Source organism: Pagrus major, chromosome 20 (genome assembly GCF_040436345.1).
Source record: "Pagrus major chromosome 20, Pma_NU_1.0".
In the NCBI taxonomy this organism is placed as follows: domain Eukaryota; kingdom Metazoa; phylum Chordata; class Actinopteri; order Spariformes; family Sparidae; genus Pagrus; species Pagrus major.
In genome coordinates this window covers 21,374,714-21,518,892 of record NC_133234.1, presented here as the reverse complement: position 1 = coordinate 21,518,892, position 144,179 = coordinate 21,374,714, and the positions used below count along the sequence as shown (strand labels likewise).

The 144,179-nt window shown below is 41.0% G+C and overlaps 3 protein-coding genes across 4 annotated transcripts in view; all 3 read left to right on the top strand.

Moving 5' to 3' along the window:
• arf2b (ARF GTPase 2b) overlaps positions 1 to 5,571 on the top strand; it is an 8,392-nt gene extending 2,821 nt beyond the window's left edge. For both annotated transcript variants that reach the window (XM_073489395.1, XM_073489396.1), the window contains exons 3-5: positions 45 to 155; positions 3,160 to 3,284; positions 3,723 to 5,571. In XM_073489395.1, coding sequence (XP_073345496.1) covers positions 45 to 155; positions 3,160 to 3,284; positions 3,723 to 3,884 — 398 coding nt within the window. In that variant the 3' untranslated portion in view covers positions 3,885 to 5,571. The remainder of the gene's footprint in view (positions 1 to 44; positions 156 to 3,159; positions 3,285 to 3,722) is intronic.
• A 1,273-nt stretch (positions 5,572 to 6,844) lies between these two features.
• On the top strand, positions 6,845 to 21,242 carry grb7 (growth factor receptor bound protein 7). The gene is made up of 15 exons (XM_073489797.1): positions 6,845 to 6,982; positions 9,934 to 10,093; positions 10,875 to 10,992; positions 14,868 to 15,024; positions 15,111 to 15,232; positions 16,000 to 16,074; positions 16,931 to 17,068; positions 17,167 to 17,277; positions 17,788 to 17,886; positions 18,048 to 18,131; positions 18,236 to 18,352; positions 18,554 to 18,611; positions 18,699 to 18,786; positions 19,503 to 19,596; positions 19,705 to 21,242. Exons 2-15 carry the CDS (start codon positions 9,939 to 9,941, stop codon positions 19,849 to 19,851), a joined length of 1,563 nt encoding a protein of 520 aa, XP_073345898.1. The 5' UTR covers positions 6,845 to 6,982; positions 9,934 to 9,938; the 3' UTR covers positions 19,852 to 21,242.
• Positions 21,243 to 25,485: 4,243 nt separating this feature from the next.
• On the top strand, positions 25,486 to 130,018 carry srcin1b (SRC kinase signaling inhibitor 1b). Its single transcript, XM_073489970.1, has 19 exons — positions 25,486 to 25,532; positions 71,161 to 71,465; positions 85,418 to 85,444; positions 102,758 to 102,959; positions 106,502 to 106,631; positions 108,318 to 108,489; positions 115,069 to 116,006; positions 116,327 to 116,416; positions 117,056 to 117,096; positions 120,103 to 120,263; positions 120,376 to 120,551; positions 120,806 to 120,936; positions 122,211 to 122,358; positions 123,137 to 123,434; positions 123,722 to 124,067; positions 124,158 to 124,315; positions 126,959 to 127,102; positions 127,223 to 127,324; positions 129,866 to 130,018. Exons 2-19 carry the CDS (start codon positions 71,184 to 71,186, stop codon positions 130,016 to 130,018), a joined length of 3,699 nt encoding a protein of 1,232 aa, XP_073346071.1. The 5' UTR covers positions 25,486 to 25,532; positions 71,161 to 71,183.
• Positions 130,019 to 144,179: the final 14,161 nt, after the last annotated feature.

Here is a 144,179-nt window from a genome sequence, read left to right as displayed (position 1 = left end):
TTGTGTCATTTATTGATGTGTACATGTGTCTCTCCTCTGTCTAGGTTTTAATGTTGAAACTGTAGAATACAAGAACATCAGCTTCACAGTGTGGGATGTGGGCGGTCAGGACAAAATCAGGCCGCTGTGGCGCCACTACTTCCAGAACACTCAAGGTGAGGAGGACTTTATCTGAGCTGGCAGGGGTGTCAGTGAACATTACTGCCTATAGGTGGCCTCATTGGTGCATAAAAGATGATCTTTAACTAGTCAAGCAGTGACTCATACGCTATTGTTCAATCCTCAAAGGGCTTATTGTGTCACTCCTCTACTATTTCCTGAAATTGAATTCATCAGAATATGTGAAAGCACTGTGGGCTGATACCACCTAGCATGTCCTGATGATGCAGCCTGCAGGTGAATTCTTAATTGAACCGGTGTTTGGTTACAGCTACTGTCCACAATCCTTTTGTGATTCAAGCAGCTCCACCCAGACCCCTTTGGTCCTGTTTTAGCTCCTCTTGTTTCTCTTGCATGCACCGGACAAAGATCGAGCTGCAGCAAACATCATCATCCACATACCGAGCATCCAAGTGTGAAATTGAACGTGTGAATCATTTTGGTAAAAACAGTTTGTTACCGTGGCATTAATCAAAAAGGCCCGTGAGTGTTCCCAAAACAGCACGTCTTACTAATATATTGGTGTTTTCGTGGTTCAGCACACATACGCAGACTCACTGACTTGCTGTCTGTAAAATAGCCCACCACAATACCAGCCCGGGATTTGGGACCGACTAAGGGGTTCAAAAGTAAATCCGAGGCATTACAATGTGATTAAAAGGGATAATAAAAGATAAAGGTTATTTTTTTCTGACCTCTTTCTAAGTTTTCTTGTGAAATACTGCATACTTTCAACACTTCAGGCCTTTAAAAAAAATCATTCAAATATTTTGAATCTAAAGCCATCATGACCAGTGAGTAAACCTACTGCTAATAACTACTATGTGATAAGCAAAACAACGAACATAATCACAGAACAAATAAACAGAATGGGTACATTAAAATGATAACAGATAAGAAGCAGTTTGAAAATGAGCACGTTTCAGCTAGAAGCCACCATCGGCGTGATAACAAGTAGAACACATTAATAGGTGAGGTTCAAACAATTAACAATGATAGGATCCATCTGTGAATGAACCGCAGAGAGAAGGCCTCCCTGTCTGTAGGAGGTGTGATTACATTAACAAAAAACAAGATTCAAGATGCATCAATCCATAAATATTCTATTCCATTAAAGGGCTTTAACTGCCCAATCATTAGAGAACTCTCTGCAATACGACTCGTAGAAAGTGAGGACAAAAAGCATATAAAAGGGGAGGAAAAGAGAGGTAAATGACTCTATAAACGCAAGTCTATTGAATTGGACAAGTGCATGCTGCTATTTTTTCAGTGGATTCACCAAACAGTAGTTGACCCCAATTTTGAGAGGTGATCTCGTCCCTGAAAGGCTACACTTGAACTTTAAAGACGAGTGCAGAATAAATGAGATGCTTTTTTATTCTCTGGCAGTGGTTCACACTGAAGAGAGTTATAACCATACATATAACACTGTTTGGTTAACCCGATGCTGTATGAAAAAAGACAACACTGTAGTATTAAATGTCATGCCCTCAGTGAGCATCGATAGCTTAGTTTCAGTAATATCTGCTCACATCAAAGGGTCTAATGTAACAGACGAGTCAGTGGTGCCGCATACAAATATCAGAGCAGCGACCAGAGCAAGTGCGAGCTCTTTACAGGCTCTATATGACAACTTGGTCCATCGTCACAAAGATACAGAAAGCCCCTGTTTGCGTGCCCAGTAAGCTACAGAGATGATGAAACATTTACCAAACATGCTAGCTCATAAATCAGGAAGTGAACAAACACTCGACTGACTCGTCTTCAGCCATGAGGAATTCAAATCTGTCGTCCTCTTCTGTTTCCTCACGTTTTATGGCTGTGTTGTCAAATATTAACACAGAATCACACGAGGTAAAAGCTGCGTCGCTCTGTTTCAGTTCCACTGCCAGTCACTAATGTCAGAGCAGGTTTCTTCACAGACTGAACTCGCTCTGTGACGCCAGAGAAACATGCAAGCTAAAAAACATGAACATTTCCTTGTAGTTTGACGGGATACGTTTTAGAACAAAATGTCCTCTTTCTCAAAACGCTGCATTTACATCATTTAGAAGAGGTTGACAGCACTAAGTAATACATTCAACTGCATTTTAAATTAGTCGGATGCCAGGATTCAAATGTTTTCAGCTTTCAGTTTGATGTTCACACTCAGCACACCTGCAGAAGTGACACATTTTGAGTTTATTTTTAAATTGGCCTTTTTCTACACTCGACAGCAGTAGGCAGCTTAATAGCTGAACTGTGTACTTGACTTTCAGCTCTTCACATTTAAATATCCAAGATCAATTCCATTAAAACTTTATTTTAGACTCACAAGAGAGAGTCCACAGCCATGAAAGCAAAGAAAAATAAAACCACAACAATGCATCATTCAGTGTAGAAGACGGCTCATGTAGGCTTTGAGCAGTGTTTTCTGAGCCCGGATGAGTACCGAGAGCAGCTCTTCTTCAGGCTGGTTAAAGCCTCTCTGAGATTTTTAATCTCTGAATTATGTTTTTAGTTTTTGATCTTTAAATCTCACAATCTTGAGTCACTATTTCATGATTTTGACTTTCTATCTCACAATTATGTCTTTCAGGTCATAATTTCCACTTTATAAAATATATTTTTTAAAAATCAGTCCACATTTTTTTCAGTTTTTATGTAATTTTTTTTCTGTTATTTGTAGAAATGGGCTTCCACCGTGAACACAAACTGCACACTGGCGTTTTCCATATATAATCCTCAAAACTTAAATATTTAGATAACAACCATGTTAGAACCACAGAGTTCGGGGCTGCATCATCCATTACACGGTATAAATATTAGGCTTTTGTCAGGTCAAACAGAATTAGTAAGCAGCAGGAACAATTTGCTCCAAATTAATAATTAATCAAACTGATTCACAGCTTTTGATCTGAGAGAGGAGGAAACGCTTTGAAGCCAGAAGAAACATACATGTACCAAACTTATGTGAGGTACTTTATCGGTGCTAACAGCGAGCTGTGTTTCTGTCTGCAGGGCTCATCTTCGTGGTGGACAGCAACGACAGGGAGAGAGTGAACGAGGCGAGGGAGGAGTTGGCCAGAATGCTTGCCGAGGACGAACTCAGAGACGCCGTGCTGCTTGTTTTTGCAAATAAACAGGTGAGGCCACATTTCAGATGAATCATAAAACTGAGACTTATAAGGATCCATTTTGTCTTAAATTGACTCGATACTCCTTTGATATGATTATGTCTAGATCCAGAGGTATCTGAGTTTGTTACAGGGTTGCAGCGGTATACCATGGTATAATAAATTTACAGTTATCATACGTTGTAGATCTACTTATCTACGGTATTGAATGCTACTGTATTGGTAGTAACAATTATATAAACAGTAGAGTCGAATACTTCCATCTTGCATTTGTTTAGAATGTAATACTATGTTTTTTTATTATAGTAATAATTGTGTAATATCGTGAAACGGTGATATTTTCTGAGATGGTTAAAGTACAGTGAATTCTCATACAGTTGCAACACTAGTTTGTAACATGTCAAACATCAAACCTGCATCCTGACAGACGTTTTTCTTCTCCTCCAGGATCTCCCCAACGCTATGAACGCTGCCGAGATCACAGACAAGTTGGGCCTGCACGCCCTCCGCCAGCGCAGCTGGTACATCCAGGCCACCTGCGCCACCAGCGGGGACGGCTTGTACGAGGGCCTGGACTGGCTCTCCAACCAGCTGAAGAACCAGAAATGATCCATTCCACCAGTTTTGTTTTTTGTTTGTTGTTTATTTTTTCTGTTTCAACACAGCGGCAGCACCGGACCCAGGCCCCTTCGCTCCCATCTAACCCGACCTCCAGCCCCAGCTCTTTCTTTCAAGAACTTCCTTCATTCCCTCCCTCCTGCTTTCTCCCCCTCGTCAGTACTCTTGGGGCTCTAGCCTGTGCTGCTTGTGTGTGCGTGTGCGTGTGGGCGTGCATGTGTGTGTGTGTACCTTGTGTGTTCAGCGAGTGTGTGTGGGTGTGAAGGCGTCTCTGTGTATGTTGGCTGGGATTGGGAGTAACCCTGGCGTGCCTTTTACACACCTCCTGTGGAATCAGCAGTCTGGTTTTCAAGCCCCTCTCTCCATCCACCAAACTCAGCCTCCGCCCCACTCAGCCTACCCCCACTCCAAGTCTTGCACGGCCCCCTTCTCCCCCACCCTTACTCTCCAGAGGAAGCATGGTTTTCATACGGCAAAGAAAGAGCAAGGGTGCAAGCTCTCCTCCCCCCTCCCTGTAGTATATATCTATGTTAACTAGAAATGTCCACCTGATGTAGACTGAATGCTAAATGTTCATTTTAACCTCATTTTGATTTTGAAACCTCAAACCCACCAGTAAGAGATTCAGTAAATTGCATCTTAACCTGTATCAGGTCGAAGCAAATCAAAAACAGAAAAAGGACAAAAAAAAAAAAAAAAAAAAAAAAGCCCATCCTCGATCATTCTGGTGTCATTTGAAAATCATGCTGTTTGTTTTATTATTATTATATTGGAATATAACATATTATTCTTAGCAATGGTTCTCCAATGAACACTACCTTTCTCCCCCCACTAAGAGAGACCGTGAAGCACAAGGCAAGCCAACAATCTAAAAAAATTAAAATTAGAATCTGCGATGATTATGCAATTCTCGTCTTTTCAGATTTGTTTGGTAGCTGGCGTTTAATTCCCTCGGTTCAATTGACTGATCATCTACTTCCTGTAGGTCAAAAACAAGGTGTTGGGCATTTCACAAACTGAGACAGGTGTCCTGATACATTCACAAGCTTCACATGTTATTCCTTTAAGAGATGTTACATGTGTTTTTTTTTTTTTTTTCTGTAACTAGTTTTAGCATTTCTATTTGTACTATGACTGCTGAACCAAATGCATTTGAGCAGTATGACAAATCCTGTATATGAAAGTAGTGTTTCCTCGAGGGCCTGAACTGATTTTGACTGAAGAGGTTTTTTCTCACAAAAACGGTTGGCAGTTTTATTTTGAAAATATGAAGGCATCCAGCTGTCTAATTTTCCTGGTTGGGATGAAGGATTGGCACCAAATATGAAGGCTTTTAACTGTGAACAGCCCAGACATGGTGAAACACAGTTTTCATGTCTGGTTGTTGACGGGCTACTGCACATTAGAGCACTGCTTACTTCATGACTGAACAGACCAACACAAAGAGCACTCGGTCGGTAGCTCGTCCGTGAGCTGGAAGGACTTGGCGGTAGACCTGTTAATGGGGAAGTGGTGTGCAGTTAACTGGTCGTGAGATTCAGCAGGCGTTCTCAGTGTTGAACCACGGGGGGTTAAGCTGGCACTTCTGTCAAGAATGATTGTAAATCTGTAAGTTCCCCTGTAAACTGTTTCCGTGGGGATTTCCTGAACACATTAATAAACATGATTTGATCCAACAGTTCGTGGTTCTGTGTCGGACCTTTCTTGATCTTCGAGTGTGTTTTTAATTCTGCATGTTAAGGTCACATTTTCAATAATGCAAGTACTTTGGTTAACTGATAAAGGAAGTGATGCAGACATCGTGGTGACTTGCTGAAGGGCTTTTAGTCGTAATTAAGTGCCTACGTATTAAGAGATCTGGCAGATGTGTGAAAACATGACAGTTCATGTTCTCGTTGTTCTGCCAGAGTTTCATTCCTAAAAAAACAAGCAGCTGTCAGAGAATAAAAACATTTCCTCCAGGTTAGAAAACTAATTGTCTTCATTAAATGATTTTCTCAGTGAAGTGTTGGCACACAAGTTTCTGCTTTGATGTGTTTTTCTGTTATCGGAGGCTCATAACTCTGTAAATATTTAACCACATTAAAACTTCTGTTTAAACTTCAATCGGGTCAGAATGAAAGTAAAGGTAAAAAAAACCCATGTTAGTCACCATTTTAACCAGTAGGTGGAGACAAGCAGCCATAATTACAACTATCTAGGTTTAAAAGCTGCATGTGGTGCCCAGATCAAACCCCTCTGAGGTTTTTTATTTGCACCTCTACATCTTATTTTCTGTTGATCATGTACATTTTGTACCCAATGATATTCATGTTATGAATCGCTCCCTGTGAAGACAATAAAATCACATTTAATTAATTCAAGTTAATTTACTAAAGTACTGCACTTGAGTACAAATAAGTTCTGCTAAGTTCATTTATTAAGTTTTAAGTTCATATCCACCTGTAAATAATGCCCCTGTATAACAACTAAATCAGTGCTGGAAGATTTTTTTTTTTTTACCAACAATACCATAGTCCATGTCAGATTAATACACATTATAATATTGGATTTAAATTATGATGCATTCATGTTGCAGCTCTTTTAATTTTAATTTCATGATATACTGCTGTGTAGTTTAATCAGTAATAATACATCCTAATTTGGCCTTTTAGTTTATTTATATTTTGTATTAATATTCAAATTCTTTAAAGTAACTGAAGCTGTCTAACAAATGTTGAGGAGTAACAGGTAAGATACTTTATTTTTTTCCCCCTCCAAAATGAAGTAGCTTAAAATGGAAATACTCAACTAAATACAAGTATATTTTCTGTGTTTTCATTAAAAAATTAAAGTCCATGAACCTGGAAGTGAATCACTCATATTTGAACCTGTTAAACTCAGAGGAGGGGGCGTGTCTTCTGCGCACACCTGACGGACAGTCTCCGCCCTCCCGCCCGGCGCTGCTCTCACACAGTTGTTGGCGCTCTGTGGTGGCTCGGCATCTTATCAGCCGCACATACAGAGAAGCACAAGTCTCAGCATCACATGTGGGATTAACACGATGGCTGACAGCTGAAACCTGCCGACTGACGACACAAAGTTTACAGGTACGTCTGTTTTTTTTTTTTTTACCTGAGATGCTAACAAGCTAGTCCGAACAGGTGCAGGCTGGATTTAACCGCGAATTTAAAGTTCATATAAAAAGATGAACTGAGCCGAAGTTAGCCGAATTTGTTACTGTGTCAGTGTCCACTTGTTTAAAGGTGTGTTCTGGTCGACCGACCTTGTGTGAGGACAGGAGAGTATTTTTCTTCAGTTTCTTTATGAGGTTCGGTGCTGCTCCTGTGTTAGCTCAGATTCTAGGCTACTAGAACTATCATAAGTCAGTTTGTTCACCTGGACATCACCACCTTTTGTTTACAGATAAACAGAGACATGTTTGTAGCTATAAACAAAATGTCCATAGCATTTCTTAACATGAGCTTGAAGGGTTTAAGGTGGACTTTGTGAAATTGTATTCCCTGTGACCAGCACACTGTTATTTCAGAGAGTAGACAGCACACACAGGTTCTGGGTTAATAACTCAGTGAGGTGTTGATGCTCTGATAACAAGTGTTTCGTTTCCCCAGCATGTGTAACTTTATGTCTCACGTGCTCCACATATGGAAGGAGCCTTATCAGTGGCCTACATCACACTTTATTGTGGCAATGTATTTGTTTAAACTTATAAAAAGTCAGATGGCTCTAGCTCTTTGCTTTAGTGGTAATCAGACACTTATGATGCTGAAATGATTGGTTTACTGATCAATCAGGTAACAGAAAGTTTCTCATAACAGCTTCTAGATTGTGAGGATGTGCTGCTTTTCTTTATCGTATGTGACACTAAACTACATGTCTTTATATTTTGGACTGTTGGTTCGATAAAATTACATATTATAAAAAAAACATCATCTTGGCTTAAAGATATTAAAACAGTTACTTTATTCATAGTGGCCCTGAAGTACAGAACACAACCGCAAACAGGAAAACACAACAACAAATAAACAAACAACAAATCCTAAAACACAACAGCAAATGGGGAAAAAAAACATCAAATAACAACAATTAACAAAAAGTATGTTGATTAGATTTTTGTTGTTGTGTTTTACACCTCAGGGCCACCGTAGTTTACTATTCCTGCCAGTACTTGGTGCTGATAATGACTGTACATCATATCGGTAGAAAATGTTGCTGCATTATGGGGAAAAAGCAGTTAAAGATGTGTGAAAACAATGAGTTTATCAATCAATAGAGATTTTATTGGCAACCATTTTAATGATTGTTTAATCAAATAAAAATGCAGAAACTCGACTGGGACAGTTTGCTGCGTCTCTGTGTCAACTGAATGTTTTTGTGTTTGGGAACTTGAACTTCTGATGGTCATTTTTCACTATTTTCAAACATTTTATTGAGTCATCGATGAGGTGGTAGCAAAAAGATGACCTGTAAGTAGTAATTGTTAGTCGCAGCGCTACATCTGGTACATTCATCTTTTAATTCCTGTCTCGTTGACTCTGCACTTGAGGGAACAGTCTTCAGGTTTCGCTGCTTTCTCTGCCCACGTTCGCTGATGTTGGTGCCTTCCTTTATCCACATCTACACCTGTTTACACACTTTTAAAATTGGATGCGCACCTGCTGCGGAGAGATTTCAAACCACTAACTGCTGCACGCAGGTCTTTGTGTTTGAGAAAGGTAATGTTATCCTCTGCTGTGTGCCGTGTGTGGAGGATAATGGAAATATTCAGATTCTCAGCCGTCGCCGCCTCCTGGCCTGATCAAAGCACTTCGTCTGTTTGTGAACCTGCAGGCTGCCACCAGCTCTGCTCACATGCTGCCTGATCTGCATGGTAATGATACAACAACAAACACTGTCTCCTGGAAACTCTGTAAGGAAGAAGTATCTGAAGCAGGGCTGGGTCATACGGTCGAATAAATATGTTACGAATAGGAATATTTTTCTTTAAATCACATTTCAAATAGATTTTTTTGTTTTATGCATTACATCAAACTCTTTTCTTGCATACTGATTTTATTTATTTGGACTGCAGAGTTTTCTGCAACATAAAAGGTCATGTAAGTACGTTAGTAATGATTTAGACTGCGGTTATATTTAGCGTCACCTTCAGCGTCAAACTTAATAATTAGTGACATTTTAAGATCTGCGGTTGATTATCTGAAGCCGGTGTTTGCGTTTCCTCAGTCATAACACACACGCAGAGCAGGTTGTTCGTGATAAGTATAATTACCTTCATGATAAAATAACAATCACAGCAGATTAACAAACAACGCTACGAGGTAAACAACACGGTTAAGTCATACTTTCGTTACTCAAAATAGACTTTGGTGACGCAGAGCCAGAGGAAAATAGAAACCAGAATTTCCACACATGCTGTGTGTGTGTGTGTGCGTGTGTGTATGTGTGTGGTCTGAATATAAAAACATATTCAAACAAAATAAAAAGCACAATAGTTTTGTCTGTTTATTATCTGTACGCGACTTAGTTGCTACAAATAGTTTTGTCTGATGTGATACAGATAAAAGTGATAACAATTATCAAAAGAGTTGGTGATTAATTTAAAAGTTTACAACTAATCAACTAATTAATTGTTGCAGCTCCAGATTTGATGGCATTGATTGAAATGCACAATTACGCTTCAATAAAATGTGAATTTGAGATAATATCCTGAATAAGTACACAGCTAAACAAAATATATAAGAGAGGTCAAGTTTTTTTTTGCCTTTTTAATGCGAAAATGTTGCGTACTGTACCTTTTAAACATAATCACCACCTGAGAAACTAACTAATCCCTTATTATTAGTTATTTTACTACCTGTACAAACAATCAGGTCACTCCTTCTGTTAAAGAGTACACTGTGTCCTCAGTGAGTTTCTCCTCTATTCAAATAAAGTCTGATCATAGTTTGCATGTGGATTTCTTTAGAGAGCACGTGCAGGACACACATAAGCCTCCTGGTTGGAGTTTAATCATCTGACTTCCCTCCTTCCTCCCCCTCAGGTATCATGATGGAGGTGGCAGCAGGTCCCTGGACTGAAGTATTCGAGGGCTCGGAGAGGACGGAGAAGTCGTTGGGGAGCTCCACTCTGACTCTGGCTCCTCTGGTCTCCGATTCTCCGTCCATACGCCGCTCCCAGCCCATCTTCATCAACTCCAACAGGTACGACCAAAACAGGAAGCTGGCACGCTAACACAGACAGCATTACTCACTCGTAGTGGACTTAAGTCAATAGACTTCTGAAGGAGGTGGTGGATATTATTGACTCCAGTCAGTGAGTCAACCTCAGGCTCTAAGTCATCTCATGCGTAAAGAAGTTTCTGTTAAAGCCAGATACTCCCCGCCTTAAAGACACAAGTCATAAAGTGAGTTTCACCTCCTCGTTTGTGCACAGAGATACGGTCCATATGTTTCCTGTACGCCGAAGACAACAAAAACAGTGTTTTCTTAAAGCCACTGCTTCAGCGTTAATGCTGTAAAATAAATGGGTTTAAGTTTAAAAGGTTTTTCTGATAGTAATCAGTAATCCCAAGAAAAGACCAAAACAAACAAGGTTTTAGTTCGACTGGCAGCTCCTCACTTCCCTGGCCTGTCTGTGGCTCTCAGCCTAGTCAGAGGTAAATCTTAAAAACTGCAATAATCACCATTTTTATATATTTTTTCACATGCAGACTATGTCTAATATCACAGGAGTTGCTCAAAGTGGTGAACCCACAGAGAATTATCATCTGACTTCAGTTTCCCTTCAACTCTTTTGAGCATTTAAGCTACTTTTATCTCATTGTTTTGGTTTTAAGGGCTCATCAGTGTTGTTTCCAACAGCAGAAGGCAGCTGATGTAATTGCAAATTTGTTGTACGATAAGATAATTTGTGAGTTTGTTTTTAAATGATTCTGGCTGCTGCTGACCTCGTTGTGTTCCTCTGTTCTGTCACTGTTTCCAGGTCGAAAGGCGTCGAGTCCTTCTCGTCCTCTTTCCCATCTATACCCAACCCTTTTCCAGAGCTGTCGAAGTCTCCGGTGCTCATCAGTTCACTTCCACCACAGTCAAGTGACAAACATGTAAGTTCAAAGCCTCGTTGGAAAGCAGCTGATTTACAAATGTATTGCGTCTGAAGTGGTTTGATAAATATACAGACGGCAGTTTTGACAGTCATGTCCGCTAACTGCGTTTTTCGTAGCTGTAACGTTTGTTCCTTTCATCTCACCATCTCAGTTTGACTTTTACATTACAGCGTTTACCAGGTTATTAATTGGAGGCAGGGACCAGGTGTCAGTATGATGTTACCAACTTGATTTGCCTGCAATTTACTTGTAAAAGATTAAATACAATGGTCAGAGCTCAGAATTAAAGCCTCATTTTTTAGTGAAATTTGGATCCACATTTAAGAAACAAGTCTGGCAATATTCTGCATTTTTCTACCAGGTTTCAGTAGAAACGCTTTGCAAGTTACATCCAAACATCATGCTCCTTTGCTAAAGCCAACCAGCTATCTGTTTTCACTCACACACAGTGAGTTTGACGACAGGTTTACTCGCCCCAAACAGCCAAAATACCGTGAACATTAGCAGCAGGATAGCAAGCAACAACTATGTGTTTGTGTTCGATCTGAGGAAAGTAGCATTCTGTTCTTTCTGTTATCCTGCAGTGTGTTTTCCTTTTCCCATCTCTTCTCTGTATGTTCATGAAGGAAAGTACATTTCTCGTCCATTCAGCAGTCAAATAAGAGAGTTGGAGTACATTACAGTGGATTTTGGCGATTCCGTGGCTTGTTACAGCAGGCGAGAGTGAAGATGTATCCAGTTTTTTTAATCTGCTAATATATAACGCTAATGGAGTCTCTCGTTAATCCAAAAAAAAAAAAAAAAAAAAACGGCATCTGTGCCTCCAATCTGGTCTATTAGTCCAAATAACCGCACAGAAAATCATATTATTCGTCCGATATTTGCATTACAAATTCTCCAGAAGGCATCAACACCACAAATATGATTATGCGTAACAACTTTAAGCAGTGACTCAGATAAAATTCTCCCTCGTACAGTTGCCATGAAGGGATAAATTGGGCTTAGAGGTCAAAACCATTTTCTGATCCAGGCTGTAAACATGTTTAGATCTGCTCTTAAGTTGGGCATTTAACATGGACTCTTATGGGGACTGACTCTCTTTTGGAGCCTCAAGTGGCCGCTCGAGCAAACTGCAGCTTTTGGCTTCATTTCAGAGGTTGCTGCTTGGCTGAGAACCAAAGACAAGCTACAGAGGTGGGAAAATATAAAGAAACAGACAAACACGTTGTTGGTTTTGGTCTTAATTTGATTTATTGACGGTAATAAAAAACAGATGATGGCAGCCTTATCCTCTCTTTGTTCAGACACATCACATCTACTGTGTTAATCCCCTCACCTGGCTGATCTGCAGGGGCTGACAGGTGGATCCTGTCAATGTGTCTTGACTTGTTTGCCAACAGGGCAGGTGGAGGTTGCTTATGATTGTGACTGACAGATGAGCTGCGTTGCCATGACAGCGCTGCCTTATTTTGACTCACAAACACCGTCGGAGTAAACACGTCTGTGATTACAGCAGCAGGTCATCACAGCGGGGGGGGTTCATGTACAGTGGGTGGAAGCCAACAGGTCTGCAGCTGATTGGTTTAATTTTGACCACATCTGGACAGCTGTGGGGCTGATTTATATCGGGGTTTTCAGTGTGAATCATGATTATTCTGCCGGGGCACAGGAGCTCAGGAAAGTCGAAGTCACCTCCAGCTTTTTTTCTTTGTTTGATGAAGTGAAAACTACATATAGTGTTACACCATGTTGCCAAAAGTACGCGGACAAGGTGTCTTTAACTACTAGGAGTTGCTTAAAGGTGGATTAAATTTCAAATCCTGCACACACCGTAGTCAACTTTAAAGATATAACACGTTGGAATTCCACAAATGTCTAAAAATGGTTTGATTGTTGTTGTTGAGTTGTGTACTTACATTATCCCAAATGTTTCCAACAATGGTCAAACCGGACGAATGCACAAGTTACTGAACGTGATGGCGCGTTATCTCATCTGTCAACATTTGTGCCTGAGTCACGTCAGGTAGATGTTCATCAGCAGTGCTGGTTGTTTAATGGTGCATACATCATCAGTGAACTGAGTTTGACCGCAGGAGGGTTTGTGTTTTATTTTTGATTACTTCACTGTACAGTAGCTGTGAGCTAACGTCAGCGAGCAACCGCACACGCTGAGGGTGTGTGTTCTAGGGGTGGGACAATATGGCTTTTTCAGGACCGACACTGATTATCAGAAATCAAGGAAACTGAAAACCTGATAAATCTGATGTGACTCCGGGTGTTTATTCCTCCAGAAGGTCTGGATCTGCACTTGACTCTCTAGTGGGCTCTGCATATTGTACGTTTAACAAGTACAGCATCTTCACACTTACAGTAGATGTTTTGGTTTTGTCACAACACATTTTATCAGAGGTATGACATTAAATCATCCGTCTGTGGGACTCCATTCCTCCTGGAAACAAGCTGATGGAGAAAATGTGTTTTTAGGGCCTCTACTGCTACACCATGTTTGAGTTTTCTGTGTTTCATGGTGACAATGTCCTCGAGCACAAACCCAGTGTGTTTGATTGCTGAATGTTTGTGAAAATCTGGTCTGATCTGGTCTTCTCTGCTGTCACACATTGTTAGCTTTACGTCTCAATCACAGAAACTGTTCTGAGTGAAGACAAACATATTCTCCTCCTCCTCCTCCGCCTCCCCTGGACCGGATATTGAACTGGGAGGTTTCCACTGAAGAATCTTCCTCCCCTGTTAAGCCTCCCTGGTTTATACTCTGCTATTATTTGTCCTGACTGACGTCGGCACCCGCCCAACCAGTCAGGACCTGTTGATTGACAGATTTCTGGTCGGGCTGGTTTGTTGTTTTCGAGGTGATTAGCTGGATCCAGACGTCGTGTCAGACCGCAGCACGCTCGGAGGAACATCCTGACCCTCAAATAACCTGTTTAGACTACAGCTACACCACAGCAGCATCAGGAACACAGAGAGTCCACACGCATGACTGCATCTCCGATCTGATCGATTCCTCAACAGATACAGGAAACACTGAGAGACAGGAGAGCGATAGGAGCAGATGCGATCTCTGTTTTCTTTACTAAACACCTCTTCGCATGCAGAATAAGATATGAAACCTGTTCTGTATCCTCACCAGAGAAAGCTAAGACTCAGGAAGAGACCTGACCTGCCTCAGTGTCGATCTAAAATTAGGAAGAAGAATCTGAAGTGTTAATCCCTTCACACTTCAGCTGTCAGGTTCTTGGCTTCACATTTTGGCTTCTTGTCTCGAGTGTCTCCATGTTGATGTGATGCCAAAACAAGTTGTGAAAAATATGTTGTTATTGATATTCTCAGTCTCAGTTTAAACCTGTTCTGTCCAACTATCATTTCTCTCATTTTAATTGAAAACACATTGAAATGATTCATGGTAGTGGCGCCCCAGTAGCTCACTTGGTAGAGCTTGTGCCCCATCCTGTTTCCAGTCATCTCTATAACCTGTCAGTTATCAGTGAAGCCAAAGAAATAGATTTAAAAACAGCTTATTGTTAGATTTTTGTGCGGATCTGTACCAAACAAAGATGTTGATGATGCATTTTTGATGGTCGACCACGCTGTGTTTCACCAGGCTGGTCAGGCTTGATGGTTGAAAGATGTGGTGGGCTGTGATGGTCTCAAAGTCTGCTGCTCTTTCTTTTCCAACTCTGATGACAGTATTTCTGTGTTTGTGTTTCAGCAACAAAGCCAAAAAATGACAGTTAAAAAAACAAAAATGTAGCAGTTTGGAGGAACCACCACCTGCTGCATCTTCATGTGCCGCCGTTAAACACTGTGGTATTGTTATGTTTGATTTCTGAATATTTCTTGCTCTTCTTCTGCAGTTGATAAAGGTGTATGGAGAGGACAGCCACAGCAGGTCAGTGTGGATTTCTCGAGGAGCGACAGCCAGAGAGGTTTGTCACATGTTGGTCCAGACGGCTCACTGCAGCGATCAGGAGAACTGGGCTCTGCTGGAGGTCCACCCGGTTCTGGGCCTCGGTAAGACTGTGCTCTCAAATGAACAGATCTTTAACCAGAAACTGAAGGTATTGAATGATTAAATTTCACACACATGTTCCCCTCAGAGAGATGTCTGGAGGACCACGAGGTCGTGCTGGAGGTTCAGGCGACCTGGTCCCTCAAAGGTGACACGAGGTTCGTTTTCTGCAAAAACTACGCCAAGTACGAGTTCTTCAGGAAACCGATGGTAAGAAACCTGCAGCGTGTTACAGTGAACATACATCCATCTCTTCCTTTTACGTGACAGAACACATCAGACGGGAACAATGAGGACTTAGCAGGTTTTAATGGTCGGCTCAGCAGACTCAGCCTGACGTCATGGTGAGTCAGAATGAGTGGCAGGTTGCGTGCTGGTGCAGACACGCTAACTTAATGCCTTCAGGTATTTATTACATCACATGCGGTCTGTCGCCTGAGCTGTTAAACAAAGTGACAGTTCACAGTGAAACTGGTTCTCATGAACCTCCCACTGGCGTCTCTGTAGACTTTGACCACACCGCCTCCAGAAGGCTGAGGAGGGAAGTTGATCATGGATCGACTACATTATACTCACACGTCCGCAGCTCGTCTTTGAGTTTTAACTTCAGGATTATAATTATTTTTAAGGCTGGTGATATTCTAGATAAAAAAGAAGGAAACCAACAATGAGTGAGTCGTCTCTCAATAGAACAAATCACCAGCAGCATCTCTGCCTCCCTCTGAGAACACTTGAAAACTGGATACCTGTTGGTTTTGTGCTCACATCATTTACTTCAGTCTGAAACACTTAAGCTATTATGTTTCCTCTACATCTTGAACAAAGGAGCGTGATTCCTGCATGATGAAGATAATCGTGGTCAGAAGCAGCTACATGATAAAGTGATCACAGCAGCAGAAGCAGCTTCTTTGTGCTGTAAAACGAGCCTTATACCTGCTCAGAGGATTTTAATGACCACCTTCTCCTTCCTCTCGCAGCTCTTCTTCCCAGAGTGCATGATCTCCGACAGCGCTGATGTCAGCAAGGGGATGACATCATCAGAGCTGATTCAGGTAAATCAGGAGCCTCAATCACACCGATTCAGGAAAACACGAGCAACACCTGAAATCATCAGTGGAGCTGAGAGCCTCAAGTGTTGAAGGCTGAAAATAGAAAGATATCATTTAGTTTCTCTTAATTATTAAAGTTTTGATAAACTGAAGTAAATATCACAGTTACATGTATCTGTTCTGTTCGACAAACAGTTTAAAGCTAAAATATATTCAGTTTACAAAGATATATAAAACAAAAAAATGTGAAAATCCTCACATATAATAAGCTGCAGACGGACACAGTCTGGCTTTTCAGTTTGATAAATACATTAATAATCAAATTCAAACTGTTTCTCATGCAAATTTTATGTCCCCACACATTCAAAATCTGCTGCAAAATTAGGCTTAAATTTAGTTTGCAACAAACAAGGTTGAACCTGCAACGACTAGTCAATCAAAAGAAAATTAATTACTGACTATTTTGTATCTTTAGCCACTGGCTCAGCTTCTTAAATGTGAGGATTTGCTGCTTTTCTTCATCAAGCATCAATCAAACCTAAATTTGATTGATTGTGAAATAATCTACAGATTATTTGCTAATGACAATAATCATTAGTTGTAGCCCTAAACGAGGTCATCACGCTGATCACAACTCAAGAAATGAAGAGAAAAATTGGGTGAAAATCCAAATGACCTGCCGATTATATCCTTAATTCCATGTACAGTAAGCAGGTTTAAAATGGTTAAACAACAGCAGGAATTTAAATAAATTGTTTATAAAATCAGATTTTGCAGTATTCAGAACAAACACATACATTCATTTATAACTTTTGGGGAAAATACCAGATAAAAATACTGTTTCTGATGCTCTCTGCAGAACCTGCTGAGGTCGGGGACGTGTCCGGAGATTCAGGGTTTCCTTCACGTGAAAGAGTCGAGCCGTAAAGCCTGGAAGAAGGTCTACTTTTTCCTCCGCCGCTCCGGACTCTACTGCTCCACCAAAGGCTCCTCCAAGGTCAGAAGGTCAGATTTATTTATACAGCTTCCAGTCAGTCTCAAAGAATCTCTGTTGTTCTTTCGACATTTGATAAATCGTGTCTGCGTGTGGTCTAGGAGCCTCGACACCTGCAGTATGTGGCTGATCTTGATGATTTGAACGTGTACACGGTGGTGAACGGCCGCAAACTGTACGGAGCACCTGCCGACTTCACCTTCTGTATCAAGGTAACCACTTCCTCCAAACACCAACAGGCAGAAATGTTACATTCATGTCATTCTTGTGGATCACTGAGTCAATATTGTTCACACTAGCAGCAGGATGTAGAGCTGTTAATACTTCGGACGTGATTTCAGTTTGTGCAGCGCTGACAGTGATTGATGAACTCAGACTTTTTGTATCTTGGGGGAACGTACAGTAATATTACACACTACACACTAGTAATCTGCTGGATATTAGATTTATGTCGAAGCTGTGCTAACGAAATCACATTAGATGTTAGACAGTCTGAAAAACATCCAGTTCTAATTTATATGATATTGTATTTTATTGTGGGCTCAGAAAATCATTCACACACAAAATCTCGACATGTGTGTACGTAAGCTACGGGGTCATACATTTACTTCTTAAAAAAATGGAAATTGTTTTTTTTAGTGTGTTTTTGCTGAAAAATATTGATCGTCGACCATAAAAATCTAAAAATCTCATATTTACTTTTTGCTTTTGTGTTTGTGCAGCCTTCAAAGAACCCTGTGCGGACTCAGGACCTGAAGATCTTGTGTGCTGAGAACGAACAGACGCGAACCTGTTGGACCTCCGCTTTCAGATTATTCAAGGTTTTATAAAATAAAACTCCTCTTCTGTCTTTATAACACGCTGTAACACTGACTACATTATCTAAAGAACAAAAATCGAAGAGAACGTCATCTTTATTGTCTTGTCCAAGTAAAATCAATGACTAATTAAAATCCTGTGTGTGTGTTTTATGTGCGGCCAGTACGGGAAGCAGCTTCAGTGTAACTACCAATTATCCAAGTCGGCCCCTCGCAGCCTGGAAGGAAGCAGACTCCCAGATGGCAAAGTGAGATCAACAGACATGATGCAACGCAGAGGAGTCTGGGAAATCGTTTAGTGGTGTCATCTCACATTTATGCTGTTTCTTTAATTCTGTGTGTGTGTGTGCAGTCAAAGTCAGAGGCCAGCCTGGTGGCCATGGACTTCTCGGGGAAGGCCGGCGGACGGGTCATCCAGAACCCAACGGAGGCTCAGAGCGCAGAGAGGGAGGAGGGACAGGCCTGGAGGGTGAGGAGGGGGGAGGGAGTTGTAGAGTTCATAAAGTAATTATTATTTAGATTTCTTTTATTCTTGCTCAAACCTACAAGAATAAAATCCTTGCCGTAGTTGAGCAAAATTCCTCTTCAAGGACGTAGACTGATGTAAACGCCTCCACAGACCCGATATTTGACCTTTCTCTGTTCTCTCTGGTCCTCTTCACTGGTGCAGAGGAGAGAAGCCCTGAGGTGCAGTCTGCCCAACCTGAACTCTGGAGCCAGACCGTCCTGTAAGTCCACATGAGAGGAGACAGGGTCTTGATCCGGGACTTCTTCAGCTCTGCTCATGCTCCTGTCTTTATGTGTTTTGCTTGCAGCCATCCACAAGACCCAGCCGTGGTTTCATGGTGGCGTGTCCAGGAAGGAGGCGCAGAGGCTGATAGAGAAGCAGGGCCTGGTGGACGGGTGAGTGGACCAACTACAGTAAAGACACATCCTGCCCCTCCTGATTCATGTCCAGTGCCTTAATTAATTGTGATAGCTGACTCAATATGTCGATTTTTTTAAATAAATTCAGATTTTACAAATTCTATAATCTCCTTCCATCATGTAAACACATTAGACTGCACCAGCCACATCTAATCTACATACTGCACTACTCCTTCTCTCTGAATCACATGTTCGGTGTCAGTTGGCGCAAAACTTCATGTTGGAGCCGATGTGTTTGAACTAAAACTAAAAGAAAACATGACCGAGGCCCAGATGACTTATACGTGCTGGTGACGTGTCTCTGTTAGCGTTTTATTTTTTTGTGTTTTATGATTCATCAGACACTCATCGCTCCATCTGACGCTTCAGAACTGATACTGAACAGTCTGACACAGATTGTGACTGAGACTGTGACAGACCCACCTCACAGACTGTGTTTTTACACCGTACGAAGGAGCAGGAGGGACACATCTGTGGCTCCTTTTTCACATTCCTTAAAGGAACAGTTCACCCCAAACTGAAAATTCAGTCGTTATCTCCTCAGCATTAGGGATGCTGATGGAAAGTCAGGTGAAGCTTCGTAGTCCACAAAACATTCTGGAGCTGAACAGCAAGACAGCGTCGAACAACTGAAGTAGCTGGAGTCTAAAAAAGCAGAAAATGAATCATTTCTGTGTCTGTGTGTGTTGTAGGATGTTCCTGATTCGTGAGAGCCAGCAGCATGCTCAGTGTTTTGTCCTCTCGCTGTGTTACAAACTGAAGACCAAACACTACCTGGTGATTCCTGTGAGTCCCCAGAGAAAGATTCTCTATAATGACCTCATTCTTTCAGGCGATAAAAAACATGTATCCCCTCTCTGTTCACCCTGACTGTAATTATCCTCGCTCCTGCAGTGCGAAGACGGCGGCAGGAAGTACTTCACCATGGACGACGGCCTGACGCTCTTCATCGACCTCCTGCAGCTGGTGGAGTTCCACCAAATCAACAAGGGCATCCTCCCCGTGTGCCTCAAACACCCCTGCGTCTGTGTAGCACTATGAATCCTCCATTATCCTTGAATGTAACCTCTGGACCTTCACGTCAAGTCTAAAGTGTGAACCCCAGTCATCAGGTTACACTGATATCTCTTTGGCTCAGCTGATAACGAGCAATTACACAACTGGATTATGTGCCAGAGCGGTTCAAAGGTGTGACGTCTGAGATAATGTTATCAGGGCTGTAAGACTCATGGGACGTGAGAGCCAGACATGAAGCATCACGTCCGCCCCTCCTCTCTTTAGCATTTTTAATTATTTTGACTCCATGTGCAGCTCCAGACAGTGGTCGGTTTTTAATTTTAATTATCAAGCTGCCATCCCCGTGGAGATGGCTTAATTAGCCGTGTTGGACCAACTTTTAGCGCTTTTGGGAAAAGAGGACTGCGAGCGTGCACTTTGAGATCCATCCATACGGTCGCGGCGAGAGGTGGAGGACGTGCAGCGAGACGAGGGCAAAGTTTGATTGTGGCTTCACCAGATCTCACTGAAGAACTGATCGATTGTGGCCACCAGAGGGCACTCTGAGGCAGAGCGCAACAGAGGGATTCACAGGGATTTTCCAGCTGTGTAAAGTAAGAAATGAACACATGTATTTTTACATTGATACTGAAGATAATTGCGATATTGAAAATATGAAACTATCCCAGATTGCAATCATGTAGCATGTAAATCTTTGACTGTTTTGTACATGAACTTCTTATTTGTGCATTTTTTAATCGCTGTATTTGCACAATGATGGTGAAGGGGATTGTCTTGTGATGTTTAAACAACCAAATCTGTAACATATACACGCATTTTGTGAGGGTACATGAAAACTTGTTATAGATGTAGGTTTGTTTTTATGAAGGTAGTAGCTTATAAAACTACAGAGGAAGAGCATAAGATGTGGTTGGAGCTCTAGAAAAAGATTGAAGCGGACCTCACGTTAACACTCTTTGGTAACGCTTTATTTAACAGGTCAGCGATTTCCTAATAAGCTCCTTTTCAGCTGACGAAATACAAATGAACATACAAACAAATAGTAAATAAACATTTACTTGGGTTTAGCTGGAGCAGAATAGTCTTAGTACCAAATTATTCCTGGGTAATTTCATGGACATTAATCGTGAAATGACACACCTGTAAAATAAAGCGTCTTGACCTTTTCATTATTGGTGGTTGTGTAAACATGTTCTCTTTTATTTTCAATAATTGCACTTAAACTGTTTGCATTTTATCGTGAAGATCCAGAGCTAAGATGTCAGCATGCATACAAATATAGTCGTTATTCACTCAGTTCAAAGTTGACTGTTTTCACACATTTTTTTAATCGAATATGGTTTGTTAGTTTTATGTGCGTTGAATGTTTTGCACCCTTTTCAGACCTGTTTTATATGTTGAATAAATGATTTCATATTAAACACGTTTAGTTGAATTTAAAATGTTACTTATGTCACGATCTCTAAACCAAGACCTTTTGAAGTGAAATAACTGGTTGAAGAAGTACTGAGAACCTTTTACCTAAATGCATACTTTGTGGGTTTGGTCAGGTGCAGTTTGTAAATACACTATTCTCATGACAGATAGATGATTGTTGAGTCTAATTCCCAGGTTGTCGAATCTTCAGCAACCCAAAGTGTTTGTATTTGACAGTTATCTTTCACCAGAATTGCCCAGAAACGTCCAAAACGCATCAAAATACTGGTTCTCTGCATACACAGACACCGCCACACATTTCTAGCGGGTCATAAATGATGATTGAGAAGGATTATTTATGAGTCGATACTTTTGTTTTTTAAGTAGTACAGCTTTAAGTAAAAGCAATTTACAAGTATAGAGAAGTGTTATTCTCTAATTGGCTTAAAATTAGATCCACAGAGGATGCCGTATCCCCCTTATACTTCAACTCCATTACATCTCAGAGGCTGATATTGTACTTTTACTTTATTACATTTGTCTGACAGCTTGAGTTACTTTTCAGATTACAATTCTTCATACGCTTCCTGTCCAGTGAAAACAATGTATCTCCAGATGTGTTGATGTTCAGTGTTTGTGATGTTTGAGCTGAAAACAGGCTTTTTTTCTGAAACCATGAATATCACATATGACGTTACAGAACATTTTATAAAGTTGTTAAAATGAGGTCAACCTTAAACATCTACAGCAGAACCAACCGATCCACAGAGGATGCCGTATCCACTGGCCCTCCACTCAGTCTTCAAGCACCTTGAGGATAAAAACAGCCGTTTGTTGACTTCAGCTCAGCATTCAATACAGTCTCACCCATGAAACTGATTGGAAAACTGTAAACGGGCAAGTGTCCCCAACTGGGGTGCATATTTTAAATGTTCCTAAAACAAGAATAACACCAGCATATCCCACGTCTTCGGCAAAAAAATCTATATTTGGAATAATATCCAAATGGATTAAGCAGTTTACATGTCCTGTATCAAATACTGCATATTGTCTGATTTAGAATAATAGCAGAAAGTGACATTTTACTGCACGATGAGTACTTTTACTTTTGATATTTGAGTAAATTCTGCTGATACTTACATACTTTTACTTCAGTAAGGCTTTGCATGCAGGTCTTTTTTACTTGCAGTGGCGTATTTTTGTCAGTTTAAATACTTTTACTGAATTAAGTGATCTGAATATTCCTCCCACCGCTGAAAGAAGTCACTGCTCTGCCTGATTTAGATTAGATGATTATAAAACACTCTCAACCCCAAACTAGACTAACTGAGGAAAAAAAAAAAAAACCTGGACGGCGTCCCAGCAGACCCATTGGTGGAGCGACATAAAAGGCAGCCTGGAGGTTTTTGTCCCGGCAGTCTGCACAGATCACAGATCCTCTGCTGGATGCCTCCGAGCTCTGCACTGTGGCTTCAGAAGCTAAAGAGCTCATTTCTCCGCTGACCTACTCTCTGTGTTACTGTGTGTGTGTGTGTGTGTGTGTGTGTGTGTGTCGTTAAATACCAGTGTGCTCGGGTAACCGCAGCCCCTCTCTTTGGAGGGGGTTTCCATGGCAACAAATTTTTTGGCCTAGATGGCCAGGTACAGTAAATTAAGGGTTAACCAAAAAAAAAGGGAAAACCCATCTCTCTCAGAAAAGAGAGATGGGTCGGGAAAGCTTCAAAGGGAGATTGTACACGTGCGGCACAATCAGGTGATGTCTGATCACTGATTTAATTTCCCAGAGTGCAGCAGTGGAGGGAATGAGCCATCAGACATGACCCTCCTCTGTTCACACTGATTGAATTCAGCAGTTCTTTAAAAAAAAAAAAAGAGAGAGAGAGAGGGAGAGCAGAATTAGGATTTTTTCTATTAGGGAGGACTTTTATCGGTCAAATATTTAGAATATGAAGTAGTAGCTGAGGTACTTGTTGAGAATTTTCTTTCTCGTGCTACTTTCTACTTCTACTTCATTAAATTTCAGAGGGAGATATTGTACTTTTTTACATGACTACATTTGTCTGACAGCTTTCACAGTGAAAAGAATACTAAAATATGGAAATAGTTTGGCAGCAGGGGGTTGTTAAAGATGTTCTGTAAAATAACTTGTAAAAACAGTAATTTTCCGCTAATAAAATACAGTTTTTAGCTTTAATTGGACATGAGATCTTGCATTACCACCTCAATATCAATCTATCTATCTATCTATCTATCTATCTATCTATCTATCTATCTATCTATCTATCTATCTATCTATCTATCTATCTATCTATCTATCTATCTATCTATCTACTTTTTCTTTGAATTACATTAATAATTATGATGTATATGTAAGGTTTGGACTGTTGTTTGGACAAAACAAACACTCTGAAGATGTCACCTTGGGCTCAATTAATGGACAGAACGGTCAGCAGATGATGAAAAATAATCATTAGTTACAGTCCAATACACAGTCTGGCAGCTTTTAAAGTAACTTTAAGCTATAATGTAAGGAGATAAAGCAAGTTAAAGCCAATATCTTTTTCTCTACTGCATCCTGAACAGCTCCAAACTTCAGTTTATTGTAAAAGTTTACATTATTTCATGGCAAAATCTTTATTTATAAAATAGAAGCTAAAATCAAGAGATTATATAGGTAGAAATAAAACAAAATAAATCAATAAACATAGAAAAACACATAGAGAAAACATATTTTTTACTCATTTTTGGGATTTTGGGACATCATGTTAGTAAGTAGGTCTTATTATCTTGTATGTTTTATAACTTGTTCTGTTATTTGCAAATGGGGGGCGGGGACAACAACAAAAAAAAATCACTCACGTGAATCACCGCCCACCCGGCACGCCCAGCGATACAAATCAAACGCCCCTCGGCTGTTAATTGTGCGGCAGGTGCGCAAATGTGAAACTGTCCGGTGGAAAAAAAGTGTTTTGTTGCCTAAAATGTCGCAGTTTTTTAAGTTTAATGTGTCCGTCGGAAGAGGACAGAAAGAAGAAAACATGGATGGAATAAAACTGGAGCTAAATGTCTCCGAGTTGAAGACATTTTTTATTTTTTCTGCGCCATCAAGGCGGAGCGGGAAGACGAGCGAGCTAACGTTAGCTAGCAACTTACGGGCTAGCATCCGAGGCTAATGGTAAGTTTAGCTCTTTTAGTTTTTTAATTGTGAATCCAGGTGTTTGGTGCAAATATACAGTTTGTAGCCTATGTTTTGTAATGTACTGTATTTGATTTTGATATATATAATATAATATATTGAAACATTTATACTGTTATTGGGTTTGTCTTCTAGTTGTTTGAATTTGTGAGTTTTTCTGATGTTTTATTGGAAACAGTCGTAACATAATTCCAGTTGGGGCCGTGGATTTATTTTCATTAGTGAAGATTTTAATTTGTCAGTTACTTTGAAATTAATCCATTATTTGCAGTGGTGGATTTCTTGTAAAACATTTAATTGAAAAAAACCCAATCAGCAGATTAACTAATTACGACAGTGATTGTTAGCTGCAGCTCTAGTTCAGAACAAGTGAGGAGTTATGTCTTTCTCAACCACCGTCTGTGTTTGGTTTACTGAAGGGAGTTTTATGGTGATTCAGCCTCGGCAGCATTAGCTTCTTTTACATCTCAGCTGCACTCAAGCAAGAGAGGCTGATCCTATTCAAACTAGCTTTATGTTTGATGAAAGGACTTCTTCTGCAGGTGTAACTCATGACCTTGGTCCTTTCTGGTAGCAGGGAGTAAGTATTCTCACCTCATCGCTGTGGTTTCCTTCAGGCTCTCTGGTTTCATTTCACGGTAAAAAGACATGCGGTTCTCTGAACAGTCACGAGATGAGAATATGTAAATGTTAGCCCTGTATGTATCAGGGCGGGAGAGTGTGGAGAGTTTCTCTACTTTTGCCCAGTGCATGCTGGGAGATGTCCAAGGACCCCCCTCGCCATGAATAAGTAGGTATAGAGATGGATGGACTGACGTCACCCTGACATTAATTTTCAAAGCTGTAGTAAATATGAATGAACTGGTTTAAGATACACGAAGGACAAAGTAGCACTCTGTGAGCTAACTGCTAACACTGTAGCCAGAAAGAAACTGCTAAGCAGTTGGCAGTCACAATTTTCTCGATTTGTTTTCCAGGCCACATCGAAGCACCGTCCACTCACCTGACGTCCTGTGTCAGAAGATGGAACAAGCCGTCGGATTTCCGTGTGGTTCACTGTGATGTAAATGTTTGGGCTCTCTCAGCTGCCAAGGTAAGCAGCAGATGTTTGTGAACACACACTGATGTCACCATTGAACTAGTGACCAATATATCCCCAGACTCCCTTTACAAGTCGTACAATTTTGAGGGTTTTGAATGAGGAGAGACTTCAGAACTACAGATACATTCTTAATCATTTGCCCCCTTTCATAAATTCAGCATTAAATGCAAAAAAATTAAGTTGTTTATTTCCTTGTTAAAAGTGTCAGTTTGTCGCAGCATCACTGTACCAGCCTGTCTTCTTCCATGTGTCTGAGGTGTGTGCCTTATCTGCCAACATTTAGCAGCTGTTTGAACACACAGTTTCAACTGATTTCACCATTTACACTAAACTTATGAAAGAAGACAGCATTTTATTGATGGTTAAATGTTACATTATACATTAAGCTTGTTCTTTCATGCGTGAAAAACATGCCTGTTTGTCCCAGCATGTTGGCTACTACTGTTTGTCCGCCGTTCAAAAACATCAGCTCTTTTGAAAGAGGCACTTGTTTATTTTCATATGGATCGGAGATGAGATCCAATCACAAGTGGTCACTTGAGACACATTGTAATGTCAGGTATGAGCAGTCTCTAATACTGTTCTGAATCAAAGAGGTTTTTGTCTGTATTGGAGACTGTTTCCCACATGTTTACCAGTGACTGCAGCTCATAGTTTACCCAAACCTTTACTGGGCTCACTGGAATGCAAAGAGCTGCTTTGCCAGTGTTTGTTTCTGGTCTGTGGACGAACTGGAACAAAATCTGCTGATTTTATGCCTCTGACAACAGAATTAGGGCGCTTGTGAGGTTTTCCATGGACCAAAAATGTGACATTGACAAAAGCAGGTCGATCCTGTTGGTCTTTAATGGAACCACCATTAACTGGAGGAAATCAGGACAGACAGTTCCCAGAGAAATCAGTTACCAGCAAAGTACTTAGAAAAAGCATGTGTGTTGCTCTTACTGTCAGTTTTTTGCTCTTGGGAGCAGTTAATCATAAACTTTATAAAACAATCCAATCAAACATTTGCCTTCAAAATGTTAAAGCAGAAATAAAAGTCCATACAGGGCAATTATCGTAGTATTATAGAATTATAATGATGTACATGCAGCTCTACAGCTCTGCAAAGTGCTCGTTTATCTTCAGTTTGTCCCTCTGAATCATTTAAAATGATGTCCGGCCTGAGTCTTTCAGAAATCTGCCCACTCAGTGCAGAACTTCATTAAAAAAACACAGTATTTACCTGACCCACTTCAGCATGATAATTCACATTCAGGCAGAGATCAAAGTGTCTGTCTACCTGATTGTTATGAAATCTAAAAATAGATGATCTCAATTAAAACCAAACCAATGACAAACACAAGGTGTTGCAGTTACAGGTAAACATCAGATAATTCACGGACAGCTTGAGCCGCCGTCGAGTCTTTAATCCTGTTTATAAAATGAAGTATTAAATGACAGACTTGTCTAATACAGTATGTTCACAGTCTGACATGATGATATCAGTCTTAATGCTTTAATGAAACGTTCTTTGTCAGACAGTTGGGCTTCATATATTGTTTTCAGCAGGAGATCGAGGCTGTTGTTGCTGTCGTTCCAGTAATTAAACACACAAATGTGTGAGTGCAATTACGATGAAGCATACTTTAATTTAATTTTGTTTGAAGTGCTCGCCCCCCTGTGATGCACTCCATCTTCAGTATGGATCCAACTGTCTGTCTGACTATTTAGAAACCTGGTTGGGGTCCTTTTTCATCCTTCATTCCTTCTTTTCCTGCCAAATGTCTGCATCTTATTGGAGTGTGACACTTGTTGTGACATTTAAACCATCCAGTGTGTCCTGGCTCTGCTCTGTAGAGTCCTGTATGTGTCCAACTTTACAATTATGTCTGAATCAATTCTGGAGTAAAAGTACAAAAGTATTAGTCTCTGTCTAAATCTGCAAAGTAACTGAGATATAAAATGTATGTAGTGGAGTACAAGTATAAAGGAGCAGAAATGGAAGTACTCAATGAAAGTACAAGTACCTTAAAATTGCACTCAAGCACAGTACTTGAATCAATGTACTTATTAACTTCCACCGCTGATGATCTCATTCTTTACTATCCAAAGCTTTATTACCACAGGGGAGGGAACAGGAAGGCTCTTTCTGCTTTGAGTGCGCGAGATAAATAAAGGATTGTTTAATCAGGATGTGTCTTTAATGAGACTCCACTATGATTCATTTTTGCCCTCATCTGACACTAAAGGAGACTCTGTCGTCCTGGTGTGACGCTATTTTGGAGAAGTTAACTGGTGCCATCTTTGTATTTGCGGCCATGACCCTCAGAGAGTCATCTCTGCCGTCGCCTCACTTGAACCGGCGTCCCTCTTCTTGACATCCGGCAATTTTCAGGGCCACCACATCAGTCCTTTTGAAGTTTCCTACACCTGCCTTTTCCTCTCTCTGTCTGTGTAATTGCTGCAGCTCTGTGTGATGTATGTGCTGTTACCGCACGAGTCTGCAACATCGACTGCATCCCGATTCATTATTCAGCTCCCCCGGCCCGACGTAGCCAGAGAGCAGCTGCTCTTACTGTCACCGGTCAACAGGAATCCATGAATCTGTAATTATCCTGTCATCTCTGTCTGTCTGCTCCTGCTCTGTATTTATTTCTCCTGCCTTCATCTGTCTTTCTACTGTCTGTTTCTCTGCTTTCTCTGTCATTCACTCAGCCTGTCAACCTGTCCACCTGTCTCACCTCTCAGCCTCCAGTCCTCCTCCCTTTAACCAGGACAGGTTTCTCTTAACCACCCATGTCTTCCTCCCTTTACTGCTTACACATTTAAAAGGAATATGAATATTTGGATCTACTGTTTATGAGGTTAAAACACATAAAAAACAGATTTCATATCAGGAAAATGGTGGTAAACTTTCCACTTATACTTCCATCTTTTTCCTTACTCTAATTCCCTTCACCTATCTTACTTTCCTCAATAATTACGCCCCCTCTCTTCGGTCTCTTCAGGGTACGATTTGTCTCTTGCTGAGCTGTGACTTAGTGTTTTAATTACCTCACCACCTATAGAAAGGTGTCGAGGATGTCGGCGCACAAATGATGCTCGATGATTCTTCCAGGAGAGAGAAACCAAGGCTGAGCATACATCATACTGATATGCTTTTCTATTACCCACCTGTGGCATTAGATGTGTGTGTGTGTGTGTGTGTGTGTGTGTGTGTGTGTGTGTGTGTGTGTGTGTGTGTGTGTGGCGTGTGTGTGTGTTTGTGTGTGTGTGGCGTGTGTGTGTGTTTGTGTGTGTGTGGCGTGTGTGTGTGTTTGTACAGTAAAGTGAGGGCCACTCTCTGAAGGGCAAAGAGAAGACACTCTGGAGCATTAGGGCGATCACGGGAGCATCCACGCTCTCAAGGCCCAGCGAGCGTTATCTTTAATTTATCACCATGTTTTATTTACCAGCCAGTCAATTCAGGCCACCGAGCAAACAAGCCTCTGTATTGACGAGTGAACAGCGTCATGTCCACTCTTGTTTGTCAGTATGCAGAGCTGAACTGGCGTCCACTTGATATTGTTATGACTCATTTTGTCTCGACAGTTTCATGAAAACAAACTCCTTTTTGAGCTGTTGTCTATCTGGTAGGGCTGCAGTCGTTTTCTTGATTAATCGATTAGTTGTTTTTTTCTATATAATGTAAGAAAATGGTAAAAAGCACAAAACCCACTTGTTCAGGGTTAGGAGAACATCACGGTTTTGCTTAAAGTACCTGTTTTGGTCTCCATGATCACAGATGGAGATGTTGTCCCTCCCTTTCGGCCATTGGCTGGGTGTTTTGTCGGTAAATGTAAGATGTTCATGTCATGTCTGCTCCTTCACAACTAGAAACAAGGTTGGAGACGTACATATATAGAAGCACGGGGGCCTGCTATTGTTGTTGAAACTATGATGATTAGTCAAATTTGAATAAAAGTCGTTGAGTTAATTTGACAAAATAGCAAAGTCATGGACATGTAGATGGTTGGATTTGTGTTAAATGCAACTTCGCGGAGGGACTGAATTGCCCTCGATTTTCAAGTTTTCAGACGAGTCGACCTGTCTAACTTTAAACTTTTTGCTTTAACATCAGGAAAAACTAGTTGTTAGGAACATCCGTAGGCCAAACATTTCCTTACTTTCTGCCCTGGAAATGCTATTATCAGGTGTCATAGTGTGCATGACTTACAGCCCCTCTGACCCTGAACGCACACACTCTCACACACACACACTCGGTCTCATTAATTCATGGCCTTCAACTCAGGATTGAATTACAGCCGGTGCTACTGCAGGATTTACTTTGACAATATCCTTTGTTGCGGGCACACCCATGCCCACACACACATATACACACTCAGGGAGCAGCTGCAGCAGCGTTGCATCACATACATTCACAGCACTGCTCATGATACGCTGCCAGTGTTTGCTGTTCCACACTTTGCTTGCTGATATTCATAATTAATTAATTTGTCTGCTGAAACTGTCAAAGAAACAGCTGCATTCACTTTTTTCTGGATTCCTTTTCATCCTTCGATCAATTGCTTCCCCTCCTCGGCTGCACATGGGGAAGTGTCAAGCCCACATAGTGCTACTGAATCACTGATACACACCCCAGTGTATTCCCACAGACATGATTAAAATCCAATGCGTCTAATGACAGCGCTAAGATCAAAGGCATCGGGAATGGTGTGCAGGCCCTTTAAGAGAGGCAGAGCGGGGAGGGCTCTGCATCCATAAAACATGAGTTTATTCAGTGGCCATGCTAAGACATGGTTAGGAGCGCCTCTGCACTCCAGCGTGCTCTCATAACCATCACAGGCAGAGCATCTCCGTCCGCCACATGCTGACACGGCTCAGACATGGACCCGCAGAGAAGAAAGGGATAAAACTGGAGCGAGGGAAGACAGGAAGCAGCGAGAAACAAGAGTAGAAGAAGAGAGTGAATGGGGAAGAAAAGAAGAGGTTAAAGGCATAAAGAAGATCAGAAAAGTGACGGCGCGATAAGAGGACAGTAAACAGGTGCATCGAGGCGGAGAATGGGCAATTCCTCCTTCCCAGGCATGTCCCCTCTCTCTCCGTCCATTCTGTAGTTGCAGGTATTTCTAACTTGAGTGCCCTTCTCTGACGCGCTGGGGGTGCTGGGAAACTACCGCTGTTTACCTCCGCTGTCCCTCTCGTCTTCAGTGTGATGCTGTCTGTGTGTGAGTGTGTGTTTGCTGCACATCAGTCTTTTTTACCTGCATGTTTGCTGAAGATGTATTTGGTTTCACTTTAGAGCTGAGGAACATCTTTGGTACTCTACTCTTACTGCAGTGTTTGAATATAAAGTAAAATCTGGGACAGTGAGTTGAAGCATCTTCCGAGTTGCTTTTCAGTTTGGTTTGATTTGAGATAAGCCTCTTGATTGAGTAACTAAATACAGTTACTGTAATCAGTTTTAAGTGCTGCAGCCCATTTGAAAGACATTAGAAGTGTCTTTTCCCTGCAGATATTGACAGGACTGAGAGGGTTGGGGGTGTGAGTGTCTGGTGGTGTCGGTTGCGTCTGGCAGCAGCACTTGTTTACTGCCTGTGCAGATGGGAGACTGTTGATGTTCTGCCTCTCTGTGGTTGGCATCTGGGGCAGCATGAAAGAGGCTATTGATGGGTGGATGTACAGAGGGTGCTGTTAGTCAGAGAGATGGAAAGAGAGATACAGATGATAGTTTGTAGGTTATTTGCTGGATGTTAATGGATCAATTTGTGTTGTGTTTGTATCTGTTGCAGTGGATTGAAAATATAGACCCGGTGAGGAGACATGCAGCTATTTGCATCATTGACATTGAACTCAGAATGGGTGTCTATCTTAAACAAACGTTTGGAAACATTAGGTGGGTTTGTCCTTTTTAAAATCTGCATCGTTACATTTTAGTCACAGAGGTAAGAATCTGTTTTTTTCTGAAGGGTGAATCTCTGGCTAGCAAACTGATGAGGCAAAAAATAAATCTATTTCCCTTGTAGATGCGATCAATAAATTCAAAGTCAGCGATTCATCTGGAGTCACGACAGTCCTGGAAACCCTGATAGGAGCTAATATAGAAGGTTTCCTCCAGAATTCTACATATGCAAAACATATGCAGTATTCATGCCATATATTTGTGACTTTTGTGAAAGCTGTAATCTACAAACTAATTTGATCACAAATGAGATGTGTAAGGATTTTAGTAGGAATGTATGGTATACTCGGTATCGTTACGGTGATAATTGGTGCTTAGTATATGAAGGAAATGTGCATTGTTTCACTCTATGTAACAATTTTTAGCATTAACATATATTAATCCCTTTTTTTTGGCTACATGTGAGTGGATTGTAACGTGAAAAATGAGACCTTTCCCGTCTCTCTGTGTTATCTATACAAGCCTGTGGACGATCTGTTTAAGCTGTTTAATGCTGCTGGACTGTGGATTTCTTTGTGAAGGTCTTGGGTTGGATTTTCCGCTACAATTTAAAAGTACCTCATCTCAGTCACCCTCCAGGAAGAGCGACAGATGTTGAAGCCAACTTTCATAGTGGCCAAACTGTGTAATTACAACATGGCGTGAGGCACTGGGACCCAAAAAGACTTTTTTACGTAAGCTTACATTGTGAAAGAAGCATTTATAAAACGGTGGATACATTTTTTTTAAGCGTCACAACCCCCACAAGAATATCAGAATTTGATCCATTCGGTCCGATAAATGTCAAAGTCTTTAAGACCGCACGATTAAGTAATTTTATCTCGATTCACATAAGCCAGGCGCTAAACCAGAAGTTAGCCGGCTCGGTTGGCGGAAGTCTCATGTGTGCACGCTCTACGGGAAGACACAGAACAGGTGTTTCTGTTTTCAGGAATTTTTGTTTTTTTGGCTTCGTGTCCGTTTCCATTTCTCTTCCTTGTCACTAAAATACTGGAAACAGCTGTCAATGTGCTGTTTAAATGCTCTGAACAATTAAACAGAAAGTGTTGCTCCCACATCCAGCGAAGTCTGAAGAACGATGTGGAACCATCTGAGGAGCAGGTGAACGCAGCATTAAATGTAACACCCTCGGTCTCAGTGCCTCTCTCTGCCCTGCTAACCGAGAGCAACAGAAGCTAACGTTGGTTAGTCCGGCTTCTAGCACAACACAGAAGTGCCACAGAGCTGGGAAGAATAAATGGAGATAAAATGGTGTAGCTCTTCTAAACATAAAAAATGTTGTTGGACCAAATTCTGATAGTGAAACGAGTCATTTTGTGGGGGTTGTAACACTCAAAAATGTATCCACCGTTTAACAGCCACTTCTTTTACACTATAAGCTTATTGGAAAAAGTCTTTTTGGGCCCAGTGCATCACCCGAGGTTGTAGTTACACGGTTTGTCTACAACGTAAAATTGGCTTCAAAACCCAGTGATGTTCCTGGAGGCTTGGGCTTAAGACGCACACCATGTGACCGCAACATTTCTGGTTTGATTCTAGCTGGGAGCCTTTGTCACATGTTTTCATTTCTCTCCTGTTTCATCTCACTAGATTGCAGGTGTGTTATACTATCAAAAAAAGGCAAAAATGCTCTCAAAAACTACAATCTAAATCACTTCAAACAATGTATTACGCAGCTCTATCCCTGACTATCGTTAAAAAACTTTCTAATACACTTGCATCTGCATGATAGGTACATTTTAAACCAATTTTTCCAAGCTGGATGCATTGTACAGTTTTCCTTTCAATATTATCTTTGTTTTGATTAGTGCAGGGAATTATTTATAGGGGAAACTGGTGAAAAATAATTTTTATCTCACTGCGGATGGAATATTTTTCGTCCAGATGGTAAGAAGAGTCTTTGGAGGACTCTGTAAAAACCTTCTCACAGTGTTATTAAACAACCGTCTGGGTTTTTAAAGACCACCAGGTATTTATCTCCAGAATAAAAGGCACTTATCTCTGCATATGATACATGAGAGGCACAAACTGGTGCTGCTGCAGTCTTAACCGACTGTAGGCTGGCGGAGTGTAAAATGGAGGTCCTCTCTCTCTTTAATCAGTATTGATTTACATGATACCCTCCTCTGTTCACCCTCCAGCACACTCTCACTGCACAAATCTGTGTCAGAGCAAGAAAAGACTCGGAGTCTCTTGAACATTTTGGGAGATAGGATAGGAAAAATACCAGCTATCTTAAAAATTCAACGCGGTTCGATATGAGGCCTGTCACATCCTGCGCGCTGTCTCACTCGGAAATCGCTGAGAGGATTAAATCTGAACAGAATGTTTTGAAACACAGACTATACAGTCGCCCTTGAACAACTCAAACTTATCTCTTTGTGCCGCATGACTGTGTGAGTCATGTCACCTCAATGACATACCAGAGCCCTCCGCCGCTCCCCAGGAAGGTTTCAGAGGGGGCGGGTGGGGCGGGGGCTGCTGGTGGCGCTGGTGGTGGGTAGCAGATCAAGCGCGTTAGAATCATAAGTGACTTGGGAGCAAAAAGAAGGAGAAGAGGCGGGTTGAGGATCTGTCAGAGAGCCGAAGAGCGGCAGCCAAACAGCAGTTTTCCCACGTCAGCCTGATCAAACTTGTTGACATCTGGAAGGAGATGGAGGAGAGACAGAGAAAGGCAGGAAAAGATGAAGGGCAGAGAGAGGAAGCTGCAGAGCAGAGGGTGCCGACATCACAGGGCTGACTGATGCGGTTGCCACGGAGCCACCAGGTGAGGGCGAGCCGACTATAATATTGACTCAGGGATGTCTTTGCTCCCCAGAGCTGCTTTGCTCTCTGACATTTAGAGACTGCTGCTGTTTCATTCTTGATGTTTCTGCCTTTGACTTCTTTCATAAGTCAAAACAACATTTTTGAGTAATTTGGTTTCACGCAGACTGCAGAAACCTGCGTGCAGCTTGAACACCAGAGGCTTCATAAGTCTGGAGGATGTCTAAGAAAGCTTAAAGTGGTGAAGCTTTAACTGACTAATAGAGGAAGGAACCTGCTGACTGTTTGGACCTCAACCTGGTCCCTAGATCCATTCTTTCGATAGATTATTTTCATCATTGATTATCCATTAAGTATTTTATGTATTTCACAATGTCCAAAAAGTCCAAAAATAATTACACATACATTACAGATGAACATTTTAGAATAGCTTTTTTTTTTTAAAAGTCGAATTGTTTTGATGAATTACTTCAGTGATTACAACAACATTAACAGTCATTGATTATCAGTCAGCTGACTAATTGTTTCAGTAGAGATTCTTCCCTTTGGCTGCTACATCACCAGCAGTGGAAGAAGTACTCCGATTTTTTACTTTGCTATTATGAAGAGCCTTCTTTTTTTTCGATTCTGGCGGCTCCTTTTGGACAAAAGTCGATGATGCTGAAACAAAGTAAGGGCCCGTGTCCACAGTGGAGGTGTGCTCGGGATCACTGAGATGAAGCGTTGCCGCTGTATGATCCACACTGCCCCTTTATGGTTTACAAGCAAGGAGGATGTGGATGCATGATGTTATCTGTAGGAGACAAAAATACAGTGACTATTATTGCCTAGGCCAGGATAAAGAAAAGGACCCAGATAAGTCAGAATCCAACCCGGTGACAGATGTTAAGAATAACTAAAATTATACAGAAATAGCCAATCGTCTCGCTCATGTTTGCTTATGTAGGTCATATAGAGACGTCAGTATTAAACTGAGACTGTTTCATAACTAGTTAAAAGTTTTCTTCCAAGTAAAGGTAAAAGTACTGCAGTGTAGAAATATTATGTTACACGTAAAAAAGTCCTTCATTCAAAATCTGAAGTAAAACTGTAAGAAAACTTTTCATAAAATTATGTTTTCTCTTACTGGATTATAATTATTGATGTTTTCATGTGTTCATCACTTAAAGTGAAACTCTCGCCAAAATGCAACCTAGGCTTTTTTTGTGAAGGAACCCGAGTCAAACCTTCGTGTAAAAGCATAATTACGACGAAAAAGCCACTTTTAAGATTTACCGTATTTTCGCTTTCGGGTCAAAATCATTTTCATTTGCGTGCTAGGGGCAGCTGTATGGTAGCATCAAAATCACTATTTTTAAAACACTAAGAAGACTCGACACAACATGAAACTTTGCTCGTAGTATCACCAGGGTCTCTACACATGAACACGAGCATTGAGAACATTGTTTGTGTACACAGAGTTAACTAAAAAGAAGGTTTTTGAACAACTCAGCTAGCAGTAGCTTGTTCTGCTCGCCGCCGTCCTGTCAGTCGAGAAGCGTCGATCCCCGAGTGCGACGTAACATGGAGGAGAGTAAAGGTGGAAAGCTCCTAAAGCTTAGTTCTAGTTTAATTTAATTTAATTTAATTTAATTTAAATTAAATAAAAAAATACGTTTTACTTCTCTTTTCTAACCATTTAGAACCATTCTCCCCCCCCCCCCCCCCGGAGCTCTGTGTGGTGTCATGTTGTTTGCAGCTGTGCGTTGTATCTCCATCTTCCAGTGTGGTGTTGGCACTCAGCTTGTGTCTCTCAGTGTCTTCATAAAGTATAGATTCTCTTGTTTGAAGGGGAAGTAATGATTGCCTTTTGAGCAGAGTGCAGGCTGAGAGCCGCACCTGTGGAGCTGGCACAGATTCAGTTTTTTGTTCAAGGACACTTCCTCAGTTGAGCAGCAGTAACTCTGCTCTCAGTTCATCCCTGAAGCCTGTTTGGCAAATACTGCTCGAATGTGATGACATGGACACTGGTTTTATTGCTATTAAATGAGGTATGTAGATGTAGTTATTTTTATATTTGGACAGAGGAAATTTTGTAGTGAATGAACTTTTTAGTGTCGAATTAAACAACTCTGGCCTTTGCAGTCACAGGAAGCAGTGAAACATGGACGACACAACGCAGCAGAGAGTTATTAGCAAGAAATCTCAGTTAATTTGACTCTCCCGACTCAGTAAAGCTGACCCAGGATAATCTTGGCAGCCTGTCTGCGGATGTTGTTTGATTTATTCAGTGAGGCTCCTGGAACTGAGAGGGCGGATCAAAAACTCTGCTGCAAGGTGCTTTAAGATGTTGTAGGCAGTAGGTTGGATATCATGATCAGTGGGGTCAGTCACTCTGTCAGCTCCATTCATAATGAAAAATGCACTCCTGTTTTTACGTGTTCTGTCTGGTAAAAAGCATGTAAAATCTGTCCATGTTTTTTCTAGGACACTCTCAGAACATCCTTCGCTTTAATATTTTACTGACTTGACCTGCTTTGGCCCCCGGATGCATCTGAGTCTTAGATTTTAGATCGTTATATCATGATTTTTTTTTAAGGGCGGCGTTACAGTGAAATGGTGTAATTTTCTGAACTTACCAGACCGTTCTTATTGTTCTATTACTTGTCTTTACTCACTTAGTCATTATATCCACATTATCCTTACAATGTTGTGGCAATATCGACGTGGAGGTCGCCCAGTTCTAACATTTATGAAGATATGCCAAGATAGATGCTGAGGTGGCCTACTTCCTGTTGGACATATTAGCTGATTTGCTATGTCTTGTGTCATTGCACATACTTGATACTTGAACTCGTTATCAAAGTTTTTTTTTATAATTGAATAGCACAAAGGCATGTGTACAGCTGTCCATATTTATGACAGTGGAGTATAATTGATCTAAAATGGCAAAAAATGAAATGTTTTGCATTATGTTGCTTACTGTAAAAGTTATCTAGCTGCAGTTTCTTTTTCCTATAACGAGCCACCGTCTTTTACCCTGAACTCATCTGACAAACACACTGACAACACAGAGAAACATGTCAGGACAGTGAGACGAGAATTGAGGATAATTTTCAGAGGAGAACGTGCCCGTTGTTGGAGGACAGATGCTGATGACTGTCATACAGTATTTCTTGCCAGAGGAGATTTTTCTGTATAAAAAAAAATAACAAAGTGTCTTTAAAGGCAAATCCCTCTGTAGGAAGACAAATGATATGCAAAAGGCTAGGAGGAAGAAAGAATTTCGCTTTTAAAAAAAGACTTGTCTGGCAGAGAGAAGGAGGATAAAGAAAGTGAGGCAGCCTTTTATGCTTTTGTCATCAGTATTTTTGTATTCCAGCCTGCAGAAGTTGTGTACAAGTGGAAGAAAAATAGAGGGAATAAGCGGAGAGAAGCCTCTCCTTGAAGGGACGGCGGGGGCTTTTCTCTAATAAATCAGCTTAATTGCAAAAGACTGCGTCACACTTTTCTCAGCAGCAACTGTTAAATTTTCCTCTGCAGGTGACAGTTGCTGGACATAAAGTGCTGATAATGACCTCATGTGGACACTCTGGCAGCGATTATTTAAACTCCTCTGCAGCAGCGAATATATCACAGATATATTGTTTTGCCATTTGTTCTTTAAATGATCAAACACATGCAGACACACACACAGAGTCCTTATCATGGAGCAGTAGCTACATAACGGATTACTGCAGTGTTGTCGACCTCGAGCTGCAGGGGTGACATTACTGACAGTGTGTGGTGGGCTTTTGAAGGTTCTCCACATTATTGTGTGTGTTTGTGGGTGTGCACCGCATTTTAATCATGTTTACCACATTAAATTGGACATGCACTAAAATTTTAGAAATGTCTTTATTGATCTCAACTAGAGCCTGGCCAATACTTGAGTTAGTGAGTGACCTTACTTCGGAAAAACTTTGAAGGATAGTCAATGGAGAGAGACAAATCATTTTTTGGATCCCACTTGAATTGTGCCATGAATCACAAATATGATGTTTGTCAATTTAAAAGATAATTTTCCAAGTCAAGAAAGTCTGAGTTTGTCACAGCCAACAGTTGCGTTAGTGACATAGTCTCGTTGAACGGTCACCAAAACCCATTGTAGACCTTGTCCTGTATATTAACTCTCGTTTCACATAACTGCAGATTTATTGTGATTTTCATCTTTTTTAGTACCTTTTCAGTGGCGAGTTGGCGGCCATGTTGTTGTTGGTGACGTGTGTTGAGCGAGACGATGTAGTTCACTGAGCGGTTTAACACAAAACTAGATGATATTTTAATGATATTTTGATGATATTACAATTTCTTTCCATGAGGTCCACCAGAGGGCGCGTGACTTTGGCTCTCTAGCAGATTTACACAATCTTTTGCAATGATCCCTCAAATGTGGTTATCGAACACACAATATTTTACAGTTTAACAATAAACTTCATTGTCTAAAATGACATCAGTGCACTGAAACAACAAACGTTGCTCAGAATTCAATAGTTCCATATTACCTCAAGCATCTTTTTCGGAAATGTATTTCTTTATTTTTTTTAAACCCAGCCCCAGTTTCAAGTGTGATTCATGTTCGTGTTATTCCTGCCTTTTTGGATCCACAGATTCCTTAGTGGGTGTTTGGACTGAAAACAGCCCTGCGCTCAAAATACAAGGGGCTGCGTTGGTGGGGTCGTTCTTCTTCAGGCACCACTGATACAATCCATGAAGTGTACATGGAGTCTTTGAACACTGCACAGTGGTTTATCATATGAGGAAGGATTTTATAGCTCTTGAAAGTTTTTTTGGTAAAATATGAAAATAATTAATTTATATTACATAGTAATCCGCTAAAAATGTGAGCTGTCGTTTCTCTGATTGGCCAACCCAGCGCTTTGCTAGATGGTAACTTTTTCGCCCTTGCAGCATCATTGGTTCCACCTCAAATGTTTGAGGGCACTGTGTTTTTATTTAATCTCTGTCTTGAGAGGGGTGAGAGATGACAAAGATATCAGTGTCTAACTCCTGCCCCAAGCAGGACACCTGGTGCATGGTGTACACTCCAGGCTGTTGAAATATCAGGACACTGTATTGATCCCTCAGTGGAGTACTCCTGTGATTCAGTCTAGCAATTCTAAGACTTTAACAGGGTGTCTGCAGCTCGTCTGAAAAATGTCTTGAATTTAATTTCATACATATTAGGCCTTAAAAGTCATTAAATAGTCTTTGTGATTTGTAATTAATGATTTGTAATAATGTAATGTAACTTCACAACCCTAGCTCATGACCAAGACTCTGTTATAAATCCTCCCAACCCAAGATGAGATAACTGCGGTGACATCACGTGCATTATTTTCTCAGACTTGGCAAAGTAGCTCTCACCGTGACTTGTAAATTGACTTTGACATGTAAAATTGGTGTAGTGCCTCTTTAAATCCCCCCAGGGACTTGTTACATTAACACAATGTATAGACCTATTTCACAGAAGACGTTTTAACTGCCTTACACAGGTGTAACTAATATTATTAATAAGTATTTAGCTGTGTCAGTCCAGGGTCCTGCTGTTGGCATATACATGCTGGCTCGCAGCATACTGAATGTAATGGAGCTGTGGTTAACTGTATTAGTTCCAGCTCAGCGTTTCCTGCTTTATAAGGTCAAAATGTCTGCCGTGAAGAAAGGTCTATTAACGTTTAACAGAGCTGTAGACTCTGTGGATTAGAATGAAGATATCCGTCATCTCCCCATAAACAAACTCTGTATCTGCCTGTCAGGAATCCAGTGTTAGACATAAAAGAGTCCTCTGAAGCTGGTCCACGGTGTCCCGGAGTGTGTGTGCTTGTTGAAGTTTGATTCCCAGCTTGTTGGGCTCAGCAGCCAATCAGCTTCTCAGGCTGCACACTTCCTTCTCCCTCAGCAGAGGTTTGATTTGAGACAGATTGTTTTTGCAGACTCGGTCTTGCATCTTTCCATCAGTTTCCTGAGCTCTGGAAGTCTCTGGATGACTTTTTTTATACATAAAAGCATGGACTGATTTTTCTCTCAAATGGCCTTTGTTGTAGCTTTTAAGATACCATAGGAAAAGCATTAGGAATTGTCGTGGGGTTTGGGATTTTCGCAGTGTGTTGCTCGAGTGTTCGTGTGTGAGAGGAGGTTACTTCAAGGTCTTCCTGCTGCTATCACATATTCTGGCATTTCTAGTGCAGTGGGAAATACATTCAGATTCTAATTTGACAACTTTCCCTGAAAGACTGAATCACAGATTCATCTGTAGATTTTTTTCTTACAGCTGTAATGTTTTGTCCTTGATAAGGGATTTCTATTTCAGTGACATCTCTGGTAGGGAACAGCCTATCAGATAGCATTACTGTCACACATCAGGGCACAAAGAGCAGAGAAGAATCGGCTGCTCGGCACACTGTCGCAGGTAAAACAGTGTGTTCTGTGACAGAGCAGAGAGGCTCTGTGTGCTTTGTTTGTCTGTGTTTTATGAAATTCATCAACGCTGCAGCTTTATCCCTGTAAGGTTGCTTTGTGCTACGGGCACGGCGCCACACATTGTTTCACATATTACCCATTTACTATGAATTGTGCATGCTGGATGCGTATGCAGAACAGCTCAGACATCACTGGGGATATCAGCTCTTATTTGCTCAAATTACAGGATTATGGTATGGATGGGGACTCCTGTTTGTAACTAGAATCACATACAAATTGACTTTAGACGTGACATTGAGTTTAGATTTGTGACTGCAGGAACAATAAGTCTATAAAACAGCTCGACTGGAGCTGAATTAAATGCATGATTGTTTGGAATCAGTCCAACATGTACGGGGCTCAGCAGACATCATGGAGAAATGTCGTTGTGAGAACATAACATATTGTAAAAGAGTAACCTGAAAGTAGTGTTTCACTGCCTTTGCTTGTTAAAAGTGTAAAGTCTGTCATCTCCTCTGCTGTGGTTTTTCTTGCACCTGTAAACACACCCAACAGTGATGTCCTGGTATACTGACCACACCCTCGAGTACACTTTTACATAACTGCAGAGAGGTTGAAGTTACCCACAGAAAGTGTGACTCACCGGATGTAGACTGTGGGTATAAACCTGCCATTCACCTCCTTTGTGCAATATGTGTCACTGTTTTCAAAATCCCCGTCTCGACAGGAAACAACAACAACCCCTAGCGCTAGCAACCTACACGCCGAAAATTGCAAGTCACCCTAACACTAATGTGGTTGGTGACAGTATGAATGTAAACAAGCTGTTACTTTTTCCTGTGCAGGGATTCAGCTAGCTCCCCACTTGCAATTGTGCCACTATTTTTCAGGGGCACCATTGTTGCACCCTGAGCTTTCCTGTCACGATTGTGATTGGTTTAAAGAAATACAGACAAGCCAGAGCATTTTCCCCCATATAGCAGGATTATTATAATTGCAGCCAGACATTTCTCCAGTGCTGACAGTGCCTTGGAGATAGGTCTGGCTATACAAGACTACCCACAGAAGGTCAGAGAAAACAAGCTAAGTTGTGTTTTAGCCATGCTAGCGACATAGCTTTTTGGATGGCAGCGTTGCTCTGTCTGTCGGTCTTTTTGTCAGTCCATCACTTTGGTCCCGACTGCAAAAATCTACTGGATGGATTTCCTTGAAAGGCATACAAACATTCAGGTTGCCCGGAGGATGGCTTTCAATGTTGTTGATGAATCAGTAACTTTTCCTGTAGTGCAACATAGAGTCAGAATTTTGTCCAATACTTTGGTTGAGAATCAGATTTCGGGGTTTTCCCTCCCATTATAAAGCTCAGACGCAGCACCCAAGCCGTATTGGTCACCACTATAGCTGAACGGATGTAAAGTCAATTTGTAAAGTATTAAACGGATCACATGACTTTTCCCAGATCTCATGGTTGTAGTTTTGTCACCAGTGGACTTGCTTTGCTGTGCACAGATATTAATAATGGTCCAAAATGAGGTATAATTGCATATTTAAAAAAAATACTTAGTTGGCCTTTGGCTTTATTTGATAGGACAGGCGTAGAGTGACAGGAAACAGGGAGAGAGTGAGAAAGAGAGGGGAATGATATGCAGCAAAGGGCCAAAGAGTACAGCTCTGTACACTCAGAGGGGCGCGCCATGAAATTGCCTATTTTTAACTGAAATGAGCCAAGTACTTGCAGCCAAAGTCTTCCACAAACAGAGGGAAAGTGCTGCATTAATGAAAAACTAATGACATTTCCATCAGCCTCAGCCTCAGCTAGCAAATGTCAGCATGCTAACACATTAAACTAAGATGGTGAAGATGGTAAACATTAACATGTTAACACTGTCGTCGTAAGAATAAGAATTAGCTCAAAGCACTGCTATGCATTAGTTAAGCCTCACAGAGCTGTTAGTTTGGCTGTAGACTCTTAGTCTTGTTAAATAATGTTGGCATTCTAACAAAGATAAACCAGTGATGTTTCAGAGGGAAACAACAGGTCAATCTGATGTATATGTGTGTTTCTCTGCATTAAATTCAGGTAGCAGGTTTAGATTAGTTAGTCTGACAACCTTGCCTGTTTATTCTGCGCTGCATCAGTCAACACACTGGTGTTTGTCCAGCAGCTAAAGCTGATTACTGTTGCTGAACACATCCAGTGTAGCATCAGAGCAGTTTAAACAAGACTCTGTAGGGGAGAAGGACAAATATAATCATGGTGATAATCAGTGATATGAACATGAAGGGATGAATACAGTATTTGTTATGTTATCATGAATTTAAAACCTGTTAACCCAGATAAAGTGGCCTGTGAGAGTCGGCTCTATTGTTTGCATACGTGCAATCATCTGCCTGCCTGCATCGTGTGTGTTTACACGAGGAATATGTGTGTTAGCTGGTGGTGTTTTGTACATGTGCTGTGTGACAGCTGTGATCTGGCCTCTCCGCTCTTTGTCATCTCAGATCTGGCGTGACAGCTTCGACACGTGTCTTTAGAAAGCAAACAAACGCGGCTCGACCACACAGATGACTGAATTACAACATTTAACAAGCTGCTCATGTGCTGATTAAACAGAATGGCCCTTCTGAATCCCCGATCAGACTCTCAAATGAAAAGCTTCTGTCGAGTGGAATAATGGGGTGTCTAAATGAGGGGAGCGGGGGAGAGAGGAGGAGGAGGAAGTTATTATAATACAGTCATGGGGCTCGTCAATAGAAAAAGTTTCCTAACAAGATTTACTACGCTCATATTTTGGGCGTAATTTATCTGCCAAAAAACAGACGGAACACACATTAAACAAAGATGAAATTTAAAGATGAATTTGTCTGATAACTTTCTTTTTCTACTGATATTGTGATAATATAGTAATCATGCAATCATAGTAATTTGTTTTGCCACAATAATCTTGTAGTGAATATACATTTTATGATTAAAATTCCCTAACAGTAGATTCTAGAGCTGAAATGATAAGTTTATTTATTGTTTAGTCTATTGATAGAAAAATGAGCAGGAACTATTTTGAATCATTACAGCCTCTTACGTGTGAGAATTTTCTGCTCTTAGGCTTGGGCTGATGATAGATATACATCACCTTCAAGCTTTTATTTTGAAAAGAAAATCAAGTAATCAATAGGCCTATCTGCCGATTAAATAATAATGAAAATGAATATTAATTGCAGCCCTTGTTGATCCACAACGGATAAGTTTAATATGTTAAATAAATGAATTACAAAGATAACAGCAATCTTAAATCTTGTCAGTATAAATTCTTATTACATCAGTTTCATCCATCTTTTCGCTTCACTCATTTTTGACGGATTGTATCAGCATTCATGTCCTTTGCATTAAACAAATTAACAGTATGCATCTGAGTGTCTCAGGAAGAAGCAGGTAGGAGCACAGTTTGATCAATGTAATAATCGATGATATTGATTAAAGGAATTTGTTCAGTATTTGTCGGCACAGCAATATCAACACATCTGGGTACTGCAGTCAGCACAACAACCTTAACGTGAATTTCTTCTGCTTTCGTAACTTGACTGTTAGTAATTTGAGTGCCAGATTGTAGGTTGTAACAGTGGAAGCAGCAGATAGTAACACTTCAGTTTCCTGCTGTTGTGTCTCTCAGTGCCTCTCTACTTGTTCCAGTAGATGAGTTTCACTGCTCTGTGAGATTGTGAGCTCTTGCGGTCTCCGTGCTTTATTCATTGCTGATGCTTCAGGTAATAAACCAAGTCCGTAGTGTTTTCCACTGTTCTTGGCACAGTTAACAACAAACATCACTGATCTTTGACCCGCTCGACTTGAAGTTGGCAAAAAACATCTAAAACAATTTTTGACATTTTTTTTTACTGTTCAGGATGTTGCGAGTTTGCTGACAGTTGAAATCACTCACTTATCATTATCTCCACTTCACTTAGTATATTTCTGTAGTCTTGTTTAGACACTTGATAGCAGCCGCTGTTTTTAAGACACATAAGAGCTTTAAAAATAAACTGTGAGACATTTAATGTATGTAATGTATTTTACGTTGTAGAACAAAACATGTAAATATCTTTAGCCTGCGGTAAGCACAGACCTTATTTGAGGCATTTAACCAAAAACCAAGTAAAAACTCATAGACTTTTAGACGAGGGAACCAAATGTGGCAAGATGCTAACTGATGTCTGGGTTTAGGACTCATTAATACACCACTCTGTTGACTGTTGGCCTCACACAGGACTCCAGCCATGATTGCCTGACTGCAGGTCCTACAAATGAACCACTTGATCATCCTCAACCTCCTGCCAACATTGACTTTCTGGCTCTTTATCGTACCTTTGTCCATTTTACCGCACTTTCTTTTTTTGGCCCTTTTTTTGCCGAGGGCGAGACAAACCGTCTCACTCAAAGGCTGACCTCTAGTGGATCGGTGGGTCTACTACATGCTTTTGTGTTGGACTGGGTTACTTAAACCATCAGTTGTTTGAACATAAAATAAATTACTATGATGATAATCGATTAATTGTTAGTCATTTTTCAGTTAAAAATACCAAACTTCCTCTTGTTTCAGCCTCTCTGTTGTAATGATTTGCTGCTCTTCTTTGGGTAGAGTGTGGAAAAATCCTTACAAGTCACGTAGCACAGATTTAACTGCAGTGAACGGTTGATTTATGGATCACTGGAGTGAATATCGACATGACGACATGAATCCGGTGTTATTTGTGGTGTTTATTGAAGACGAGGCAGATTTAGGATGAAGATAAATCTGGAGCGTGCGTGAGAGAAAAGATGCCTATAAGCAAGAGCGATATGATCAGCAAACAGTTTTTTGGTTGCAGTTTTCTGTCTCACTCACTCGTCTTGCTGCATGTCTTACACACACACTCACACACACACGCGCACATGCGCGCACACACACACACACACGTTCACAGGCTGTAGGATCTCATCTCTGTGCAGCTCTCGCCTTCCTCAGCAGCCTTGGAGAATGATTTCATTGGGATGACAAGTGTGCCTCTCCCTCCATATTTCTGCCACCCGGGCCCCTAGCCTGGATCCAGAGACAGTCTGCAATAATACAGACCCCGCTTTTTTTTCCTTTTTTTTTTTTTTTTTTACCTTTATCTCAGTCTACCCAATCTGATTTTAGCTGTGCTGAAAGTAGCATTTTCTTCCTATCACAACATCGCTAATGCTTACTCTCCTTCCTCCCTCTCCCCTCTCCATCTCTCTTCATTCCCCTCCGTCCACTAAGCAGAAAATGGGTCCAGTTGCCGTTGCGGGCTATTATCTGCATGAGCTATCTATCTTGATAATTGACTAGTGGGGGTAAATGTGACGGTGATCGGTGTGACGCTAATACATTCTGCCAATTTGACACGCTCATAATCCGCCGGGCTTGCGTTTCCACCCCGCAGTCATCACGGGGAGGCGAGAGGTTTGACGTGTTGGAGCCGCTGTAGCATCATGGATACACACAGTAGGCCGAGTGCGTGGGTGGGGAGAAACACTCGGTCTAATTTAGGAATCGGGAGCGTTTGAGTGGGCACGAAGGAAGAGGAAATTGGTCTCAACATGCATAGGCTCACATTATAGAAACAGACACATGCAGATGGATAAAGCTGTCACAGTGTGGATGTGTAGACCCAGCTGCAGGAAATAAACTCATCTCAACATCACAACCAATTTGTTCTGTATGCTGCTGATTGCTCTTGGATCAGTGAGAGTGAATGACATGAATAGACCTCACACTGTATATCCGCAGCACAAGTAGTAATGAGACGATGTCTAATTCCACCTGGCATGACATCTGTATTTGGCAACAGCCACAAAAACATCCTGGTGTGTTTAGAAGATTACCTGAAGACATCAGACGCTCATTTTTTGAGAGATTTCAATCCTCTACAGCCTCCCCAGCACAATTATTGGTGCCAGTTACGGCTAAGATGATAATTCGTTTAATTTTCTATCAATGGAGTGATGGAGTAATTGGCAACAGTTTGATAATCGCTTAATTGTTTCCTATTTAGCCAAAAATTCTCTGGTTAAATCTTCTTTTTGTACCCTTTAATTAAATTGAGTTGAAAATCTTTTGGATTTTGGTGTCTTCAGACAACACAAGGTCTCACTCTGGACATTTTACAGACCAAACAGTTGATCAAGCAAATGAGTGACAGCCTAATCAAAAAGTGAAAATAATGGCGAGTTACAGCCCTGGTGAAGTGTCCCGCTTCTCTGAATAATCCTCTCTGTTGACAGATTCATATATTTCCTCTGTAGAAAACTGTTCCAGTGGAAACTTCTCTGGAAAGAAAAGTTTTTTGATTCTTCAAGCTGCATAGTTAAAGAAATCTTATACACAACATGGCCAAAAGTATGTGGACACTGGAACATTTCACCCATGGTGTATTGTTGGAGCATGGCTGTAGGGATCTGCTCCCATTCAGACACAAGAACATCACCGAGGTTCAACACTAATGTTGGGTCATTTCTGGCTCGCAGTCGGGGTTCCAGTTCATCCCAGTGGTGTCGGATGGGGTTGAGGTCAGGGCTCTGTGCAGGCCAGTCAAGTTCTTCCACAACAAACTGGGAAAAGCTTCTTTGAAACTCAAACGGGTTAAAAACTGTTGACACAAAGTTGGAAGAACACTGTTGTCTAAAATGTTATTTTATGCTGTAGCATGGGGTTTCTCAAACTCTTGAGGAGCATATGATTGAAGGCTGCACAGGTAAATCCATGAACTTGTTGTAGGATTTTGTAAGTGCTCTCATAATGATGTTCAACCTGAAAAATCACTTGAGGACCAAATACACCCACAAAAGGCAGGTTGGACGTGTGACATCATTGCAATGTGCCGCAAGTTTTAATAAAAATATCGTTTATATATCTGGAATAGATTATAAGTTATGTTGTAAATAAACAGTACTGGTTTTATTAAATAACTGGAGGTAGTAGAGTTCTTTCTGAGGGAACCACAGTCTCCTCAATCATGCAGTCTGGTTTAATATGATGCCAGACATTTCCAGATGGGATAAAGGATAGTCTGACTCACGAACAACATTTGCATAGTGCATCTTACAGTGTTGCCAGAAAACGAGAACACAGAACTTCAAATGCAGCTGAAGCCTCGGCACAAACAAGCCAGACTCCAAACACAGTGCTGCCGCCGTAATGACACTGAGGCATTATCGCGTCCTAAGTTCTTGTATAAACAATAAACATGCATGTCTAAATAGCACAGCTGGAGTGGCGGTCTAATCACACAGAGGAGTCACTGCGACATAAACGAGCGCGAACGCGGTGGCGTTGTAAAGACCTCAGCGGAGGGAAAAAGACGGGGGGAAAAGGTGTGATAGAGTTGTGGCAGTCATTAAGGGCAAGAGTGCTCTCTGCATTTCAGGCTTATCTACTGCAAGGTGGAGGCACGGGGAGGGTAATTCTGCTCGGGGCTCATGTGCAAAGCCGAGATACAGAACAAGAGGGAAGTGGAGGGAGAGAGGGAGAGATAGAGCTGGTTCATTTGCAGCTCGTCCCCGTAGACTGTGGAAAGGATTATACTCACAGAGAGAGAGAGAGAGAGGGAGAGAGGGAGAGAGGGAGAGAGGGAGGGAGATGCACAGGCTCTGTCTTAGCACACACTGAGTACCCTGCCTCCAATCTTCTCCACTGCACTGTGCACTCTCCCCGTCTCCTCAACAGCACTCACTTCTCTCTCTCCTTCCTCCATCACACACACACATGTGCAGACACAAACACACCACTTTTGCCATGTAGAGTGTCGGCCAGAGGGGGGACACCAACCTGCACAGGACCACGAGCCAGGTACGCTCCCTTCATTCATTCCTTCCTTCATTTACTGCTCACACTGTCACATTATGCACCAGCAGATTTTTTGGGCTGTCGCTGTAGTGATCCAGCCACTCACTCTCTCTGCAGAAGACTCTCGCAGGCTGCATGCACCAGGATTATCCGGCTTCTTTTGCATAGCCCCAAGAGAACCAAAAAAAAAAAGATAGCAGAGAGGGGAGAGGAGCCAGAGAGGAAATGAAAGGACAGAGAAGAGAAACTGAGCTGTGTTTTGTCATGTAGGGCGACGAGAGGCAGCCATCTAACCTGGGTTGACCTTCACATGGACAGCAGTGCTCCTGCTTGGAGCAACAGTATGTGGGACAGTGTCCACAAAGACTTCCTTATCAAAACCTGAGCTTAAAAGGCACATTTAGCCCCCTCCCCTCTCTCTCTCTCTCCAACTCTTTATATCATATCTCTCTCTCTCTCTCTCTCTCGCTCTCTCTCTCTCTTGCTCTCGAGGGCCATATTAATAATCATATGTGCTGAACAAGCTCAGGGGACTTGCTGCAATTGGTTGAAATGCAAATGGCCATGCAGACTGATTGTTCCTTCTTGTGAAATGAATTGGTATTTGTCAGAGAGGAGGAGATCAGTGTGGCTCTAACTGTTCTCTGGTGGTAACACATGCTTTCACCCTCGAAGGCTTCATCTGAGAGAATAGTGTTTTTATTTTGAGGTGTGTCAAGTTTGTACACCAGAACCCCCGTGAGAGCATCACCACTGACTCCCAATCAATCTCAGGCTTTTTGAAGTGGATGTACCACTCTGGTTTTCTATCCTTTCTTTCTGGAGGATCGGGTGACTCAGAATCTGGGGCTTCAGAATTCACTTTGATGCTGGTTTGATATCAGTTTGTACATCTCGAGACTGCAGGGGCCTTCCTCTTTCTGGAACATGTTGGAATGAAGTTGTGCTGGCCTGGAGAAAAAAAGCAAAAAAAGCAAAGCTTCATGTGAAGCTTTTAATCTGAGTCACTGCTGACGTTTTCCTTCTGATTTCTTTGATCTGCCGCTTACCAAAGAGTCACGACTGTCTGACAAAAAGCGTCAAGATAAGAAACAAATCCAAGTGTTCAGATGGAGCCTTTTAGAACAGCTGCAATCACATCCAGTGTTAGGTGTCGATTATGTAAGTTTGTGCTTTATAATTAAATAATCGCCCTGGTTACATCATCATCTGGCCAAAAATGTGTCGTGTAATCGTCTTTTCCAAAACTGTAAAAATCTTTTAATGATAATGTTTACATTTGGATTGGCAGCACAGCATAAAAAGTTGCCAGTCTGGATCGAAGCTGACCATAAGTAAGAGATAATGCCTGACAAGGTGTCAATAATCAGGGATTAATGGACCACTTGGGGGACAAAACTGTCGAACGCACAGATACTTAATAGTTCTGTATGTGTCCATTCATCAGGAGTTAATTGATTCCCTGTAGACAATCAGACTGAGCGTTCCCCCACACCTTGATATTAACCTGCAGTAAACCCCTCCAGTTGCTAGAAAATAAAGAAAGTAGTAAAGAAAGTATTTCTTTGTACTTGATGTACTTGTCATTTTAATGGAACTAAATTATACAGATTCACACAACACATTACAAACCAGGCACTTCACGACCTCACATACTGTCATCGGCACTGCATTGATCTTTTCCCTCAGGGCTGCCTGAAATATGAAGCTATATTAAGCTTAAAAACTGTGTGGAAATTGACACATTGTTATATAATTTTAGGTGAATATCTTATAAAGTGCTGTTTGTCTGAAAAGTTGATTTTTGGGTCTCATTCCCAACTTGTCAAAAAACAACGCAGTTGGATGGTGGCCGACCCGTCCTACATACCAAAGGGTCATTATTTGACGAATTGGGAACGAGACTTCAAAAATCAACTTTTACTACAAATTACACCTTTTAAATACAGAACATCCACCTCATACATATAAGAAAAATGAGAACGGACCGCCACAAACCAAGCAAAATCTGTACCTGAGAAAATTAGCACAAACCACACATGCACATGCATAGATTAGATTAGATTAGACACAAATTTAAACTTTTGCCATCTGCAACGTTCTACAAACCGTCTATTTCACACCAACACAACTAGATGAGACTCTTTTGTAACGACTGTCAAAACTTCTGTTCTAACTGCCTAGAGAATGTTTAAAGTCATGTACTCGATCATAAAACGAATAAAAAATCCATTCACCAATTCAAATCAATCTTCATTTAAATGATTGGATATCGATTCATGAAATCCCGAGATCAATCTTTAAAGTGTCAAATAACACTCGCCAAGTGCCAAATGCAAGTAGAATTTTCCTTTCGGAGAATAAATCTCTCAAAGCTGCCAGCCACACTGACGGATCAGTGTTTGTACCAAATCAATCATGTAACAAAAAACTATTCAAAGAGTCTGAACCATGTGTTGGTGTCATTTATGGACCCACTGCTTTTGTCCTCTGTCAAGGACTTCATGGTGCATTCAAGTGCACCTTTTAAACTCAAATGGCCATGAAGGGTTGTTTTAAAATGGGAAAGTTTCTACTTTTTTCTTCTATTACTTTGTTGAAATACACAGGCCTACATCTTTCATTACTTTCTTGTTCTCTGACCACAGATTTTTAATTCTCAGATGTTGAAATCATAAGAATTTTCCATTTATTTCTCCATAGGCGGATTTTAACCCCAGTCTCAAGGGTTCCTTGTACAATTTACTGCCTAAGTTCTCTCAGAAGCCCTTTCATATCCAAGAAAAAATGGTATTCCTGACTGAGCAATTAAATTGAAAATCAGTGGTGATACTGACCTGCCCCAGTTACTCACTAGAGCACCAAACGGCATTAATTCACAGCTGAAAACGGTCCCCAACAAATGCATTTTTGGCCGCCATCCCAAAGCGTTGAGTTGGGAGTAAGGCTCAAAAATGAACTTTTCTTACAAATAGCACCTTTACTGCTATCCTATCAGATAAAGCCATGAAAGGCTTTGAAATAATAAAGATAAAAATACATAAAACAAAGTATAGGTGAGCTGCTTTTAAAGATTTTTGTCTCCAGAAGGAACCAATCTTCTTGGAGCTGACAGTCAGAGACGGATGAGGGTGGTCATAAAGTATTGACCTACCGAACCTACTAATATACTGTTGTTGGTTTTTTCAGAGGATTTGACAGTTAGGAGAATAAAGAATAACACCAGCGTTATCCTTAGAATAAACTGTGGGAATGAACACAGGTTTAGCTCACAGTTAAAACTCACCCTCTGTGGATGATTTCCCTGTGGGCGCTCACAATTACCTGCGCCCCCAAGCACCCACGTAAATCACTGCAAAAGATATAAAGCTCATCACTTATAGCACACACAAGGCATTAAGTATACGTACCATATGTGCATTTAGCAGCATTGTATACTCTGCAGAAAAACGGTGTAGAGGAAGCTTGTAACCAGCAGTGTGTCTGTTGAGTGTCTTTATTGTACTATTCATATCATGGTGAGAGAAGATGTGAGGGAGGGAGTAAGAGGAAGACATGTGACACCCTCAATGCTGCAGGAACATGACCCGTTGAGCCACCGGGGCACGGCCTCCTGTTAACCGTATTGTGATTGTGTGTTTGGCCCCCCCCCAGAGGGAGGCTGACCTACAACAGACAGTAGTATCAGCTCTGGCTCCGAGCCCACTGAGCTGTCAGCCTCACATGCCAAGGGCTAAGAGGAGACGGGGGACATGAACAGTACGGAGGAGATCAGGGATAACAAGCAGAGACGGAGGTAGACTGCAGTCTGTCTGAGGCAGCCGCTATTAGTGATGCAGGAAGGAGCTGAAGAGGCACTGAACTGAATCATTCTGAGGGTCTGAGATGTAGAAGTGAGAGCAGTTCACACTGTACAATACATATATGAAACAGAGGAAGCTTTTCTCCTCATGTCCCCGTGATATGGGCAGATTAAAGACGCTGTTTTGCTGGATAATGGTGACATTACTGTAAGCATCAGGGTCACAGCGCTCAGGTTTAACTCGACTCGCTTGTGTGGGTTGACAGATGAAAGACTTTGAAATGCCAGGTAGAAGAACCTTCCTGGCGAGTGTCGAAATGAGTTTTCGACTATCAGGGCTCAGGGTTATTTATGGATTTGTGTATTATTTGTATAAGCGGTTGGCACTTATGGTGGTGGGATTTCATTATCAGCAAGGCAACTTCAAGCTTTGAAATATTCTAAAATATGCAAACATGCAGACAGACATTACTGCAGAAACAGACGCAGGCAGAGACACAGTCCTTTGAAACTGCTTCCTCAGCTGAGTGGATTTCCCTCCTGCTTCACTCTTCCTCAGAGCACATCACTCTTTTTAATTGTGTAGCCCACTCCATTTTTTCCCATACCAGTTGACTTATGACCATTCATGTAACATGCCGCCCGTGAGGAAGAGGCTAATCTGCAAATCATGCTAGTGTACCATCTGCAGGCAGAGCGTATTTTTAGACAGAATGCTGGGAAACGAGCAGTTTCTGTAAATTATTTTGATTAAAAACACCATCTGCTTATAAACTACACATTTTCACCCCTAACAAACCCTACACCAGCTGGGAGGATGAATGAAAAATAGAAATATTACTATTATTATTCCTTTTCTTTTTGGCATTTTGTGCCTTTTTTGGAAAGCAGATAGAGGACCAGATGCCCCATCTTCCAGATTCTGATAAATGTAAGTGAAGTATTGTGATTCTGTTTCTAGCAGAGCTGCAGAAGAGTTTCCGAGCAAGAGCCAAAGATTGGCGCTGGTTGAAGTGTCCTGATTTTCAGTGTACCCTGGAAAAAATGGGAGAAAATGTGGTGAAATATTATCTGTGTTTCTTGAGCTTTAAAACATTTCATGGAGACAACTGATGTTGTGCATCACTAGCCAAGACTGTCGGTGTTTGACGACCTGGGAATGAGCCTCACCAATCAACTATCTTTCTCCAGAATCGCTCCACCTTAGGATTCAAATTATGTCACTGTTCACACGGACCTTTGGTTACTCAACAGAGCGTGATCGCAGGACCATTTGTTTTTATTTGTTCCCATCAGCCGGAATACCATACTGCACGGAGGTAGCAAGAACCAACAGGCACTGAGGTCGTGCTTGTCTCATGGATCTAACAATCAATATCTGGATACATCTGGATACATTTGTATGAAAGCTGCTCAGTGGCGCTTGAAGCCAAAAACGCTTGACTTCCCGGGTATAAAAATACCCAGATCTTCTGCAGACTGAGCGAGCTAACTTCTGGTTTAGCACCCGGCTAACTTGAATAGGTATGAAATGATTTAATCTTGCGGCTCTTCTAGACTTTCCAAATTTCAGCGGACCGCTGAGTCATTTCACGAAGGCTGTTTTTACAAAGGCTTCTTCAACAATGTGAGATTTTTGGGCCCAGTGTGTCATGTGACGTAATTACATGGTTTGGTCACTCCGAATGTCGGCTTCAAAACTTGCCGCTCTTCCTGAGAGCTCGGTTTGTCTATGTTTGTGTTCAGTTCAGCCTCTGACTGAACTCACATCGGAGACTCTGGTTCTTTCCCTCTCCTCTCTGTACACTCATGAAGTAAAGTACATTTCCCTTTTAAGTCAGCAGTCATCATACACCCGACAGTGGACGTCGGCACCTCAGAGACTTGCTGCTGCAGGCAGGTTGAGAAGGGAGTGTGAATATAAATCAATGTTTTAACCTCAAAAGTTTCCCCGAGCTTTCCTCCTGTCGGTAAACAGTTCTGGACTTTGTATGTAAATGGGCCACATGAAAAATTCACTACATGTTTGGTGTGAACACACAGGAGTTACTTTCACAAGAGATTTAAATATGTCGGACTTCCACAGATTTTCTCTGTAAAAACAGTAATTACTGAAAAACAGAAACCTTTGACTGTAGTTAATACCATTTAAACGAGCATTCCTCTAACACTGTTGGACTCACAATGAGATTCATGTTTAGAAAAAGGTGCCAGAGACATCTCCTTTTTTATTCTAAGCATTCTTCTTCCTTTGCTAAACTCTGGTGCTTACATTACCCACAATGCAACAGTTTGGTCGGCGATTCGACTGGTTAATGCTCGTAGTGACTAATGTATCTTCAAACCCTCTTGCCTCAAGCAGAGCTCAGCAGCAGCTACAGAGGTCATACTTCAGATATGTTACCGTACATATTCAGCGTTTATGAGGTTGACTTGATATAATTGAGCCTAAATTAGTATACATACCATACATACCAAATTACATAAGGAAATTATGTAATTTTAAAAAATCTTCATTCATGTGTACTCGGTGGTCTCTCTGTATCAAATGTCTCAGGAGAGACCCTGATGGATCTCTTCTCCTCTCTACCTAAACACCAAAAATAGTTATTATATCTCATTTCATCTTTGTTACATCAGTAATTAGGCTCCGTCATTTTTATTTATATACAAAGATGCTGATGTTCTGTCCCAGTATTTATGTGATAAATGAATCATGCTCGTCAGATTTCAAAGAGTCAGAGTTGCCCTAGTTGCGCCTCAAATGTTTTGTGTTGCATATATTAATACTGAAGAGTTTCCTTCAAAATGAGATTTCCACCATTTGAGAAGAGTGAAATGATTAGGGCTGCAACAAAGGTAATTGTTTTATAGTGTGTTTTCACATGAAGCTTAGATTGAATGCCCTCTTATTTTATGATGTCATCACCTGAGGAAAAAGTAAAAACATCCTCTTTAAAACTCAACTTTCTTTAGTGAATATAACTGAACCAAACAAGCGATTGCTTTGACATATTCCTACAGTTGTTATTGGAACGAAAGTGATGACATCTTGAGGGGGCACAGAGCAAAAGTGAATGCAGACATAAAATGATCCCTTTTTTGTAACGACTTTACGCAATTTACGATGAAAGTGTTTGAGCCGAGATAGTCTTTTTTGTTATCATGGTTATATAAATGTAATTTATGCCAACGATTGCTGCTAGACTGCCTGTTAATACAGGTGCGTTCCTCCCTTTATGTGCAGCAAGCAGGAAGATTAACCACGGTGAAAATGTTGTTTTTGAAAGGCTAAATGCCAAAAAATATTGACTGAAGCTGAATATTTTGTGAGTTTAAAATATGTTGTGAATTTTGGAAATGATTGCATCTTTCTTTTTTAAATGGATTTTGACTTTCAGACTTTGAAACGCTCCGGGGCTTTTGGCAATGTTTGGATACACAGGAGTCTGAAACAATCCTACGCAGCTACCACTGAATCTAAGTCTACAAATAGTATATCTCTGATAATATTAGTGTATCCTAATCTTTACCTCCAATTGTGAAATGATACTGGCTTAAACGTTTGTAACCCTGATTCAAATGCTTTGCAGCTGTTTTAACTGTTCTGAAGTGAACGTAAATCTTTACATTATTATCATCAAAGTACTTTTACCTCCAAATTGTACTCGGCTGAAGTCGTTCAGTATATTTATTTACTGTAAACTTGTTGCGTTGTCACATTAAACTGCAGTTCACTTTTTTAACGCGTCATGTTCCTCTGAATAGATGATATCAGTCCTGCTGTGAGTTTAAGGACTCTCTAATAACTCAGTATTTCAGCCCGGGGCCGGCGCCTTACGTGTGTGATGTGTGTCTGATGCACATTCTCGTTGGCTCGCACTGGGTGTCTCGTCACTTGTAACTTTAAACAGAGATGCCTTTTTATGTTTTGTGATCATTGCTGGTTGTGTCCCGTGTAAAACCATAAGTGAATGTTGATTATTTTAATCCAAACCATTATCTTTTCCTTATCCTAGCCAAGTTGTTTCGTAGCCAAACTGCAGCTGAAAACTGTCTTAGCTCACAGGGGAGGCGAACTCGGGTCACCCACATAGAAGACAAATAAGGGATCCATTCGTTGTGAGGTCAAATATACAAGTTACTGAAAAACAGCATGTGCTACTACAGGCTGTCCACTAACAGCTAACTAGCTCTCCTCCTGCAGATTTCAACACGGATTTGCCATTAGTTTCAAGCCCCGGTATGAATGTTGATGTGAACGTGAATTGTTCAGCTACCATAATCGTTTAGTGAAAATCTGATATCATGACAGCCCTAATATGATGTATCCTTAGAAATACACGTCATAATGTCAAAACTGTAACAGTAACTTTTGACTACCTGCATTAAAACTTGACACACAGACATTTACAGTAGAGTACATGCAGCAGTGTTGCTGGTGTTTGTTTGCTCTGTGACACAGCACAAAGCAGGCCCAGCAGTCATCCAGCTGGCTGCCTCCCAGAGCCCACTGAGAGACACTGATTACTGGCCACTAATAGATCTCGATCCCTGACTCATCCTGTCCCACTGTTCACTCAATGATACCAATTACTCACCTTCAGGACGTGTCCGGGGCTCAGACACGCCAAAAATATCACTTTCTAATTACCAGAACTTCCTATCAGAGGTGGAATTGATGTCTGGCCTCAGAACAGCTTTTGTCCTGTCATTGGCTGTGGAGAGGGGATGCCTGAGCGCTGCTGTAGGTGAAAACCTGCTGTAGGAGAAACCAGGAAAACAGGCATGTGTATTAGCTGTGTGGCCTTCAGGGGCTGAATTCAATCTTGTGTGTGTGTGATGGAATAACCTCAGTCACATACCTGCACTCACCCACCCCGCTTTCATCGAACATCCTCATCATACAGCCTCTCATCCCAGTTTAATGGCAGCGGGGATGGACCACATCCTGAGTGTTGGTAAATTGATGCACTGAGGGTCCCAGAGCTTGATACTTGGACGAGGATGAGCTGATACGAGTGTGAAGTCTTTTTTTAAAAGCAGCAGGCAGGGCTCAGATTCACTGAGCATGCAGTATAGATCCAGTAGAAGACAGTTAGAGGATCAGAGCAGAGGGTAAAGTGAAAGAAGATTTAGTCTCGGCTGTCCCCACGTCTCATCATGAAGGCATGTCTTTTTTTTTTTCCAGACGTTCCTAGATGATTATTCTCTTTGAAGACAAATCATCAAATATAAGATCTACTCCCAGTGATGTTGGGAGATCTGCAGAGTGGTTTGTTCTCAGTGTAACGAGTGACCTGGCGGCTCGAATGTTCAGAGATGACACCCAAAAGAAAGTGCCGTCATACGCGCAAGGCTAATGTTGATACAGTGATAAATGTCAGTGTTTACTGACCGTGTAACAGCATCAGCGGTGGATAAATGTCACATGGATGCATCGCCTGGGATTATGTGAGTTATAAATGTACCTTCATTAAAGCCTTCATTCCTCATTTCATCAGTGCTAAGCAATTAAAGTGATGGACGTATTCAGATCCTGTACTTCAGTAAAAAATACGACACTTCAGGTAAAAGTCTTCCATTCAAAACTTAAATTACTTTTTTAAAGGGGCACTGAGAAATTCAAAACTCTTCAAAATTCTAAATTTTAATATTTACAATATTAATACAAACTCAGATATATTGATTTTTTCCATGACTGAATAAACGAGCTGTTCTCAGAGGAAAATAAGGTCTCCAGAACACTGTTTGAAGCTAGAAAGGTGGCAGGGTCCACCACACGACAAACAAACGGTATGAAATTGTGTTGTCCTTTTAAGGTCAGTTTGTTTATTCAGTTGATTCAGTCATGAAAACAAAGAGAGGTTTTTCTAGCATAAAAAAATCAATGAATGAAGATCTTTCCCTTCTGATTAAAATGTCTTCTCTGAAACTACATAGTGCAGCTTTAAATAAAAGTATTATCAGCTAAATGTAGTAAAGTAAAAGCTCTGTTTTCAGCCTTGTGACGATACATTTTCCAGCCAATCCAAGACAGTTTTTAAAGAGTTAATCAAGCTTAACAACTCGGAAAAGTTTTTCAAATCTTTAACTTTAACCAATACTCTTCTGTCCTCTGCTAGGACTCGTTTGACTGTAGCCACTCAGTGTAGCAGCCTGGATAGCGATGTGCATGAGCGCCTCTCGTTGTCAGAGGCCAAACAGCCATGAACAAACACTGATTGGCTCTCCTTGTCTTTGCTGGAAAGGCACAGAGGCCGTGGGTGCTTTGGCAGTCGATTAAACATGTGAATGACCCTCAGACGAGTCAAAAGGACAACAAGGAAGGAAAGTTACAGGTCGACTTTGACCCTGTCAGACAGAGTTGGTGTGAGGGTACCTGTGTTGTCTCCAGTGAGAGTCACTTCTGATGAATAATTGAACCCCTTGTGTATGACGGTGGCCATTCACAGACATATTTGAAGGTTACTGTATTAGCTTAATACTAAATATCTCAAAACAACAGTTTGGTGCTTCAAGCTAAGTTTGGGTGTAGCTCCCCTTAAGCAGCATGGTGGGGGAGTGGTTGGCATTGTCACGTCAAACTAACTTTGGCTGTAAAACACAAGGTAGCCACGCCCTAAAGCATACCCTGATTTATCGTCTATTTTACTCTCAGTGGGACCATAATTTGCTAAATGAACATCATGCTGTATTAAAGAAGACTGGATACTAGAAATTGAGACCATAAACTTATTAGGAAACTGTTAACTGAGGTAATAAATCACGTGAGATGTGGGGTAATTTTCTCCCAAGCTCCCAAGTGGACTTCTTTTTGCAACCAGTGGAGTCGCCCCCCTGCTGGACAGTTTAGGGCACTACGCTTTGGCTTCACTTTTCAGACCCAGAAGCTTTGTCCACTATATGTGCTGTCAGTATATGCTATCACCCAGTGTCAGCTGGTGACAACCCCTCAAAAGATAAATAAGATAACGGATGTTGCTTAATTTCAGAGGCGAGGTATACTGCTGTCTCTTCTCGCACTCGTGTAGCTACACTGTCAGTGTCTGAATTGAATCTCCCAAGCTAACGGCTGTTTCTGTTCTCTCTCCTTTAGATGTCTCAGCTTTGCTCTCACTTTGTTGTTGTTAGCAGCTTTTAAAGCCTAGAAACGTTCAAAACTAAAAATACGGAGGCTCTCTGGTTCATTCTGGGTTCACTCAATGTCACAGTGGATATGTGAAAGAGTATTGAATCTCAGCTTTGTGATGAAGGTTATTACACTGCTCAAGTACATATATAAGCCCTCATTTACTTCTATAGGAACATGAATTTCTCGCTGCATGCTTTCACGCCAGTCTGTCCTCTCAATCACTGCCCTGTGATTCATGCTAATGCTGCATATATGTCGGCTCCAGGCGTCGGTTTTTAACCACTGGCAAGCTGAATATTTATTCCATAATTAGCGCTCCATCGAATTCATTTGGTGTGACACAGTAAGATGTAGTGGTTGTTATACACATTATGCATTGTGGGTAAAGGAGGGAGGGGGGTAATAGAGGCGTGGGAGGAGAGAAGAAGAAGAGACGCTGATGTAGACGAAAGAGCAGGGACCCGAACTGGACGTGCTTTCCCAGCAGAGGAGAGGACATTAAGTTTCCATGGTGCACTGATGTTTACCTGGAGCCTGACCAGTTTGTCTGGGATACACACACACGCGCACACACACATGCACACGCGCATACACACAGAATCTGAACCCTATATTGAATCTCAAATGGTTGATTGGTTGGTTGTCAGCAGGATTACACAAAAAACTCCTGAACTGGTTTCCTTGACTCTTAAATGGAAGATGGTTCTCGGCCCAGAATAGACCCCATTAACTTTTGGTTTGGATCCAGATAACAGAACGGATCCAGGATTTTTTTCCAAAACCCAGAGACATTTATTCATTTACTGTCATAAATGAGAAAATCAACAAATCCTCACTTTGAAGAAGCTGGAGCCAGTAAATGTTTGACATTTCTGTTAGAAAAATGACTGAAATGATGAATTGCTAATCTTTCATTTTCTTTCAATCATTGCAGCTCACAGCATTTGCAAGAAACTAAACTTAGATTTGAATAAAATTTAAAAGACTCAGTTGATACAAGTATTCTGCTGTTGTTTGTTGAGAAAGTGGAAAAATGTTTTTAGTGGCAGTCTAAATCTTAAATGATGATTAGATATGCACGTACCTGACACAACCTTTGTCTTATTATTTACAATCTCCCTGCTCCACATACCTGTGATGTTGACTCAGAGGTATTAAATTGATATTAAGCTTAAATTATTCTGATTTGATGCCAAAGTTGAACTGAGGGATTCTGATTCCTGAAATTGATGAGACATAATCAGTGAGATTGTTTGATCAGAGACTCACCATCATGTCGCTGTTGTCAAACCGTGAAAACAGCTTGTTTTATTTTGACGTTAATTATTTGCGAGGTTTGATATTGATGCAATCATGGTTTGCTATTTTTCAGTTTTATAACTGGTTAAAGAAAAGTAATTGAAAAAAAAAAACAGTCCACTCAAACTCGTGTGGTGATGTTAGGGAGGGTAGGTACGTGTTGTTTTCTCTAATATGATGATTAGACACTAGCCGAGTTTCATTTCAGCCTTTGGACAAGTCATTTATTGAATCAGAATTAATCAGCTGCTGTAATCCAACATCATTTCAACTGATGAGAGGAGCAGTCAGCCTTTTATAGCAGATTCCTTAAAATGTACCAAACAAAACAGAGAGGAGGAATCAAGATTTGTTGCTTCAAAATGGATTAACTCCAGATATTTTAATGTTATGTTAACTGGTAACGAGTGGACAAAACAATAAAATCCTCGTCACACTATATGTAAATGTTATAGTGAGCAACAGATACATTCTGTAAAGGTATTCACGTACCTTTATGAAAAATCAACTGAGAAACTGCTCATAGGTATCTGTTTTGTCTAATCCAGTGAATAAAGAACTGACAAAAATTCATAATAATAATGCCCACATTTAATATTTAAAAGGACAGTTACCATGATATAAATAGTCTGCCAAAATCTGTGATGATAGCCAAATGTACAGTATTTCAGAGTAGAAACCAACGCGGTATCACGGCAGACTGTGTAACAGACCCGCCGCTCCATCGGAAACAACGCAGGCTCATTCTGTGGTAAAGTTAGCATCAACAGCCATTCAACTTCTGGTTACATTTTCAAAATAAAGGCACCAAAACGACTTGTTTCTACTGTCCTCCAGTGGATCTTTGTCGTGGGACTGGGTTGCTAAAATCGTTACGCCCAGTTTCCCAGAAATGCGCACAGAGTCTTTTCTTAACAGAGCAGACCATAGCCGCGTCATTCTGCACACAGCAGATCGAGCCAGGAACGGCATCGTGCATCTGGTATAATTTCCAGAATAAAACATGTCGGCAATAATAATAACAAACACACTTAAAACAGACAAATAAACGATAGCCTCCTCAACCACAGTGGAGGCACAAAAATCGATGGGAAATTATGAAATAAACACAATCTGAGCAAGTCAAAAACATCAGGCAGGCATGATGCTCCACAAGTGACACGTGAGATGAAATATCTTTAAATATTTCATATTTTTTCAGTCTTGCTCTATCCTTTTCCAAACATCTTACCCTCCTCCCCTTGATCTGTGTCCGTGACGTGGTCAGTCAGAGCAAGCGTTGCCCGAGGCTTCACTCAGACATGTCCAGGGTCAAGTGTCCTTCAGGCTTGTTGACACTGTAGGCTGAAGATTGACGAGTGGTTTCCCTCTCGAGCTGAACACTGAACTGTCTGCTCTCAACTGACACTCATATCAGGAGATATTTTGGAAAGTCTCTCTGGTATTTCGAGACACCCCATAACTTTTTCATCAATCTTCTGGCTGTAAATGAATAATGAAGCACTCTCAAATTGAACTGGAGGTAAAGGAAGCAATCTAAAGTTGTTAAATATATTACATACTTTGTTCTCCCACTGCAGGAATACTACTGGTTTTCAAAAGTGAGAGAGGCTAATGTACATGTGACCTTAAGGGAAGGCACACTCTTTTCCTAATCGCAGTGATTGTGGGTTTGACATGTGAGGCAATCACCGCCTCTTTTTTAGCTGTACACTGGTTCACTGTGATCCTGAACGCCTCCCTGCCGGCAACAGTTTGGAGAAATTTTGTATTCAGCAAAGGCAGACCCTGTTCCAAATATAGCTCACCCGGCGTTCGCGTTCAGATCTTGTTTGGGTTTTATTTTAATTTTCGAGTGCCCTGGAGAGCTGGATATTATAATTTGTGGATGGAGGAGCACCATTTTTTTTTCTTTCACTCATTCCTGCCACAGTGCCTCCCTTCGTAATTAATGATCTCTGTTGAATAGAGAGTTTCTGATGAAGGGGGAGAGAGAAAGAGGGAGAGACGGAGTTAGCAGTGAGCTGAGCTGCAGCCAGTGAAAGGATGCCACTGGCTAGATCTCTGAAAATGATTGAGATTATGAAAAAATGAATAGATGAATAAATGAATGAGTCAATGGCGAGAAGGGGAAAGATGGCAGAGAAACAAGGAACAGGTGGTCCAAGGAGGACAGTCGGAGGACGTCACTGGAGAAAAACAGGATGTGTAGATGGGCGAAGACATTTTCTGCAGCTTATTTCAAATGGTTTTCTTTGTCAGTTTTACATTTCTGACTGATTTTCAGAAGAACAAACGCTCTCTTGTCACTGCCAATAGCCAGATGTTTTTTAAAAGCTATTAAGCGAGATCAGAACTGCGTCACATGAGAAACAATATTCGCAAAACATACCTGATTCAAAAGACACATTATTCAAAAGACATATTTGTAACGTTGATCAGTCTCATAACTGCTAGTTGAGCAGCTAATACTCTGATAGAGGAGGTTCAATTAATTTGGATGGTGCAACACAGCTGATAAGCTATGTTAGCTTCCTCCATTTTAAACTCTCCTGCTCTCCGTTCTTTCAAAGGTCATCTCTGTCAAGACAACTTACAGTGGCCAGCATGTCGACGGCATACATGTGTGGGTCAAAGTTGAACTATACTGTGTGTGTGTGCGTCACTGATCACTGATTAAAAGCTGGTGTGCCTTTTAACTCAAGTGACATGTTTCAGTGGCAATTACAGGATTTTTTGTTTTTATTATTATATCATATTTATTTATTTATTTATTGTTGGAACACATTAGGGTGCAGCTTTTCATCCTCAGTTAATATAATGATGGTTTTTGATTGATGGTTTTATAAATCATTCAGTCTATAAAATCTCAGAAAGTAGTGAAAAATACCCATAAGAAATTCCCAAAGCACATCATGGCATCTTCAAATATCTCCAATCCAAAACCTAAAGATATTCAGTTCACAATATGATTCACAAAATGATATTAAACGTCAAAAAGCACCAAATATTCACATTGGAGAAGCTGGAAGCAGAAACTGTTCTACATTTTTTTGCTTCAGGAATGACAAAATAGTTTTGCGGTAATGTTTCTGTTGACATGAACATTGTTCAGCCCTAATCCACATAAATTAATCGTAGCAGCAGGTGCATGTATTGAATCGTTGGACTACAGCTTCTGTCTTGTAAGCACCACTGTAGACAGGACAATATATCTCTCTCTCTCTGTATATATAGTACAGAGTCTTATATGTACTGTATATGCAGTGATCAGCAGGGTGCACTGTGCTGCTGCTGCAGGCACACTCCAACAAACCAAATCAAACAAGACGACAATAATTTGAAGTAAATTTGAGTGAAGCTCAGACGAGTACAAATGATCAGACCCTCGGCCCAATGAAACCATAAAGCTAACAAATGGCCTCTGTCAGATCCTGGCCATCAGTGGCCAAGGTTGTACTACCAATATACACACACACACTCTCTCTCTCTCTCACTTACACACACACACACACTCACACACTTACAGCCTTGTAATGAGAAATGTTTGGACGTGGCCTTGAGCAGCATTTTGGAAGGTGTCCCAGACAGCTGAAATATGGTATCAGTGGCACAATGACAATCACTCACTTGGTTTTTAGTCTCCCCTCAACTATAATGAACACAGAATAATGAATCATGTGGATGTGTGTGTGAAAGAGAGAGAGTGAGTAACACACATATATTTCATCCACTATTCTATTCCTGTTTATTCTATTGTAGATTTCTGTATTGAGTTTAAAATTTCCAGATTTTTGAACAGGTTTTGGTCTGAAGGACAGACATGTCACCTAAAAAACCCTGTCCTAACAAGTAAGTTAAATGATTCCCTCTGGGTTTAAACACATGTTTGCAGAGCAGTGTTAATGTATTAATAAGGTGCCTAAGTGAATGTGAGTGAAGCTGAAATATGACATCTCCCTGAAGGCTACAACATCGCAGTTAAAGATTCAACAGTGTGAGTAAAGTAAGACAATTAGAGGAGAATTCATCAGCCGGACTGGTAGCGCTGTTAGCAGTTAGCCGCAGAGCCATAATAACAGAGGTGGTGCCAGGAGCAAGCTGGGAGGAGGTGGCAGCCCATTAACTACCACCAGGAGCAGTAATGACATGGTAGAGTTAAGAAAAAATAGACCGCAGAGCTGTAGCTGTTTTTACACATGGCTGAGTTATTTCATGATTTAAGTCTGGGCTCTATGTGTACAATATGTGCCTCTAGTTGAATACACAAAATAGATCAGACTTGACATTACAGGCCAGAATAAAACGTAATGAAATAAATGGAACAGAAATAAATATGCAAGTTAAACTAACACTGAAATGGAAAATGTCATTGTGTCGCTGTTGTTTGGTAATGTGAGCTTGAGAGCGAAAATCCAGCATTTAAATCTGTGAACAAATAAAGGAAGAAATATTTTGTGCTGTAATAAACCATTCAAGTCTAAATAAGAAACAACATCTTTATACTTGAGCTGCAGCTGAAAAACAGTCAAAAAACGAGTCACATTAAAGAAACACATCAAATCCTAATCGTTTCCTGCAAAGGTTCCTGAAAATATCTGTGTTCAGGTTGTATTTCGTTGTGATTAGAGGTAAAATACAGACTAACAGATGTTGAATCGGGATGTTCTCAGTGAATTACTGCTGATTAACTTCTCAGGTAGTGTAACTTTTAGTCGGTACACAAGTCTGATCAATTGAGCACACAGTTAAACATAATTGTCTACAAATTGTCCAATAACAATAAGAATGATGGACTATTTGTTTAAGCATAATAGGGGATAGACCTATTTTCCGATTGGATGTTCAGCATTTTTCCAATTAGCAGAATCAGAGTTTTCTTTGTCTGATTGCTGATGAAACAATACATTTTAAAAAATGAGAAGCAGCATCCTCTCTGTTTGTAGTCAACACTCTGGTCTCACTCAGTGTCCTGCCTACAACACTATTGGGGCTTTCCATTGGCGCTTTCGGCCACGGCGAGTCAAAAAGTGCAGCGCTGGATTTGCATTTTCACTTCCAGTTTCATCGCGTTGAGTTGTGCTATGCCGATTCTTCGCTAATACTGCAGGGAGGGAGAGTTTACAGCTGTTTCTTTAACCACTACTCAACACAAGCCAACTTTAAGCAAGTAGCCCTGTTGTAATGGTAAAGTGAATCCCTGCCACGCTGTGCTGACGTGACAAGTCAGACTGAGTCAAGCCCATGTATGGAAAAGCCCCATCTGATTGGTAACACGACACAACGACTCTATTTTATAGAAAGCAGGCTAATATTACAAAATGTATTAATGAAGACAAATCTTAAAATGTATAACCAAAAACCCCAAATGTCTGTGTAAGAAATAAGAGTAATAATTGATGAAACGCCAGTGCCACTGCAGCGAGCTGTCGTCAGGCAGTGAGTGAGCGCTGGTTGTTTTGGGCAGCTGCCAGTTGTGATTGCATGTTTTTCTATGAATATAAATAACACGTTTAGATCAAATGATGAGGCTGTGGATGAATCAGGTACAAATGTAGGACAGATGTTCTGCATCATCACTGTAACACACTCGTCTTTACCACCCAGTGAAATAAATTCCTGCAGCTGATGACCAGCAGTGCTTCTCATGGTAAAATATAGAATCTCTTTGTCCCACATACGTACTCCCCCTCCTCCCCCGTCCTCCCCACATAGAGGGGTTTGCTCAAGGCTTCACATAAATTAAAGTGACAAGCTCTCGTCTAGATGTTCCCTCCGTCTCTCACAGTCCCCCTCTGTTTTATAACGCTCTTTTTTTTCCCTTCCTGCCATGGATACACACCGGCATGCCTCTACGCTCCTATTGGAGGATTTACATCTGGGACCAACTCAAATGTTTCCTCCAGACGCTTAACAGCTACAAATATTGCTGTTGTTAGGCTGAATCCCTGGAGGAGTAACATCTGAGGAAATGGCTGTTCATCATGCCTCTGTGCTTTTGAAATTACAAGAAACACAGATTAATCAGAGTATCTGCAGGCCCTTAAAATGTCATAAAATGTTGTAAATTCGTATTTTATAGTCTCACATTTAAATTTGTGAGGTATTAATCAAAATGTGTCAAGCTGTTTTGCGTGAAAGTACACATTTCTGACGTTAGAGCTTTAAACCAACCACAGTCTTTTTACTTAATCTTGCACTCACAACTCACTCTGATAACAATATACCTACATAAAAGCTACGTCTGCTCAGGTCCACATAAATACCACATACCTACCTTTTATACTTACATGCAATGCTTGAATAAGAAAAAAATTATTTGTTCAAAAAAATCTTTGGCATCTTTGGTCAAAGGGACAATTTGTATGACCAGATAGGACCAGAATGTTTTTTAAACATTCAAAAAGTGAACTAACATTATTAACAGAGTGTAAACAGACAACAGTGTTGATGTTATGTCAAAAACGTCTATGTACTATGTTGCCAAGATGTTGTTTCACCTGACAGATACGAGCAAGTGACGAGTTTGCTAATTAGTCTAACAAGTAAAAAAAAAAAACTCACAAAATGTTAAGTAAGGAAATATAATTACATCTATTTTCCTTACTAAACAGAAAAAATCTAACTGTACACTGTCTGACTTCAAGTTTCTCTCTTTTAGCTAACTAGGATGAGCTTAATTGCCTCATTAAAACTTAACACACTTCATTCAAACAGAGTAAGATGTGAAAATAATTCACCTCTACACGCTGGACTCTCTGTCGCTCCTCTGTTGCTTCATGCCTCTCCTGTCCCCGGAGTCATAGTCCTGATCAGAGCTTCTGTAAATCACCTCTGTACTGTACCCCCTGTGTTCAAACTGGCATCTGTCGCTCTCAGAGGCTGGGTTCAGTCCCAGACTGGGCCCGAGAGGATCCCCCATCATGGTCGCAGTCAAGGCAAACTCCAATCAGTTAATAAGGCCACTAGCTCCATGGCTAACTGAGCTAATTAGCTAACGGTAGCTGGCTAAAACCAAGGATAGCTAGCGGAGCAGCAGCTGTCAGTCACTTAAATGCCTCCCCTTAATTTTTGGCCATATTTTACAAATTATACCTTTTTAAAATGATCTTGAAAATTTCTTTAAAGCATTAATTCAAGTGTCTGACACCATAGACACCCTGTTCACAAAACTCTTAATTAAGGGTGTATTTTCTGGTAGATGTGCTCCACTGACTTTAAAAAAAATCTCTGAATCCCTGAAACCAAACCTACGCTCTTACCCTCAGTAAATAAATAAATAAACATTGCCTTTCTGTAAACACAAACTGTGAGTTTGTCACAACCCAATTATTATATTGGTAGCAGTAATATATACTGTTTACCCATTGTGTTGTTATCATATGCTGGCTTTGATGCATTAAGAGTAAATGTAGCTCTAACTCTAACCTTAATGGGGGATCGGTTGCTGTCGTCAGTAGCTGAATTTCAAGCTGCATCACAGTTTCTTAACTGCAAGCTAATGAAGTTTAAGGGCTTGAAGAGGCTTCAGAGCACCTTTTGTTGCCCAGCAGGCAAATAAGAGCACAGCATTATAGCACAGATCAATACAGTATAGAGACTCTATGCTGAGACTCTACTGGCCACTGGTAATGTATCTTAAAGAAACAACTACAGAAACAGGAACAAGGAAGAAAATTGAACACAACCTCTGGTGATTATATACAGTTTATATCGAATGCATCTGTGTATTATAACACATAATTTCAGCTCTGGTTACAGAGAGATTGTTTATTTTCCAGAATTGTCTCTTAATTTCCAGTTGCTGTTGCTGCGACGATTAGTCCATTAACAAATAAGTCGATTAAAAGAAAATTAATTGTCGACTTATTTGAAATTGGATTAATCGTCGCTGTAATTGTTCAAGCAAAAAATGTCATTCATTTGCTGGTTCCAGCTTCTTAAATTAGATGAAGAGTATTTGGGTTTTGGACTGTTGTCTTTGTTGTGATGAGCATAGCTCAAAACAACCACAGCTAAGCAATGCAGAGCCAGCTGCAGGGTGACACCCAGAGAGTGTTTCACAACGGTCAGTATTTAATGTTTAATTAGGCTATAACTAATCTAAACTTTGGTTAAGTCTAATTTTTAGGACAATGAGGACAGGATTTGGGATGTTTTCAGGACGTCTGGTCACCCTAGTTTGATCAGAGTCTTTTCAGCCTCTGTTTGCACAGTACAGAAACAGTATGGCGGCAGGCAAAATGAAGAGAAGTTTAACATTGTTTATTTGCATATGCCACTAAAACTGTAGTGAAACAAAGCTGGTTGGAAATTGTTTCATGTCATACCCTTTCTATATCTACACTACGCTATCTTTGACAAAATGACAACTGTTTCATGTTATTTATGGTAGGTAGAAGTATCGGCTAAGGCCTACCGTGAACATTACTTCCCAAGGTTATTTCCATGTCTCTTTTTAAACGATCCAAAATAAAACAAGGCTGAATCTGTTAACAGTTTACCTGTAAGTGGTCATCTTCACCCGGTCAGCAGTGCTTTGTGTTTCACTGGTCACAAGAGGGCAGTAAATCTGTCCCCAAACAAGAAGCCATCATTTCCATTTATGTCACTTCTCCTTGACTGATTCTGACACAGATGCGAGACAGTCGTGCGGTCTGATAATAGCAGGAGACGTTGTTTTCTGTTGCCTCGGGGTTCCCAGGACAGTCACAGTTGTTGGAATAGACAGATGCTGCAGCTGTTTTCTCAAGGGCTCTATATTGCTAGAGGTGTGTTTGTGTTTTTGTGTTGTTCCCCTCACGTGTGTGTGTGTGTGTTTGTGTATGGAACTGTAGGTCTGTGTGTTCATGTTAAGGGAGAGACAAACAGAGAAAACAGTGTTTCTTCCAGACATTAATGTACTGTGCAGGCAGCTCCCGGACAAAATCGGTGCCTGGATGTTCCTGCTGTTCGTCCTCACATTAACACTCTCACTGCTGCTCACTTGACAGGCCTCAAGGTCCAACCTATTAACTACTGTGTGTTTACACAATGTGCTGTGATATTGGCACCAACCAACTTCCTACTCACTCACAGTGTAGAAGTTTAAAGCACTACAACGTGATTGGGTATCCGTGCATTTGCTTGTTGACTATAAACAATATGTGTACTTCACATTATGGCTGATTGTTATTAGATTGATTTGCCTCCTTTCAGCTTCTATTTACTTCACTAAGCCGTGACTTCGAACTTGCAGAGAATTGAAATCTACTGATATGTTAATCATTTAATTTTTATTAAAATTACTAGTGCACTGCCAGTTCAAAACACACTGTTTGACATAGATTATCTGGTAATGTTGAGGTGTTTAAAGATCCCGTCTGAAGCCTCCTGAACTGCTCACAGACTCATCGGGGCATCAAACATGTTTGATATTTACTTAATTAAAAATCTGGATGATTACATCTGTACTTTGCTGGGCCACAACAACAATGCTTCAGCTGATGGTGCTGCCAACTAGGGATGTCTTGATTTTGATCGAAATGAGCCTTCAATTTCGAAACCGAAATCAAATTCAGTATCGACGATAACGACATTAACTGCTGGAGTGACTAGAGAGTGTTGCATGTTGTTTCACCGGAATACCTGCTGTCGGCTCCCTAAGTCGCAGAAAAAAAATGTGTCTCATTTTCTCCAGTACACAGCTTCTACAACTACTAAAATTGAATCGAATCATGACCTTAAAATCAAAAGTCAAATCATGGATTTGGAGAATCATGACAACCCTACTGCAAAGCAATGTTAAACATTCAAGCTCTTGACAGAATCTTAAAATCTCACCTCCAGTTTTAGCTAAAAAAATGGAAAACCTATGTTGACCACGTCTCCACACTCATCCAGACTCATTTAACCTTCTGCTTTTGTTTTTTTCTCACTGCCACACGTGACAACAGCAAGTTTTTGAACCTCCCTAATCTCCATTTTGTTCATGCCTTTAAGATCTATCATGGTATCATACTTTTCCTTTTTCATAACCTACTGCCTGCTGAAGAACTGGTATGGTCCAAACACCGACTGTTCAGGATCTTTAATCCAGTGTGTGGATACTTTATCTGACTCCATGAACACTGTTGATTCAAGTCTCTGCGTCATTATTTATTTTAATCCTACCTGAAAAGTATGAAATCATTCTACAAGCTTTGTGGTATTATTTGGGAACATGCCAGCTGTGCTTAAGTATTTATAGACAATCAAACACAATTTAACAAATGCCAGAAACATAAACAAGCATTTTATCACTTTATCATATGATGAAATGGCGTCACTAAGAATGTATCTAGTTGTCTAACTGCTCGCTTCCTTCTTCACTCTCTCTCATCCCCCGTCTCTACACCACCACTCTGCTGCAGGTCGAGAGAAGAGAAAGGGTCCCATGATCTCTGCCGGTGATGCCGAGTTCCCGCGGGATTACCACACCCTGGCTGGCGGCGGCCGCGGGGCCCGGCGGTTCCCCGACAACACCAATGGGGGGTTCACGTCGTCCTCGCTGGACCGCCGGCACAACTCGGTGGCCGCCAAGAGCCTGGAGGCCCTGAACAGCATCCACAAGGCGGACATCGAGCGCCAGCGAGACGCTCTCATGGATCTCCAGAAAAACAAGTACACCAACAGCCCCGGCAGCATGTCGCAGGGCTCGGTTCCTGCTGGACGACAGGTATCTTCACAGAACACGTCTCACAACTAATTAGCTGACACAACAGAGAATGTTTGTCATGGTAACATGGGTTTTATTTAAGCTGCACCAGTGGTGGTCATGTCATAAACATCCTTGTTCATACTACAGATCATAAGCAACAGTCCTCAGTTTCCATAAAAATGGAGGACATGAAGGACTCTCCTGCACCAAACCTCAAACATGTGTGATAGTGTGGTATTATTACTGTCGGCACAAAGCAGTTTCCTTTACAGAGAGTTGGGAAATACAGAACACACATTCCTTTGAGAATCACAACAGAAATATACTGAAAAATATCAAAGGACCACAAATGAGGAAGGATTTACTCATTCTCAATTTAAAAGTGGTATTAAACGTGTCCATGTGATCCTGCAGGAAACAGGATAATACTTCTTATGAGCTGTTTACATTCTCTTATCATTAGTAGTGCAGATGCTAAAACAGAATATATTATATTTATGAGAAAAACTAGAACAGCATAAGGTCAAACTTTGACTCTGGATGTTTCTTTCCGAGATGTTTCTTTACTTTTAAGATGAAAGCTTATTGGCAGGGACAGGAAATGATAAGATTTCATTGATATCAATGCCATTATCGACTGTTCTTATCTGTCTGACTCCTGATCAGTTTTCTGTGTGGAAAAAGTAGGCCTACACAGGTTTTCAGTGTCAACGCAACGTTATTATCTCCAAATCTAAATGCAAGGGAAGACCGATTGAAAAATGGCATGCTGGCTGTATCCTGAGCGCTAACTGAAGCATCAGTCAATCTGCCATCATCTAAAAATGGATGAAATGAGAGAATATTTGTACAGAATTCCTTGAAATTCAGGTTTTCTTAGTCTAAGATACATCTGCTAAGCCTGCCTGTGTGGCACTAATGTTATTATAACAGAATATTTACGAGCAGTGGCACTTGTGTGCAGAGTGTGAAATACATTAGTAAAATTCAAGCCTCCATTGTGTAGACAGATGTTTAAGCATATTGTGGATGTTTCCACCAGGATTTAAAATGATCATATTACAGGCATTACATCTAGCACTGCTGTCATCTTTTACCATTAAATGAAGCCACGTTTTAGATCAGTTCTTCCTCTCCGACTGATTCCTGTGGCTAGTTTCCAGCTGCGTAGACGCTTGAGTTTGAGTTTGATTGATATAGCTTTGAGATACACGGTTCCGATGAATCAGACAGATTCGGAACCAGTTCTCAACTAGAACTGGATTTCAATTCCCATCCCTACATATATTGTTGCTTGTCAGAAGTGCCAGAAATTCAAAAAGAAGAAGACAGAAGTTAAAGTTGGAAAGTTAAAAGTTCATATGCTTGTCTAAAGTAGAAAAGTCGGCACATCGTAAGAAAGAAGATGTGACAAAGAGAGAAGGAAACATTCTTAGAATACGTCTCAACATTTCTGTTCCAGTATCTAAAAATATTTATGTTTCAGTTTGTTTAACAGGAACAGTACACAGACATTGTTACATAGGAAGAAGAAACACATGTATCTGTTGATCTGAATCTTCATTTCAGTCCTGCCTTTTAATTCAGATTAAAACGTAACAAACAAATGGATGAAGATTATTCTTCTCCTGTAGATGAAACATTCTGTCATGCTGTCACTCCACTAGTCAAAGAAGAGAAAATTAGTCGCGCCATCTTTTGATAACTGATTTAATCGTTTCCAGCTGGTTCCAGTGTCTTAAATGTGATTTATTGCTTTTCTTTGTATAATAGAGTCTTTGTCTTTTGGACTGTTGGTTGGACAAAAGACAAAATTTAAAGACGTTTAAATTTAAACATTTAATAAGATGATTAATGGATCAATCATGAAAATAATTGGCAGATTAATTGATAATGAAAATAATTGTTAGTTGCAGCTTGACTCCACTCTGTGAGAAGGACCCCCCTCCCTTCTGTTGCCATAGTGACAGATTCAAAACACCAGAGGGCTTCGTTTGGCCGAAATAACCAAGAGAATATAAATTTGCCAGACTTGACCCCTTTTAAATCTTGTTGTGTGATGTTGCCCATTGTTGGCAGAGTTGTAAATCGATGTCTGTTGAATGAGCCAAAACAGATTTTTCAATGAGGTATTTTTCATCCATCCAAAAAGTTTTTTAATTGCTTTACTGTATCACATTGATATGAATATTGCAATATAAAAGTACCTATACTTTGAGGAAGAATTTCATCCCTATCACCCACTTCTTCACAAGGCACACATGGATCAGAAGAGACAAATTAATTCGTTAGGAAATACTAAAAATACATGTTAGGTGGGAAGCATCAGTGAAATGTTATCGATGCGTGATGTGATGTAATCTTGTCATGTTCCCTTGAATGCATTTGCATAAGGTAGACAGAAGTGTACAGAAATTTCAAATATGATTCAAACCTGTGCAACATTTAAACAGAAACAAAACTATTGTCGCAGATTGTATTAAAAACTTATCAACAGATTTCAAAAGAATTTCAAGTAAAGTTAGGGAACTAGTTTTTATTCCGAGTGAGTATCCAAGTTTTTTTTTTTTTTTTTAGACTTAAAAATATCAATTTATTCATCACTGTATATATTTGAATGCAGATCCAGATTTCTATCCAAATAACATATCGAGAGGAGAGTGCAGCCCGGGGGAGGTTTAAGCTCTCTGAGTGCTTTCTGTTTCCACATGTGAACATTTTCTTCCTGGGAGATAATAACAGCTCGTCGGTGGACTCGGAAACCCACACAGGCGCATTATGTGGCGAGATGCCTCTGGGGGCTTCAGACACACAGTGGAGGCATTTTTATGACTGGCTTGCTGGGTCAGTAATGGCCACTTTTTAAGTGGTTATTATCTGAAAGAGGCTGAATAGAGTATGTAGAAAGGGATTTAAGTGAGACAGTGAGACAATGTCAGAATGTGAAGTATTAAAGTCCATCATATCTCTTTCCTCTCCATCTCTGTGCTCTCTTTCATTCTGCCATCAATCACCACCTGCTCTGACTTGATACCTGTGACAGATGGTCACAGAACAGCCTGCTGCAGCGTCTCTCTACGGAGCTTCAACCTTTGGAGAAATATATTTGCTGTCTTTCCCAGACTGAGAAGATTTTAATGTGTTAATTAGGGAGCTGGACTCGGGATGTGTTTAGCCTAGCTTAGCATAAAGACAGGTGGAAGGCAGGGGGAAATGTCCAAAGCTTTAATATTATCTATTGAAAATATTTTTAAAAAACACATTACTTATTTCTAGTAGGATACTTCTTATTTCACCATTTTGATTCTACTTAATTCTCCTCCTTACTTTAGTGTCTACTAAAATAATCGGTTTACTCTGATTGAATCTGCTCATCTTGCTTTTCCCCTTAGTTCTCTTTCCAGCTCTGATCTTGTGCATGCACACTGGCTTGCCTCGCCCCTCGTCTTTCCGTTTCTCTCTCTCTGTATCTGCTCTGTAGACGTTCTTCCTCAGCAGTATGTTTTATAACGTTTCCCAAAAACCCCAGTTCGCCTTTGGGATTTTTCACCCACGATTTTGTTTTCACAACAGCAGGTGAGCCGTGTGTGGAGGAGGCTTGTTGTTAATGATCAACATTGTACCAAACCAGGTGCACTCAAAAACTTTTACAAAACAACCTCAGACTGAGACCTTAATTAAACAAGAGAAGTCAGAATGCCGTGCAAGGATACTTAAACGTGCAGCCGGGGGAATCATACCAGCGACCTTTCGATTACTTTATGACCCACTCTACCTCCTGAGACACAGCCTGCCCAATCTGTGGTCTTCAGTGACTGTCAACATACCTGGGCAGCCTACCCAAAAAAATGCTACGTGGACCCAGACCCTTAGACTCACAGGAGGCTAAAGTTGTCTGTTGACAGTTTAAAATGACACGTGCAGCTGCATTAATCTCATCATTATTTGTCTCCGTTTTTGAGGCAGATATTCTGCAGATATTTTTCTGTCTGAAGCACAGAAAGATTGCATCCTTGTTTAGCTGAAGAACTAAACCAGAACTGAACCTGGCCAGCACAAATGGAGAACAACACCAGGTCAGGGAGAGCACTGCGTTCACATTTCATGTACACAATCACTGGCTCGTTTATCAGCTGTATGGCTACCAGTAGTTTGACGTGATGCTCATGCCTACAGTATGCAGCCACAGCCTTCTGGTTAAGTACGATGGTTTTGGTATTGTTTGTTTAACTGAGAATTCATGTTTGAAATGAGACAAAACATGTTATTTAGTAGCTTCAGGTTTATTTCCTAACTTAGGGACAGAGCCAGGCTAGTTGTTCCTCTGCCCCCAGGCGTTTATGCTAAGCTAGGCTAACCAGCCCCTTACTAAACACACAGACATGACATAGAAGTCTAACATCTCATCTCACTCTCTGTGAGAGATAAAATAAGAACTACTCCTTTAAGTGCCCTCTCTCTGTCTCTCCTTGCTCCCTGCGAACCTCCGTCAGCTTCTGTCCATCACATCTCAGTCTGCTCTCCTCTCATCTCCCCCTTCCAGCTCCGCCTTCCTCTCCACCCACTCTCTGCTCCTGCACGTCTATTTACCCAAAACCACACTATCTATCTCCTGATGAAAAAGGTGGACGGACACAGAGGGAGAGAGAGAGAGAGAGAGAGAGTAGAGGTAGAGATGGAGAAACAGGTGGAGTCTGCTGTCGTCATGGCAACCCACCGTTTCCCATATAAGGCAACAGAGTGATATCATATGGTTGGCACTGCCTGGGCTTTGGAAGGAGGCACACGCTGTACTGAGCAGGAGAGAGAACGAGCGACAAGAGGAGACAGTGAAGGAAGGAGGGAGGGTTTTTTTTATGTCAGCAGGGACGAGGGGCAAGAGAGACTGACAGAGGGAGAGAGAGAGAGCGGGAGAGAGAGAGAGTGGAGGACAGGACAGGAGGAGGAGGAGGGGCAGGAAGAGATGCTAACTGCCTCTTAGGCGCTACTACGGGTACCAGCGAGGGGGACTGTGGCGGATCCTCAGGGCGCGGGAAAGACACAGAGCCGCAGTGAATAAAAAAAAAAATGGAGAGGGGGGAGGAGGAAGAGGGAGGCGTGCGGAGCGCGAGGATGCACCAGGCGGCCGACGTGCTCATTAAGTAGCAACGGTAACTCTCTCTAACCCCGTCCTTGCATCCTCAGCTGAGACTGTGGTGCTGCCATGACTGTGTGACGCTTGTGCTGCTGCGTGGATGATGAGGGAGTGATGTGAAGTGCAGGAATGTGTGTGTGTGTGTGTGTGTGTGTTTGTTTGTGTGTGTCTTCTTATTGTATGTGGAGGTGTGTGTGTGTGTGTGTGTTTGTGTGTGTGTGTGAAGACAGGTAGGCTTGATGAGCACACACTCATCCTCTCCTGTGTAGAAGTGCGTGTGTGTTTTTAGGGGAGGGTCCTTTGGCTCCCAAGCAGGCAGGTGTTGACCAGGTGTGTCTGTGCTGCCGCGGCGATGTGTGTTTATGTATGTATGTGAATGCAGAAGAAGAAAAAGAAGAGACTGTGCATTGGTGTACGAGTGAGCGCACATGTGTTGGTGTGTGTGTTTGGGCTGGAGAGGAAGCCAAGCGGACTGTGAGTGAGGGGAGGAAGGAAAAAAAAAAAGAGGGTGGGTACAAAAATGGCTACTTGGCATGCAGGTCAGGCTCGCATGTCTCTCTGCTCATCCCTCTCTTTCTCTTCTGTCTCTCTAAGCTCTGTCTGTCTCTGTGCATATGAGTGCCTTGGGATTTCAGCTCAAGTGATTGAGAAATATTGCAGGCAGTAATCACAGAGTCACGGTGCATAGGGGGCCTGTTTGTGTTAGATGAGACAGGTTTTATGTTCCAAAAAATGTCCGCTTGTTGGTGCATTAAATTATTTTGCGGAGTGACTTGGCGGCAGATTTTGCCGTTCCAATTTAAGGTGAATAAACCAAGCGAGGGGGTGATTACACAGTGCACGGCTCCGTGTGGATGTTAAGATATATTGGGGATTATCTCACAGTGGGTGCTTGACTTTACAATTATCAGCTGTTTGTTTCTGTCACAATGATTCTGAGGGGCACCTGTGAGAGAGGAGATAATATTAACACCTATTTGTCAGTTTGTAATTATGAAGCCACCGCATGGAAGTGCGTCAGAGTTGAAAACATGAAGTCAGCTGGAGGTTACGGAGGTTCGTCAGCTCTGTATGTTGAGAAATGATCCTGTTACTGTTGACAGTGTTACTATTCTTTTGCAAGGATGAGGCAGAAAGTGAATGTAAGTGGGCGTTTATTGATTTACATGAAGGCAATGATCAATCTGCCAAGGTGAAGAGTTCATCACAACACTGAAACTTGTGCAGCATAGTCATGAGCAGCTTTAACGTGATTCTGAAAATATACCGAATCTAATCTAGTGACCGCAGACGGAGTAGTTTATATATATATATATATTTTAATTTCATGTCCAGTAAGGTGCCCATCTGGCAATATAAAACAGTAAAACAGTCTGTGCACATAAAACAGCAGCACTGACAGTATTAATACTCCAAGTAATGAAACACAGTTGAAGTTTAAAATCAAGTCTTTAAGAATTAAGCAAGCTGACATCACTGTGGGTTAGATGACTTTTGTAGGCTTATAAATGTTCTTCGAAGTAAGACTTGAGCTTAATGGTCCTTTGATAGCCCTCAACACCTTCTTCCTGCGTTTACTGTTCAGGTTACGGTACCATGCATGCACAAGGCTCAAAGTGCATTTATTTTTCATTCTATAACACAGGGTTGTACAACAAAATTAGGGATAGACAGGTTATCAGTCTGGCTAATTATTAGGGCTGATAATTGGCATTTTTGTGTCTGATTGCTGATAAAATATAAAAATATAAAAATGCTGTACTGGCTCTGATGCAGCATCCATTCTCTATTAGTGGTCTGTGGGAATGAAGCTGCTCTGTAGTCTGGTGGTACGGCAGCGGTTACTTCTGTGTGGGTGAGCAGACTGTGGCTGGGGTGGGTGTCGTCTTTGAGTTTCCTTTGGGCTCTGCGCAGACATCTCACTTCCACGATGTCACTGATGCTCTGTAGATGGGTACCAGAGATGTTCTGGACGGTTATATTACCCTTCCTGTCCTGGGCCATGATTTCTGATGTTTCCAGTTAGGATGTTTTCTATTGCTCCTCTGTAAAAGCTGACAAGAACATTGCATGAGAATTTTACCTTCTTAAGGCAAATTTAATAAGCAAAACTAAAAGCTGTAGTTATAGACTTGACAGGACAGATTTTTAGATTACTTGGAGAATTTGCTGACTCATACCAAAATGTATTAAGTCGTATGAGCAGGTAGAATGAGGACTTTTCTTTAAAACATAAAAACCTCAACAGAGAAAATAGTAAAGGTCCCACTGGCAGACCTTTTGATTATGACGATTATGGTTTTAAGTCCCGTTTAAGTTAAGTAAGTAATCAGCTCTTCTGCTTTACTGGAGGTAAGCTCCAGTGCACTTCCTGGCAGTAAGTCTGTAGAGCAGTCACTTAGTTTATAATATGCCACCTCTTCAATCACATCACCATTATACAAAAGGCCACCAAAGGCCAAGTCATCTGCATAGTTGTATAAACCATAAAAGCTTCAGTGACAGCGAGGTAGAGAAAAAGCTGCAAAATGGTGGAATTCCTCATCGGCTTTATAAACAAAGAAATTGACAATATTCGTATTATTTATCTTTCTCTACTAACTTTAAACGCTTGAAGATTAACCCTTTTTTAAATGTCTTTCTATAAACTTTCCAGTGTAAGGGCAGAATTTCCTGAACCATCTGAGTCAAGACAAATAGTAAAAGAAAACCCGAAATATGACTTAATATTATTGATAATGTAACATGTTGGTCTGATGGATACAGTAAATGTTATGTATAATAATGTATAATTCATTAATCTGTAACATTTTGGGGGGTAATGAAGACTGATCTGTACTTTCATGAGGCTGAAAACTCAACACTTTAATTTGCAAAAAAGTGCCAAGAGAAAGTATCTTTCTCTTCTGATTCTTCCTTCATACTTCTTAAAGTCTATCTTTGTGGACTTGTTAAAAGTTTAAGTCACAGATTAAAGAAAAAAATGTGATCGCAGACAACTTTCAAGACTTAAATGGCCAATTAAGTCCTCATCAAATAGATGAACTAAACTGAAGTTAAATATTTTGCTGAATATAACTTGCCGATGATGTTCTCTGTGTCAGCTCCACTAATCTGTCTGCAAAAGAGGAACTGAAGGACAGTAAGCCCCAAAGAATGTTTGGGATGCAGAATCTGAATCATAATGTTTGATCAAATGTGAGAAAAGAAGACTCATTGTTTTGTCTAGTTGTAGTGAAACTAAATCTGACTCAGGCTGGGTGGCATCAGATCAGGTTGCTCTGTTTTGGTCACCGGGCCTGGACAGAGAGGCCTACAAACCACGCAGAAATCTGAAATCTGGGTCACAACAGCCCAAAGGCCTGGTGGTCTTTCTACCCCAAACGCTGCTTTTTCTATCTGGCTTCCTTGACTCGGTATTCAAGAATAAAGTGCGTTGGATTTCAAAAGTTTCTTCTGAGATTTCAGGCGAGAGCAGAGAAAATATTTGGAATCCTGGCGGCTCCCAGAACAGCTGCTCAAACATGAGTTAAGTTCCACCTACACCTTAGTTTAATTATTAAGGGAGTTCATTTTTTTCCAAAGCTCTCACAGCATATGCGATGGAGTTCAGATAATATATAGAAAAACACCTGCACTCTGAATTTATCAAACCATCTAAAGTTTACAGAGAAGTGCAAGTCAGTATTTGATTAATGTAGTGATGCTGCAGTGTCAAATCTGCACACTCTCACTTTCCATTAAATCGTTGCAAATGGGTTGTTGTGACAGTTTTTTGTGGGTTTGCAGACGTCTGTGTTTCAGACACGCTGAGAGCAAAAAAGGTGACTAGCAAATATTTCACACAAACCGCTGTGAGTATTATTGGAAGGGCTCAAAGGTGAATAAGGTGGGAGCGGTAAGAATGGGTATGCTCATTCGACATGTTGAGTTTCATATGATTTTTTTGGCTTAGGGCTGGGCTGACAGTCATCCAGCCCTCTACCATCGTAACATCATGATTTAAAAGCCCATTATGTTAATATTAACCCTATTGAGGCTCCACTGAGACAGACATCGTTCTGCAGAGTATTTTTTATGATCATTGAGTCTAGAAAATGGCCAAAAAATATTGGTCTATCAGAGAAAAATGAATATCAGTTCCAAATATCAGTTATTAGTCTCCTTGATTTCAAATAATTGGTACTGAAAAAAACATTTCAAAAAGAACAATACTCTCACATTAACACATTAAGTGTTTTGAGATCATTGTCTAGTTCTACGACGTTGAATTGTTCTCTGTAAACGTGATGAGTCAGGGTCGGACGTTTCTCTGCAAGAATGTAATCTGTAGTCGTAATCATCCCCGGCAATCAATGTAGTTTGAGTACTTAAACACACTCCTTTCACTCATCTCTCAAAACACAAAAGAGTGATGCCTCTTATTTGCAACATGGTGGCGCTTCATTGATTGTTCCTTTATTTTTCATTATGTGTCAAATCAGACTCTCAGCTGCAAGTCTAAGTGGCTGTGATGAGGTCTATACATCATTCAATTACTCCTGACTGAACCTCTAACGGACGCCTGTAGTGTGACATCTGCAATTTCTGCTCACACCTACAGTCAAAGCCCCTGATCCGCTGTGAGTTCTCTTAAACGAGGCCGCAATAAAACAGTAAGTGTAGAAGCCGACATCTTGGCTCAAATACTAAGAGCTGCCGGTTCCAAACCTCCCTCTCTTGCCCAGAAGCTAATTCAGTGCCATCGTGTGTGATTACTTGATGGGTTTTAAGATCACTGTTGTCTTTTCTTTAGAGGCAGAGAACTTGGATAAACAGACTGTTTTCGTTGGTCTGTACCGAGCTTGTTTGTATTTTAGCTTTGCACTACTTGAACAAGATGGTTACATTATTATTGGATCTCCAATAACGATTATTTACAGCTTTTCATAGTGAATCTTATACAGCTGAATCAGTATGTTGATTCAGTCTCTTGCTGCTTAAACTCTTAAACTTTAGTTTTTGATAAAATAAACCAAACTGTAGAACAAACAGTGATGATATAATTACTTTCAAATTTCCACAATTCTCTAAATTTGGTATTTTTATTAAGAAGATTGTTTAAGCCATGCAAGCAGCTAGCAGCCTGGCTATCTGGATGGCAACGTCGGTCTGTCAGCCAGAGTGAAATATGTCAAAAACTATTGGAAGGATTGTCTTAAAATTTCTTACAGACATCAAAGCCACCTTCAGGATTAATTGTAAAAGTTTTCAACATCTCTTTACTTTTTGTCCAGCACCGTCATTGGGTCAAAATTTCAGTTTGTCCAATATGTTTATGACTAATAACCTGACGCAGATGGTTTGTTACTCAGAACCATCTGGGAGGTCGCTCATGAACCTGTTTGGAATAGGGCCGGCTCTTTCAAAGGAATACTTCACATCTGTCTGTTGGTGTCTATCTCTGGCTAACTTCAACCAATCAGATCGACCATTGTGTGAGGAGAGTGTGACAACCAGTGGGGCCAGTTAGGAAATCAAACTCTTAACGAGAGAAGCCAAGAGAAGAGCGAAAACATCTGTTCTCTGCTCTTCTTTCAAAGGAATACTCTCAATTTCTGATATAACTGATGCTTTAGCAGCTATGCTAACCTCTTGAGGAGCCACCATTATACCAGCTTGGCATCAGCATGCAAACACAAACACAGCAGCTGCTACAAAGGCTGCAGACTCTTTCTACAATGCATGTAAATACTGTAGGTTCAGTAAGTTCAGTAGTCCAGGAAATGGGGAAGATATCTTGAGTTGATAATTAAACAGTTCAGAGGTTTTTGAGATGTTCCGCTAAATAACAAACACATTGGAATAAAAACATAACCTCCTGGTAGAGGCAGCCAATCTAAGCTGAATATCAGATAACAGAGTCATTGTGCAGTGTAAAACAGCCGTGTAAAAGCCTCACTACATCACTTCTGTTGGAGGACAGACATTAATTCTGTCTCTTTTGTACCCTTTTCTCTCTGGTGGCTGTGAGGACTGAAAGCAAAGACCTTGATTTCAGATCAGTTTTCAGTGCCGTGGAAATAGTATGAGTGTATCAGGCCTTTCATTCAGAAGAAAATGACAAAAACTTGAGTGGGTTGCATACCAGTTTTGACCAAATGTGAACCTGAAAGTGAAGCATAGTTTAGGTGCTGAAAAGTATCAAATGCTCTGCTGTAACAGCTTCAGCTTCCAGTTCATCCCGAACATGTTGGATGAGGTCGAGGTCAGAGCTTTGTGCAGAAAGTCTTCTTTATGGATCTTTGTGCACAGGGGTATTGTCAAGCTGAAACAGGTCTGTCCTTTTATCCAAAACATCGCTGTACTGTATTCTGTAGCAGTAAAAACTCCCTTCATTTACTGATTATAAGCATTACTCTCCCCTGTCATTTAGCAGCAACTTAATTGATAGTTTTGGGGATCAGGGGATGTGTCAAAAGGTGCCCCTAATGGGTTTATTCTGAACACAAGAACTTATGAGCAGATAATTGATAACTGATGCAGATAACTACATAACGAAGCGAAAAATATATGCAAAATCATTCAGGTCACAATCTGAATGAGAGAAGCCCCGTCATCTCAGTGGAGGCTGATCAGCTTTCAACTGAATGATAAACTCAGCAAGGAAAAACACTCCTGAACCTATTTTTAGTTATTTTAAGCCTGATATAACTTCATCCGCTCTGCCACAGAGCTACATTGTTTTCCAAAAACTATTATAAACACATCAATGAGCCACACCGATGCACTGAGTGACATGTACCTTCATTACCATGAACACATACATGGAAGTTTATTTTGACTTGATCCCACACACACACTGTTCTGCTGACACAAATACTCACTAGAGCACCAAATGTCAATATCTATAGTGATCAGTCACTATAAAATGTAAAAATGTTGATCAGTGTTTCCCAAAGCCCAAGATGATGTCCTCAAATGTTTTGTTTTCTCCACAACCCAAAGATATTCAGCTTACTGTCATAGTGGGGGAAAGAAAAAACTGAAAAAAAAATCACGTTTAAAAAGCTGGAATCAGAATTGTGACTTTTTGTTTCTTTAAAAAAATACTCAAACAGATTAAAGGTGCAGTTTTTGTGAAGAACTTTTCATCAGAAGAGAAAGATCTTCATTGACTGATTGATTCTGCATATTGACACATTTCCTGGAAAAACAAGAAGCTAGGAAGGGACTTTATGCAGATATTTATTGGTGTCTACAAAAGCCAATAGTGCTCAGTGTTCATCATGATTTTCATTCCTTTTTATTCATTATGTTCATCATCTTCAGACAGTGTTCTGGGACCTTATTTTCCTGAACTACATAGTGCCCTTTTAATCGACATCAAAATAGTCGGCGATTCATTTAATAGCTCACAATAGATTAACAGATTAATCTTTGCAACTCTAGTTTTCTAAAAGATGTCTTTTAAGGCAATGGATGGGTTTGAGGCTGAGAGTTGAAAAAATACTATGAAGTTTTGCAAAAGAGGACCCAAATGCCAAAACACCAAGGCAGGCAGGTAAAGAACTAAAAAGCTAGCTTTAATAAAGAATCTGTAATTCAAAGAAGAAGACTGGCAGACAGCAAAGACAGAAGAAGCAGGCTTTGGGCAAATCCAAATCAGGGACCACAGGCAGGAACAAAGAGGGAAGACATGGAGCAAAACAAGAACAGAGAAGGCATAAGCCGCAGGACTGACATGGGGAATGAAAACAGATGATCTGACAAAGAGTGAGGGGGAAAACACAGAGGTGTAGACGGATAAAGGGCGGGATAGAGACAAAGACAGGAAGTGGAAAGTCAAAACAAGATGCATGAGGATATAGCTACAAAATAAAGCAGGAAATAACTAAACCTAAAAACTCAAAACATGACAAATATAATGTTGTTTGAATCCTTTAATGTAGGCACTTGGAAAGATAACTGACATTGTCTGAAGTTGTCACACTTATTGGGATAATATGATGGTTAAAATTAGTCAAATGGACCCAACCATACCATTCAAAACAGTCCCAGAACAGAATTACAGCAGTATGTGGACAGGGATGTCCCTAAAGTGTAGATTAGCATGTGAACATAATACTTGGGCATCAAATGAATGTCTCACATGCATCCTGGACTGCTACATCTTAAAGAATCAGAAGGACGTTGACTCGAGTGTTGGCTCCCTCCGAGATGAAGTGAAAATGGCAGCTTCTTAATCCAGTGTCGGTGCAGTGCTTTAATCCTGCTCCTGGGTCCACGCCAGCCGACTCTGCATCTTGGGAGAGTGAAGGGTAGAATTTAGGAGCTGCCTGGCCCTGCATCATTAGTGTGTGTGAAGTCACTGTAAACATTTGATTAATTGCTGAGAGGCAATTACAAGCAATTAAAGTCCTATTATGATGGCAGTGAAGGACAACGTAAGTTAATCTAGCTATCATCACAATAATTAGTCCATCATTTTCTCACCAGGCCTAATGTATAAAAAATAAGCCATTTATCGGGTTGTTTGCTTAAGCGTCACCGTAATTTGTGGTCGCTTGAAGACATTTTAGGGCAAGCCGCACTCACTGCATAAAAATAATGTACCATAAAACCTCTCAAACTTCATTTGTCACACTTTGTGGTGTCACATATCTTCACATGAGAACTGAGTGACAAAGCATTTTCTCTCAGTTCTGGTTCTATCCAGTCAGTCTTTTGCTCAGTCTTCGTGTTTTGCAGCTTAACTCATGACAAAACGTCTCACACTCGATTCTTTCTCCCCTCTTTTACCCTCCCTGTCCCTTTTCTGTCTCCTTTGCTCTTTGTTTTTCTTCCCCCCTCCTAGCAACAACCAAACTACTGGAGCTTCAAGGTCAGTGCCAAATTTGTGTTTGTGTTTCAGCGTAAATCTGTCCCTCAGTGTGGATTTGTCTCTAATAGGATAACTTCCCATTGTGTCTTTGCATGCCTGCTTGCCTTTTCTCCGTTGCATTTAGTGTTGGTCACATGTTGGCACACACTTTTGTGTTTAACTCTTTTAAGTCTCTCTTGCACGGCGCACTGTGACATTTCGGTTTCAGCAATGAACAGAATTCTTGACTAGAAATGGAGATTGATTGGTGGTTGGCAGGAAAAAAAAACCCTCCTAGGATCTCAAAAGTGCTCTGTTTTCATTTGGCTATAAATGGTAAATTTCTGTCCAACTGAGCGCAGTTTCTTGTAACTCAGTGCTGCTACTATGCCTACTGTAATTATCACACAAAATAGGCTGATTTCCTGCCTGGCTGCTGTGTGAACAACAATGTGTGGTCTAGTTCAGCCGGGAAGAAGCTGGAAGAGCTTGAATTTGTCCTTCTGCTTTCAAACTTCGCTGTCTGAAAGGACAACACAACCCATTGTAGCTTATCTAGGCCTGTGGATGGTTTCCCACACCTGTGATCCAAATAGGTCTGGTGTTGTGTATAAAAGACACTAAGCCAACCAGAGCTTTGTAGGCAGGATTAGAATGGGAATGCCGTCTTCCTGTGCCAGGACCAGACAATAAGAAAAGGAAAATAACACAAAAATGGCAGCAAACATGGATGAAACAACATGAGTGTACATTTACATTTACAGAAACTCGTAAATCGTAATATCTCATGGTCAGTGTGAACAATTTCAAGTTAACAGCTCCAAGCAACCACCACTGCAGCTTGACTCAATGTGGCATTGATGGGTAGGATATACTCACTACTGATTGGTTCGGGCAAAATAGAATAACACGACCTTAGCAAACTGAAATTGCTTGACATGAACATGATGACAGACTGCATATTGAATCGAAACCCAGCAGGTTTTTGGCCTTAATCGCGGCATGGTTGGTCTGTCAGTCGGCTACTTTGGTTCTGAATGAGTATACATTTATTGCAGTGTGCTTATCAGATGAGAAATATGAATCTTCAGCGATAAGGCCCCATCAGGACGTCTATTATATATTTTAAATTGGAGGGTGAAGCCGTGAGTAGTGTAGGAAACCCCCCCGATGGAGCCCAGATGCTTAAAAAGAAATACTCAAAAGTATAGCCAAAAAAATTACTTGATTACAGTAATTTGAGTTGTTGTTGAGTAATTTCCACCTCTGGTTTAGACTTTACCCCAAACTAGCTTTAAATGTGTGATGTTGCTGTTGTGTAGCTATAAAAGACCCTAGGAAAGCAACACACTACATAAAATAATCACAATAGAAATGTCAGATAGGTCGGATCATTGCGTTTAACTCTATAACTTTGAGTTTTACAGTTACGGCTGAAAATGACAACAGAAATGAACAAGTTTGCTGATTTCACATCTCTCCGTAATACAACTCAACTGCCAGTTTTCTACCCAGAGGTGACGTCAGGGTGATTAGGTCAAAGGATCAACTATGTTTCATGAAGGACAGCTCTACTTTTTATTTATTCTGTGAATTTCTCACACTCTTCCTGATTGACAGGCAGAAACTTTTGCACAGACATTCGTGATTCCCAGAGGATGAATCACAATGACTCGCTTGATCTTGTGATGTTTACTTGACTGTCACCACGAGGTTGACGTTTGTGGTTTTGCGCGAAAAGTCTCGACACCTATCGACCGAATTGCCTTGAAATTTTCTCCACACATTCATGTTCCCCCTCAGGATGAATTGTGAAAACTTTTCATGTAGCTTCATCATTGATTTGTGCCCCCAAATTCTGCATGTGCTTGCTGAGCAGCCTCCACAGCGTAGGCGTAAAGTTGAACTTAAAGTGCCTCACTTGCAGGTTTGACTGCGCTCAGCCCTCGGGCCAGTTACACCTGGGTTATTATTTGATTAGCTGCAGGAGAGCTTCTGAGCGGTCCCAAGTGTAGTAATGGAGGCAGCTGTGAAAGTGCTCTGTGTCAGTGGTGGAAGATTATCCATGCCCTCTTTATTTCTTCAGGTAATATTAATGTAATCTGTACTGTATTACTCCATTTACATTACCTAGTGACAGAAAATGTTCGAGATGGGATTAGACGGCATGAAGTAAAAAATTGGGTGCCAAATTTGAGCCCACGCCGTTACAAACACATGGTTTGCCTCCAGGATTTTTGCACCACTCAGTTGCCTCTGAACGTGTGCCCACATTGAATTCTACCATCAAAATCAAACCTCATTTTCAGGCAGAGGCAGAATTTTTTTTACCAACTACTGGGAAGGTTGTGCTGTAAATAGTGTGAAATATGAAATGCACAAGTAAGTCTGAAAATGGAGCCATTAGTGGTCATCGGTTGCTACGGCTGAAGCACCACCAACTGGTTTGAGGTTTCCAAACTGCGGAACAGGACTCCAATTTGTCAAACTGTGATTAATGTAAACACGAATTACAGAGAGAGATCACACCAGGCAGGTCTGGACCAGATTAATCAAAGTGTGTTTGTCCCCGAATTATTCCATTTAAATTCAAGTGTGAATTTATGGATCAGCTGGAACAAGTGGGCTCAGTGATTCAGGAGGTAGCTGCTGTGTCATTTATAAAAGTGAGAATTAGTCGGGAAAACCTACCCTGTTGTTGCTGTGCGACTGTTGTTCTATCATGAATGAGTATAATGAGCATCCAACTTCATGTGATAATGTTTAAAGGGTCAGTTCAACCAATTTGCAAAAAGAGAAAGTTACCATTAGCGGTAGCGAGCCATGCAGACATGTTTGCATTAAAGCTAGGATTGGGGAGTTTGTTTTATCCACCAAGGAGGTTATTGTTTGTTGGTTGGTTGGTTTGTCAGCAGGCTTGCACAAAAACTACTGAACAGATTTCCACCAAACTTGGATGGAGGATGGGTCTTGGCCCGTTAACTTGTTTACATTCATTATGATAAAACTAGGTGTTTTCTTACATGTGAGTGAGACATGAGGTAGTTGGACAGAGTTATCAGTGACAACAATGTCTGTCGTTCAGCAGCAAACCCAGTTAGCACAAAGCACACACAGCCACAGCAAAGAGCTGTAACTGTTGCCCAGCGTAGCCTCGTGTTTCTATGATTGTGGCTTTTAACAGAGTTGTTTATTTATGTATTTAGTGGACTAAAAAAGCTAAAAGAGCTTGTTGAATGTAGCGAAACTAGCTGCTGACATATGTCTCTGGCTGGCTAGCGAGCTATGGGATAGTCAGTTTCTGGACGTGTTTCAGTGGAGTGGCTCTGGAGGGACACTGAAGGGAAGGGATATGTTTTTTTCAGTTGGATTCTTTCAAATTTAGCCTGATCCTACTGATTTCTACAATCTTACCAACCCTGAGTTTTAATATGCCCAGGTTCTTCTGAGATTTTGAGCTTTAATTGGAAAGCAACAGTCCCCACAGACATGACTGATAGTATGCTCTTTTTTTATCCAAAGTAATTGAGACACCGCTTCTGCTGCAGACATTTTTTAAATGCCATTTTCTTAACGCTGTGACACATAAAAATCCAAATCCTCCATTTACCGTCTCAAAAACTAAATAACACTAGAGGAAAAAAATCCAAAATCCAAAAATGCAAACAATTTAACTTCAACATTTTGACTTGGTTAGTCAAGAGAAAACAAAACATTTGTGTGATTTGGAACTTAAATTTAAATGTCAGTGTTTCCCTCTCGGCTTGACAAACTAATGCAAGACTCTGTAAAGAGCAACAAAAGGCTATAATACATTATTAGTTCCACCTCAGACTGGAATGCATTATGCTCAATGAGCAGACCCTTTTGACCCGACTTCAGTGTAGCCTGAGGGAGATTGTACTGTTGTGCATATGCAAACCTAAGCACTTACTGCAGCTTACAGCATCTTAACCATAAAATTACTTGATATTCTGAAAGGCTCTTTGCATACCTTCTGCTGATCCAGCAAATATAAACTCTGCCGAAGGATTTTCTGAAATGGAACAATAGAAGAGCTGCTGCTTCAGATTTAAATGAAAATATAAATGTTTTATAGAAGTGAACTATTAACATGTTAAAGGATGAGGTGGAGATTCTACCTAATTCTTATTGTCAGTGAATCTCATAAGACCAACACTAAACAACAACAATATGTTGATCCCTACAACAGGTACAAACACACACACACACACACACACACACACACACACACACACACACACACACACACTGTAATTTGTATATAACACCTCTCTTCACAGGGTTAGGTACTTCACAAATGATGCAAACATGACTTTTTCAAGGTATTGTATCAGAGTTAGAAATTCCAGTACCGTGACAATACCACTGCGACGCTGCATCGCTGTTTTGCTGTGAAGCTCCATCAGCATGAGGGCGAGGAGATAATGACTGAATGTTCATTTTTCTGTGAATCCTATGTAAACAAAATGGATGCAAACACAATGTGCAATACTGAGGTCAGCATGAATGATGGAGTTGTATACATACATTGTTTGAAGGGACTTTTAGGTTAGGTGTAGAAAAAGTAGATAATAATTGTGACAGGCCTGTGAATTGTATTCTTTCCATATTACAGTTTTAGTGCTCCTTTACGTCATATACAGCAGCAGCTTCATCTCCCTCGTCTGTTAACTCGTGACAAACACACATGCTGTTTTTTTCCCAATCTGCCTCTATTTGTTGCTGGTCTGCAGCTCATTCAGGATTGGTTATCTTCCTCTGAGGGAGTCGGGGGAGTCTCGTCTCCCTCTTCTGATGCAATAGAAACCCCTGCAGCAGTGCACTGCTGCGCTCATGTGTGTGAGGGTGTATATGTGTTTAACAGTCCCCCACTGCTCCCCTTTGATGTCTCATTGGTTTGCCAGCTCACTAAATGCACACACAAGCATGGGTGATAACGCCCCCTGCAAAAACATATCGTAGATTAGCAAACAATTATGTTACACGCGGACATACACACACATTTTCATGCACGCGTGGACATGCAGCAGTCATGGGAGCTGTAATCATGGATGAAGTGTGCATATATTACACACATTTCAAGACTCCTCTCACATGTTTCTCCCACATCTTCGAGCACGACGGGCAGAGGGGATCGTGGGCTCATCTGTAGGATTCAAACACCAGCCTGCTGCTGCTGCTGCTGCTTCTGACTCTGTCAAAAACACAATGGAGCAGAGAGAGGCATAATTCTCTCCTTTTCACTGCTCACAGTCTCACTTATACAAATATTAATGCTCCATTTTGTGCCTCTTGTGCTCTTGTCTTTCTGTGTGGAGTGGCCAAAGTAATCACAGCCTATTGTCTCCTCTCTTCGCCTCACTGTTGAATTTGGAGGAATGTACCACATTGTGGGCTCAGACAGGGAAAGTGGATCCTACTGAAGCTGTCAACAGTATTCCAATTATTCCTCAGCCATCTTCATTTCCCAGAATTATCATGGAGCCTATTGCTTGTGGGATTTTCCTTCAGCTTGTTAAAGTAACCACAGAGACAAAGCAGAGGAAATTGTTAATTAAAACTAAATATCCCTCCTTCCTCCTCAAAACATGTGATGATACCATTCATAGTACTTTGCCTCATTACTGTGAGGTTACACAACAGCAGAACCAGGACAAGAGTTTGCTCTGCTCAGGTGACAGGGTTGGTCGTGGATACATTTTCATGGACAAACTGATCATTTCCTGCAATTATTAAAGAAGATTAAATCCGTCATTTTATTCAAGGTGAGGGTAGGTTTCATTTGTTCTCCTGTCACTGTAACTTCTGGGGAAACATTAACTTAAATTGGACCCAGTGTGTGACTCTGACTTGGGGAACCTACTGGGTGTTACTGGTTGTTACAGTTTTTTCTGTACTGTAGATTTTTGTAGCAACCTGCGACACAACAATTTCCTTCTACTTTAATAATCTTATTTCATCAGACGTTACGTCAGAGTGTGAGGAAGGAAGTCAGTGAACGTGACTAAATCTTAAACATTACCTCCTCTGTGAACATTTTTGCCTGAGTCACACAGATACAGTAGATTGGCAGAAAGAGCAAGGCGGTTAGCTTGGCTAGTTTCAACACTTGACAAATCATCGGCAGCTCCTGCACAGTGTTGTTTTCCTCCTGCTCTATACCGTGTTATCCGTCTCTCTTTCATGGCTCCGGGTCCAAAACTCACAGCGACAGATAATAAGGTCAGTGAGCCACACTGTTACATTACGATGAACACGGCCATTCTAGTTTGTTTCGAGTCAATCCCAGATATTTGTCCTGAAATCGAAAATTCATTACAGAGCAACAAATCAGCAGCGAATAACGGTCTACAACAAATGCTCCTGTCTGAGGAACAGGGGCTGAAAACTACAGTGGTAATTATTTTGACTTTACTGTTACTGTAGGAGCCATTTATGTGTATTGTTAGCGTGTTATAGTGCTTTGCTGAGATAAATCAGTATTATTTTGGACAGTATTATTTAGAGGTAGGGCATACAGTTCTCACAAGACAAGGAACAAAGACATCTGGTATGTTTATATCTCTTTACAGCCATCGCAATAAATTACAGACTTAAACAACAGTGTTCTGGGGACCTTATTTTCCTCTGGGAACAGCTTGTTTGTTAATTAAGTTTGTATGAATTCCTCATTGATATTGTAAATATAAAAATTCAGAGTTTGAATTTCTTCTCTAAGACTACATAGTGTCCTTTTAAAATTTGATTTAAAGGGGTTTATGTCTTTTCTTGGGTTTTGTTGACGATAACATCAATAAATTACAGTCTAGACATCATCATTTGGTACCAAAAAAATCACGCTGACTGGCAAGACAACTATTTAGGAGCGATTTCACTGCAGAAAATAAACAAAATGTAAATTTCTTCTTTTATAGAGGAGGTAAATCTAAATTGTTTGTGGATCATACATTTTAATCTCGTCTTATTTCACCACCAGCTGTTCATGTTTTAACTGTTTCACCTTTATTTATTCTGAAGGATTTTTAAACATATTTTGGCTTTTTGGTATTTTAAGAAGCTCCTTGTTTGTGTTTTACACTCTGCTATAGTGTAAATAAGGTCTCTCATGCTGAGTTAAAAGAAAGGTTGAGTGAGTATTTTTGGTATAAATTGGGGTAAATTAATACCCCCCCAAGCTTGAGAACGATCAAATGGAAGATGATTTTTTTTTTATAAGATTATGACATGACATTCAGTGATTTTCCAACTGCACTGTAAAAAAATATATTTTACGAGTACAAGTTTTTGCTCAGCAGTCTGAAACCAGATGGTACGATAACGAAGAGAGTCATCAGCAAACATCTGCAAGATTTTTTTTTGTCTTTACAAGGATGTTTTTACTGGAGTCTGAAGCTTTGCAAGGCTCTCGCCTGCGTCTCATGTCTTATACACAGAATGTAACCAGAGCATTTTCTATACAGAGAGGCATCCCCAGGCTACCCCGGCCATATTTGCACCAGTGAGCTAGCTCAACTCTAACCCATTCAGACAAACGCTTTTGTCGCCTCTCGTGCTGTTCGGCTGTTGATATGATGCTCGGCGGAAAATCGCTATTCCCCAATCTGACTCAGAGAAAAGCGGGAGTGTTTTCCACCGCTAAAAGGCTTAGGAGTCCGACTGCTGCAGTGTTCCCCCGACTGGCTTGCCGACTGGCACTGTGCTGAGGCACGTGGCCAGAATCACTTATTGACACTTCACTGCCATCTGCCAAGAGTGCGAGATTTGCTTAGCAGGCTGCACATTAATAAGGCTGAACTTGGTGGAAAGCAATAACAGGATCAAAAGTTCCCTCTAGATTTTATGTGAAAGGCCATTATCCTGCACTTGTAGGCTGTTCATCTAAAGATATATAGGGTTTGAATGCTGTATTTACTGTAGACTTAGTTCACTTTATGTTTTATTAGGGTGTTTATAGTTTACTTTATAAATACAATAAAACCAGGATATTACACACATCCCGTCTGGAGATGTGAAGGTCAAACTCCGCTTCCAATTATTGTATAAAACCGCTGAACAGCCCTGACTCACTGGTTCATCAGGGAATATCTGGGCAGAGAAGTGAGCGAGAAGTTCCCTCCTCTCACTTAAAAACAAGTGCCTTGAGCAAGACAATTAACCCCCAGCTGCTCTGGGGGAAATGGAAACAGGACTGTGGACCAAATGGAGCAGCTCTCCTTCACCTGCCTCTCCTCCCTCAGGCTGTTGTGTTAAAGATGTCGCCTCATTCTGTTAGAGCTGCTTTGTAAATGACAATCAATATGATTTTCTGGGCAGCTTCGTTGTCATTAGGGGACAGTTGGGGATTTGAAAGTGCAGCTGTATGTTAGGATGATTTAAAGGTGCAATATGGAAGAATATGCCACCTGCTGAACTCCCTGCAAATAAAGGGCAGCATATCACCAGCGTAGCTAACTGCTGCTAACTGTATTCTGTTAGGCCTGGGGCTAGCTGGTTAGCATGCTAAGTTAATTAGATATCGCTGCAACACAATACATAGTCTTAAAATAAACCAACATCTCAGACGTCTTCAGATTTTCCTCCGGTACCAGTTAGTTTATTGTCTTCGTGCACATAAGATAAGCGTCTGGAAGTGCAGCTTGGAGAATTGCAGATTCTGTTTTGGATTTTCGATTTATTAAAATTAAATACTCATTTGGATCGTGACAGTCCTGTTCAGATGCTCTGTCAGTTGTAAGTCTCAGTGGAAAGGAATGCCACGGTATGCAGCCATAATGCCCATGAAATCCCAGAGTTCGGGGGTGTGGCAGCTGTGTGGTGGGGGGCATTTTACAGCTGTGCACAGCTGCCACATCAGTCAAGACCCTGTGTATTATCTGGTGGGAACTGTGGCTCTGACCAGCCAATCGGGGCTTGAAAGGTGGAGTCATAACACTCAGCAAAGGGACACGTCTGCTGTTAAAGATGTTCATGTTTGAGGTTTGATTAACACGAATACAAGAATTCTTATATCACAGAGTCGAGGAGAGGAGATAATGAAGCTAAAGAGTCAATGATGAAGCTCTTAATAAGCTTTACACGATGCTGGAAGAAGAGGTAAGGGTCAACTGAACATAATGGAAGATATTTAATTTAATTCTCATAAAAGGCATCTATTGCTGTGGTCTAATGGGTTCACTTAGAGGTTATTCCTTTTATAATTTGTTGGATACTGTGCATAACTTGCATAATGATTTTAATAATACCACCCTGAGTGGCTTTTTTGGTAGCAGCATGTGGTTTGGGTATGTAGTTAAGGCTGCAAATGAAGATGTTTGTCATTATCGATGAATTCTTTTGATTATTTTTTAGTTTAACTCTGGTGATTTGGCAACATTTGTAGTAACGTCCTTCTTGTTTTGGTTCCCACAGACCAACTCCGATTTTGCTCTAATAAGAGCAAAATCAACCTTTTATTCCCTCTTTAATATTTTTCTCTTTTCTTCTGACCTTATTCAAACCTACTAGTAGAAACAAACTGAAGTTGTAACCTTACTTTGCCTTTGTCCTTCGTCGTCCAAGGGCAAAGAAATGCACGGTGTGTTATCCTACACAGTGATGTTACTAACAGTCTATTTGGGGAAGAGGTCTGACTATCTGATAAACGTCTTATGAACAAACAATATAAAACTCCAATAACAGGAAATCAGATAGACTTTCTTGGGCTTCAGAAGGGTAGTGCTTCATAAAAAGAACACCACCAGAACCAGTCTGCTGTGTTTAACCATATTTTACAGAAGTGATGGATCATTTTCTGCAACAAACTTCTAAAATGTAATCAGTTCAAAACATTTTTATAAGCAGTTCCCACAAAATGATGAAATGTCATCAGCTATCAAGATGATAAAACGATGATAAATATGTTTTTTTGTGCTGTCGAGACGGCCAGAACATTAGCGTTAATCGTTTTGATTACAAGATGTCAGAAAATAAAGACAAATGTCCGTCACAATCCTTCACAGTCCTTGTTTTGTTCAACAAACAGAACCCAAAGAGCTCCAGTTTACCATGATAGAAAACAAAAAAAGAAGCAAATGTTTGATGAAATGACTTAAACGATTAATCAATGATAGAATCTGTTGCGATTACATTTTCTGTTAATGGACTAATCAGCCCACAATTCATTTCAGACTATAATTGTAGTTGCATTCAAATTTTCTTTACCTCCACTCCTCATTTCACACTCACCAACCCTCCACCTAATGAGTCCATACTCCAGTAGCTGCCACTCAGTCATGAAACTCGGCCAGATGTTAGAAGCTGTACAACATTTTCTTTAACGATAATGAAGCTCACCTGATACAGTGAAGTAATAATGTGCCTACAGACGGGTGTTTCTTACTCTCTCATTAAAATTGATTGGGCAGCTTCGTTGGCTTAAGGTTGTGATTAGCAACAGTCGTGCAGCAGCTCTGCCAGGCTGGATTATAGAGCATTCACTTATTACTGTGTTTGAGCTGCCACACATCAGTGTGTTCATTATTATGGAAAAAAAAACTTAAATGACTAGTTGAGTAAAACCTTATGATGTTAGAGTAGCTTATGTTGATTTCAGTTATTATATCAAATATTCAACTGGCAAAGACAAGCTACAGCTAGACCTTTGTTATATATTTTCTTGAGTTGTGTACTTAGATTATCCTAAATGTTTCTAACGGTGTTCAAACCAAAGAAATCCACAAATTTACTCACGGTAACAGTGTGTTTCCTTCGATCACCTGCTGCTACCTTTTGGAGAAAGGAAGTCGGCAAACAAGAATAAACTTGACGTGAATACAAGTAAAACAAAACCTCCTCCGTGAATTTTTGTGCCTAACATAGCATCGAATGTAACATCGACGGTTGTTTAAATGTGGGGTTCACCACAGAGAAGTGTTTACTTGTTTCACTCAAACAGCCAGATTACTTTACTGTACATTAGCTGTAAGACAGCAAGCAACGGCACACATCAAGGGCGTGTGTCTGTGTCTTTTGAATTCAGGTCAACTCTCATTGAATTCAGCACTCAGCAGAGAATCTGGTTCTCTCTCCTCTGTTTCCCTTCTCCTTTCTGTAACAATCACGACAACGTCAGCATTGAGGTTATAAACTCCATTTCCTCAGTGCACTTTTGTCTTCACACATTTTACATTTTAAGTCATGATGAAATAACGATGATGCCGTTAAAACACCATCTGGGTTTGGTGTCACAATGTTGCGGTGGTTTATTGACCTCGGAGGCTGAAGTGTATTTAAAAGAAACACTGAATCATTTAATAAACCAGCTTTGAGCTCTGCTGTAAAATACAGAACAATATAACAGTGACAAATAGACTTCAGAAGGTTTTCTACATAAAAGCTCATTAATGGAAACTTGACAGTTTTATTCTTGAATGGATCCCAGTCAGACAGGAAGGCGGAACCAGTTAAATTTTACACCTCTTTTCATTGTCTTCCTTCACAGATCAAAATTCAATTTCAAGCTGTAAAGCCATGAAGTGTGGATTTTTTTTTTGTTTTATCAGAAATCTTGCATGACTGTTCCACCCTCATGAAATTCATGGACTCTCTCATGCAGGAAAATATAAATAGACATTTTCCTGACTGTATGTGCTCAGTACTTCAGACTGCAGAGGAGACTGGTGTTTTATGCACATTTTGTAGCAGCTGGATCAACTTCAGAACCTTTGTGCTGTCCATTATATGGCAGGATGACTGTATGAGTGGGCTTTTTACTGTACGTACACCCTGCAGATATTTACAGTCAAACACTGCAGCACTACACTCAACACAGCACCAGTTTGTTACTTTGGACTCGTGCCTGTGAGGTTGGATTGGAGCCTACAGATCCTCTATTTATTTTACAGCACTGTCACATACACTTTGCTAAATTGAGTTGAAGTACGTATGTTGACTCTATAGATATAATGTGATAACATAATTTATTTTATAGGCATTAGAGCTGTCTTTGTTCAAGTTTGAACAAATTAAACTGCTCTATAGAATTCACTTGAATGTGTCTTCTGCAGCTTTGCTACAGTAAGTGACAAGCTAACGCGGTTGTTAGTAGTAACATTTACAAAGTTTAGTAAACTGCCTTTATCCATGATTTTTTTTAATCAGTGGTGATGAATCTCAACTCAGTTACCTCTCAGTTACAATGATACTGGCGGGGTCGGAGTTTGCACGCTAATAAGTTGGTTAAAAACTCTCTCTAGCTGATATCTTAACATTTTTACTGTCTGACTCCTTTCAAAATATAGACCTTGTGAACACATGTAATGGATACATACAGTACATGATATGCTAACGCAACGCTGTATTACTGTGCAAGAAAGATCAAAGCTAAAGCTTCCAGGAAAAATTCAGCCGGAAGATGTAACAGCCGTAATTTTGATTAGCAGTGAACTAGTTTAATGAAAAACATAATTTAGGATGTAAGGCTTCATTAATGATTATTTTCATTATCAGTCAATCTTATTAATATTTTCTAATTTACTCAATTAATTATTTTGTCTGTAAAATGTCACTAAAATTCATTCAGTCCAAGGTAACATCCTTAAATGTCTAGTTTTATTTGACTAACAGCCCAAAAAACTAAATATTTTCAGTTTACAATCATGTAGGACAAAGAAAAGAAACAAATCTTCATATTTGAGGAGCTAAAACCAGCAACTCTAAAACAGTGATCCTAGAATTAGATTAGATTAGATTTGTGCTGTCATGTTTTCAAACAATCATTTCATTTTTTTCAAGCACAAAGGCTTTGCAAAAGATTACTAGCTGATGTGTTTTTATCTCAGGTAAATACTTCAAACCCAAAAAGGAGCAGGATGAAAATAATGACATCCCAGTAGTGTCACAGTGCCACTTAAAGGTCCAGTTTTTATGGATTTATGTAGATTTGGGGGCAGAAATGGAATATAAACTTCATAATTATGTTTTCATTAGTGTTTAATCACCTGATACTAAGAATCTTTGTGTTTTCGTTACCTTAGAATGAGACTTTTATATCTTCCATGGAGTATGCAATGTTGCAACACCATGTTTCTACAGTAGCCCAGAAGGACAAACCAAAGACTGGCTCGAGAGAGGGACTTTCAAATTTTTAGCAGCCACCGTAGGGGAGAGTGAGAAGAGGGGTGTTCAGTTGGTTGCCATCTGCAACTTCAATCATCTCTTCTGTCTGATGAACTTACCCCGACCAGAACATCTCACTGCATCAGTAACAGCGATTTTATAATGGAGTGGGAGTATCTCCAGTCTGCTCTCAGTAGACTCCCTCTGATGTATCTCTCTGTATTCAGACGGCACCTTTTCCTTCAGGATATTTTGTGTTTGATGCTACGTTTATGAATTCTAAATCATTTATCATCAGTCACATTAAACACAAGATGAATAGAGAAGAGGAAGATTTCTGCTATTAATTATTAATCTGTTAAATGTGAATGTAAAAAACGTTTATCTTTTAATCCTCTGCGAGGTTTGTTTTTATGCCTCTGCACGGGGCGACAGCTGAGGGCGGAGGCATTTTGTTTTGGGCTTGTCCATCCGTCCATACATATATACGTCTGTACGCCCGTCTGTGAACTCAATATCTCAGGAACGCCTTGAGGCAGTTTCTTCAAATTTGGCACATTCGTTCACTTGAACTCAAGGATGAACTGGAATTTCGTGGTCGGAGAATTAATTATCTAATTATGAAATAATTTCCTGCAAATCTCTGCTAGGATAAAATTATGAAGTTATGACATTTTATATCCAGAGGATTTACTATGACATCATTAAGTTCTGCAAAAACGCTTGTTCAACGCCATAACTCATGAACAGAAGTGGAGATTGAAGCCATATTGCACATTTGGTTGAATACTTAATCGTGTGAAACATCCTCAGTTTAAAATTTGTAGCTTCTTTGCAGCAACATCCACATTTAAAGCATTGTCTACTGTCACAGAATCAGGTTTATTCTGCCACAGCTCTTTGAAGACAGGGTGAGAACGGTTATCCAAGGTGTTTTGAGTACTTGAATGAGTCCACATTCTTCATAATCCGGACATTTAGTCATTTTTCAAGTAAAAATGGCAAATGTTTGCTTCTTTCAGCTTCTTAAATGTGAGCATTTGCTGCTTTTCTGTGTCACTTATGACGGGACATGAAGATTCTTCTGCTTTTGGACTGTTGGTTGGTCAAAAGAAGTAATTTGAAGTCGTCACTTTGGGTTCTGGGGAATTGTGATGAGCATTTTTCACAATTTTTTTTAGAAATTTTACAGACTAACTGGATAATCACTTAAAGGCAGGCGATTCTGGAGAAAGATAATTGATGAGTCTCACTGCAGGTTGTCAAATACCGACACTTTGGGTGAGAATTTCAGGCCAAAAACCCAGAGTCGATATTTGACGACCCGAGAATGAGGCTCAATATTCATTGTCATTCTCCAGAATCCCCTTACCTACCTTAAACCCTGAAAATAATCAGCAGTTTGAACAATACTTAAAATACTCATTAGTTGCAGCCCAAGTCTTCACTGGATCTGTTTTATGAGTCCGCACAGACATGAATACAAACTGCTACTTGACTTGTTTTAGGTGTTATACAACTGTGAGGCTGTAATTCTAGTTTCTGAATGATTCTCTAGCAGTGAAAACAACTTGTTTTTTGTCTTTCCTTTGAATTTACATTTTTGATTCAACATTATCAAACCTCTCAGACTCATTTTTCTGGCTCTCTGGAGGCCGTGTCATTGTGAAAATCAATTTCATTTCCACTTCAGTCATGAAAATTCATCACATATTCGCAGTCCGTTTCATGAAACATATGAATTAAATCACCGAACAAGTCTGATTCTTATCATTCATCTCCTGTAATGACTTCTCACTGTAACCAGCTGCAGCGAGCGTCTATGAATGACCTGCAGACGGATGTGAGAGGGAGGACGTCCACAGAGATCCTGTGGGAAGATTTATTGATTGTTTCTGTGGAAAATAAAACGCCAGCGTCGGCCAAGTCCGCTTCTCTTCTTTCCACCTGAAGAAATGATCGTCCGTAGCGAACGTGCAGAGAAAACGGAAACCAGTTAGAGGAATAAGTTCGAGAAAATATCGTTTCATCCATCTTTGAGTTTCTCTCCTTTCTGTTCTGTTTGTTATTCCCTCCTCCATGTTTCATTCCTCCAGTGCATATAAGCTCTGACATGCTGTTTTGTCTCACCTCTATCTGCTCCCTTTTTCTTCTTCACGGTTCACTAAACACAAACTTTATAATTCCCCGTTGCTGCGTTCTTCTCTCTTCAGTAGCTCGATTCTTGTGCGGTTGGAGGCAGAAGGTGTGCAGCAGCAGCAGCGTCTGGCTGACAAGCACTCTCCGAGACCATAAATCTCCAAACATATGAGAGGCAGCACACATAATCTGTCAGGCTGTTCGCAGGGTGGATGCTTGTGTGGATGGTTTCAGCATTTTAAAGACTCTCGAACATTATTAACGCGGAAGGAGCACAGCCAAACAGTTTAATTTGGTGCAACAGATTATCTAAGTGTGTCTTTATTGTAATGTGTATGTCTTCTGACACGATTGTTAGTGTTTTCCTACATGTTTGCGTACACATGCATGGCTGAGTGTCATGCCTGCATGCGCTCAGCTTGTTGTAGCCTCCAGAAATCAACCGTATAGCGCTCGCGAGGACTAAGCAAAGACCACAGATGCAGAAGGCAATCGGAGCTGGCTTCACATAGCACTGTGGGAGCTCATTACTGTATTCTTTGGGCTGGAAAATGTCTGTCAGTGAGGATTCATTAAAAGCCAACCTGCTGCAGCAGCTCCTGGTAGTGCTGTAATGAGAGGTCCTTCACAATTTGGGCTCCCCAGTGGTTCAAATTGGACAGGTGAAATATCTGGTAATCTGCATTACAGATAGAAGCTGCCGTGATCGGGTTTGGCTTTGTTGTTGTCATTACAATGCTCGAGTTCACTCAGTTCTTTACGGATCGGTTGAAGGCAGCTCGCTGTCGTCTGCTTGAGGCCAGACCGCTCTGCAGAGTAACATCCATTTATTTTATCTTTCTTCGGAAACATTTCACTGCTGCCTGCCCAGTTTTTATCATCATTCCTACACGCTCCTCTTTCCTCCTTTGAAACTTTAATTGAAGTGCTGTTCAATAGTTTTTGTGCGTCATCATTAATGCAGGTGGACTATTCTGAGGGCAGTCTGGGCGGATTCAGACTCTAATATTGTCGGTTTATTTAACCCAGTGGCTGTGCTGCTCTTTCGAGACGCTCTAAATTTATCTCCAGGATTCAGAGTCATTTTTATTGAGCCTCTGTTGGTAGAGGAAGATGTACAGGCTGCATTGTCTGAGGTAAACTGTTTATTTGTCTGCGTGTAGTCTTTTCCAGTCGCTGTTTTGTTTCTTCGCATCGATTTCCTGGGGCCATTTTGTGTTTCTTTGTTTGTGCGTTCTCCTGTTTTTTTGGGGTGTCAACTCATTGATTATTCTGCTATTCTCCATCTTGTAAACTCATTGCACTGTATAAAATAAAATCTTGATAAGAAAAAAATAAAATAAAATGCAAGTCTCCTTCATAAACAATCCAAGGCACACTGTAGGATTTGTGCAAAATGAAAATGCCTTATTTTACAATTCAATTAGGGATGCATATTTTAACCTGTTTTCTTAATTGATATTGACTATCGGTTAATAATAAAGCATGTGAAATATGTTTGATGTTTTAAACAGTTTAAACCACTGGCTTGATCTATGTTTGATGCAAAATCAGGGGAGGATACATTCAGAGTTAAAAGAGCAGATAAAATAAACATGAAGTTACCTGATACTGAACACAACACAAAATAATGACTTCATTTTAATTGTGCAGCTCTTCAACAACTGTCCCATCAAAATCCAACCCTCTCAGGTCCTCTGAGCTCACAGTCTGGGCCGCTAGCTGCACGGCTAACTGAGCTTGCTAGGGGCATCAACAGTTAGCAGCAGTTAACAGTTGCTATGGTGATGTACTGCCCCCTTTTTGTTTCGATTATGAATTCAACAGATGGATATTTCTTACAAAAGGCACCTGTAAATTCTTAACTGCAATTAATTAATTAGTCATTAACATCTGAAATGGCCATATATGTTTAGCAGTAGCTTACACACCTAGATTGTATTGCACCAATGACTCTCAATATGCACACAGGAAGAGAAAAGGAGGCCATCACGGCAGGATCAAATCCCTCACCATCAACTGTTCTCTCTCTTTACCCGTTTTTCCTCTCCTAACTTCTTATCTTGTGTCTTGCAGACTCGCACGCCACGTGTGACACGACTCAGCCCAACACAACCGGCTCTCGCTGACCAGGCCAGCAGGGTATCCTTCGCGTCAGCTGAACATCTAGAGACCATGTCGGAGCCTGATATCCCCATCGGCTTTAACCGGATGAACCGGCTTCGCCAGAGCCTGCCGCTGGCTCGCTCATCCAGCCAGGCAAAGCTGCGGGCGCCAGGTCAGACCAGCATCTTTAAGGGAAAAAAAATCTACACTGTTACTTATGACCTTCACTGAGACACCATATGGGTCCATCTGTCAGATCAGCTACAGTAGAAGCCTGCCGAGAATCACTCAAACCCTTCAAGTACAACATATTAACAAATGCAAGAGTTAGCTAGGATATTAGGTTTCAGTTCTATATCGTCGTCTATTAAGATTTCTGGGAACTCATCTAGGACCTGCCAGTTCATGTCTAAATTTTCATGAAAAAATTCATGTAAATACTTCATGCGGCCTTGCAAAATCCTGTAGCTGTCCTCCAAAACCTTTTTTAGTTATGATTTATTGAAGTTTATTGAAGGGCCTCTGAGCTACATTTAAAAAAAGTCATAACTTAAAAATGAATGAAGTTTTTACATGATTTTTTAGGGAAAAACCACACCATGAGTTGTGAATCCCTGAGTGATTTGGTAAAAGTGAAAATGCCTCAACAACTATTGGAAGGATTGCCATTAAGTTCGGCAGTCACTTTCAGTGTCTTAAATTTGATGATTCTCTAACATTTCCTCGAGCGCCACAGAGCTTCTTAAACATTTTAAAAAAACATACACCTTGAAACTAATAACGTGTACTTTAGCACCACTGTTTAATGCTAATCAGCAAATGATCAAGATGTAGGTAAGCAGGTATCAACAGTACCTGCTTAACATCAGCGTTAAGATTATCAGTGTGAGCATGTTAGCATACTGATGTTAGCATTCAGCTCAAAGCACTACTCTGTACACAGAGCCCGTCTGTCGACTCTTAAACCGCTTCCTGAAGCACTTACTATTCCTTTTTAATTTCTCAATGTGCTGCAGCTGCCTTTAAAGTACATAATGTGGCATGCAGTAAACAACTGCGACTTCCTACCTTTCACTTTGAGTCTCTCGCTCAAACATCGTAGTGCAAAATTTGAAGTAATAACAAAATGTATGCGATTTGGAACACAGCTTTCATCTGTGTGCTCTCTGCATCCTTCAGGGGATTGTGGGTAAGAATAGCCAGACAAGCATGCCGGCTTGCATACTGCAAATTGTGACTGGATGCAGTAGGACATCTAGATATTTTTGGATTTCTGCATTTGACGTAGGATTTACTGGGACATCTTTTTCTGGCATCTTGACGAGTATGGTAGGATGAATATTGGAACGCAGGCTTGGTCTTGTTAGTCGATACAGCTAAACTAGAATTTTCAACAAAACTTTATTAATCATGACCTCTGCTGACACTCTGGAAGCTTCATCTAACTCACCTGCAGAGCAGCAGCTCCTCACAGCACTCCTATAACAGCCTCATGTCATGTTGTTTTTACACATTTCACCTGCAAGACTCACACTGCAGTTTCGGCAGTAGAGGAAATGGTTTGACACAACTTCCTGAGTCACGCTGCTCTCTCCTCCTTCTCCATCACTTGTCTCTATCACAGTGAGATTGTTGTGATACAGTGTCGTGTAGAAAAGCTGCCATGTTGGTTTCCCGTGTCGCTCCGAGAACAATGAGACTGTGAAACAAAAGGCCAGTGATTCGACTGATAACATTCAGCGCTCTGAAGCAGTGGCTTTTCAACTGATGATTCAATTCATCCACTTTTAGAGGGCAGCTCAAGTTAATGTTCCCTCATTTTCACTATCAGCCTTGATGACTGTGGATATCTCCGGTCTAGTGACATCACTTTGATTGACAAGTTGGGAGCCAATCGCACACTGGACGTGCTCATGCATGAAAACTATTAATCTTCTTTGATGTTTTTGACAAGACACATTAGTTGTGACTGTAAAGCAGCGTCCTCTCTCAGGGAATCACTTATTTGAGTCGACTGAAGGCATCAAGTGTTAGTAAACCTGACGTAACCCTCTGAGTGTCGAGTCAAAGTCAGACTTCGGTCCACTGCCTATATGAACGCTAAATATAAACAGAGCTGTCTAATGCTTCCAAATGATGCTGCCAAGCTGCCTGTCGTCTTTGATTAATGGCTTTTGCGAAAACGAAATCATCTGCTGCTTTAAAGTATCTATCTCACATACGAGGAGGAGGAGGAGGAGGAGGCAGGAGTTATAAAATCAAAATGCAACCAATGATTGATTGTAAATCTTGGCAGAGCATCTGTTAAGAATTTCTCATTTTTCTGCAGCAGCAGAATGTTGAAGCTTTAGTAATAATATATCCATGTAGAATACTATAAATTTGTGTCAGCGTATGGCAATTTAAATGTGTCATGTAACCACACAAAGCTAAAAATAGCTATTTTTTGTTTTTTTAAATGGAAAAGGTTTTAAGCAACATGTGCCACATTTTCTTTGGTGTTTAAACTGTCCTGTAAGACATCTATCACTCGACACTGGTGATATTTTACACTTGCAGCTTCCAGGTGGATGATAATTATGTGTTGTTTCATGAGGCTTTATATGTGGAGGTGTGATACAATCCACGGCACACATCAGAGTGAAGAATGATGTTGGTTAGCAGAAGTTACAAGAAATACTTTCGATTCATGTTCCAACACCTCAAAATTTCCATCAATCTGTAACCTGAGATGGTGTTAGATATGGACCACATGTGAGGCTGAGATAGCATCTTAAAAAGTAACTTGACTAAATTCACTTTTTTGTGCCGGTAAATTATCTTTACAGTTAAGGCAGGGCAATATATTATATTTACATGATATCATGATAAATGTTGTCTTTTCTGGTTTTAAAGGTTGCATTACAGTAAAGTGATGTACCTGTTTACTTGTTCTAATGCTTATCTTTACACACTTTGTCTTTATATCCACATTACTGATGATTATTCATCAAAAATCTCAACGTGCAAGATGTAAACTAGATGGCAACGTCCCTCCAACACTTCCCAATAAGCAAGCGCTCCCCATACTACATCTTTCCAATGTAGCTTTTGTCTGTATGTGTGCTATCCAGGTCATGCTAGTGTCATGCAGGTGTTGGCAGCAGCCAAAAAAACCCATAATTTAGCAGTGTTGAAATATTTTGGATCTCGGAGAAAAGGCGAGTCAACTCACAAACCGCATGCCATATCCACCACAAGCCCCTGAATTAAATCGTGGCAGACGTGATTGTGATTGTGGTATGTATATATATATATAATATCATATTGTGATGAAACTGGGGATTTAAACCTGTAGTAAATACAAAAATCAACTGTCAGCAGCAAGTTTGGAGTTTTATTTTGCAAAGAAGAAAAATTGAGAGCATGCAAACAGGAGGAGTAGAAGTTGTAGTGGTGAGGGGAAACGTGAGCCAATTTGCACCACATTAAAACAAGTGTTATGCATGTAACTATGGTTCTGTGAATCCTGAATGACTGCCAGATATGTTTAGTGTTAAAATGGCTGAAATGTGTGAGAAATGGGTTTTATTGAGTTGATTCTTCTCCACTCTCAGCTGGCACAGAGACGCTGATATTTTGAGGTGAAAATTGTCCCTCCACTCTCTGTTTTCATCACCACCCCTTTAACCATCTTGGATCTCCCTCATTGCTCCTCCCCATCCATAAATGCAGGGATCTTGTTCCTCCAGCTTGGAGAGGAGACTCGCAGGGTGCACCTGACCCACGAGCTGACCAGCCTGGACACTCTGAGGGCCCTCATTGTGCACATGTTCCCCCAGAGGCTCACCATGGCCATGCTCAGGTACGCCTGGATTACATGAAACACATAAATTGTAAATACACAAGTTATTGTTTACATGCTCATTGATTGGCCTAGATGTTTGTGAACATCTTCAGTGCTGTACTGCAGGTTTTATCAATCAGTCGCAAGGTGAGCAGTTTAAGTGACACATTGAAATTTCTTCCTGAGGCACAGAAATAAAAATAATAACTTTTATAAACAGACGGAGAATGAAAGCAGGAAAGAATCAAACAAGGAGGTGAAAATCAATAAAGCCAAAGCAGCTGTGAAATAGCATCTTTCAGCTCACAAGTGAATATCCATAAAATCTCATCTTTAGAGTCAAGGCTTAAAAATCATGAAATGATTTTTTAAAGTAAAGCTGGAATGTGAACGTTTCTCTTGTTTGTGAGAGGAAATATAAACTGTAATACATCCCTGACTCCGAAAAAGTAGGGAAGCTGTAGGTAGGTAAAATTGTAGGTTGTAAATTTGTCACAAAAATCTGCACTCATACAGCTTTGCTATGGATGTAATCTGTCCCTTTACAGCAATCAATATTTGAGAGGATCCATTTTGCTGTTAATTTGTATTCAACCTAGGACGTGGAAGCTAGAAAGCTAAGCTAACTAGCGGTGGAGCAAGTGGAAGGTACATAGCATAGCTTGGTAACTTCAGCACTGATCAACCCGAGGTGTTACTGTTTGTTTATTATTACCCGGCCTAACTGAATATATGTAACAGGATTATGTACTTACACAAAAAAAGGTGTAATTAGATTACAGATACATTCATTAAAAAACAAGATTGCTAACGGGATTACAGTATTTTACAGAAAACACACTCATTATTAAGCTTAAATCAAAGTTATCTTATTTATATTTATTTTTCTTGTCTATTTTTGCATATGTTTGGTATTGAGGTATTCCAAAAGTAATTTAAAGTAATCAAATTACATTACTTTCATATTGTGATACTTCTACTACTACTAAGTAACCCCCCCAACCCTGGTTATTTCAACACCTGCTGAGTCATCTGCAGTCCCTGCACACTTGCAGTGATCGATACACATTATACAAAGGAGGAGGGCCGGGTTAGTGTTAGTTGGCCTCCTTCCATGGCTGCAGATGTGGAGCTGGCAAACAACCAGACTGTAAAGCTCCCAGCAACAGGTAGTCTGTGACCTCAGCTCTTATCAGAGTAAGTAGTAGTAAGTGCTCGAATCAGAGATGGGAGCAGCACGGGGTGCTATCACTGCAGTGAAAACAAATACCATCGTTTTCGTATTGAAAATGAACTTCAGTTTGACTTTAAAGCTCAGACGTAATGTTAAACTGTTAAACAAGTTTGTATACGAGACAAAATCAATATTCAGTCATTTTCATCAAGGTATTAATTCTAGATTATCTGTTTAATCTGCTCTGAAACTGCTCTGCGATACATTCAGTTCACATTGTTATTGTCAGCAGGACTCTCTAAACTCACACTCAGTGAATATTACACTTCTGATGAGTTCAATATGAGACAGATTCTCTCATTACAGGCGCTTCATGCAGTTAAAGAGGCTCCTGATTCCTCTCTTAGTCTGTAAATGAATGTATATCACTGATTATTAGGGGGTAATAGCTGCTGAAATTGTCTTTGCATCTAATCTTTATCAGCATTTTGATTATTTCTGTTTTTGTTTTGATGACTATTGATGTTCAGGTCTCCCAGCACGGCTCTGCTGATCAAAGATGAAACCCGTAACGTCTTCTACGAGCTGGAGGACCCGCGGGACGTTCAGGACCGCTGCGTAATTAAGATTTACTGCAAAGAGCCCATCTACGGCACCTACCCTGGACACCACAACCCACACCTGGCTAATGGAGACCTGCGGGTGAGTGTTTGTGCTCGTGTGTGCACATATTTAGTGTCATTTTATTCAGCCACCTTTGTGTGAGTGCAAATTTGATTCAGCACAGTTCCTTAGAGAAGAAAAAGGTGAGCTGTTGTTCAGTATTCCTGACTCTTCACCCATATGAGTTGTGTAGTATTTCAATGCTGAAATGCCAAGAAAAGGATCCTCCTTCAGTCACAGTCACCTTTTCCTTCATCACCGATTCATTCTGCTGTCTTATGACTCACAGATTAAAGAGCGAGACAAACACTTGTGTCTTTCTGGCGGCGGCAGATAGCAACCAACCACATCATCCATTTTTTGTAATTCGCCTTGAAAATTGTTATATATTCTGACCCACACCAGCAGCCTTCTCCCACGTCACACTGATATTATATCCGTGTGTTTACAAACACTATTTTGCATTACATAATACGTCCAAGCAGAAGTCGGCTGAGAGCGTACGAGTGAGTCATGTGACCTTACTCCAGCAGTACTGCTCTTGGACCAGCGCCAGTCCTTCACATCATTGGTGCTGACTCGACTGGATGCCGACAGCCTGTAAAATAGCATAAACACCAGTCGGGGCTGATAGACTGCTATCCAGTTCATCTGAGGACCGGGTCATGGTGGGAGAGTGGGATCAGCGCAGTAAAAGTATTGGCAAATGGAAAATGTACTGCACTTAATAAAAAAGGCTTCGAAACTAGTCACCTGAATGCATGAGGACACACACATGCACGTGGTCGGCAGTGGAGGTGCAGTTCAAGCTGTTAATGTGGTTCATGGATATTTTTAAATGTAAAGGTAACCAATCACCATAAATTTTGTATTTCACTCTTTTACAATGCTGTGCTTATGCTCTGCTTAGGTTTAGACACAGTACCAGTTGGTTAGGGTAAGAACAACATCGTGGTTTGACTTAAAATATCTATTATGGTCGCCACGATCACGAATGGAGATGGTCCGACTTCCTGTCAAAAAACCCAACCCTGCTTATTTAACATCACTTTTACCAGAGGTTTAATGCTACACGGGTTTAGAGCAGCAGAACTGCAGCCAATGATTATTGTCATTTTATGTTTAATCTGCTATATTTCCTTTGATTAATCATTTGGGTCCATAAGGTAAAACAAGTTTATTTGTATATAACCACTCAGACACGAGGCTTTTCCAAATGCTTTACGGGGGCATAGAAAAACATTAAAAAATAAGATATTAAGATAATACTAAACCTGCATTTAAAAGACAATAAAAACTAAAAAAGCAACACACAAATAAAGATTAAAAAGAAATTACAAACTATGTTTTAGTTTAAAACCCAGATATTTAGTTTACAATGACTCATAACAGAAAAACAGCAAACAAATGACTTGAAACCAGCGGTTACAAAACTGAGGAAATTATGTGTTTGGCCTGAATAATAATTATATCACTCTCTGGGCTGTGAAGCTATAATTTTATTCAATTACAATGAATTTTTGTGCAATCCATCTGCGCTGCATGTGTCCTCATCACTCCCACAACAACAATAAACAACAATTTATAGCAAAAACAGGCCGTCGATCGGTCATCACTTATTATGAGCTATACTTGTACTACTGTTGTGTAAGAAAACATTTTCAACTCTGCTGTGCTTCTCCGTCTGTTTTGGTTCATTTTGGAAGACTGTCAATCAAACTCAGGTTCGGACTAAACAGGCGTTGCAGTGCTGTGTTTAGGTCATATTTGTTTATTTCAGCAACTCCTCATTAAAAAGTGAGTGGAATATAGAAACCACACATTAACTATGCCCTCCAGTAAAATACAAGTCTCTAATAATAACACATGATAATGCTCATCATCGGTGAATTTCTTCTTGAGCTATTTGTGTCAGCAGAGAGCATGAATACACAAAAAGGTGAAGTGCTGCACGACTTGTTGTCAGTCTCAGGAGTTTTATTTTCCCCGGGTGGGTCTGTGTTGTACTGATGATGCAGGAGGACATCATAGAAACTGACCCATCAATCAGCATGTTTGAATCCATTGTTCAGAAAAGTTTTGGTATCCCTGACTATTCTAAAACATGTTGATGTTTATTTTTCGGGTGATCAACTTTTTGGTGACTCAACTAAGTTGTTTCAGCGCTGGGTAGCCCTCTTGGCATGTAGATGCAGGTGGTAGCAACAATGTTTTGAAATGACTTTAAAGGAGTGCTTTTTTTATTCTCCTCCTTTATCTTCGTAGTGGGGTTATGGGGTTAAAATCGATCAAAATGAGTTTTCCATTTTGCTCATTGAAAGCTGGATTTCCAACCTCACCTACTTGCGCAAATCCAGTGTGTGTCTGAAGAAAACAAAACACCTCAAAGATGACACAGTCATCGTCAGAGTATTTTGCCTGCAGGTGCATTTTTTACCCTGTCAACAATGCTGCAGTCAGAGGTACAGGAGAAACAAAACTGGAAAATCCTCTTGCTTTCTGGATCGGTGTGGCAGCATTTTTTTGTGGCCACGCCAAGTTATGTCAGCAAAGAACACATCGTCGGCAGAAAAACTGTGAGGATTCGACAGTTGCTTAATAATGCCACTCTCAGTAACATGAGGCAGGAGCAGCCTGGTGAACAGCTTCTGGAGCGTGTGAGTTAATTGAAATGGTTGAGAATACGACTTTGTTTTGAATTGTATCATTGGATAATTGGGAAAAGTGGAGTATTTTTGTTACTTTGTAAACAGAACTGAATGATATGAAACTGGACTGAACTATAACGAATATTGTTTTTTCTTTTCAAGTAACTCATTGCTCTCATATAACCTTTGAAAATTGAACTGTTGGTGTGGTTGAGTTTATTTAAATTTAGAGTTTTGCTTAAAGAAACATGGATAAGGAGAATCCTGACCCCAAGGACTAGGGCTAGTTAAAAGAATTTCAATACTGATACCTTGATTTAGTTTTTTTTACCAATTTTATGAAGTCTGTTTTAAAAATAGATTACATTACACAGACACATGGTCAGCCCCATCTCTAGGCGTAACCTTGTATTTTTCCTGCATGCCTGAGGGCGCACTCACACGAGGAAATCCGTACAGTCAAAGTTGATGGACAGTGTTCACCTGCTGTCAAACTTTTGATATGAAGATGCAGATGTGGAGATGCTGCTTACATAAACCCAGACGCAGATTCAAAAGATGCACTACTCGTTTATGTATATTTGTATCTAAACAACTGTATATATGTTCTGTTATTTATGTAGCATGAAGGAGTTTACAAACTTCCATTTCGTTATGCAACTCTGTGTTGTATAATGACGAATAATGTACTTTGTACTTTAATAATAACTCCTTAATTAATGCCCAGGTGACACCCCTACTTTGTATCCCCCTTAACTGTTCAGTAGCTTATCTGAATTCATCAATCAGCTGCTGGCAGAGTGAACATCAGCCTGATTAGCATGATTACTAATGCTGTATGCATTTGGTTGCAGCTGTAGCAAAGTAAACCATTACCAATACACAGACAGAGTGCCGGATGTCTTTCAGTTTTGCCCTGTTAGTGTTTTCGGTGCATTTTGTTGCCGTCTAATTACACTGTGATTATGGAAATGAGAGAGCGGTAATTTAAAGAGTTAGAGAATGCTGCTTTTATGGAATAAAATAAATTATAAACCAGATAAATTACATTACAGAAAAGCAGACATATGCAGCACGCACGCTGTGAAAAATGAATCTGCATGTTAAATAGCCGAGGTGATGTGAGTGCTCTCGACGGCACGGCATTTTTGACACATTTGTCGTTTTCGTTGCCGTCAATCAAACACCCCTGGGGCCTTTTGTTTACATGCTCATGTGTGTGATTGCTTTTCAGCCTGCCAGTGTTTGTGTGCTATTCACAGCTGCCTGCTAATGTTTTAGAGGTCAACTGTTAGTCTCTCTCACGGGATCGTCTTCAGGTTGCGCCCATAGCTCTGAAACCTTCCTAGCATTTTACAGCCTTATCAAAACGGCTGGCTTACCTTGAGTTTTATGTGTGTCAGGTACATTGCTGCCTCTGCCAATATCAAGGTGAACGGCGAGGACATGTGTGTGTGTGTATGAGCTTATTGAACCCCAGCCAGCAGAGCCAAGATTATTCCATGATTGCACACCACAAAAGCATGACCGGGATTACTGAAGTCCATCTGAGCTGGCAACTGGCGGACAGGAAGTGGTTAAGGATGAGATTGATTGGCAGATTTTCCTCAGCGGGAGGCCACATTTGAATGACGCCATGGGACGAACCTTTTGGGGATGTGTACCTGCGATAGACGTGTTGTGACTTCAGGGGGTCTTGGAGGTGGAGTGAAATGTCTTTATGTCTTCAGCTCGGCTAAATGATGGTGTCGATACAAGGCTGTTGCTAAGATACAAGATGGAACATGATGACACTAGAGTCATTAGTCTGCTGCGAGGCTGTCCACAGGGTGTTGTTGTCAGAGACCTAAGGGTTATTATGTAGAAATATTGGTTTTTCACTTTGCATCGTCTTCAGAAGATAGCTATGTGCATCACAAGCAATTACAGTGTTTTCCTCTTTTGTGTTTCCTCGGTGTATCTATAACTCTTAGCTGGTGTCCTCTGACGCAGGGCTTTCACTTACACTCTGCTGCTCTGCTCCGCATTGTTTTGCCTTTCTGTCTGACATTTGGGATTGATGCCAAAAGATAATCCCTTCATACTCAGTCCATCAATAAGCTATCAAGTGCAACTTAAAACGCACTTAGGGGGGGCAATTTAGAGTCTTTCCTGTCAATCTTGAAACAGCATCTATAAATCGCTGTAAAATGTTACAGTAAACTGCGACATTAAGATTTTTTTAATGGCTAGTTTTTCGGTCATTTGTCAAATTTTGTTATTTCTAAAAATAGCAAATCTCATACAATTTCAAGAGGAAACTGAACCTACATGTCTAATTTACCTACAAAAATCTGCATATGACTGCAGATATCTGTAGGCATAGAACAAAAGTTTGCTCAGTGTTTTGGTTATTTTTATTTCAGTTTTTCAGGGCAATTTTTCGTTTCGTTTCTCCCAAAGTACAACAGGTCTCTGCTACATCTTTACAGAGACCTGTTTCTGCTACATCTTTACAGAGACCTGTCTCCACCACATCTTTAGAGAGGCCTGTATATACGACATCTTTACAGAGGCCTGTCTGTCCGACATCTTTACAGAGGCCTGTCTGTACGACATTTTTACAGAGACCTGGCTCCACCACATCTTTACAGAGACCTGTCTGTCCGACATCTTTACAGAGACCTGTCTGTACGACATCTTTACAGAGACCTGTCTCCACCACATCTTACCAGAGGCCTGTATATACGACATCTTTACAGAGGCCTGTCTGTACGACATCTTTACAGAGGCCTGTCTGTACGACATCTTTACAGAGGCCTGTCTGTATGACATCTTTACAGAGACCTGTCTCCACCACATCTTTACAGAGACCCGTCTCCACCACATCTTTACAGAGACCCGTCTCCACCACATCTTTACAGAGACCCGTCTCCACCACATCTTTACAGAGACCTGTCTCCACCACATCGTTACAGAGACCCATCTCCACCACATCTTTACAGAGGCCTGTCTCCACCACCATCAAGCTGTTGTACTCAACAGGTAGACCATGCTCCGGGCCACCAGAGCACAGGACTGCAGCTGGAAAAGAAGAGGTGGACTCAAACGCAGTTTAAAACAGATGGACAATGTTAACCTGATGTCGAACTTTTAATATGAAGATACCGACAGTATTATTTTCACCATGTTGCTGCTGCTGTTTACATTTAATCTGACACCAAAGAAATGCACTAGGAGTTTATGTTTATATCTATGTAAATGACTGTATATATGTTTTGTTTATGTAATATGAAGTCACTGACTTTCATTTTATAATGCAACCTGAAATAAACCCTAAAATAAACTTGAATGAATTGCTTGAATCTCCTCATGATATAAATTGTCCATTGGCTTAAGGCTTTAAACACTGGTAAGCTTACAATAGGACTTAAACAACAATAGAAGATAATTGGACTGTGTTACATCTTTTCAGTTCCATCCAGTCACATTGTTCAACAGTTCCTTTGTTAGCAACACATCTTGCTTGTGTTTTATAAATAATTCTTTGTAAGCAGCAAACCCTCTGTGGGGCTTTGGACACTTCATCCATCCATAACTGTTTAATTTACTGTTAAACTATACTTCCCTGTTAACTTGTGTGCCCTCACAGTTGGGGAAGAAAATAATTATCTCGTTGGTTTGTAGATGAAAGGAGCTGTGAGAGTGATCAAAGTTTGATTTATTACTGCTGAAACTATTGGCTGTTACAGACCCAAATCATCACTGTTGCAAAGCTCCATGTTCTCTGTTAAAAAGATCTTTTAATAAGCTCGTTGTCATCAATACATTTTTCTCATCCCACAGAATGTGAAAACGAGAGGGATCATTTTCTAATTTAAAAAACCCGATTAATTTTACTCTTAGGTCAAATTTTTTTCCGAGTTAGGAATGATTTCCTGCTCTGTGATACTATCTCAGTTCTATATCTGTTGTTTTTATTTATTCATAGAGGGAGATGGTTTATGCACCACAGGACTCTCCACCCAACCGCCGCCTCAGTAACCCACCGATGTCTTCCCAGCATTCATCGTCCTCTGCGTCCCCTCAAGCCTCACCGTCCCGCGCTCGCCTCCTCTACAGCGGTGGCAGGCCTTCTTCCTACGCAGGGCCGCCCCACCACACCCACTCCCTGCCGCACCCGCACTCCCAGTCCCACCACTCCTCTCCCCACCAGCAACCACAGCTCCACCAGCCCCATCACACCCAGCAGGCCTTCGTCGCCTCCTCCAGCGCCATCCTGGAGCGCAGGGACGTGAAGCCTGACGATGAAGTGGGGGGGTCCAGGAGCATGGTGCTGCTGCGGGGAGACGAACGTGGGGGAGGGGGGATCTATGCGGATCCCTACTCTCTGGGTCCAGACCCAAGTCGGCTGAGTCTGGCAGGAGGTCCTCACTCCCCTCTACCAGCCAGAGCAGACCCTTATGGCTCCTTATACCGCCGTGGAGGAGGAGGAGGGGGAGGTGGAGGAGGGGGAGGTGCTGGATCAATGCGTTCACTCACCTCCTATACAGCAGCTGCTTTACAAGGAGAGCTAATGGAATCTGGTGCTCTCTACAGACCAGGAGGACCGCTTTATAATGATGCCTATGCTGCGTCCATGTTGGCGATGGGGCTGCGGGTGCCACCTCCTTCTTCCCCACAGAAGATACCCGAGATGAGGGATTCGTACGGAGGCACCATGCCCGGGCGGGGCTCCCCTGGGAGGCAGAGTTTGAGAAGGGACTCAGTGACCTCATCAGTGTTTGGGGACAGTCCCAAAGCCCGGGGCCAGGGCTCAGGGCTGGGTCTGACCTCAGAGCAGCTCTGCTTGATGGCCGGTCCTGGAGGGGAGGGAGGCAGCGCTGGAGGCTTCGGATCTCCTCTGTTAGGAAATGAAACAGAGACCAGGTAGGAGGGCGTCAACACATACAGTGTGTCTGCATGCATGCTGTTATTCATGAGTATGATGAGTATGACTGTGATATGCATATGTTTAGTACGATGTATATATTTACTCCCTGTAGATACATGTTTAGCACAACACAACAATATTTATCCATCCAAAAGTTGGGACGCTTTGTAGAACGTAAGTAAAAACAGAATGCGATGATTTGGACTTAAGAGGAGAACTCACAGGGAGACCTTTTATAGTATTCAGTATGAATTATGTAAAAAACATGTCCGACATCTGTTCTGAGTATTGTGTGTGTCTATGGTGTGTGGTTCAGGGAGCGTATGGAGGCCATGGAGAAGCAGATAGCAAGTCTGACCGGGCTACTGCAGAGAGTTCTGAGCAGAGCGCCTGAGGCAGAAAGCCCGTAAGACATACACACATGCACACGCACACACATGTGTACAAAATGTATGTAAATTACATTTTGGCATATATGTCACATATATAATTATTAATATTCATATATTAATATACATATATTCTCTCAATATTTCATATTTGATTATATGAACCTATATCTCCATGTAATAATCATATATTGTCTTATAGGTGAGATACGACAGCATCAGTCTTGATATAGGGCATATATGTCATATATTGCTCTTCCGTATGGGTTGTGTATTTATTTTTGGCTGCATGTTTTTCTGTCATTAATGTCAAAGGCCAAGATTTACCCAAAATGGTTGCCAATGGCAACCTTGTAACTGTTCCTGTCGAGTCCTGTTAAGCAACACAGCACCTGTCAGTGATTCATTCAGTGGTTCACGTACAAAATCTTAATTTACTGCCAACTACTGTTGATCATGTAGGGAAGAGTGAATAACGAGAGAGGGATTTCAGACTCAAACACACACATGCACACAAACACCAGGAAGTATGTCATGAATGAAGTCGCGAGCAGCACATATATTTCCCACATTTTCCACCATATATCAGCAGCTTCTCAGTAGCTGAGTCGATAGTGTGTTCTGGCTCTAAGTACTTTAACACTTGCCTCTTCCAGGGAGAAGATTGAGTCAGCCAGCGACTGCTCGGGAACTGACAGTAAGTGCACACCACCAAAAAAAAAAAAAGACAAACTGTTTCCTATCACTGGCTGTCACTGCTCCCCACTGCTGCCTGTTTGATAGCCACATAAATTGGCTCTTCTTCCACTCACGGAGCTGCCGCTATTTCATTTTCTCTGCATAATTCTTAAAGTGCCTCATATGTGATTGTAATGGCTGACTCTGCAAGCTTCTTCGTACTGTATGTGCCGGCTTTTGCTGCTGTGTAACTGGTGCTCATGCTTCTTGTTTTAGCTGGACGAACTAAAAAAAAGAAAGGTAGCTATGTGAAATGTCTGGTACCTGTTCCCTCGTCTACCCCCCGTGTCCTCAGCTTCCAAAAGTGTGTTTGTGTGTGTTGTCTTGAAGGACCCAGCTAGCTCTCAGCTGGTGTCCTTCACTTATTGCTTGTTTTCTGTCGTCTGGAATAAGAAATCATTCGAGTTACATTCATTCTGAAACAAAAACATGTTGTTTTGTTAAGGTTTTCCTGCTCGTTTTGTTCACTCCGACTGAGTTATTTTTAGTAGCCAGACATGTTCTGTGTTCAAACAGTCCAGTGTGCTTTTGAAAATATGTCGGCACTCTTAAAAAATAATTGGCTGTGCTCACACCTCTTCAATAATGAAATATAAAACCGCTGCAGCCACAGACATGCTGATGACTGCATGTTTTGAAAGCTGAATAAGGGCAACATGATGTGATTTCTTTTGATAATGTTCAGTTTGAGTCGCTGGTTCTCAGAAGTATTCAAAAGGAAGAGATTTTACATTTTTAATTATTTTTTTCTTGTTATCTGATTGTGCATAAACATTCAAAATATTTCATCTTATGTCATATTAAAGCTAAGCCTTGATATTTTAAATCTGTTTCAACTTAAAATTGACTTTTCTGTGGACTGCTTTTATTTATTAACATTTATTTCTGCTATCATTTCAGTAAAACTTTAAAGACCTGTTATCTCAGCCCTTTATGTTGCTATTGTTCTCCTGTTAAGATCAAATTTCAGTCAAATAGGGCTGCAACTGACTATAATTTTCTGTATCGATTAATCTGCTGGTTATTTTAGCGATTGATAGTTTAGTCTATGAAATGTCAAACTATTGTGAACAATGCTCATCACAGTGTGATGAGCATTGTTCACAATAGTTTGAGCTCAAAGTCTGTCTTCAGATTGCTCCATTTGCCCAACCAACAGTCTAAAAACCCAAAGACTCTCTGTGTGCTGTAATAAATGACAAAGAGAAGCAGCAAAATCTGAAAGCCCAGTTCAGACCAAAGATTTATGACGAGACGAAACCGTTTTAGAGCATTGCAGGGAAAAATTGCACTGTCTGAGCTTAAGATGGCAAACACCAGTGTGGTTCTAGGTAAGGCACATCATCTGTATATCTTATATACAGCTGTAAAAACGTCATCAGTTTTCCGTGTACGGTTTTTCATCCGATAGAAAAACGTTATGCGCAGAAACCTTGCAAAGTGAGTCCGATTAGAAATTCCTATTTGTAGACAAAAAGTGTCGTCAGGAAGTGAAAATGATCTTCTTGAGCAAAGATTTTAAAAAAAAGTACGTCCATCCAATCCTGAAAACAAGACAAGAGCGAGGAGAGTTTCACCTGCTGATAAAGGAGCTGCAAAATTACCTGATCGCTTCCAGGTGTATTTCAGGATGTCAGCGGTCCAGTTTGATATGCTGCTAGCTACACTGGAACCACACATTCAGAAGAAGATCGCTAATTTTCACGAAGCAGTTGATCCTGAACAGCGTCCGTGACACACGCACAGCACGTTAGGAAAGGATGCAAAACAAACCCTGAAAATCAAACCTGTCCCAAAGAAATATCTGACGGACGAAAGCTTTGGAGCCGGTGTGTAAACATGACTGACACAACATGGGATCGTATTTACTTTTAAACGTGCATTGTGAGTGGTTGTAAGTTTCAACTCGTCTCACAGTGAATCTTTGGTCTGAACAGGGCTTCACATTTAAGAAGCACAACCAGCAAATGAAACCATTAATCAACTGTCAAAGTACTTGCTGATTAATTTTATTTTCCTTCAACAAATTGATTAATCGACTTTCGGTTGCAGCTCACAAACTGTTATCTTGCAGTTAAAATCAGACACTCCTCCTATTAATCTGAAGCGGTGATGCAGCAGAAAGTCTTTTGGGCGACTGTGAGGAGTTTCAGAGGTGTTGCTGACTGTGCCTGTCAGACGCTCCTTTAAAGCTGTCTTTAATTATGGTGAATTATGGTGAAAAAACCTGCAAAGCGGTCAGAGTTTCTAGGACACACACTGCAGCTGAAGTAGGAATCCGTCACCTCGTCTGCAGAGGTGTCGGCACTGTGGTGTTGGAGACTATCGGTAAAAGTCTTGGTCTGGTGGCGACACAGGAGTCCAGAAAGTGTCCTTAAAATGCAACTCTTCTATCTGTTATAGATGGATTGTCTCATAGTTAACTTCCCTTTGTCTCATTCTGCATGATGCGTGTGACTCAACTCCCTAATTACTGTCAGAGCAAAGCATTCATTGTCATTTCAAAGGAGTTGGAAACACTCATACATTCAGGCTGTCTGAGGACTCTTTTATAATGAGAGCTACTTGGATTCAGTGAAATGCTGTTTTTCACTACTGACCCTGTTTGTCCCCATGCTGTTTGTCATTGTTAAGTCTACATAAGACTGTAATCTCCACCCTTGACCTGCAGCACAGATAGAACTTGTCCTGAATTGAATTAAAATCCTGGAGCAACCAATCGTCTGCATGCATTCAGCCAGTCAAATTGTTTTTCTATTGGATGGACGTCTGAGGTCATGAGAGTCAAACCTTTGGAGATTTGGCTTCTAAAGAGTCAAAGTTTCTCTCATGCTCTGTGTCCTTTTCCCTCAAGCATTTGATTTGCGAATAGCATTTTGGGACAACTTCTGTCAGTTCTGCTGTGCTCTAAACGAAGCTGAGAGAGAACGTTCTCTGGATTTAAGTCCTGCTTTCTGTCGGGCAGCTTTGACACCGTCGGCTCCTTTGGCCCTGATGCCACCTCCGCCCTCGGGGGCCCACCAGCCTGTGACAGTGTCCCGTCTGCAGATGCAGCTCCACCTACAGGGCCTGCAGCAGAACACCAACGCACTGCGCAAACAGCTGTCGCAGCTACGCAACATGCAAGTGAGTGCACGCAGAGTCGTGGATTTGCTGGTTTTCGAACGATTGCCTTTTTGGAGTCAGGAAAACTAAAATGACTGGCAGGTAATATTACCGATGTGTCTTTGTGTCCCAGCTGGAGAACCAGGACTCGGTCTTGTCCCTGCTGAGGCAGACGGAGTCGGAGCTGAGCCTCATGATGCTGGACGCCATGCGCACGCAGGAGGACCCACTCCAGAGACAGCGCCTCCTAGTGGAGGAGGAGAGACTCAAGTACCTCAACCAGGAGGAGTTGCTCATCCAACAGCTGCAGTGAGTTCAGAGCGAGAGATTTATGCAACAAGAACAAAAAATAAAGGGTCGTACCAAAGTGTGTCTGAAGAACCGAATATAGTAAACATCTTATTGAAAGTCTGGTGTGCTTCGTAATCTTGGTCACTTGTTTTCTGGTCAGATACTTCATGAATTAAGTCAGATTTTGCCAATTTTTCCCTCTTTTATTTTATCAATGTCCTACAGTTTGTCATCTTTATGCCATTGAATGATATGAATCTGGTCCTCCACAGTGATCTGGAGAAGTCCGTAGAGGAGCTTCAGAGGAACTCGTCAGTGAACCACGGCCTGGTGACGGAGCAGGATGTGGAGCAGAAGAGCAAAGAGCTGAGGATGCTGGGAGAGACGCTCACCGAGCTCAAGAGTGAGTATTGTGTGTTGAGATTAGTGTGATTACTGTGGCTTTTCTGGGGTTTCCGCTATTCATTTTGTCAGTTTGTTCAGCAGTCGATATGCTTCCCTCCTCCTCGCTGTCTGAGTGCTTTTTCCCTGAAATTGCAACAGATTTTTAGGGCAGCTGCTTTCAAAAACTACTGCCAGGCTTCTTCTCACTTTCCAACCCCCGATGTTGCCTCATTATACATAAGTATGTTTCTTTCTTTAAGGGATAAGTCTGGTGATATTGTCTGTGTTTCATATAGTCAACAAATCCAATGAAAAGACCAAAACTAACAAGAAAATGATCCTTTTAACAAGAATTGTGTGTATCACAGCCGGATATATCTTCTTACTCTGTGCCCTAGACCTCCACTGTTGTACAAAAGCTATTAGATCACAAGTTGCAAACAAAATCCCACACACTCTCAAGCTTGCAAAGGTACATTTATTTCCAAGGTTACGTCTAGTAGACAGAAATAAAGTGCCAGTATTTTTATCCAAGTAGTACTTCTAGTAGTCTTATTGTGGTCACTAAAGTAAAGATAAGTGTACTGAAATTACTTCAACTGCAGCACTGTAGTTGAAGTTTTGGGTCATAACTCAGGTTCTTGTTTTGCTAAAATGCTCTGTGTGTGTCACATCGATTTTAAGAAAAGTCACAGATGAATATTTATGAATTTTCTCAGACTTAAGTTGATATTCATGAAGTTTCAGGTTTAGCCTCTTGTCCTGCTGCTCTGACCCGTTAACTTCGTCTCTCCGTCTTGAATATTAACGAGGAATTCCAATGCTCGCGGGAGCCCCATTATAATAAGATACGGACTGACCACTGCCTGCTAGCATGTCCTCGTAGCGCCTACGGATGCATCACAGCATTTCACAGTCAGGTGGACAGATTTCAGTGTCCAACATCTTAAATACTGGCAGTGAATCGTCCACACGCCTACAGTCGAGCACAGATTTTGTTTTTGTTTCGTCCGGCATGCCCTTCCCTCTCTTTTTTCCAACCTCCACTGAATCCTCCTCCTAAATATGACAGGAAAATCCTGTAGCTTCAAATAGCTGCGACAGAAACAGCCTCCTGTCTTCCCTTCCTGTAATCCTCCCCCCTCCCTCCCTCTATACCTCCGTCAGTCTGTGCCTCCATTCTTCCACACATCATTATCTCAACACATCCCTCTGACATCTCTCTTAAATCCATCTGCCTATCATTCTTCCCCTGCTTATCCCCTCTTCTCTCTCTCCCTCCCTCCCATGCAGACCAGTTCCCCAGTCTGCAGAGTAAGATGCGGGTGGTGCTGAGGGTGGAGGTGGAGGCTGTTAAGTTTCTGAAAGAGGAGCCACACCGTCTGGACGCCCTGCTGAAGCGCTGCAACACCATGACTGATGCGCTCAGCACGCTCCGCAGGTATAGATATCAAACACAGTCTCAGTCTGCTTAGATAATGTCTGATTTTCTTATTAAAGCAGGTGAGCTCACAGCCTGTCCTGCTGTCGACGCTTTCATTGTGCCTTTCTGTGAGCCTGTCGTCAGAGTCATGCTGCTTTTAACAAACCTCACACTCATAAATACTGAAGAATAGGGGAATTGGGAATGGGAATCGTTTAATCATGTAAAGTCATACCTGAGTTTCAGTACGATAGCAAAATGATTCCTTACTTTTACATGTTTTAATGTTTGTATCTTTATTTGTTATATGCACTAGTACAAATACTTTAAAAGATAAGATGTAAACAAAGGTATTCACAATTAAAGTAAACAAATTACATTCACATTTATCTACATATAGTCAGATATACATGAGTTTAAAGTAAACAGAGCTTGTGCAGGAAATGTTCCATTTGATGATCATTTTTCACTGTTTGCTGACATTTTGAAAAGACTAAATGGTTTAAAAAGTAATCAGATTATTTCATGATGGAGATAACGCCCTGATGGCCGAGGGGTTTGAAACAGTGACCATGACTATCTTCAGTTTGAGACCTTTGTTGTTCCCCATCTCTCTCCAATCATCTCCTGTCATGGCTCTAATGTTGAGGCTTTTCGAGCCTAAATAAGAATTTCATTTGCAAAATCGTGTATTTTATCTTCTATTTTTTGTAGATTCTAGGTTGCTTCTCTAACACAGTGTAGGACATCATGGTGTCCTGTGTTGTAGTCTCTTGTATTCCTCCTATATGTACAGACAAGTCACAGAGGGTGTGTGGAAGAGCCCTGAAGACCTCTCCAGCCAATCACAGAAGAGAGCGGAGGACATGAGTCGCACCTCTGACCTGGACATCCTCAACAGTCCTCCTCTCAGCCTCACCGACCTGACCACCACCTCCGGCCTGGCCAACTGGATGCCCGTGTCCGTCAGCGACGCCGACACCTCTGGCCCCGAGCAGGACATCCAGCCTTCGATGGGCTTCAGAAACCGAGTCCTCGACGAGCTGCCGAGTCGGCGTCCGGCTGATAAGTCTGTGTCGGCCGAAGTCAGACTGGTAATCAGCTGCTGATTATGTGAATCTTTCTTCATTTTCTGATCATACAGCTGTGAACAATCTAAGGCTAAATGCACATTATTATGTCAGGATGAGCCAGATGGCAAATGTCCATTCACATTTAAAACTGAATCTAAAGGTGCTTAATTTTCTTTTTGAGACCAGCAGGTGAGGTTTTATTAGCGAAAACAGAGCATGAATGTGTCTTAATTATGTTTTTCCAGCTCAGCCTGTTTGCTGTTTGCATGCTGCAGCTCCTCATCTGTCTATATCTGTATATGTGTCAGGCGGCAGAGCGGGACTGGGAGGAGAAGCGTGCCAGCTTGACCCAGTTCAGCGCCCAGGACATCAACCGCCTGCTGGAAGAGACCCAAGCTGAGCTGATGAAGGCCATCCCAGATCTGGACTTCGCTGCCAGGCACATCAACAAGCCTGCAGTGCCCCCCAAGCCCCTGATCACCATCCCAATAACCTCCACCACGGCTACTTCTCCCGCAGCTGGGACCACTGGCAGCACAGCCACAACCACCACCTCCACCACCACACCCAGCAGCGACCAGCAGCCTGGCAAAGTGCAGCTGGCGGCCCAGAAGCTGAACAGTTTGGAGGGGGCTGGTTCACATCGAGGGTCGGGTGAGTTTTTTACGACCATCTGTGCTCTAAACTCTGTTTATTCATCTTGTTATACAGTTGGTTTAAACTTGTTGTCCTTGTTGTTTACAGTGGATCTCAATGTGGCAAGGTATCGTACTGAGAAACCCTCCAAGTCTCCACCTCCACCCCCACCTCGCCGAAGCTTCCCGTCGGCACACGGCCTCACCACCAACCGCACCGGAGAGGTCATCGTCACCAACAAGAATCTGAAGGTGAGATTCAGAACTGTTTTAAGGCGAGCCCGAGGGGGAGGAAGTCACACTCATGATGAGCATTTCAATGTTAAATGAAGTGAAGCGATGACTTATTACCATGCAAACATAATATCCTGAGCAGGGTCCAAAATGAACTTTTAATGGCTGATATTCACAGCCCTAAAATATTTTTCGACCGGCCATAAATCATTAAGTCATTAAAAATTCTCACACATACTCTCGGCATATACTTGCAGACTCTCTTTGCATTTAGTGTTAGGGTTGGTCTAATTACTGATATATGTGGCTATCAGAAATTGCCTGCTTGTTTCTTTCTGGGCGATTTTTGTCATTTCATTTTACTAATTGAATGGTCTGCCTCTGAAGAACAAGCGAGAGCTGCTGCTCAGTGTGGGGGCAGAGTAGTATCACATCTAATTTGCGAATTAGGGGCTTATTTCATCCAAACAGGAGGTGAGTGTGGAAACGGTGGAAAGAATAACAAACAAGGTTTTGGTGAGTTTTGTTTTTGCATTAGTTAAGAATGCAATTAAGGTTGTCTTAGTTCGGTGCAAGAAAGAAACTTGAATTCATATTTTCTTTTTAATAAGGAAGGAATACTTTCTTGTATGAAATACATTTTTTTATTTTTTAGTTATTAGACCAGAAGAAGCTCAGAAAGTCTGTGAAACATACTGTGGCGCACACTTCTCCCAGCTGAAAATGGGGTGTGTGTATGTGTGGCAGTTGTGTTGGCGCGGAAATCTCAGGGATAGCCATTTGTTTGGCTGACAGTGGCCAGTCGGAAAATTTTAACATATCGTCCAACCCTTGTTAGTGTGAAATTCTCCTCTGTGGTACCCAGCTCAATTACCACCACCAGCTAGCTGGATAAAATAAGCATAACTGTAGCAACAGGGGACAGCGAGGGCCATTTATAAAATTGGGATACGATTATAGATGGTTATGTGTGGCACGTATCAGGTGCTGTGTTCTGGACCCTGATCTCGAAATGCCCTTAATTTGAGTAATTGGCAGCTAATCAGTAAAACAAAAGATATAATAAGTGTTCTTCACCCTGAAATTGAAATGAAAGTTAGGATTAGGAGTAAAATGTTCACATATCGGCAGACATACAAACTTAAAAAAGGATCCCTCAAATCTAACTCTTGAGATAAGGATATGTAATAGAGGCAGGATATTTCACAATTTAACAAACTTTAACTTTAAACTTTATTTTCTAAAGTGAAACAGTAAACTTCACTGAAAATTGAATAATTAAAGTTTACCCCGCGCAGATTTTTCTGCATTATAATCTCTCAAAAAGGTTGTCATATTGACAACATGTACACCAAAACCAATATATCTTAGTCAACATCAGCCTAAAAGAAAGCATTTCTTAATTAAAAGAGTCTACGGGTCCTGCTCCTGGAATGAAAGCTGTGTCAAAAAAAGCTTTGTCATTAAAACATTAAGCAGGTTTATGAGCGACTGAACCGCGGAGCCACTAGATAAACATCCAGCAGTTTTAATTAATATGACAGCGAGTGTCGCTGAGTGATGTGAGCAGAGCTGCTGCTGTTTTAATTCAGGTGAACCACACCTGTTTACTGCTGCTGTTGGTTTAAAGCTTCAGCGTTGTGTTAATGCAAATGCAGACGGTCCTGCAACAGCTGAAAATATTAGAGAAGCCATTTTAAGGATTTGAGTCAGGTGTTTAAGATACTCAGCTTGAAGTCTCGGTGGTGTTGTATGAAGGGATTCTGTGAGACGCGTTGGATTATGACCCACATATTAAGAAAGCTGCTCTCACATGTAAAACAGAGTGAGATCGCTGTTGGCTGGGGGCAGTTTTAGGTTTGGTTTTCAGGCACGAACAAACTGCTGCTGCTCTAAAGCCTCCCTAAAACCTTTTTCAAAAAAAGCTTTCTGTTGAAGCCCCACACACAATTCAGGCACGGTAATCTTCCTCGCTTTAGGCCCTGGGTAAAGAAGGACTGTTAGCAGTTGATGTTATATTTTCATCACGGTATAGATGCACGGATGGATTGACGAAGTTACACCTATCTGACGATAAATGAGTGTTTCCATTATCATATCTGCACATCACCGTTAGAACAAGCTGCTCCTTCTACCTCTGGCTAATCTGGAGTCGGTCCATTGTCCTGTGACCTTTACCGTCAATACACTCACAGCCCTGTGCTGATTGGATTGATTGTTGTTGCTGTGGAGCCATTGTTGGTAAACAGGATACACTGGAGAACATGAAGACCCTACAATAGGCTGCTAGCTTTTAGCTGAGGACCCTTGAATAGAGATCGAACCATCACTTAACCCCTGCCTCTGTTGACATCAAGGCTGAAACTCACCATTATTTAAATTTTTACCTCCACCAAAGAGATTATGTTTCGGCAGGATTACACAAAAGTTTAGGTGACTGGTATCTATGACTGAGTACAAAAGGGGACTATTGAGCCCTGGCAGAGGTATGCAGTCTACTAGTGCCCTTCTTCTTCTTGATTATGATTTCAATCATGCATTTGTTCAATAAAATGACCAAAAATGTGGTTTGATCAGGTACGGAGAGTCCAGGACCCAAAGATAAACAGTTTGCAAATTATCTTCTATTCAGTCTGGAGATTTTTTAACATCTTTATTTTTTATTTTCAGATGGAGGAAGATGGTGAGTTGCCTAAGACTCTGGTGAAGCTGAGGCGGACCCCGTCTGACACCCCTCGACCTGCCTCGACCCCGCCTGTGATCGCAGCGTCGGCCATCCAGGACGAGGACGATGAAGAGAAGATAATCGCTGAGTTAGAGGTACGTTTAGTTAATCTGTCAAACAGAGATTTTAAACGTATATTCCTGATTTGTGTTGCCCATATCAGTGTGATAACATGTCTCTGCCACGCTCTCTCATACAACAACCACGGATCAAAGATATTTCAGAGAACGCCTGTAAAAGATTGTAATAATCGATACTGCACCCTACCAAAGGCCGCACCCAACCCTGCCTGCACCTTTGGGTCCCTGGGCAGAAAGGTAAACGTCAACAACAACAGACCTCTCCGTCTGCCACGCCTGTGGACTGTGCTTCTACTTCCACTGACTCCCCTTACTGGCATCCTTTTTTATTCCCTTTTTTACTCAAACCTTTGTAACCACTAATACGCAAAGTATCAGCGCCTCTATACAGAGTAGAAGTGTGAACAAAGTGCATTTAAGTTGTAAAAACTGGGCTGGTAGAAAGCACAGATTTAGACGTTCATTCACTTTTCACCTTCTGTGTGAAAAGCGTTATATGCCTGACTCAAACTGTTAACCCACACAGTAGCTCTGGTAATGTCTGTTATCGGGAGTTTATAAGCCGTAGTTTTGCAGGTAAACACACCAACCTCTTGGGACACTCACGGTCTGATCTGGCGATATGAGGGCCAGATGAGTGTGTCTGGTACAGTGTTGCTATCTGGGCACGACTAAAAAATTCAAATAAAGGGTTAACTGAGTAGTAAATATACATCATTTACTGCAGGATATGGCCTTGAGTGTGGTTTCAGTTTCAGATGCTGTACTGAACTTCTCTTTCTAACCTTGTTAACAGTTCCTCTGCTGACTTTCCGCTCTGAACACAATATGATCTTTGTGTGTTTAATCCTCTCATCTGTGCTAATATACAACCTTGTAGTTGATACTGTGATGTGCAGTGAGTCATCGATCGAAGCCGATGATGTATTTAGTTTTTTCCCTACAGACTGTGAGCAGCGAGTGTACACCTTGACAGCTCCGGTGACACATTTAGCCGAGTAAAGAGGTCTTGTTTTTGTTGGAATTACCTCACAACGGCACCGAGCAGGTAGCTGTCAAAATAAAGGACAGCGACGGGGAGGGAGGGGGAGGGAAGGTGAGGGAGGGGATTTTAGGTTCAGAAACGTTTCTCTGAAAAAAGACCATTTTCTCAGATGGAGGTTTTTAAATTCAGATCCTGTTTTGATTCGCTGAAGGCGTTCAGGGCACCGTGCTGTGTTTAAAGTTCTTGCCAACAGGGATTAATGTCAGCTGAATAAAATAAAGTCTGATATTAGTTCCCATGGTAGAGAGTTTTCATTTTCAGTGTGCACACTGTTTACCAATTCATGAAAGGTTAACAAGCAAAACTGGACTCTTTTGGGACCGTAACGTTCCTGTTTTCTGTTTGTTTATCTGTGCAGTAAATAAATAAATTAAAATTAAAAAAGCAAACTTCTAAAAGGTCAAAACACAAAGAGAGAATCAAACAGTAACAACGAGCCACAGAGGCAAAAAGCCAAGAGGTTTTCTCATGAGGAGAAAACATCAGAAGAGCAACAAAACTGCAGACAAACTATTTTACAGAAGAAAAGGAAAAACAATCAAAGGACAATATGGAGACAAAGTAGAAATGAACATTCACTTGACTCCTGTAGGAGTCCATTTGCCCATTTTCTGGGAAATGTCTCATCCTTATTCCTCAGGGAAATACTGTACATTTCCTACACTCTGTCCATCCATTGTTTAAGAGCAGGAGGTTTCTTTTTATATCGTTTTCCAGTTATTGATGTTTTGTGGTCCAACCAGTAGAATTCAACAGAGACACTTCTGAACTCAACTTCTTCTTTTATTGATTTACGTTATAATATCTCGTTGTCTGTAAGAATCTCATTACGTAAAATTAAAATTAAAGCGTACGTTAGTGTTTTCACACGACCAGACGATTTGGGAATAAACACGTCTTAACACATTTTTTAAAAAGCTCTGGGTGAAAGATTACAAAATTGGTAGGGATTGAATTCAAGAGTCTAGGAGACGCTCTTGATTTAGTATTCGAAGTTCCTTAAGATCCCGAAGCGTATGCTTCCCTGTTTTGTAGTTGTGTAGAGACAGAATAATAAAGTAATATAGACGCTGAAGTAATCATTGAAGGCAAAGAGATTTTGAAATACATGCTCCAACATATCTCCAAACAGAAACACTGACTCTTTTTTAAGTCATCCAGCCAATCCTGGCCCTGTATTCAGCAAACACAAGAGTGATGTGGACACAGCCTCCAGTGCATAAACACTGAGAATTGACTTTGCAGTGAAATAGGCAACATCTTGTGTCCAGTGGGAACTGTAGACATTACATGATGTCTGGCAGCTGATTTTGGAAGGTGAACGTGCACATTGATTGTTTATGTGAAATGACACTCTCTGTATGTATCTTTGCCAAAAGCAGGTGAACAAAAATCAGAACATCATGTGGCCAAAAGTATGTGGACAAGATTAGTCTGGAGTTTTACTGTTTCCAAAATCACTGTCACTATGTGAAACAAAGACAACAACCTCCAAGCTAGCACCCTACACAGCAAAAACAGTTGTTAGCATTAGCCATTTTAATCCTAGGGCACGCCTCCCCACGTGCAAAACCAGTGTTTCCCAAAACTATTTTGCAGGGACATGTTCGCTGCATCCTGGGTTTAGCGCCGCCCGCGAAGATTGTGGGTTTGTTTTGTGCTTCTGTGACTGTAAAACAACCTTAATTCAGTTGAAAGTTCTGTTAATATCTCGTTCCTCTTGGCTCCCACAGAACAGCACTCACTCTCCGGGGCCGATGAAGGGCCCCACCGTCGCTGCCCGGCTCAAACACCTTCAACAAGGCAGCCTAGAGAGGCCCAAAACCCGCAAGCAGAAAGAGGATATCCCCAAAGTCCAGGGCCAGCAGCAGGTATTCCACTTCTAAAACCTCCACCTCTGACGCTCCGTCTGCCTCTGCCTCTCCTCTCTGCTGTCACTTCCGAGAAGTTTCCCCCTGCGACTTCTGCAACATGACACAAACTGTGTAGGCTCTACCAGCAGACAGAATGAGATTACACAAACACCAGAGGGGGAACTATCTACAGAAACCTTGATTTTTACCAGTTCTTGATGTGTGTTTTCAGTTACTGGATCTAACCTAGCTTGCTTAGAGATCAAGTTTTTGTCGTACGAGTATGTCGATGTTTTGATTTCCTGAGGAAGGTCTTGGTGGTGCTTGTAACTGATTAAACTAGCTTTATTATTATAGATCTATCAGAGACATCTTCTGCCTCCATTGTGCAACAAAATCTTCAGTAATGCCACGGAATGATTTCATATCTCGACGTGATATTGATGATATTTCACCATTGATCCAGCCATGTGTTCTCTCATTGAATCCTCATCTCTCCCTTTATTCATCCAGTAATCACCACATGCTGCTCATTTTGTATCACCCATCCTTTAAATCTCAAGGTAGTGCAGCATTAGCAAAGTATTTCAGCACGTTAGCGTGGCTGCTAATAAACAGCCTGAAAGGTTCCAGCCAAAAGGCCAATCCATTAAGCTAGCTCACTCAGAATTGCCTTTTTTTAACAGCTCTAATGCTACGACTTATTATGCAAGATGACAAGAGCGAAGCACAAGGTGCAAGGTTACCTTAAAAAGCTGTATTTGTAGACGAGCTTTTCGGTTTTAATGTGTGCAATAAGCGTATTTATAGAAGTAAGAGAGAGGAAGAGGAGCTTTGTGAAGGCAGCAGAGGAAAAACAAAATATATGCGGAAGGCAAAAGCTGCTGCAAGGATTTAAATCATTGAAGCAACTGTGTACCTAATTATGGAATTTATTTAAACCTTACCATCTATCTGAATTCATGTTGTTTAAATTAGCTGCGTTTCCATCACAGGACTTTTCCTCAGAGACGGTAGGAACCTTTGGAGGAAACTGTTTACCAAATCTTTGTGGGTATTAATCCACGGTGGAAACAGAAAACAGGAAAACAAAGAAAGGAAACTTTTTGTTCTTTGAAGAGTTGTTTGAAGGATTAAATCTTCCATTATTGAACTTCAAAGTATTTTAAGGTTTAAAATTTAATAAACGTTTTTTGTTTCCTTGCTCGAAATGAGGGTCTAAGGACATAGATGTACACTGGACAGATTGTAAAGATGTTTGGCTATAATTAAATTGATTCGACTCGCCTTAAAATTCAAACTTGAACTACCAGGCTACCGAGGCAAGATGTCTGTCGCATCAGGTTACGTTCTGTCATTCACGTGACCCATGAAAGCAATAATTTACAAAACCTCCTGAAATTACAAAGAATGAAATTCAAGCGACTTAAATTCAGATGGATGTTTGTCAAAGTGAAATATTTCCTGTAGATTCAGTGGTTTATTATTAATGCCAACATGAAGCAGTGACTAAATTCCACAATTGGGTTTTTTATTTACCAATAAAATTCAAATGATTACGACATTTCTTTGCTCGTACACGCATACAGACTCAAACACTGGAGTTGTGACAGGAAACCTCGACTCAAGGCTGTAAAGTTGCCCAGCAGCGATGTGTGGAAGCTGAGAACGATTCAACTTTATGCAAATATCCTCTTAGAGACACCAATCACTCTCATTTATCCCCCTCCGGAAAAAAAGTTTTTTTTTCTTCTTCAGCTCAACACGAAATGTAGAAAAAACTGTCAACAGCTTCTAAATATGAACAAGAAAATGTTGCCTGAAAACTCATCGCTCAGGAAAAAAGAACCACTTCATCCTGCACCAGTGTGATGACCAGGAGGGATAAAGTGCCAATCAGAGCTGAGTATGTAAATGAAATGAGCTTCAGGCTCATGAGAGGCCAGAGAGAGTCTGTATGTGTGAACGGGAGGTTAAACTCAGCACTTGGCCGCTGAACTCTGAAGCCTTTGAGATGTGAAGCTCCACTCGTCTTATCTGCTCCTGCAGACACTCCAAGCTGCCCCCGACCTGCTGAGTGGAGCAGCCTCGACCCATCCTCTGCCACGGTCCTCTAAAAGAGAGAAAATACTCGCTCAGAGAAAATGTTAACACTTCCAGCCAGGGAACACCTTAACTGCTCCCACCAGTCCGCAGATTCACCCAGAATCGTCGTCTCTGTTACCGCATTTGATTCAGGAATCTACTCTGATTAATTCATGAATTTACACATTAAACTTGCAGGACCTCATTCATATGTTTCCAAACACCCTCTGGAAGCAGCTCATCCACTGGAGGCCTCAGACACATTCAGAGACTTAATTTTCATGTATCTGTGAGGACGGCGTCTTTGACAGTAGCTTCCATTAGCCGTAACAGCAATTAGCACATGGCTAACATGGCTGACCTCCACTTGACACGGCGATGCCATCTGGGAGAGCGTAGCACTTCCCTCCACCTCCAGGATTAGTATTCAGGGCTGCTTGTGTCTTGTGCTGGACTGAATCTCAACTCATTTCCATTATTACTTCTCAAAAATTCATCCCCCTGAAGAGCCCAAAAGCAAACGGTCATATTATGTTTTTTTTTGTTTTTTTTAGTGCATAAATTTCATTTTTGCATCAGGAGTGAGCTCATGTCTTCAGATAATGTCATCACACATGAACATATTCTCTTATTTTTCCTGAACACAGAAAATCAGATGTTATTTAACAGATAATGTGAGTAATTATTCGGCATCAGTAGATAAAACTACATCCCTGTCATCCAGTGCTGTGGGTCAAATGGAGCCGCATGTATAATAGTTCATGTAAAGAATCACGATACAGCAAAACAGGGGGGGACAACAAAGTTTAACTGCTGCCATCTCATTTTAATCTTTTATTTGTTCACCCTTTTTTCTGTTGTGGGTGAAAGGAGGCAGTAAACATCACATGATGCCTGTTTCGGTAATGTGTGCACTCGCCTCGGGCAGAAGAGTGCAGTTGGACTGTGAAATGTTTGTTAACTACAGGCTGTTGGACTGAAGCATCCATCTGCAAGAGCTGCCCGAACAGTGTGACCAAATACTACACATTATATCTCAAAACTTCCACTTCTGTTGACACAACACACCTGTTTGTTGTAGGGATGCACGATCATATTGGCACGTCATTGGTTTCGGAAGATAAAGGCTGATTATTATGCTTAAAGGAACAGTTCACCCTAAAATGAAAATTCAGTCATTATCTCCTCACCAACATGCTGATGGAAAGTCAGGTGAAGTTTCGTAGTCCACAAAACATTTCTGGAGCTTCACAGCAAAACAGTGTTGCAGCGTTCTCCTAAACAACTGAAGGAGCTGGAGACTTGGAGTGTTAGCTCCTGCACCCCGTCTGAAGTGGGCGCACGAGCTCGACCTCACATTAAAGGTGTAAATGAAGTCTTTTCAGGATCGCAGGGCTTCTGGAGACTTAGATTACACTGGGTGAGCTGAAGGAGCCATTTTGTCTTTTCTGGTTTTGGCTTGTGCGGTAGCTGCGGCTAGCCTTAAGCTCAAACTAGTTAAGTTAAGTTTAGATGTTAACTTTCCCAATTCTGGTTACTCAGATTGTTGTTCAGATTTTATAAATAGGGCAGGAAGGAATCTGTTCATGAAGGAGAAGAAAAACAAAGTGATAAAGACAGCTAGCTTGGCATAAAGGTAGCATAAATGAATGCACAAGCTGAGGAAGAGGGTGTAAATAACTTCTTTTCAGATCAATTTTGCATCTCGGGAGATTTCTGGAGAATTAATCTTACTTCAGACGAGCTGTATGGAGCCATTTTATGCTTCTTTTTACCATTTTAAAATGAGCTCCAGAAATGTTTTGTGGATTACATTCCTTCACCTGACTTCCCATCAAAACGGAGGGGGGGGTGAGGAGATAATGACTGCATTTTCATTTTTGGTTGACATTTTCCTTTAAATTATGCACACAACGTGAACCTTTTGGCTTCGTAGTTTTCTTGTTTTGCCCCGGTGAATGTGTACATTTTAAAAAGGACTGTATCTCTGCATCTTCCCGGCACAATAATCTTATTTGCACTACAGGAAAGACTTGATGTCCTCTGCAAAAAAAATATGTGCATTTATTTGCATCAGCCTCGGAAATCAGTCCAATATATCGTGCATCTCTGAGCTCGAAGGCAAAGTTGCTGCTGCGCTGTATAAAAAGAGGCGGTGCGCTTCTCTAATCCCTTTTCAAGCCCGGGTGGTGCACCTGTCTGCTCATCCTTTTGTTCCTGAGCGTGGTGAGAGAGACACAGATGTACCGGTGTCCCCCCGAGGCACCGAGCAGCACCTTGTCACCACAAACTGTTTTTCTTTCATTGTTGAACTTAAGCTGTTGTCGAGCTCAGATTCTTCCTCCTCGTACAACCTCTTCCAACACAGTCGCAGACAATATGAACATTCAGCAGACGCGAAAGGCTTTTCAAGAGGGTTTCATTCAGCCCGTCGTTTCTTCAGGTGTTACAGCCGGCTGTTAATCTTCACCATCTACATCCGAGCACTGTTAGCCAGAACTCTGATTTTTCTTTGTCACGGCTTGCGTTTTATTTTTGATATATTGCAACAACTGAAATTGGTTTTTGAGAAGCCAGACGGGTCAAAGAAACACAAGCAGTCAGATGATCTGAGGGAGAATGAGTGTTTCAGTAATGTCCATTAGCAGCAGCAGCAGAGGGCTACTGAGGGACAGACATCATGTTTGTTTCTCCAGTTGGTTCATTTATTCTGAACTAAAGGAGCCTCTGAGACTCTGCTGCTGGTTAAACAAAGATCAGGTCAGAGAGGAAGAAACGTCTCCTGAAAAACACCCGAGAGCCTCCGATAATACAGAGGAACACTCTCCTCCGACTCCTCTCCCTCTTTACTCTCCTCTCTTTTCCTTGTGTCCTCTCTTAGTTTTTACTCTCCATTTCCTCTTCTTTACTCCCTTCTCCTATCCTTATGTCATTCCTTGTTTCCTGTCCTCTCCTTGTATCCTCTCTTATTCCTTCCTCGTGTTTCCTCTCTCTGTATCTCATTTCATCACGTTGATTTGTTTTCTTTCCTTTCCTTGTCACCGCTCTTCTCCCTCCTCCTCCTTTTCTTGCTTCCTCACCTTATCGCCTCTTTCCTTTTTCCCTCTCCTCTCCTTTCCTCTCCTCTTGTTATTTATTATTTCCTCTCCTCTCTGCATCTCTTTGCTCCTTCCTCTTAGCCTATCCTAATATCTCCTTTCCTTGTCTGCTCTCCTCGTCTCTCTTTCAGTTCCCTTCTCCTGTCTCCTCTCCTTGTTACCTCTCCTCATCTTTCCTTTCCTTTCCTCTGCTCACCTCCCCCTTTCTCATCTTGTGTCCTCCCCTGTCTTCACTTCCTAATTTCAACTCCCATTTTCGGCCAACCTTTCCTTTTCTTATCTTGTTTCCTTATCTCCTCTCCTCTGCTCATCTCCTCTTTCCACTCCTCTCCTTACCTCCTTTACTTGTTTCCTCTCATCTCACCTTTCCTAGTCTTTCTTCTCTTTGTCATCTCTCTTTGTTTCCTCTCCTTACTTCTCTGCTTGTTTCCTATTCTCATCTCACCCTTCATTTTTGTCATTTTATTCCCTCCTGTCGTCTCCTTTGCTTGTATCCTCCCTTATCTCATATCCTTTACTCCTCTCCTTTCCTCTGCTCACCTTCCTTTTCTCATCTTTTTTCCTCACTTGTCTACTCAACTCCTTGTATCCTCTCCTCTTGGCTCTTGTTTCCTCTTCTTTCCTTATCTCCTCTTCCTTTTCACTTTCTTCCCTTTCTTCATCTCCTTCTTTCCTCTCCTTTTTTCCTCTCTTTCCTGTCCTCCTGTCCTTGTTTCCTCTCCTCCTTGTCCTCTCCTCACTCCGCTGTCTCCTCCTGTGCCTGACGCCCTCCCTCCTCTCCTGTCAGATACATTTCCTCCCTCCATCCGTTCTCCTCCTCTCTGCAGAGAAGAAGAAGAGGAGGAGGACAGATTTTTCTGTCCCAGAGCTCTGACAGCAGAACAGCTCAGTGATCACAGCATCATTTCTGCCTGTTTGCAGCTCAGCGACAGACAGACACACTCGTCCTACTCTTCTCCTCTCTGTCGTCTTCCCACAAGCACGAGGACGATGCACCAAAAACCCTGATGTCCCCGCTGGCCAATCAGGAGATTGAAGCTCAGAGTAGTGTTAGATCAGGAGGGAACACGGATGTGAGGTTGAACAGGAACTTGAAATACATTTGTCTGTTTGTAAATTTTGATTTTTGTCTTTTTTTCTTTTCCCCTCCCTCTCACTGCTTCTTGTTTTGGCTCTTAAATCTTCCCTCTCTGCTTGATTTTTTTGGGGCAGCGCTGAGGTTTCTGTCACCGTGCTCCAGCAGAAAACGCTTCTCATCCTTCTGGCCAGTCGCCATCAGTTTCGCTGATGTTTCCCTTCACTGCTTCTCCTCACATCATTTCAGTCTGTGAGCCAGTCCTTCTCTCCCTTCTCTCTCGCTTTGCCTTCTTCATCCTCTGTCTGCTTCTCAGGTCTCAGCTGGACTAAATGCGCGAGGAGCGAGTACTCGGATCGTTCTGGTTTTCAGACCTCGAAGGCGTGAGAATTTGTCATTTGTACGATTCGTCAGCTAGAGGTCACCAAATTATCACACTAGGGAGACAAACAGGATGTAAACACACCAGTAAACGACTGTAGATTAGATTTATACATTTGCATCGGCTGTGGAGCTGCAGTGTGAAGCAGCGTGGGGATTTCACTTCTAACATCTGTGTTGCAAATCCATCATGCACCATATCTAACAATCCAACACGATTTCTGTGTCCCAGTTTCATATAACACACTAATTCTCAGCAGGTTTTAGTGAGTTTGAGTTAATTATACTCGACAAAAAGAGTTACGTAACAATGATGATGGAAAAATTCAAGGTACTTCCATAAAGTTGAAGAGTCGCTGCATTGCTGATTAAAGTCAGCAATGCAGCGAGAATGGAGTCACTGTTTTTCATAGAGTTTGCATTTAGATCAGCCTTTCTCAAAGTGTGGGCCGTGAGGAGATTTGGTAAAACATCGTGTTGTACATTGTTTCTCAAACTGAATACGATACTGAATGATTTCAAAGCCTCGAGGCGAGTCGGATAGATGTTTTTAATATTAGATCAACTAAATAAGCTAGACCGTGACCGTTTATGCGACACTGCCTGCATAAAATATTTACGATTTCTGTCAAGAAACGATCAGCCGTCGAGCGCTACACTGCTACACTGATGTCTCCATTCAGGCAACAGACACAGTGATGAGTGAGTAGGCGAGGCTGTTTTACCAGACTGTCATCTAATTAGGCTGTAATATGTAATATACAGTTGAAGGAGGCCGACTGTTAACGCTAGGTGGTCCGTGAAAACTGAAACACTGACATAGATGGTAGGGACGTGTCAACCAGTATGTAAGCTAATTCATTTGCAACAGGGACTTAAGCAGTGATGGTTGGTTTGGATTTAATGAATTCAGCCTCTTTCTGGAAGAAGTATTTTCAAATTAAGACCTCGGGGATATGCCGATATTATTCAGGATTAGAAGTAAGCTCTAAAGAAAAGCCCACATTTCTGAAAGAGAAACACAGCTACTTTAAAAAACGTTACGAAAGACTCAACAGGCCGTCAATAGATTTCTGTAAAAATGCACAAATATCACAGTGCTGACCTTTTCAAGAAGGTGGTTGAGCAAATGAAAGACGGAGGCTGTTTGAGTATAGCGAGCTGCATGTAAACACAAATGTGAGTGTAGTATTCATTTTTATTAGCAATATAAACAGCTTAGTCGTCATGGTCATTGCCTTAGAGGGTGTTTAGACTGAGGATGGCTCCGTGTTAAAGCAATGCGAGGGGCTGTGTTAGTCAGGACGTACGATCAGGGAAGTCCAGCTTTAGGAACAAGTTTGAAGGTTCAGATGCAGCCAGTTAATTCAAAGTAAAACATCCAAAGCAGTGAAATCATGTCTCGCTCATCGTCTCTGCCGTTAACATCAGAAAGACGCTGTTGATGTTATAAAATGAATCTAGCAGGAATTTTGCTCCTGCATGTGTTCGACTGGCCGACGCAGCGTGTTGTCAGATGACGTTGAAATGAGATGTGACAGCTTCAACTTTCTTGCTTGGCAACCCTGTAGCTCCCTGCGTCAGACTCGCTTTGACACATTACTCTAATTGGCTTTACTTTTTTCACACCACCACACTTCTCATGACAAGTTAACTGAATTTGTGTCTGAATGTGTCGGAGTCTCCCTTCAAAAACAAGTCGCAGATGATGGTGAGAGAAACAAAAATGTTTCAAAACTTTGGAAAACCAATTTGCTTTCTCTCTCGGTTAAGTTCAATTTACGTTACAGTTTAACTCCGAGGCGTTGTCTTTATTGAACAATTAAAACCTGAAGGGATAACATCAGCATTTCACAAAAAAAGTCACTGTAATTGTTTAAACTTAAAAATAACAGCAAAACATTATACTCTAACAATTACTATGAAGTATGACACTGGGACACAGACAATAGTTTCCTTTTTAATTCTCCTGCAACACGTATGTTTTCTCAGTTTCCTTTGTTATAAACATGAACTCAAACCCTGAATGCAACATGGTTTAAAGGTTTGAACCACAGAAGAGTGAAGAGTTGGGAGATGAAAAGGTTTTTTGGGGTGAAAATATGAAAGTGTGATGTGAACACGCATCTAAAATGACAAGCTGAGTAATCCTGCGCACAGACTCTGTGCTGTTTGACATTTTCGCTGGAGGGAAATATTAATCTCACACTGCAAGTGTGTATTTTTACCACCGGCAGAAATTAAATTACAAACGGATGTTTCAGTATATAGTTAATACATTTACAGAATGTATTAGTAGTCTCAGAAATAGCATTAAAAAGTTAGCACGAAAATAGACAGTTAAAGTATAACCTAAACCACTTCACAGATATATTGTATGTATATTAAATGACCATTTAGTTTTTGTTTTGAAGAAAATCGCTTTATTAACATGTAAAAAAGAAAAAGTATCATCTATGTTTTATATAATCAAGCTTTTTTTGTATTTTTATACTTGAAGAAGAGGATTCATAAGCATGTAACACATTTATTCTGTAAATTTTTATTTTTCTGTGTTAAAGATTTTTTATTTTTTTCTTGCTAACCATGAAACGAAAAACCCATGACCACACTTTGTTGTAGAAGACCAGTGAGCAGACGGTTGTGATGGACCGAACGATGTAAAGTACCACCACATTTACAAAAAAGCACATTTCCTCCTTCCTTCCTCTAAAAACAATCACCTCACTGATAGGACGCCCCATTTTGTAGCTGTTTTCCTCTATTATAACCAACAGTGTACGTACACGACACAGATTAACTCTATTGATGGTTTCTTGATGAATGTGTGATTGTTAAAACCATTTGTGGATGTTCAAAAGTGTATATAAACCCAAATAATATATTACAAAATTGATTTTATGTGGACATTTTTTTAGACGGGAAAAAAAATAAATAATCCAAAATGGCATGCATACTGTATACATTCCTGAAAATCTGCACGCTGGGTCAACAGAGGTCTCATTTTCTTGTCAATAATTCTGTGTATACCTGTGAGTGTATGATAGAGTAAACAAATTGTACAGTAACATAGATTTTTGTATTATGTTCAAAATGGGTCGATAAAAGCCCCTTTTACTGTGAGAATAAAGAAAAAAAGGATTATTCTAATAACTACTGAGAAAGATATTTGAATGATATTGTATATCAACTAAATACTGTTCCTCCAGTCTGAGAGTGATGCTTGCTGTGTGGGGTAAGTGTTGTTTGTGAATCGTGAAGAAGAATGATAATCTACTACAAAGTCAGTATAACTAAAGACCAACTAAACCGTGCAAAACAACACGCAACTTTGTGTATGGAAAGTAAAAGTTGCCGCTTTGTGTGTGAGAAAAATCAACCAAACAAAAAACGGTTGCTGCTTTTGTACGTTCCTGTTGTGTTTTTGTGACAATAAAGGTGACCCTCTTATACACGACGGCTGTCAGCGTGGATCTGTGAATGGCCTGAAGTTTTATTCCATTATTGTTTTGGTGTTTGCTTGTTGTTTTGTCTGACTGCCGGTCCAAACCATCATTTTTTTTCTGCAGTTTTGTTTGAAAAATTAATAAAAAAATAGAATGATTATTAAAATATTAAAAAACTTGCCGCAACACAACAAAAAAATGTAACAAAACACAACTCCACAGAAAATAGGACGAGCATGAATTTTCACAAAACACAATTTCAGACAGCACAACGTTTCAAAAACACGACAATGGTCAATTAATTATTGCAGCTCTAATCCGTTTTGCTTATTGAAACACAACGTGCCTCATTCAAGAACATGTTTGTGTTTGGATCGCGTAAAAACATATTTTTTGCGAGCCTCATCTAACAAAAGACGCTCCCACAAAATTAAGCTAAATTAAATTAAGCTGAAAATTAAATACATTACAAAAACATCTGTCGTTGCCTCGTCTTCTGGTTCTCCTTCTGTCGGGTTTTATGGTGATTGTACGGCGGCCCTGAAGCTAAAAACCATCAAAAATCATTTCAGAAGACACGACATTTCACAAAACACAGCAAAATTAAAGAAACACAACATTTCAGAAAACAAAACAAAGTCTGTTTGTCTGAAGTACGTTTCCTGTCGTCCGGCCAGCCCTGCAGCACACGGTGGCATTTTAGCTGCGCATTAAGTTGCTGTCATGTTTATTATATTGTCCTTTATATAGACCACCGATCAAACTGATTAGAATGAGTGATCACTCAGAGCACCTTTGGACCCGATGATGGTGCCGGATGAAAGTCAGGGAATCACCAAAGTATTGCAATAATAGTTGTTGAAACGTGTCACTTAAAACTTGTGTCAGCGCTGGAGGTTAATGTCAGAAGATCATCGGAGTGGGCAGGTTTGACCTGCTGTGAACGTGAACGTCTGTTGTTTTTGTCGAGTGAATGACACAAAGAGTTATTGTCTGAAACATCGCCCACATGAGAGCAGCCAGCTGAACGTACGAGGTTATAATCAGCGGCTGAAATGAAAGAATATTTCAGCCGGTGGGTTTCAACACTGGAGAATACGTCCAAATAAATAATGGACGTATCTTCCTTTAATACTGAGCGCAACAGTTTTAATCGTGTTGACTCTGAATCTTTCCCCGTGGACAAATAAATGTCACCGATTAGTTTAAACCTGGCAACGCCTAAAACTAACCAAATATGTGCTCAATTAGATTCGAGCGGTGATGTGATGAGGTCGAGCGGCGTTCATTTAGATTAGATGAAAGTTTAATGAGTCCTGAGGAGAAGCTGAGTTGTTGCATTAGCAGAGAGGAGCAGGAGAAAGATAATAATCAAGTGAGTGATGTGTGAGAGGTGGTATTAGAATAATTATGGTGTTTGAAATAAGGGAACGTAGGTTTTAGTTCACAGGTTTGATATGTGGAAGTGAAAGAAAATGGAAAGAAAAATAAATGAATAGATGAGCAGAGAAGCAAAACAAATGCAGTGTACCTAGTTTTCCATACGTGGGGATAAAAACATGACTTATCTCGAAAACTTGTTGAATATTAAATATATTACAAGAGTTACAAGTTTTATGCAGTTGTGCAGTGGCCCTGAAGGTCAAAGCACAACAACATTCAGAAAACACAACATTTGATAAAGCACAAGAACATTTCAGAGTACACGTTTCAGAAAACACAAAATTTCAGAAAAACACAACATCTGACAAAACACAAAAACATTTCAGAAAGTAAAAAATTTCAGAAAAACACAAAAATTTCAGGAAACTCAACAAAATTTCAGAAAACAACAAAATTTCAGAAAACACAAAATTTCAAGAAACAAAATTTCAGGACAAAAAAATTTCAGGAAACATTGTTTTTTTTTTTACAAAATTTCAGAAAATACATTTCAGAAAACATCAGAATTTGAAAAATGACATTGCAGAAAACACTTAATAATATTTTATTATTTTTAAACGCGATATTTCACATGGTACGGTGGCCCCTGAGGGTCAAAACACAACAACATTTCAGGAAAACAACATTTCAGAAAAACATGACAATGTTGTGTTTTCGGAAATGTTGTGCTTTGTGAAATGCTGTTGTATTTTCTAAAATGTTATTGTGTTTTGACCTTCAGGGCCACCGTACCGTTGGCATCCCCGGTTGTTGCATTAATGCCATCTGCTCCTGCCTGTGTGAAAAGGCACGAGGCGTAACTGTTCCTGAATGTAGCTGCATGTGTGAATAGAGGAAGTCACTGGAGGCCTGTGAGTAGTAGTAGTAATTAACAGGGAACAATGTGTGAAAGAGGTTTAATTAACACCTTTCACGAATAAAACTTTAGAAACAAAACCTTGTGGTTAATATTTCTTGACAAACCTGCCACAACTCCTCGTAGCTTTCTTTGTTTCGCCTGTGAACAGGGTGTTACAACCAGACACCAGCAGCTCTGTAATTACCAGAGGCTTGGATCACTGTGGCAGCGGACACTAATGAGTGTTAAATTGGCCCCTTTGTTTACCTCCGGGGGAAAGAAGCCGGAGGCTAAAGGTGATCCCTGACTGAATCAGCTCTTCACTGTGAGTTATTATGCAGAACAGACTTCAGTTTGACCTTCATCCTCTCCTCTGCCGCTGCTGCCTGGATCAGCCCTCCGGCTCAGCTTCATCTGTTTTTAGCGGTTTGTTTGACCCGATTTAACGATGGATTAGTGGCCACCAGGGGGCAGAAAAAGCACCAAAACAAACAGGCTGATCAGCGTCGTTCGGTGGGAAATGTTAAATTTTATTACCGGAGGCTTAAAATGATCAGATTTTGAGGAAAATATGTCGTTAAACTACTTTTCGACGCCTACAAATTTAACAACATCTGAGTTTGGCTGGAAAAACATCAAGTGATCTTCTCGTAGCGTCGCTATGACACTATGGCACATTTGGCGTTATTGATCATACAGACAGCAAAAAGATTTGACTTGTTATGACTGAAGTGACTGCAAACATTTAGCTGATCTCACTTCCAGCAGCAACGTTAGCATCCATCTGGAATCAAGTTTCTGATTCTGAGTATTTACTGTTTATTACCATAACTACATATAATATAACACGAAACAATAAACTCTGAGAATTTTTATTTCCTGTGTCGTAGGGTTTGCTCCGGTGCACACGGTGACTTGAGTCTTCTTGTGTTACCTGTGCTGCTGTTCGTACTCAACATGCGACACATCTGAGCCGTGTGTGGTTTTATCTTGACCTCTGCTGCTTCGTCACTTCTGTCAGTCGTGAACAAAGCACATCTGGGATTGAAGCTCTAAAAAACAATGAAGAAGGCGATCATAGCTGGCTGAGACATGACTCAGAGAAGACTTTTCTAAATGGGCAGACTGTCTGGATTCAGCCGGATTTGAGCCCTGACTAAAACGCTCTCGACTTATTTTAGAGTGAGACTGAACTTCTGCCGGATCGGCTGTTGTTTGAGGTCACGACGCCGGATTAATCGCCTGACCAATCAAATATCCAGCTGGCTGTTGGATGTCTGGCACGGCAGACATTTTTCTCGGCTGCCTGCAGTTTGAGGAGCTCCACAGATTTCATTTTTCCACGTGGCTGCTGTCGAAAACGTCTGTTAGAAACTGCAGTGAGAGTTTTTTTTTACATGTTTTGGCGAAAACTGAACTTCACTGCAGAACAGACTCCGTGTTATCATCCAAACATCAGCAGCTTTATATTATCTTAGTAGAATTGTTCAAAGTCACGCCTTGTATAAACATTGTTGAGGGTGCAGCCATCTTGTTTTGTTTGAATAAACTTTATTGAATCGTAAAAGCAGGCGAGGAGATCAATCAACAAACCTGTGAGCTGGACGAGGAGGAGAGAAAGAGGAGTGAATGTGACCAAACAAGGAGATGATTAAGAGTATTAATGCAGTTTATGCACATCTGAAGCAGTAAATAATATAAAACTAAAGAGGGTGAGTCGTTTTTGTTGCAGCTGTGGACGTCTCGTCTTTAATGGACCTACAGGAAGTGAAGGTAAGACTCATTTTTACTGCCTCACACACTCTCACTAACTGAAAGATGATCTGGA

Coding starts and splice junctions, on each gene's coding strand:
- grb7 (XM_073489797.1), top strand. CDS start 9,939: ATGATGGAGGTGGCAGCAGGTCCCTGGACTGAAGTATTCGAGGGCTCG. Junction 15,025..15,110: donor CCACCCGGTTCTGGGCCTCG/GTAAGACTGTGC, acceptor TGTTCCCCTCAG/AGAGATGTCTGGAGGACCAC. Junction 18,353..18,553: donor AGGAGGGACAGGCCTGGAGG/GTGAGGAGGGGG, acceptor TCACTGGTGCAG/AGGAGAGAAGCCCTGAGGTG.
- srcin1b (XM_073489970.1), top strand. CDS start 71,184: ATGATCTCTGCCGGTGATGCCGAGTTCCCGCGGGATTACCACACCCTG. Junction 117,097..120,102: donor CGACTGCTCGGGAACTGACA/GTAAGTGCACAC, acceptor TCTGTCGGGCAG/CTTTGACACCGTCGGCTCCT. Junction 124,316..126,958: donor TGAAGGTGAGATTCAGAACT/GTTTTAAGGCGA, acceptor TTTCAGATGGAG/GAAGATGGTGAGTTGCCTAA.